The sequence below is a fragment of the Mesoplodon bidens genome (assembly GCF_964165515.1).
Source record: "Mesoplodon bidens genome assembly, chromosome: 10".
NCBI classification, from domain to species: Eukaryota; Metazoa; Chordata; class Mammalia; order Artiodactyla; family Ziphiidae; genus Mesoplodon; species Mesoplodon bidens.
The window spans coordinates 68,505,063-68,649,241 of NC_138172.1; the positions used below are offsets into that span (position 1 = coordinate 68,505,063).

General features: G+C 42.7%; 4 protein-coding genes and 1 long non-coding RNA gene across 10 annotated transcripts in view; 2 read left to right on the top strand and 3 right to left on the bottom strand.

Moving 5' to 3' along the window:
• Positions 1-20,697: 20,697 nt before the first annotated feature.
• Positions 20,698-27,656, bottom strand: ETV7 (ETS variant transcription factor 7; the record flags this gene model as incomplete). Its single annotated transcript, XM_081247379.1, is given in 9 exon segments — positions 20,698-20,815; positions 20,928-20,943; positions 20,946-21,027; positions 23,616-23,660; positions 23,664-23,758; positions 25,530-25,735; positions 25,851-25,857; positions 27,179-27,304; positions 27,503-27,656. Coding segments are annotated over 9 exon segments (849 nt in total).
• Positions 27,657-28,436: 780 nt separating this feature from the next.
• On the top strand, positions 28,437-73,737 carry LOC308624484. 2 transcript variants are annotated; one of them, XR_014016974.1, is made up of 4 exons: positions 28,437-28,526; positions 33,230-33,363; positions 70,726-70,872; positions 72,831-73,737. It is a non-coding gene; the product is annotated as an uncharacterized lncRNA (long non-coding RNA). The 2 variants fall into 2 exon arrangements; XR_014016975.1 differs by lacking the exon at positions 28,437-28,526 and adding an exon at positions 28,625-28,712.
• On the bottom strand, positions 64,373-85,460 carry PXT1 (peroxisomal testis enriched protein 1; the record flags this gene model as incomplete). Its single annotated transcript, XM_081247732.1, is given in 5 exon segments — positions 64,373-64,477; positions 70,754-70,884; positions 85,296-85,323; positions 85,327-85,409; positions 85,412-85,460. Coding segments are annotated over 5 exon segments (396 nt in total).
• Positions 85,461-101,016: 15,556 nt separating this feature from the next.
• KCTD20 (potassium channel tetramerization domain containing 20) lies at positions 101,017-130,544 on the top strand. 4 transcript variants are annotated; one of them, XM_081245337.1, is made up of 8 exons: positions 101,017-101,150; positions 116,546-116,751; positions 119,559-119,832; positions 122,226-122,328; positions 122,689-122,809; positions 123,898-124,095; positions 125,490-125,600; positions 126,943-130,544. In XM_081245337.1, the coding sequence occupies exons 2-8, from the start codon at positions 116,592-116,594 to the stop codon at positions 127,233-127,235; spliced, it is 1,260 nt and encodes a 419-aa protein (XP_081101463.1). In that variant the 5' UTR covers positions 101,017-101,150; positions 116,546-116,591; the 3' UTR covers positions 127,236-130,544. The 4 variants fall into 4 exon arrangements, with proteins under 4 accessions (XP_081101463.1, XP_081101466.1, XP_081101464.1 ...); XM_081245338.1 differs by lacking the exon at positions 101,017-101,150 and adding an exon at positions 101,157-101,375; XM_081245339.1 differs by lacking the exon at positions 101,017-101,150 and adding an exon at positions 113,809-113,900.
• A 5,074-nt stretch (positions 130,545-135,618) lies between these two features.
• The window catches only part of STK38 (serine/threonine kinase 38), a 40,483-nt gene continuing 31,922 nt past the window's right edge, over positions 135,619-144,179 (bottom strand). For both annotated transcript variants that reach the window (XM_081247734.1, XM_081247733.1), the window contains exons 10-14: positions 139,129-139,246; positions 137,973-138,096; positions 137,708-137,803; positions 136,644-136,738; positions 135,619-136,145 (exon numbers count right to left, since the gene is read on the bottom strand). In XM_081247734.1, the coding sequence (XP_081103860.1) occupies positions 136,015-136,145; positions 136,644-136,738; positions 137,708-137,803; positions 137,973-138,096; positions 139,129-139,246 (564 nt within the window). In that variant the 3' untranslated portion in view covers positions 135,619-136,014. The remainder of the gene's footprint in view (positions 136,146-136,643; positions 136,739-137,707; positions 137,804-137,972; positions 138,097-139,128; positions 139,247-144,179) is intronic.

Genomic DNA, 144,179 nt, shown 5'->3' on the forward strand with positions numbered 1-144,179 from the left:
AGATTGATCTCTGTTTTCACTGGCAGTGTCTGTAGTTTTCTTATACATTAACAAAGCTCTGTAGAATCTAGGTCATTATTTATTTATTTGTTTGTTTATTTATTTATTTATGGCTGCGTTGGGTCTTTGTTGATGCACGCCAGCTTTCTCTAGTTGCGGTGAGCAGGGGCTACTCTTCGTTGTGGTGCTCGGGCTTCTCATTACGGTGGCTTCTCTTGTTGCGGAGCATGGGCTCTAGGCGCGCAGGCTTCAGTAATTGTGGCACGTGGGCTCAGTAGTTGTGGTGCATGGGCTTGGTTGCTCAACGGCATGTGGGCTCTTACCAGACCAGGGCTTGAACCCATGTCCCCTGCATTGGCAGGAGGATTCTTAACCACTGCGTCACCAGAGAAGTCCCAGAATCTATGTCATCCTGATGTAACTCTTCATGAATTTTTTATTTTTAGGTTTTAGGATTCCACAATTCAGCTTTCAAAGATTAATCTATAGCAAAGCCTTGTTTGTCTCCTTAATAGCATTTACCACACTTATAATTCTTATTTTTTGTGTGTTTGTTTTTCTCTATTTCCCACAGCGGAATGCAAGTCCCATGATGATTAAAAACTATTATTGTTTTTGTTCATTGTATCCCCAGTGCCTAGAATAGTGCCAGGCTTGTAGTGGGTACTCAGAAAATTTGGTGAATAAATGATGGTTGAATCTAATAGTAACCAAAGCTAGTAGTCATCTTTGCTATAGTGAAGTCTATGTTTTTTCCTTATGCAATTAATAGTTTAACAATAACATTTTATACTTACATTGTTTGATTGTATACAGGGATACTCCAGATCCTCAGGGGGCAGGGAACTCAATAATTTATAGCCTTTACCACATCACTAAAAAAAAATACGACTGACCAGAATTTTTTTTTTTTTTTTGCGGTACGCGGGCCTCTCACTGTTGTGGCCTCTCCCGTTGCAGAGCACAGGCTCCAGACGCGCAGGCTCAGCGGCCATGGCTCATGGGCCCAGCCGCTCCGCGGCATGTGGGATCTTCCCGGACCGGGGCACGAACCCGTGTCCCCTGCATCGGCAGGCGGACCCTCAATCACTGCACCACCAGGGAAGCCCTGACCAGAATTTTATACTTTTTTTTTTAGTTAAAATTGTTTTGTTAAAGTTATTGTTAAATTATTTGCTGTTAGTATAGCACCTAAAAGTATGTCAGATGATTATGCAAGACGTGTTCATGGAACAGATTTGAAGTTAGGCAGACTGCTTTATTTAGCTTTTCAAAAATTTAAGGTTCTATGCTCTATAATGAAGATGAATTGTTTTCAGTATATGAAGCCTCATATTAAATTAATGACATCAGTCTTGGTAATCTTCCTGTAAACTCTTATGGTTTCTTTATATTTCACTAGTATACATGGTTCAATAAAGGAATGTTGAAATAAAAACAAAAACCAACAATAATGAGAGGAATCACATAAGAAAAGAATGGTAGATTTTACAAGTCAAAGTTATAAACTTTTGGGCTTCCCTGGTGGCGCAGTGGTTAAGAGTCCGCCTGCCAATGCAGGGGACGCGGGTTCGTGCCCCGGTCTGGGAGGATCCCTCGTGCCGCGGAGTGGCTGGGCGCCTGAGCTATGGCCGCTGGGTCTGCGCATCCGGAGCCTGTGCTCCGCGGCGGGAGGGGCCACAACGGTGAGAGGCCCGCGTACCGCAAAAAAAGAAAAAAAAAAAAAGTTATAAACTTTTGCCCATCAAAAACACCATAAAAGGTTAAAAGACAAATAACAAAACTAGAAAAAATTATTTGCAATGAATAGTAGAGTCAATACTCTCATTTTATAAAGGATGCAAAAATAAATACAAATTTAAAAGTAATCAATAAGCACATAATAAACATTTAACTTCATTGTCAGTGTTTAACTCCACCTCGTAAACACAATTTACTTTCATTTATATATGTTATGACACAACATTAAGTAGAAAACTCGGGATATAAAACTGCATATGCAGAGTAATCCGAATGATGTTAAAACATACACATGTGTTTTTTAGTTTTTGTTTGTTTTTTAAGCCCCATGACAGGGGGCCTCTTAATTTTTTTTTTTTTTTTTGACTTGTGGAATCTTAATTCCCTGATCAGGGAGGGATTGAACCCAGGGCCATGGCAGTGAAAGCGCCGAGTCCTAACCACTGGACCATCAGGCAACTCCCTACACTTGTGTGTTTTTTTTTTTGTTTTTTTTTTTTTGCGGTATGCGGGCCTCTCACTGTTGTGGCCTCTCCTGTTGTGGAGCACAGGCTCCAGACGCGCAGGCTCAGTGGCCATGGCTCACGGGCCTAGCCACTCCGCGGCATGTGGGATCTTCCTGGAACGGGGCACGAACCCGTGTCCCCGGCATTGGCAGGCGGACTCTCAACCACTGCGCCACCAGGGAAGCCCATGTGTGTTTTTTTTAAATGGAAATACAACCACCTAAATATTTTAGATAACTTTCCTTTGGAATTATAGATGGTTTTATTTTTTTTTATTCTTTGCCACTTTTCTATAGTAAATGTGTATTATTTACGTATCCTGTTATTGACATTTTAAACATTATTTATTTTTGGCTGCGTTGGGTCTTCGTCACTGTGCACGGGCTTTCTCTAGTTGTGGCGAGCGGGGGCTACTCTTTGTTGCAGTGTGTGGGTTTCTCATTGCTGTGGCTTCTCTTGTTGCGGAGCATGGGCTCTAGGTGTGCAGGCTCCAGTAGTTGTGGCACACGGGCTCAGTAGTTGTGGCTCGCAGATTCTAGAGCGCAGGCTCAGTAGTTGTAGTGCACGGGCTTAGGTGCTCCGCGACATGTGGGATCTTCCAGGACCAGGGATCGAACGAGTGTCCCCTGCATTGGCAGGCGGATTCCTAACCACTGCACCACCGGGGAAGTCCCCTGTTACTGAAAATTAGTTAACAGTATTTCCCTGGCTGGTCCCCACCGGGCAAATTATAGAAATGGCTTGCCCCTTTAACAAAGCATGTTTGAAGGGAGGATTCCTGGAGTATCTCCCCCAGTGACAGCTTCCAGTTTGCTATGTCTCACAGGAAGCTTCCTTCCTGTCCACATGGGGTCTCAAACATGTCACCCTGGAGAAACTCTGGCTGTGAGCTGGGCCCTGTCTGTCACAACCTCCCTCCCAAAGAGAATGCCAAGCAGTGGCTCTGGCTTTCTGGCCACTGAACAAACCCAAATCAAATCTTCCCATCTGGCAGGGTTTGTGGGGAGGACAAGGCCTGGGAGTGACAATAAGCAGAGGGGAAGAGAGGAGTTTCAAGAAGGCCCTGTTCCTCAGGAGCTGGCCGCCTGACCCCAGATGCCTGTCTATTTCTCCTTCCATTCAGCATCCCAGTTTCCTTTGCAAATGGGCTTCATTACACCCATCTTCCTGCCAGGTCTAGACTGAAATGATACAGTTTAGTCCCCAGGAGCTGGGACCTCTTTTACAGATAGGAGGTTATGCAAATTATTAGGCAAAGAGAGACTTGCAACATGCCAGGAATAATTGCAGTAGCTCGAAGGGCAATGAGAGCAGCAACTGTCCTCAGTCCCAGTGGATGCCTCTCTTTAGTGGGTTGAGCAATGACCCCCAAAAGGATATGTCCAAGTCCTAACCCCTGGAATCTGTGAATGTGACCTTATGGGAAAAAGTGTTTGTGGATGTAATTAAGTTAAGGACCTCAGGATGAGAGATCCTGGATTTAGAGTGGGCCCTAAATCCAATGACAGGTGTTCTTACAAGAGAATAGCAGAAGGCTATTTTAGATACACAGAGGGAAGATGGCCACGTAAAGATGGAGGCAGAGATTGGCGTGAAGCATCTACAAACCAACGGATGCCAAGGATTACCATTAGAATCTAGGAGAAAGGCATGGAATGGATTTTCTCTCAGAGCCTCCAGAGGGAACCAACCCTGTTGAAACCTTGATTTTGGACCTCTGGTCTCCTGTGAAAGAATAAATTGGTTATTTTAAGCCCCCAGATTTGTGGCAGTTTGTTACGGTAGCTACAGGGAACTAATATACACTCTTTCACAGGCGGCCATTCAGCAGTCTCCAGGGTCTCCAGGTGCCGGCACCCCTACCCAGCTAACTCTGATCCAGGTTCACGATTCAGCTGCCCATCTCCTTTGAGTCAGGAACCCACTGGGATAGTCCTCTTCCTGCTGGAGGAAGCACTTAGGGGCACTCACTTTAATTGCCTGTCCAGCAGAAGGGATGCGTGACAGACAGATGACAGTGCCATCCTGCTACTTTCAAAGTGTTCCCTTTATGGGCTCTAAAAAATAAGCAAATAAAATGAAATAAAAAAGTAAATAATTCATCTTGAAATAAAAAATGTGAAACCAGTATTGAGGAAACTAAAGCCAAATTTGATCCCTAGAGTGTTACTCACAGCTTTTTTCTGCCCTTAGTGACTTTCATTCTTAGTCAGCGCGGACCTTCCACTTAAGTACGGGGTAGGACCAGGTTTCCACCTGCAGAGGTTGCCCACAAGGTGAGACTTGAGGGCCAGTCTTTTCTGACTGTCCTGAAATTCCCTGGGGAATCTTATCAGATGGTGGGATTTCAGGCGCTAGGATCCAACTCAGGAGGAGCTGTGTTTCAAGGAATAGGTGGACCTTCGCATTAGCAGGTGACTGTGCTCTCAATTGATAAATAAGATCACTCTACTTACACCAGGGAACCAGAAAATGAGCTATCCAGGACAGACTTTGAAAGTCTTATCTTATCAGAGCAAGAGCTCTGATTGACAGGCAGGCAAGCCTGTTGGGCGAACTTTGCTGAGAGCAGAGCTGTTGCACTGCTATAATAATGCATATCTGTGTATGAGACTTAAAACACCAGGGACCCCATAACACCCCGACACGTGGGAGAGAGTCGCTGTTTTGAATATGCTCTTCTGGGATACTTTTAATAGAAAATAGCATAGTCTCATTTATTATTATTATCATCATCATCTTCACAGATGGACGCATTCGATATATACTGTTCCACAACTTGCTTTTTTTTTTTCCCCTAGATGTTCTTGTGGTGGTGGTTCCACAATAAACATTGTCTTAAGGGAGTTTTTGGCCAAAGAGCAGGGAAGAACCCCTTCTCCCTTCCAAGCCCCAGATAGTTTCTTTTTTTAACTCAGTGTGTGAAAGGGTTCAGAACTCCAAGAAACAGTCAATACTCAGGAGGGGTGTTCAGCAATGTCCCTGTATTTCCCACACAAGGTGACATGAAGAAAATTGCATTTTACACACACTGGCTCCCCAGCCTTCTGCAGACTAACTTTTCTCCTTGAAATTTTCAAAAGTTGGAGTGGAACTCCCAGCCCCCACTCCCAACTCAACTTAGGCAAGCAGGGGGGAGGGAGAGGACAAGGGGGTGGGCCTGAATCAGCTTGTCCACAGCTAGGTCACTACCTCCCTCCCCAAGGTAACACCCCTCCCTCTTTTAAACCCAAGGTGGTTGACAATTAGGACAAAGTTCAACTTTTCCTTTTTCACTTGAGGCACTGAGAGGTAAGTAAAATTCTCATGACTTAGTGGAAGACATGAAGACTAGAGAATATCCCATGCTCTTAGTTTAATTCCTTGATACAATTTATATAAATTATCTTATATAACAAAACCTAAGCCTCGCTGTGCCATGTTCTCTGAATCACGGTTTTACCAATTCCAAACATTCATAGACAAGGATAGCATCAACATTTGGCAAATGACCAAGAGACCCCCAGCCCTGCACCTGGGGTCCACATGTCCATTCCACGTCACTACTTACAGATCTGCTTTTCTTTACATTAGCTGCATAGTATTTCATTGTATTTATTTATCCAAACCCCATTGCTAGTCATTTGGATTTTTCCCAAGCTTTTGTGATTGTAACCCAGTGCTTCGGAGAATCTCTCTTTAAATATATTTTTGTGTTATGTGAGAACATTTCTGAAAGGTATATTCTTAGAAATAGAATGGCTGGGTTAAAAGGGAGACACGTTTAAATGTTTAGTAGACTCTACCGAATTGCCGTCCAAAACTTTGCACCTCTTCACACCTCCAGCTGTGGTTTGTGAGTGTGGCTGCTTCTTCCCACTTACGACACCACTGAGCCTGTTCATTGCTGTCAATCCATGAGTCACTCACTCTCGTTTGAATTATTCGATTATTGGTGAAGCTAAGCATCTTCTCAGATGCTTCTTGGACTCTGAGTTTATTCTTGAGCAGCTGGTTCTTTAATTGAAAAAAAATATTCAACTTATCAAGTTATATTGTTTCCTCCAGGAAGTGCTCATTATTCTCAAGAGAATATAAGGAAGCTCTTGCTTCCCAAAACGCACAGGAGTTTCTCACTTCCTGTAGAGAAAGCAATTTTTCACTTCAGTGTCAGCCAAATGCAAAGCACTCAGAGTCAGATATGAGCACTTCTCAAAGGAAACCACTTCTCCACATTTCAAGGGCTTGTGTCACAGATAGGGCTTCAGGGGTAAATTTATAGACTTCACAGATGGGAAAAAGTCATTTCACACTGCAGATACAAATTTTACACAGACACACAAAAAAAGGACCATCAGTTTTTACCTCAAGTAAGTATTGAGCAAAGTTAAATGTACTTTAATGTATTAAATGTTAAATTTATTTAAATTTTATTAAATATTAAAATCTTGATTGTCCTGATGGATTGACCCCATTCACATTCATCCCAACCTCCTCCAAGGGTCTCTTCCTCTACCTCATAGGCTGGAAAACTGAAAAGTACATTTCCCAGATCTTTCTGTGGATTTAGCTGCTGCTGGAACAAGCAAGATTAAGAGAAGCTGTGTACTTTTTAGCAGCAGGATTCCAGCATGTTGCTGTCTGGTGGTGGTGTTCTGGAACATTGCTGGAGGTCCTACCTGGAACCTACCCCTCCAGCCCTTCCAATGACTTTGTAAACCTCTGATTCATTTTCTGCTAAAATTAGCTGACATAGTTTCTGTTTTCCTCCAGTTGAACCCTGACTGATACAGCTCACAAATACTTGTCTTGATGGAGTCATGCGAGATACGAGAAAGAAAAGTCTAGACAAATGGCAGTGCAGGCATGAATCATGCTTATTATGATTTTCCTAATAGCACTTTAATCAGATACCTCGTCCCTGTAGGAAATTTGAAAAGTACATAAAGCGTGCAAAGAATGAAATAAAAACCATCTGTTATTCCACAAGAATCAAATATTGATGAGAAGAAAACGTTCAGCCCCTCTGAAGTGCTGGTCCTAATCATCAGCTGCTGCTGTTTATTTGAATGCAGAATGACCAGCTCAGCCAAAGGGAACCTGTGCTGATTTTGGTGCTCACATCTAATTTGAGAATGCAGAGCAGCTCCCAGCCACTTCCCAATAATAAGGGAGAAAAGTTGTGGCAGCAGAATGGGATAATAATAACTTATCCAATTTGTCTCCTAGTTCTAACCCATAGACCTGGCAGCAGTAGTGGGAGGCTGAGTATCTGTACTGCTTCTCTCTTCAGTCATCCTCCCTGGACGCACACTGACCACTCCCCATGCCTGGAGAGGCCCCTTCATATGCCTTTAGCCCAAGCTAACCTGAAGTCTGTTTGTCTGCTTATTGAAACTGGGCCTCTTCTTCCCATTTTTCATCCAAGGCCAGAGTTTCCTTCCAGAGACCTCCTTCCTCTGTGTCCAAGAGAAAATAATAACAAAAATAACTATCATTTGTTGAAGACTCTAAGCTACCATGAAGTTAATCCTTATAAGAACCCTACAAAGTAGAGATTATTTTCATTTTACAGATAAGAGGCTCACAGTCAATTTCCTAACATTTCACAGTTCAGAAGAGGTGGAAGCAGGATTCAAACTCACAACAATCAGGATTCAAAGTCTGGGTTTTAACCTTTATGCTGTGTCCCACTCCCGCATCCCTAGGAAAGTGCCCCTGACCAGCTGCTCTCTTAGAGGAAACTGACACTCTACACAGGGGCTCTATTTGCTCATAAACTCTTTTTCTCTTTAGTAACGCCTTTATTGAGCTCTAATTCAGATGCCATAAAGTTCACCATTTTAAAGTGTACAGTTCAGCGGTTTTTAGTATATTCATACAGTTGTGTGTCAATTGCCACTGTCTAATTCCAGAAGGTTTTCATCACTCTGAAAAGAAATCCCATACCCATTAGCTGTCACTTGCTGTTTCCTCCTCCCTCCTGCCCCTGGCAGGTACCAATCTACTGTCTATTTCTATGAATATGCCTCTTCTGGACATTTCATATAAATGGAATCATACAATAGGTAGCCTTTTGTATTTGCCTTCTTTCACTTAGCATAATGTTTTCAAGGTCATCCATGTTATAGCATGTATCAGAACTTTATTCCTTTTCATGGCCAAATAATATTCCATTGTGTGGATATGCCATGTTTGTTTATCCATTTTTCAGTTGTTTGTTTCTTTGGGTTGGGTTTATTTGGGGGGGAGGGGCTTTATGAATAATGCTACTATGAACATTTGTGTGTGTATATATATATATATTCATAAATTTTCAATTCTCTTGGTTATTGATTAGGAATGAGATTCCTGGACCATATGGTAAATCTACTTTAGCTTTTTGAGAAAATGCTAAATTGTTTTTTCATAGCAGCTGCATATCTGCGATATATGAGGGTTCCAACTTCTCCACATCCTCTCCAACACTTGTTATTGTCTGTCTTTTTTATTACAGCCATCCTAGTATATGTGAAGTAGTATCTCATTGTGGTTTTTATTTTTATTTTATTTTATTTTATTTATTTATTTATTTATTTTTGGCTGTGTTGGGTCTTCGCTTCTGTGCGAGGGCTTTCTCTAGTTGCAGCGAGCGGGGGCCACTCTTCATCGTGGTGCACGGGCCTCTCACTGTTGCGGTCTCTCTTGTTGCAGAACACAGGCTCCAGATGCACAGGCTCAGTAGTTGTGGCACACGGGCCTAGCTGCTCCGCGGCATGTGGGATCTCCCCAGACCAGGACTCGAACCCATGTCCCCTGCATTGGCAGGCAGATTCTCAACCACTGCGCCACCAGGGAAGCCCCTCATTGTGGTTTGATTACATTTTCCTTATGATTAATGATGTTGAGCATCTTTTCATGTGCTTATTGGCCATTTTTATATCTTCTTTGGAGAAACAATTTTTAATTAGGCTATTTGTCTTTTTTTTATTAGGTTGTAAGAATTCTTCCTTTATCCTGGATACAAGTCCCTTGTCAGATTCATGATTTGGAGATGTTTTCTCCAATTTTTGTGTTGTCTTTTTAGTTTCTTGGTGGTATCCTTTGAAGCACAAAAGTTTTAAATTTTAATGAAGTCTAATTTGTCAATTTTTTTCTTTTGTTGCTTGTGCTTTTACTATCATATTTAAGGAACTCTTACTTAATCCAAAGTAATGAAGATTTACTCCTAATTTTCTTCTGAGTATTACGGTTTTAGCTCTTATATTTATGTCTTTGATACATTCTGAGTTAATTTTTGTATATGGTGTGAAGTAAGGGTACAACTTCATTCTTTTGCATGTGAATATCCAGTTCTCTCAACACCATTTGTTGAAGAGACTATTCTTTCCCCCACTGAATACTTTTGGCACCCTTATTGAAAATCAGTTGCCATAGATGTATGGGTTTATTTCAGGACTCTCAATTCTTTTATTTTTTTTTTCAGGACTCTCAATTCTATTCCATCGATCTACATGTCTATCAGTATGCCAGTACCACACTGTTTTGATTACTGTAGCTTTGCAGTAAGTTTTGAAATCAGGAAATGTGGGTCCTCCAACTTTGTTTTTCTTTTCAAGATTGTTTTAGCTATTGGGTGGTCACTTGCAATTCCATATGACTATTAGTATCAGCGTCTCCATTTCTCTAAAAAAAAAAAGGTTGGAATTTTGATAGGGATTGTACTGTATCTATAGGTCAATTTGAGGAGTTCTGCCATCTTAACAATATTAAATCTTCCCATCCATGAACATGGGATGTTTGCCTATTTTTAAAAATCCATTTTATTTATTTATTTATTTTGGCTGCAACAGATCTTAGTTGTGGCATGTAGGATCTTTTTTAGTTGTGGCATGCGGATTTCTTAGTTGCAGTATATGGACTTCTTAGTTGCGGCATGCATGCAGGATCTAGTTCCCCGACCAGGGATCCAACCCCAGCCCCTTACATTGGGAGTGCAGAGTCTTAACTATTGGACATCAGAGAAGTCCCTGCCCATTTATTTTGGTCTTCCTTAATTTCTTTCAACAATGCTTTGTAGTTTTCAGAGTATATCTCTAGCACTTTGTTTAAGTTTATTCCTAAATATTTTATTCTTCTTGATACTACTGTAAATAGAATTGCTTTTAAATTTCATTTTCAGATGTTCATTGTTAGTTTATAAAAATACAGTTAACTTTTTGTAGATTGATCTTGTATCCTGCAACCTTGCTGAACTCATTTAATAGTTCTAATAAATTTTTTTCCCTTAAGATTTTTATATACAATATCATGTCATCTGTGAACAGATGTAGTTTTACTTCTTCCTTTTCAATCTGGATGCCTTTTTTTTTCTTGCCTAATTCCCCTGGATAGAACCTCCTGATATTGGGGAAAAGCATCTATGATGGTAGCAGTGGGGTTTTCATAAATGGCCTTTATCAGGTTGAAGACGTTTTCTTATAGTATTAGTTTGTTGAGTATTTTTATCATAAAAGCATTTGGACTTTGTCAACTGCTTCTTTTGTCTCTTGAGATGATCATGTGGGTTTTGTTTTTCATTTTACTAATATGGTGTATTACATTGATGATCATAAACTCTTGGTCCATGGGTTTGAGAGAATACTAGGACCATATTCAAATACTAGGCCTCTAATCCCTAGCAGGAGGACACTGTACACAATGGGATCAGTGATTATTACTGAGAATGTTCTTGCCATCCAGTTAAATCTCTTGAGCTCCAATGCAATAATTCCCTCTGTTTCATCCCAAAGGGCATCCCTTTCTGCTTGAAAACCTCTAATCATGGGGAACTTACCTCCTAGGAAAGAGAAAAGTATCAGGCTTGGGAGTGAACTTGAAAGGTTCCAAGCAATTGTTTGACTGAAAATTATACCTTCTCCTCAAAATATAGTCAGATTCTTCTTATTTGCCTAAGACAGAACCCCAGCTCAAACCATTTTAAATGAGAGATTTATTAAAAAGCTATTGAGTTTTTCAAAGAATTGAAGGGAGATCCACAGGGATTCAGACAGCTCAGAAATCCCACCAATTGGACGTGAGAGACCAACCCCTGTTGGGACCCCACATCACCTTCCTGCTTCCCTGGCGTCCCCTCATGGCAGAGGACATGCCACCACCAGCTTGGGGATAACTTCCTTGCCAGCTCCAATTAGAAAAATCCCAGGGAAGATCTCTGATTGGCCTGTCCTGGGTCATGTGCCATCTCTGGATCAATCACTGTGGTCAGGGGAATGAGCTGCTCTCAGTGGCCCTGCCTAGGTTACAGGGCCCTCCCCAACTGCCAGGACCAGGAGACTGTGATGGAGTAGGAGAGGAGCCGCTTCCATAGGCAAAATCAATTATTAGCAGGAGGATGGCAAGAGGGGTGCTGAGCTGATACCTGTATTACCTCCCTGCCAATCTCTTTTAGGGGTTAGGCATTGAAGATTCATGTTTCAAGTTTAGATATGTTACTGAGGGAAATTTGAGGGACTCCATCACCTCCATTAAAACATCATCACAGGTTAATTTATCAAAGTACTGAACCATAACACAGAGAATCCTCAAAAGGAAGAATGGGTACATGTGTAAGTTTAAATTAAGTGGGGGCTCATTCACACCTGATTTCTTCTATTTTTCTGGGAAGTAGGTAGCAGGACCATCTGTAGAGAGTGAAGGAAATGGCAATAAAGAACATGTGTTGACTGGCTTCAGTAAGAATTAAACATAGGGTACTAGTTTGCTAGGGCTGCCAGAACAGAGTACCACAGACTGGGTGGCTTAAACAACAGATATTTACTTTATCGCAATTCTGGAGGTTGGAAGTCCAAGATGCTAGTGCCAGCAGGGTTTATTTTTTCTGAGGCCTCTCTCCTTGGCTTGCAGACAGCTACCTTCTATTTCCTTAAATGGTTTTTACTCTGTGTGCGTACATATCCCTGGAACCCCTCTGAGTTCCTAATCTCTACTTTTTATAAGACACCAGTCTGACTGAATTAGGGCCCACTGTAATGGCCTTGTTTTAACTTAGTTACCTCTTTAGAGACCCTATCTCCAAACATAGTCATATTCTGAAGTATTGAAGGTTAGGGCTTCAACACAGGAATTTGGGGGAATACAATTCAATCTATAAGAGGAAGTTAGAAGATACATGGCAGGCCACGGATTATGCAGGGTTTTGTGTGTGTGTGTGTGTCTATGTGTGTGTGTGTGTTGTATAGTTATATATAAACTTCATGGTAACCACAAACCAAAAATCTGTAATAGATACACACACACAAAAAGAAAGGAATCCAAACATAACACTAAAGATAGTCATCAAATCACAAGGGAAGAGAGCAAAAGAAGAAGAAAGGAACAGAAAAGGAACTACAAAAACAACCCAAACACAATTTTTTAAATGGCAATAAATAGGTGCCTATCAATAATTACTTTATGTAAATGGACTAAATGTTCCAATCAAGACATTGAGTGGGTGAATGGAAACAAAACAAGACCCATATATATGCTGCCTATAACAGACTCACTTCAGATCTAAAGACACACAGACCAAAAGGGGATGGAAAAAGATATTCATTGTTTACAGTAGCCAAGATATGGATGCAGCCTAAGTGCCCATCAATAGATGAATGGATAAAGAAGATGTGATACACACACACACACACACGCACACACATACACACACACCCCAGAATATTACTCAGCCATAAAAAAGAATGAAATCTTGCCATTTGTGACAGTATGGATGGACCTAGAGGGTATTACGCTAAGTGAATTAAGTCAGACAGAAAAAGACAAATACTGTATGATTTCACTTCTTTGTGGAATCTAAAAAACAAAACAAATGAACAAATATAACTAAGCAGAAACAGAGTCATAGATACAGAGAACAAACAGGTGGTTGCCAGAGGGGAAGGGGATGGGAGGAGGAGAGAAATAGGTGAGGGAGATTAAGAGGTACAAACTTTAAGTTACAAAATAAATGAGTCATGGGTATGAAATGTACAGTGTGGGGAATATAGTCAATAATTACATAATATCTTTGTATGGTGATGGGAAGGTAACTAGACTTATCTTGATGATCTTTTTTTTTTTTTTTTTTTTTTTTGCGGTACGCGGGCCTCTCACTGCTGTGGCCTCTCCCGCTGCGGAGCACAGGCTCCGGACGCGCAGGCTCAGCAGCCATGGCTCACGGGCCCAGCCACTCCGCGGCATGTGGGGTCCTCCCAGACTAGGGCACGAACCCGTGTCCTCTGCATCGGCAGGCGCACTCTCAACCACTGCGCCACCAGGGAAGCCCTTGATGATCATTTTGAAAGGTATAGAAATATCAAATCACTATGTTGTGTATTAGGAGCTAACACAGTGTTGTAGGTCAATTATACTTCAAAAACAAACGAACAAACAAAGCCATAGAAAAAGGGATCAGATTTGTGGTTACCAGAGACGGAGTGTGTGTCGGGTCGGGGAAGGTAGTAAAAAGGTACCAACTTCCAGGTAAAAGATAAATAAGTATTAGGGATGTAATGTACATGATAAATATAATTTCACTGCTATATGTTACACGTGAAACTTGTTGAGAGTAAATCCTGAGTCTCATCACAAGGAAAAAAAAAGTTTTTCTCTATTTCTTTAATTTTGTATCTATATGAGATTATGGATGTTCACTAAACTTGTGCTAATCATTTCATGGTGTATGTAAGTCAAATCATTATGCTGTACACCTTAAACTTATACAGTGCTGTATGTCAATTATATCTCAAAAAAACTGGAAGAAAAACAAAACAAAACAAAATGTTTATCATGCTAATAAGCTGCTGAGATTTCCGTTTGTATGCTACGGCTATAACTGATACAGTAGATACCTTAACTAATACAGTAGGTGCAGAATCATCAGGACTGGCTCCCTTTAAGGGGAGCTGGATTTTGACCTGGGCATGTCTTCCTCACTCTAGAGTCAGATGAATTAATTTGTATTATCAGAAAAGAACTTCATCTTGCTCAAAATAAGATGTGGTTGAGCCACCAAGTTTTGTTTCTGTTATTTCTTTGAGGACCGTCCGCTTTCAGCTCTGGTTCAGATCTCCTGCTTTGTCAAAGTCCCTTTTCTCTTTTTGATGCCGATCAAGACCCGAGTTGGTGATTTACTCACTGTTCAGCCAGGGAAACAAAACTTTTTAAAAATTGCAAATCACTTTAGTGTTTGTGGAGGGATAGAGTTGGCGTGGTCTATTCTAAAGCTTGGAGGGGGCTCTGAGTGAAAGCCAGATCCCAGACCCTCAAGCTCCCCTCGACATCTTTGATCTTCAGTTTCCCCATCCCTAAAACTGGGCCAGATCCTGATGCTTGGGAGGGCTGGTGGGAAGAAAAGTGCCTTTCAGTTGCTTCAGAATCTCTTGGAGATTTGCATACTGTGACCATCTGCTCCCTGAGAACCTGATATGCACACCCCCCCATCCCATGCCACAGGTTGAGAACCTAAGCATGTCACTGGCTGGAGTGGGCAATCATCTGACTGAGGGGAAATCCCTTCCTTATCAGAATTACTGGGATTTCAAGGGCCATATTTAGAACCCTGGGGCTTTCCAGCCAGAGCACTGTGAACAAGAAATACACAGGGCTTCCTTGAGTTGGGGTGTTTAGAGTAACCTGAAGTGTTAAGGTCTGTTCAGGAGACTTTATGACCTCATTGGTCTTATCTTGTGGCTCCCCCATGGGCAAAGGAGGGGGATAGAGAGGGATAGTTCTGGGCCATGTTGGTCTTCTCCTCCCGGCCTTCCCATCTGCATTATTCAGACCCATTAGGATTGAGTTTGGTTGCACATAACAGAAACTAACAACATTGACTATATCAGGCGTGACTTTTATGGTGGGAACCATAGGCCAAATAAAAGGGGTCAGGCAGGGACTTCCCTGGTGGTGCAGTGGTTAAGAATCCGCCTGCTGGGCTTCCCTGGTGGCGCAGTGGTTGAGAGCCTGCCTGCCGATGCAGGGGACACAGGTTCATGCCCTGGTCCGGGAAGATCCCACATGCTGCAGAGCAACTAAGCCCGTGCGCCACAACTACTTAGCATGCGCACCTAGAGCCCATGCTCTGCAACAAGAGAAGCCACCACAACGAGAAGCCCACGCACCACAACAAAGAGTAGACCCGCTCACCACAACTAGAGAAAGCCCGTGCACAGCAGTGAAGACCCAACTCAGCCAAAAATAAATAACTAGGAGACTACAGGGGAAAAGTTGATGTACGTGATGATGACTTGCTTCTACTTTCACAAGCGTTTCACATCTCTGGCAGCTCAATTTAAAACTGGCCCCTTCACTTAACTCTGTCTTATTTTCCTTCATGGTGCTTATCACCACCTGACATCATATGCTGTGTTTATCACTTATTCATCTGTCTTGGTTACCACTGTATTCCCCAGTTTCTAGAACAGTGCCTAGTGTATCGTAGGTGCTTAGTAAATATTTGTGAAGTAAATGAATACATTATTTCATTTGAAGTTTCTCAAGAAAATGTGGCAAGCAGGGCAGAAGATGCTGTTACTCATTTTACAGATGTAGAAACTTAGGCCCAGGAGGCTGACTTCACTAAAGCCACCAGGGAACTGAGGGAGCCTCAGTCCTTTTGATTCCTAATCAGTGGCTGAGTGTGTGGGGTGAGGGTAGATAGACTTTTGACACACCTCTGGCCTCTGCTCAGAAACTTGGTAAACTACTCAGGGAAAAGGTGATAAGAAAAGCAGATAAGTTATTCCCAACAAAGAGACTGGGAATCTAGGAATTTCAGAAACCATTGCCCTGCTGGTTGGGAAAGGGTGGGTGACATCACTGAACAGGTAGCTTTTTGGTACCTTCAATTCCACCCTCACTCCTGCTACTAACTCTGCCCAGAGAGGTGGTGAGCTCCCCATCCCTGTATTCAAGCAGGGGCTGGATGTCTCCTTACAGAGCATGCCTGAGCTGGAGAGTTGTACTCACATCTTAGTAGAAGAGGGCAGGCATGCTCTGTCACGGAACAGACACTCAGCAGAAAGTGGCCCGAACACCAACACAAGAGGCTTTGCGCCACCTGGTGAACGTAGTTTTAAACTGCAGGCCCTTCCATGGAGAGAAGCCTGCAGCCTGAGTGTCCCTAGAATCCTAAGCAGTGAAACCAGAATAGACCACAGGGTTTGTGAGAAATCAGGGGGGCACCCTGCACTGGGCCAGGCACCAGCAGGCATCAGAGAGGTCACTAGTACAGGGAGGACTTATTAACAAGGCTCAGGAGTTGCTGAGGCATATCCCTGGATTTGGAGGGAACGCGTCCTTCCCACACTTTATTCTGGATTCCTGGGATGACAAACTGGGAAGCTACCTGAGGGTGGGGGAAGGGTGCAGGACGAGGCTCATTTGTTCATTCCACTCATCTTTGTATTTGGGAGTGACCTTGAATTTTCTTTGCCTAGAAGTAAAAAAACAAAACAAAAAAACCTCCATGTTTTTGCTACATGGGTATCAGATTCTGAAAGATTTTGTCTGCCAAAGTGCATATTTTCATTATGTTTGTTACACTATTATTTGTTTATTATCTTACTGTATCATTTATTATCATCAAAGGCCTCTGTAACTGCCGGTAGAAGCCACAGGGATGGGCCTCTGCAGTCTGCCCTGCTCCCATTTGCCCTGCACCCCGCATTCTCCCTGACCCCTCATGATCAGAAGGCCCTCCTCCACACTGCACCTCCAGACTTCACCCCTCCAAAAGGGAAGGAAAAAACAGAGCAGAAGCCTGTGTGATCTCCTTAGGACACTCTCCCTGCCCCTGCCCCCCAAGCAGAATTCACCAGAGCCACTGCATTCTCCACATTCACCTCTCAGTGACCTCCCCCTGGGGACTGCAACAAAGTCCTCTCATCAGCTACTTCTGCTTCCCCCACTGATGTGTGAACTTCCCAAGGGCAGGGCCCAACTCTCCTTTGTATACCACCCCCAGCCCTCCCCATAGGAGCAGTTAATTTACAAGCATTAGGGAATTTAAAAATTTAAAATCACGATTAACATATTTTGAGGACTTCCCCAGCGGTCAGGTGATTAGGACTCCAAGCTTCCACTGCAGGGGGCAGAGGTTCAATCCCTGGTCAGGGAACTAAGATCCCGCATGCTGAGTGGTGCAGCCTAAATAAATAAATAAAACTTTTTAAAATAAAAATATTTTTTAAACATGCATATTCTGATTTCAGGACAACCCACTTTAAAACTCCCCACCCAAATCTTGGGGCTGTCCCAGGAGTGGCTTAGTTCAGAGGTCATCAAACTGAGTGGTCAAGCCAGTGTGGAGGAGGGGACCGAGGGGACCTGACACCAGTATTGCACAGGGCTCCTCCTGAGCCTGGGCCACCTTCACGTTCACGACCAGACCCTGGATGGCTTGGAGGCATCAGGACCTCGCTCTGTGTGTGTGTTTTCTGTGTGTCTCTATAAAACTTAAGAGAACACTTGACTAGAAAATGTAGACTAACGCCATAGGGAGGAACCAGAGGAAGAAGCCAAGAAAGGCGTCACAACTAGGATCCTGCATGAGAAAGATGTTAGGTCACCAGCATCAGCCCAGGCTTCCTGCAGTAAGAGCCTGAGACGTGGCAGGGCCACTAGGATGGGAGAAAGTGCTGGACGTTGTACAGCTTAAAGTCGCACAACATTATACGTCAATCATGTCTCAGTAAAGCTGGGGGGAAGTGCTAGATCTGGAGCTTCCTTTCAAGAGAAAAAGACTTTGTTGGCAAGAATACACATAAGGAGGGACTTCCCTGGTGGTCCAGTGGTTAAGACTTTGCCTTCCAATGCAGGGGGTGTGGGTTCGATCCCTGGTTGGGGAGCTAAGATCCCACGTGCCTCGTGGCCAAAAAGCCAAAACATAAAACAGAAGCAGTATTGTAACAAATTCAATAAAGACTTTAAAAATGGTCCACATCAAAAAAAAATCTTAAAAAAAAAAGAATCCACATAAGGAGAAGGTGGACATGATGGAGCCCATGCTCCTGGGTTAGTGCTGTAAATGGCTTGACTGGATGGAGACAGTGACTTGTATCATGAACTTCTTAATATGCTCACTTTTTTTTCATAAACTCTTTATTTCCTGTCGACATTAATGTAATCTGGCAAAAAAGGACGTGGCTGGCTACTTTTTCAAACCATGGGACTCTATTTCCTGCTTGTTAAGATGATTTGTGAGGAAGTCCATCTTGATATATGTTGTTTTCAGTGACCCACCACTTTTCAGGAATTTAATTGTGTAAAAAATGGATATAAACCCAGAGCTTCCTCTCGTGCCAGGTACACAGGAGGTGCTCAATTAATGTTCATGGAAGGAAAGGCTGAATGAATCCCTTTATTCCTGGCACCCAGGCATCCATCCCAGACCAGGGCCTAAAGTTCCTGGAGAAACGGGGTGCAGCTCAGTCCAGAGCTGAGTGGAGAGTTCAGGGATCTGGGGTCTGGGGTGGTGGACTCTGCTCAAGCCCACTGCTCACTCCTGGCCCCAACGATCCCAGCGTTGGGTGAGATTTAACACTCCCCCCGCCCCCGCCGTGAAGACATAGTCTTTGGGATATGCAGCTGTTGACAACCATTAACACAACAGTAGGCAGATGCCAACATCATAACTGGAAGAAGTGACTTATGACTCCATCCTCTCATTTAAACCTCTACATCTTGGACCCATGAGATGCGAGACAGTCAGAAATGAGGCACCGTGAGAAGGCAGCATGCTGAGCTGGGCTGTATGTCCTTGGGCATGTCACTCCCCCTCTCTGGCCTCAGCTGCCTTGTCTGTAAGAGGAGAGGCTGGACAAGTTGATTTCGATGGTCCCTCCCAGTCCACTTATGTAGTTCTGGGCTGGGGATGATGAGAAAAGCTATGGGGCATGGGTTCATCCTGGAGCAAAGTCAAGGAGATGGAATAGTCTCAGGAAGACTAAAGGGACCTAGGATTTTCCTGCTAAACCTTTTGGCCGAGGCCCCTGCCTGGCCCCTTCTAGTGTGGAATTGTCCAGGGCCCAAGACGGGACTAAGCCAGGATTTTCCCTGCTTATGAGCAGTCACAGCTTTGAGTCCCAAATCAGCTTCTCGGCTACAGTGACCCAAGGCCAGATCAGGCCCAGCCAGATGGGGGTGGCCGGTGGGGGTGTTTTCCTGACCTGCTGGAGGCAAGAGGCAGAGGTGGTTTCCTCCTTCCAGAAAAGAAGATGGGAATCCAGGAAGTTCTGTTTTCAATGAACTGAAAACACTCCCTTCCCTTTCTCCCCCAGCTTCCCCGCGGTTGCAAGGGCAGAGGCTCTGACCCCATCAGGAGGTACCTGGGGGGCTGGGGAACAGTGAGGAGGAGCTGAACCAATGGCAGAGGCATATTCATGCTTTAGAGCAGCTTTGGGTTTGCAGAGTTTTCTTAACTCCTTATACGGCAGTCATGTACTTCACAACTACGATCTTATTCAAGTTTTCTGGGAATCCTGTGAGGTCGGGTTAGGAATAGAATCCCCATTTTGCAGATGAGAAACATGAGGCTCCAAAGAGATAGAATAACTTGCCCAAGGTCAATTGGCAGATACGGGTGTAGGAGCATAGGAAGCCAGGATGTGGGCGGGGTGGGCGATCTTTACTGGGTCATGATCAGAGTCGCCAAGGACTGAAAACTGAGGACAAGGGAGTTGGGCCAGGTGAAATAAACTGTTTATGAAGATGCTGAGGGCAGAGAGGTAGGGCTATGGCCTCTGCTTGAGAAGTGCCCATTACATTCAGAGGCACTAAAAGAAAACAGGTCACAGCACTGGGTTTGAGGGAAGCATCCCAGCTCTGCAAGCCTCTGCCTCCATTTCCCCATCTTTAAACCTCCGGTGGTTGGTATGTGAATTGAATGAGGTAAAATATAGGTAGAACCCTTGGCACAAGGCCTGGCACATGGTAAGCACTTAACTGTCAGGCATCATCATTGTTATCATTACTAAGGTTGACAAAGCAGTAATTCTTTTTTCCATTTCATGCACCAGCCCCCCGAGGGTGGGTTTCATGAGCATGCCCATTTTTCAGATGAGGAAAACTGAGGCTCAGTGAGGGACTTCTGCTTCCTTTTTCCATAAATTGAAGGAATTGGGCTGGATGTTCTCTCAGCGACTGGCTTCCTCTCCTGAGCTGGGCAGGTACTAAGGGGCAGGGTAGGGAGAAAGTTCACTCCCTGTGCTCCCACTTAGCAACGAGGGCTGCCCTACCCAAAGAATTCCCCCACAGTGTCCTGGAGGTGAGGCCTGCCGGTTCTCAGCTATTCCAGGTCCCCAGGCAGCTTTGAGGTCTGAGACACCAGCTCTGATCCAAGAGTGCAAAACCCAGCTGGGGTTCCCTGCTGCCCTGGGAGGAGGGAGGAACAGCTAGCTGCTTTCGTGGGAGACTCAGTCTCCGCCCCATTGGTGCCTGGTGTCTGGAGTCCACATGTCCTTCACAGAGAGACTTCTAGCATCTCCTCCTTGAAGTCCACCCTGTCCTGCTCCTGGCTCTCCAGAAGCTCCCTGCTGCTGCCCTTGTCCTGATTGATCTTCCTGGGTGTCTTCAGAAATCTGGAATTCAGGCCCCAGCTGCAAATCAGCCCCTGCCCCAGCTGCAGAGGGCTTCCAGGCCATCCCACCCCAGCTCCACTCCCCCTGGCATCTTGGCCCCTAGGCCACTCACCTAAACAGGAGTTTCTGCCGGGTTCCTTCTTAATGATGTTCAGATTATGGTAGGGGCACAAGGCATGTGACATCTTCTCATAGGTCACGTTCACCTGCTTCTGGAAGGAAAAGCAGCCCCACATCACCCCCCACTCCCCACCCTGCTCCTTCCGGGCCTGGGAGGGAGCAAGTTGGACTGGACGGTTTCTTAAGCCCCTCAGCCCAGGGGTCTGTTAGGGAATATGAAAGTTCTCATGCCTTGGGAAGGAGAAAGGCAGGGGAAGGCCAGGGAGAGAAACAATGGGATGGTTCTGTCACCTACTTGACTGAGACCCATGGGGCAGGAGTGAATTGCATGTTGCTTTTAAATGGCAAATGTCATGAGTAGTAACAAATAAATATATAGTTAGTAGGAGAGACAGCATGGTGGGGTAGCATGAGGGCCTTGCCACCTAGCTGTGTGACTCTGACCAAGTCAGTTTTTCCTCTCTCTGGGGAGTGGACTGTGCAGAGTAGGGACAAAGAGGCTGGGCTTTGGTGTCAGTTAAAGCCCCAGCTCCACCATTTGGCAGCTGTGTGACCTTGGATAAGTTTCTTTACCTCTCTGCCTCTGTTGCCCCAGCTATAAAATGAAGTTAAAAACATCAATCTCACAGATTTGTTGTGAGCATTAAATTAGCTAATCCATGAGAGCACTTAGCACAGTGCTTAACATGTGGTCTGTGCTCACTAAATGAAATTGTTGCTCTTGGGGCCTCAGTTTCCCTCCCTCCAGATAAGCACACCCAAACTTTAGTCATTTGCATCCTTCCAGCCACCAGCACTACCCAGAGGCCACAAAACAGGGTGGGGCCCAGAGCTTCATGGTCTGGATTCAGGTCTCTGCTCTGCCACCTACTGGCTGCAAACACTGGGACAAGTGATACGCCTCTCTGTGCCTCAGTTTCCCCATCTGATAATATCTACCCCATGAGGTTGCTGTGAGGATTAAATGAGTTAATACAGGCAAAGCCCTCTGAGCAGTGCTTGGCAATCAAATGCTATGCCATTTTAGGAGATGCTATATATTGCAGATGATCATTATTGGTTTTTTGTTTGTTTGTTTTAATTTATTTACTTATTATTTTTGGCCATGTTGGGTCTTTGTTGCTGTGCATGGGCTTTCTCTAATGGTGGCGAGCAGGGGCTACTCTTCGCTGTGGTGCGCGGGGCTTCTCATTGTGGTGGCTTCTCTTGTTGCAGAGCACGGGCTCTAGGCACGAGGGCCTCAGTAGTTGCAGCATGTGGACTTAGTAGTTGTGGCTTGCGGGCCCTAGAGCACAGACTCAGTAGTTGTGGTGCATGGGCTTAGTTGCTCCACAGCAGGTGGGATCTTCCCGGACCAGGGCTCGAACCTGTGTCCCCTGCGTTGGCAGGCAGATTCTCAACCGCTGAGCCAGCGGGGAAGCCTGATCATTATTGTTAATAGTTTCCTTTAAAGACTCTTTTTAACCTAAATGAATTTATTTATAGACCAGCACACTGGTTTTATATCACCACTGTCAATCATGAGATTGACAAAGTAGTTAAATTTTGTAATCCTAATACTTACTAAAATAAATAATTATTAGAATTTGGAGTAAACCACCTAAAATCCCCTGGCAGACACCCATTTAGGTATGGGCGCTCCTCGCATTAGGAATGCCGGCCTCGGTCATCCCCAGGCCTTTCCAGCCCTGACAGCTGATGATCCTGCGGGGCCTGAGACCTGGGTTTCTGTCCCAGCTTCCTCCAGGGTACCAGCTTCCTCATCTGGCTTAACAGCAAATGATGCACAATTCATGTAAGCGTGCTTTGAAAGCCTCAAATGCTAAGCAAAGGTGGAATTAAGCAATTAGAAGGCAAGATTCCTGAGTTCCAGGGACAGTCCCCATCCTCAAGAAGTAACTGCCTGTCCCTCGGAATCTCCCAAAATAAAATGATCCCAACAACAGCCACTATGGAGAATATATGGAGGTTCCTTAAAAAACTAAAAATAGAATTACCATATGACCCAGCAATCCCACTACTGGGCATATATACCCAGAGAAAACCATAATTCAAAAAGACACATGCACCCCAATGTTCATTGCAGCACTATTTACAATAGCCAGGTCATGGAAGCAACCTAAATGCCCATCGACAGACGAATGGATAAAGAAGATGTGGTACATATATACAATGGAATATTACTCAGCCATAAAAAGGAACGAAATTGGGTCATTTATAGAGACGTGGATGAACCTAGAGACTGTCATCCAGAGTGAAGTAAGTCAGAAAGGGAAAAACAAATATCGTATATTAACACATATATGTGGAACCTAGAAAAATGGTACAGATGAACCAGTTTGCAAGGCTTCTGAGACATAGATGTAGAGAACAAACGTATGGACACCAAGGGGGGAAAGTGAGGGTGGGGAGTGGGGGGATGAATTGGGAGATTGGGATGGACATATATACACTAATATGTGTAAAATAGATAACTAATAAGAACCTGCTGTATAAAAACTAAATAAATAAAATTTTTTAAAAAAAGAAAAAAATTTAAGAAAAAAATGATCCCAACACTTCTGGGGCTGCTGGTGAAGCTCCCATCAGTTGAGGCCTGTCCCCTAGTGCTGAGGGGTCCACTGTGACCCCTGCCCTGTCATGTGTGTTGAGACCATCCTGCCCGCTGGCTGAGGTTCACCTTGTGGTTTCCCCAGAATCTGGCAAGCCCATTTGGATCCACAACTCAGAAGATCTTGGCATTATTGTCTTCCCACTTGATGTAGGGCTCGTACCAGGTGTCAGAGAGCAGCTGATACTTGTAATCCCACAGCAGCTGGCAGTCTGCAGTTGAGCACAGAGGGTGCAGACGGGGCGCCTTCATGGAGCTGTGAGGACAAGCATGAGAAAGGTGCTCTGGGGCTCTCGAAGCCGGGGCCCAGGCGTGCAGCGGGATGGTGAAGACGACGGTACTAACAGAAACAGCCACACGTGGGGCCTTATTACTCGTCTCATTCAATCATCCTGACTCTAACAGGTGGAGACCTTTACCCCCAGGAGGGGATGAGGAAATGGGCTCAGAGAGGTATGGACATATCCCAGTCACCAGACTCCTAAGGAGCAGGCAGAATGGGGAGCCTAACCCAGCTCTTCAGACACCAAAGCCAACTCCCTTCGCCCGGGGGCAGGTGGCAGGGGCACTGGCCAGTGGCTGGCGGTTGGAACCCTGTCTCCAGGTCCCTCTCTGCCCCTGGACCAGTCACTCAACCTCCCGGATCTCTATTAAATCAGGATTGTAACATCCATCCTATCCAGCCAGCACCCTAGCAGGAGGTTCTGGAAAATCGAATGTGCATGAAGGGCATGTCCTATCATGAAGGGCAAGTGTCAGAGGGAGCCTGGGCGCAAGCTCTTAAGTCCCACCTGGGCCACCTGGCTCGGGCATGGGGGGCAGGTTACTGGACTTCTTCTGAGCCATAGTTTCCTTGTGTCGGGTGATATGAGGATTAAGTCACATAATCGACCAAAAGACCCTTAGCACAGTGCCTGGTACAGAGTAAGTACTCAAAGAATGTTAAGCATTATATTAAAATTAAATAACTGTGTTTCAGTGACTCCCAGTCACTTTCAACCCAGGAGCTAAGCTTCTGCCCCCTCTGTGGTGTCTTAGGATAAATGTAGTGGCCCCGCCATGACTAGAAAACACACTTTGGGAAGGCAGTCAGCTTATCTGTCAGTCCATCTAGTTACCTGTCTGTTAGTCAGTCCTTTAACAATGAATGTGGAGAAGTGTATCACCTGATTAGAGCTCAGGCCCTAGAGTCAGACTGTCTGGATTCACACTTCAATTCTGCCACTACTGCTGTGTGACCATGGGAAGGTCACTTTAACCTCTCTGTGCCTCACTTTCCTTATCTGTAAAATGGGGCTAATAATAATACCAACCTCAGAGGGCTGTTGTGGGGTTAAATAAAAGCCTTAGAACCATGCCTGGCACATAGTAAACACTCAACTATTTTAAAAATAAATAAAGTTTTTGGGCTTCCCTAGTGATGAATGTGCCTGCCAATGCAGGGGACATGGGTTCGATCCCTGGTCTGGGAAGATCCCACATGCCGCACAGCAACTAAGCCCGTGAGCCACAACTACTGAAGCCCACATGCCTAGAGCCCATGCTCCACAACAAGAGAAGCCACTGGAATGAGAAGCCCGCGCACTGCCACAAAGAGTAGCTCCCACTCACCACAACTAGAGAAAGCCCGCACGCAGCAACAAAGACCCAAAGCAGCCAAAACCAAATTAATTTTTAAAAATTAATTATAAAAATAAAGTTTTAAAGGGGGAGGGGGCATACTCTAGGCCAGTCTGACTGTCTGAACTATGACTGGTAAATCGTCCCTGGCCTGGACATAGGGTGGGCTTGGCAATCCCAGGCAGCATTTTGTGCCTGCTGTGACCAGCACACAGGAGAGTCACTCCACACACCACTGCCAAGCACAGACCCTCTCATTCCCCAGATCAAAATAACCCTCCTCTTTGTCACCCACCCCCCTCTGGGACTCAGCCTCAGCACACCTCCCTCCTGTGTGCCAGGGGAGCACAGCCTCCTACTCACCAGTGATCCTGCCATCAATGGGGGCCTGTGGCATCGTGGGGAAGGAGGAGACTCCCTCAGCCCTGCAGCTGAGCTCCACACAGTGAGATAAACTAAGGGACTCCTGCCTGCTGAGGGGCCAGCTGGCCAGGCCAGGGGCATCCACATGGCTCAAGGAGCTGGCAAGCCCCAGGGCTGGTGGCTGCTGCAGGAGGCCCCGATCCCCTCTGCAAGCAGAGGAGCACCATCGATTCTTTGGGCCCAGAGCCTCCCCCAACCCAGACCCCCTCAGTGACATGCGCAGGAGCCCGTGGGGCTGCACTCCTAGTGCTCTCCCCACACCCAGCCCCTGGTTAGAAGGTAAGGGAAGCACTGGAGGGTGTGGGTGAGGGCCAGACAGCCCAGGTGCTAACCCTAGCTCCCAGACAAGTAACTTAGATTCTCAAACCTGCTCCCTCATCTGTAAAATTGTTTACAATGCCAAGAGGTAACAGAGCCAGGTCCAGAACCCAGGTGCCCTCTTCATCCACCCAATAACTATTGATGGAGAAACTTCAATGAGACAGGCATTGTTCTAAGAATGTTGGGGACACATCACTAAACTGAAAAGAGCTTCTGCCCTCATGGAGCTTTATATTCTAGTGGGGTAGGGAGGGGGAGGAAGACAGATGATTAAAATAAAAAAGGAAATAGAAGTAGTATACAATATGGGGGGAAGGGATAAAGCACTACTGTACAAGGCAAATAGGGAATTCTGGGAAATGCCTCACAGACATGATAACGTTTGAACAGACACCTGAGGAGGTAGACGAGTGAGCTATGTGGGCATATAGAGAAGAGATTGCAAGGCAGAGGGAACAGTAAGTGCAAAGGCCCTGAGGCAGGGGTGTCTCTGGCTTGTTCTATGAGCAGGGAGGCTGGTGTGGCTGGAGAAGCATGAGCAAGAGGGAGAGGAGTGGGAGAGGACAGCAGAGGGCAGGGAGGTCATTGTATGGACTGGGGCTTTGACGAGTGAGATGAGAGCCACTGGAAGATTTTGTGCAAAGAAGTGACGTGACCTGACTTATGAATCTCTGGCTGCTCTGTTGAGAATAGATCATAGGAGATCAAGGGCAGAAGCGAGGAGACCAGTGAGGAGGTTCTCCAGAGGAGGCAGGGGCTGGACCCTGGGCAGCACTACAGATGTGTGAAGTGGTTGGATTCTGGGTAGATCTTGAAGGTAGAGCCAGCAGGAGTTGTTGACAGTTGGGATGAGGATGAGAGAGAAAGAAAGTATTCAAAAATGACATCCAGCGTTTTGGCCCGAGCAATTGGAAGGTTGCAGCAGTGAGTAAGGACTGGGAGTGACATGAACAGCCCTGTGTGCAGGTCCCTGGAGACCCTGAGGAGAGCAATTTCCACGGAGAGATCAGGAGGAGAAGAGAGGGGTGCCACATAAACAACCCTCTGCTGGAGAGGAGAGCAGAAAAAGGGGGAGATGAGAGGCAAGGCCCCTCGGCTAGAGGACAGTCCCAGAGGGCAGGGGTGAGAGTTGGGGAGGCAGCGCAGGGGCAGATGGGGAGCTTGGCCCACACTGCTGCCTCTTTCATCATTTTGCCTGGAAGAAGCTCTGCCCTCTGATGAGGCCACTCTGGGGGAGGGTCTCAGAGGTCCAAAGAGAGCCTCCTCACCTTCCAGGCAGCAGGGGAAGGGCTGAGTGGGCACCCTCTGCCTGAAAGCTCTTCCGAAAAAGGGCCCACATGCCACAGCTTGCCGCTGGGTCTTGATGTACTGGAGCAACTCATACAGAATGTCAGCTGGGGGCGGGGCGCGAGGGCAGGCTGCTGACCAGGTGACAGCTGGCATGTCCGTTACAAGATTTGTGCTGATGGAGATGCTAGGCAGAGGCTGTAGGATGGAAATGGGGAGGGGAGACGGAGGGAGCAGGAGAGCTCCCCACCCCCAACGCCCGCTCCCCCGGGTTTGCATCAGAGAAGCCAGTGAGTGACCCTGACCTGAACCCAGGGAGCGGAATGGGAAGTCGTCCTTGGTGAGGATGCAAAGGGCTTGGCCGTTCATCTCAAAGTCCTGCTCCCTGGTGTGCTGCAGAGAATATTCCTGCTCAGCCAAGCGCAGCCAGTGCAGCTCGTCCTCGTTGCTGGAGAGCATGGGCTGTATGGGGTTGACGGAACCCCAAGGAGGTGCCCAGAGAGGAGGGCTTGGCTATGGGGTGCCTGTGACTCTCTGGCTCAAATCGCCTCACCTCACAGAGAAGACAGAGTTCAGCCTTCAGCATCCGAAGAGGCACTTCCAGCCTGGTCGGGTGGCCCAGTGGCCAGACAGCCTCACAGGCTGTCTGCAGTCTGACTGCCCTTTGTTTCTCCAGAGGCAGAACTACCTGGCTTGACTCTTGGGCTTGCAGTTTGCAAGCCGCAGGCCTGCGTGGGTGTTGGCATCTGGAAAACGGGGCTGGCGGTCGAGAACAGTGGACCGTGTAAAAGCGGCAGTATTTGGGTGGGCGGGCTGTGTTCATCCCTGCCCTTTCTCTTGAGTTCTCCCCAAACTTCCTTCTTCCCTTTCCATCTGAGCCTCTTCCTCTTGTCCCCACACCCCTCCCCCAAGAGAAGGGTCTCAGCCTTTCTGCCAAAAGCTATGTTAGGCGCTGGGGTCAACGAGAAAGTTACAACTTTTGAAGTTGCAGGCTGGAGGGGCAAACAGTGACCTGGAGCCCTTTCAGAGACAGGGAGCCGGTTTACATGATTTGAAGGCTGGGCACCTGCCCTAAAGCTAGGGCGCCTGAAATAGGGCCGGGCACGTGACAGAAGGCCAAGCGGCCCCGCCCCAACCGTTCAGAATGGAGCCCGGGTCTCGCGGAGCTTGAACTCCCGGCTCGGCGTCTCTTCCCGCCACCGTGGCAGAGTGCCCAGAGCCCGAGGGGAGGGCGGTACAAGGCCCGGCCGCGCCCAAGGCCAAACTGCCGCCGCGGGCTGGACTGACCCCGCCAGCTAAGACCCGTCCGCCCTCCGGGCCATGCGCCAGGTAAGTTGGCCCGTCCCCGGCGCCGCGTCCCCGGGCCTCCGGGCGAGACCAACTTTTGAGGCACAGGGGTTCGCTTCGAGCCGCCCCTGCTCTTTAGGAAGAGCTGCGCGCAGCATCTTCGTCCAGGGGAACTTCGGTCCCTCATCTCGCCCCTGCCCACCACCCGGCTTGCTCGGGCCGGCTGGGGTGAGCAAGGGGCCCGACTTGCGCGTCCTGAGGGGACTCGGGGAGGGGGAGGCGCAGAGTCCGGGTTGGAGTCGCAGGGCTCCTCCTCCTGACTGCTGGGAATCGAGGGGGCGGGGTGGGGGTGGGGTCGTCTGTGCTGGGTCCCGGGGCTGGACTCGCTGCGTTGGGACTCAGCCTCTCAGCCTCCTAACCTCCCCTCCCCGCCCCCCTCACAGTAGGTTCCAATAATATTTAATTGCGTCTCGGGCTTAAAACTCATCCGTAGTCTCGCAGGTCCCTTGATTCAGCCAAGTCCCTCCGTGCTCCTTCCTCTATTAAAGTACCAGGGAGGAGGGGGCGGGGGAGGGGACTGGAGGGACCCCTGAAGCTCTGGCCCCGGCCGAAAAGGTGCTTCTGATGTTTTCATTTCCCTTGCTGAGCTGCTGCTTCTGGGTTAAATTCATTTTATTGCCTGTTCATTTTTAAAGCAGGACTGTCAGATCTCAAGACTGAGATCAGGGGTCTGAGCTCAGAGTAGGTCAAAGGCACTCACAGGTAGGTAGGTGAATAAAAATAGAAGGAGGGTTGGCAAGTACAGCCAGGACACCTGTGTTCATAGCATACTGATAAAGGCCAGAATCTCCTCATTTATCTCTGGTGGGAAATTCTGATGGTGTCACAGGATCAAACTCAAACCGCATCCAAACCAGGTGATTTCCCCTGAGCATTCAGTGAAAGGAAGTATCTGTCCATGGTAGGAGTGGCTGGGCAGTTTTGAATGGTCGGATGAGGGGAGTTTGCCTAGAATGGAACCAAAGATCTGCTCACGTGTTCCCGTGTGAAGATGCACATGGACATCAAACCTATACCGTTCCTATGAATGCTCAGTCTCATGTTTATTCTTCCAGACACACTCCCAGCATCTTTTATTGGGAGCAGGAGCCGTTGGGGTCCAGCGAGCTTCCCAACATGAGACAAGCACTTTCCTGGAGCTTCCAAACTGTTCTTTAAAAATCGTTACTCTGAGGTTTGTGAGCTGTATTTTCATTGCACTTCAAAGACTTCCTGTTTATCTCCCTGTCTCTGGTAGCAACGTAGCATTTTGTTTGAACCCTTGGCTTGTCTTAAGGAGGCCCTGGTTTCGGAGGTTTTGATTAAAAAGTGCCTTGTACTGGGCTTCCTTGGTGGCGCAGTGGTTAAGAATCTGCCTGCCAATGTAGGGGACACTGGTTTGAGCCCTGGTCTGGGAAGATCCCACAGGCCACGGAGCAACTAAGCCCTTGAGGCACAACTACTGAGCCTGCGCGTCTAGAGCCTGTGCTCTGCAACAAGAGAAGCCACGACAATGAGAAGCCCGCGCACCCCAATGAAGAGTAGCCCCCGCTTGCCGCAACTAGAGAAAGCCCACGCACAGAAACAAAAACCCAACACAGCCAAAAATAAATAAATAAATTTATTTTTTTTTTAAAGTGCCTTGTACTACAGGGTTTCTTGATCTGCAGTTGGACTTCTGATTTTAAAATACCACATTCCAGTTAGTAGGAAGCAAAGATGTAATTTGTTTCCACAGAACTTTTATGTAGTATTCCAGGAAATAGAGGCTTTGATTCTTCCCATCATCAGATGATTTGAGCCCACCTTCGTGACCAAACACTTTTACATTATACTGACTAGAAGGAATAATCACAGAGAAAAAAAAATGGGTTGGTGGTGGGATCTTTATTCTCATCTGCATTTGAATCTTTTGGAACCCAACTGAATGTATTTGTATGGTTTGCACCATGCATTTCTCTGTCTTCTCTTCACGAGTTCCCTCAAAGAGAACACTCTGGACCTCGATGGCCACCTTTATTCACATAAAGGATTTTTCCATTTGGAGGTAAACATGTTGGGAGGTGAGGAGTTAATATTGTGTAGAATCAATGTCCCACATTTTCAGAGGGACCTCAATCCAGAACAAAGAATGAGAAGAGAACTCTAGTGGTACCAGCTCCATAGACTGGGAGAAAGTCTCTCTGCCAGTTGGGAAAGTCACTTCATGAGTCTTTGTATTCTTTAATCAGAGATATAACCAGAGGATCTGTATTTTATGCATTTTGAAGAGAAAAGAGGCTGAATTTGGCTTCTATATTTACTTTTTCCATTTTTCTCATGTTAATATTTTTTTTAAAAACCAACAAAAACCCCTTTGGATCCCTGCAATAGCCCAAAGTCATACTGCCTTGGCAACAGTAGCTAGTCCACTGGAGTCTCCAGATATCAAGACAGAAAATTTTAAATGCACTTCCAGGGACTTCCCTGGCGGTCCAGTGGTTAAGACTCTGTGCTTCCACTACAGGGGGCATGGGTTCCATCCCTAGTTGGGAAACTAAGATCCCACATGCTGCATGGCTTGGCCAAAAAAACAAAAACATAAAATGCACTTCCAATAAAATGTCACATTTTTAAAGACATTAGAACTGACCTTCCGGGCTTCCCTGCTGGCGCAGTGGTTAAGAATCCACCTTCCAAGGCAGGGGACACGGGTTCGAGCCCTGGCCTGGGAAGATCCCACATGCCGCAGAGCAACTAAGCCCGTGTGCCACAACTACTGAGCCTGCTCTCTACAGCCCGCGAGACACAGCTCCTGAGCCCGTGTGCCACAACTACTGAAGCCCGTGCACCTAGAGCCTGTGCTCCACAACAAGAGAAGCCACGGCAATGAGAAGCCCATGCACCACAACAAAGAGTAGCCCCCGCTCACCGCAACTAGAGAAAGCCTGCACGCAGGAACGAAGACCCAATGCAGCCAAAAACAAATTTAATTAATTTTTTTAAAAAAAGATCCTTTGGCTTACAGGATCTTAGTTCTCCGACCAGGGATTGAACCCAGGCCCTCGGTGGTGAAAGCGCCTAGTCCTAACCACTGGACCACCAGGGAATTCCCTAGTAACTAGTTTTTAAAGCTAATGAATTTCTTCTTTAACCCTACTTAGCGCTTAGCAGTGTGTATAACGTTCTGCTTTCCCCCCACCCCCTCAGGCTGTGTCTCTCTCAGGGCTGATTGCAATTCCTACAAGATGCGTTCACTTTATTTTAGTTTTTTAACTTTTAATTTTATATTGGGGTATAGCCAATTAACACTGTTGTGATAATTTCAGATGCACAGCAAAGCGACTCAGCCGTACATATACATGTGTCCATTCTCCCCCAAACTCCCCTCGCATCCAGGTTGCCACATAACATTGAGCAGAGTTCCATGTGCTATACATTAGGTCCTTGTTGGTTATCCATCTTAAATATAGCAGTGTGTACATGTCAGTCTCAAACTCCCTAACTATCCCTTCCCCCCACCCTTCCCCCCTGGTAACCATAAATTCGTTCTCTAAGTTTATGAGGCTGTTTCTGTTTTGTAAATGAGTTCCTTTGTAGCATTTCTTTTTAGATTCCGCATATAAGAGATATCATATGATATTTCTCTTTCTCTGACTTACTTCACTCAGTATGACAGTCTCTAGGTCCATCCATGTTGCTGCAGATGGCATTATTTCATTCTTTTTAATGGCTGAGTAATATTCCATTATGTACACGTACCACATCTTCCTTTAACCATTCCTCTATTGCATGGACATTTAGGTTGCTTCCATGTCTTGGCTATTGTAAACAGTGCTGCAGTGAACATTGGGGTGCATGTATCCTTTCGGACCATGTTTTTCTCTGGATATATGCCCAGGAGCGGGATTGCAGGGTCATATGGTAGCTCTATTTTTAGTTTTTTAAGGCACCTCCATATTGTTCTCCATAGTGGCTGTACCAATTTACATTCCCACCAACAGTGCAAGAAGGTTCCCTTTTCTCCACACCCTCTCCAGCATTTATTGTTTGTGGATTTTTTGATGATAGCCATTTTGACTGGTGTGAGGTGATATCTCATTGTGGTTTTGATTTGCATTTCTCTAATAATTAGCGATGTTGAACATCTTTTCATGTGCCTCTTGGCCATCTATATATCTTCTTTGGAGAAATGTCTATTTAGGTTTTCTGCCCATTTTTTGATTGGGTTGTTTGTTTTGATGTTATTAAGCCTCATGAGCTGTTTGTAAACTTTGGAGACTAATCCCTTATTGGTCACATCATTTACAAATATTTTCTCCCAATCTGTGTGTTGTCTTTTCATTTTGTTTATGGTTTCCTTTGCTGTGCAAAAGCTTTTCAGTTTAATTAGGTCCCATTTGTTTATTTTTGTTTTTATTTCCATTATTCAGAGATGGACCGAAAAAGATATTCCTGTGATTTATGTCAGAGAGTGTTCTGCCTATGTTTTTCTCTAGGAGTTTTATAGTGTCCAGTCTCACATTTAAGTCTTTAATCCATTTTGAGCGTATTTTTGTGTATGGTGTTAAAGAATGATCTAATTTCATTTTTTTACATGTAGCTGACCAGTTTCCCCGGCACCGTTTGTTGAAAAGACTGTCTTTCCACCATTGTATAGTCTTGCCTCCTTTGTCGTACAGATGCGTTCACTTTAAATCCACCCATTTGCCTGTCTTCTCTTCGAGGTAGCTATAGAGTCCACTGCCTCAAATGGGGACCCCAGAAACAGCTGTTCCCTGCAATACATCTACCCCTAGCAGCCCAGCGAGTACCTGAAGGCCTTGGTGGCCGTGGGGGAGATTTGCCAGGACTATGACAGGTATGAGACTCCCCATCTCTGTGGGTTCGCATGGCCCCTGACTGACCCTGGGCAGAAGAATGGAAATTAAGTCATTGCTGAGGCTCATGAGGGGACAGAATAAAGCCTGGCCCCAGACGTGTCATCTTCTCCCCACCTAGAGAAACTGAGTTTATACCAAGCTCACACTGGGCACCAAAAAAATCCTCTTAGCTTTCTTCTCTTACTTGGCTGGCAGGACCACTGGATAGCGATTTTGGTTTCCCTTTTGTAAGGTTTCAGTATGTGCTTTGCTACGCAAAGTTTGGTGCATGGACCAGCAGTGTAAGGTCACTTAGGAACTTAAAACATCAAGCCCCACTTGAGAATCGGAATCAGCATCTCCAGTGTAACACGATTCCCAGATGATTCGTGTGCACTTTGGAGTTGGAGAAGCACCAGTTTAGGGGGCAGCATTCTGTCTGATCCTTACATTAACCCTTCTGTCATGGGTGTTGTTTACCAGCAGAGGAAAACCATTCAGGGAGGTAAAGTGCCCTGCTGCACAGCCAGAAGCAGGATTTAAACCCAGATCCAGCTCATATCACAGCATAAGCTCGTAATCATGGATTTCACTGACCTTAAAAGCTATTGGTAACTTTAGCAGAGGGTGTGTGTCTGCCCATGTGCACATGTGTGTGCCCATACCAGTGTGTGTGTGTTTGTATGTGTGCATATAGAAACACGATTTTGAGATCAGATGAGATCAGATCAGTATTATATTTATTTTTACTTGGTGGAAAACATTGACCTTTCCCACCAAGAGAATTCCCTGTAAGAAATGATTTACATAAGTCACATTAAACTGGATTTATTCTGCCTTTCCAGTATTTCCAGACTGAGGTGATGTTGTGCACACGTTTGATCCAGAAGGCTCTTTGAGGCAGAACTAGCGTAAATATAATTATGAGTCAGTCTCACTTGACTGCCTGGCATGATGGTAAAAGAGGGCTACTTAGTAATGAGCAGCAACTAACTGACCTGTTAAACCAGGAAAATAAAATGACTCTGTCCTCTAGTTTCAGAGAGAATTCAGGGATAGCCTGAATTTCTGTTCTTTCTAGTCTCATAATTGGTGATAATCGTATTAAAAACTTGATACCCCAGCACCATAGGGAGTGACACAACCTAGTGACCAGAAGGTGCAGAGAAACCAACAGGACAGGTAATAGGAAAGTTTCCATCAGTGTTCTTCCCGCTGGCGGGTCTCTGGATTCAGCTTGGTCATCGCCGGTCTCTCAGATGGGTTTGAAGCCAGTCGGGGATGAATGAACAGGTCCAATCAAATCAGACAGCTCTAAACACTAGGTTCCTGCTGACACTTCCCCTCTTACACATTTGGAATAAAGGGCAATAATAACATTTTGTGTGTGTGAGTGTGTGTGTGTGTGTGTGTGTGTGTGTGTGTGTGGCCATGCCACGCGGCTTGTGGGATCTTAGTTCTCTGACCAGGGATTGAACCCGCGCCTGCAGCAGTGAAAGCGTGGAGTCCTAACCACTGGACTGCCAGGGAATTCCCAATAATAGCATTTTAAGTTATCTTGTTGAAGTAATAGTTATACTTGCGATATTGTCTGTAAAGACAATTGGAATCTCAGCTCTGATTTCTTCAGGCCCCAATTCGGGGAGGATTCTTAGAGAGGCTCATGTCATGGAGATTATGCCAAGGAGGGAAAAGATGGACAGATTGCATCCCCACTGTCAGAAACTCCTCCAAATGTCCCCAAGACACCAACACAGTAATTCTCTCCTTCTGTCTATCACACACACAATTTATTGAGGGGACAGTCCTTTCCCTGGTGTATATGCCTGGCAGCTTTGTCATAAATTAACTGACCTCATATGTGTGGTTTTTTCCTGTGCTCTCTATTCTATTCCTCTGGCCCGTGTGCTTCTTTTTGTGCCATTTCTACACTGTTTGGTTACTGTAGCTTTGTAGTATGGTTTCACGTCAGTGAGTGAGTTTCCTCCAGCTGCTGTTTTCCTTTCTCAGGATCCCCTTGGCTGTTCGGGGACATTTGTGGTTCCATGCAAATGTCAGGATTGTTTGTTCAGCCTCTGTGAAAAATTCCATTGGAATTTTGATTGGAATTGCATTGAATGTGCACACTGTTTTGGGTAGAATGGACATTTTAGCACTACTAATTCTTTCCATTCATGAGCACAGGATATCTTTCCATTTATTTGTGTCTTCAGTTTCTTCATCAAATATCTTAAGGTTTTCAGTGTGCAGCTCTTTCACGTCTTGGGTTAAATTTATTCCTAGGTAGTTGGTTCTTTTGATGTTATTGTAAATGGGATTGTTTTCTTGATTTCTCTCTCTGATGGTTCATTATTAGTGTAGAAAAACACAACTGATTTTTGTGTATTGATTTTGTATCCTGCAGCTTTACTGAATTCATTTATTGGTTCTAACAGTTTTTTGGTGATTTAATACAGAAAACTGGAATTAGAAATCCCACTGTTTCTACCACATCCAGGTCATACACAACACCCAAGACATAGTGGCTACTAATATAATCTTCCCACAGTGTCCCTTGAAAACATGTGAAGTCCTACGAGGGTGAATTGCATCATCATTCTGGGTGAGCAGGATCTGGGTAGGGCTTGGCCTCTATAGCAAAGGCTGTTGTCTTCTCTACATTTCTGTCCTTTTATTGACATGATTGTTTTGAAAAGTAATTTATTTACCAGTAATTTCAAATGTATAGAAAATTTAAAATAGCAGTACAAAGTACTCAAATTTGCCACTGTACACAAAACACTTCAGTGTCCCCAAATAGGGACACTCTTCCAGGGAACCAGCACGAAACCTCCACATGAGGAAAATATTATGGTTTCCACATTATGATCCAATCCACAGGCCCACTTCAACTTTCACCAGCTGCCCCAACTCTAAGGATATGTCTCTTTTCATTCTGATCCTGTTTTGTTCTTCTGAAACCATGAGTGATACTTTCCCTCATTATCACAACCTTGATGGATTGAAAGTACACAGGATGCGTAAGATCTGGGTGACCTTTTCTGTATTGTAACATGTATCAGCACTTCATTCATTATTTATTGTGATTAAATGTACATAACATTTACCATTTAAACCATTTTAAGTACACAGTTCTATGGCATTAACCACACTCATATTGTTGTACAAATATCCTCACCATCCACGTTCAGATCTTTTCCATTTTCACCAGTGAAATTCTGTAGCCATTAAACACTAATTCCCCTCAGCAACTGCATTCTATTTTCTGCCTTTGAATTTGACTTCTCTGGATACCTCATATAAGTGGAATCATATCATTTTTGTTCTTTTGTGACAGGGCTATTTCACTTATCATAATGGATCAAGGTTAATATATGTTGTAGCACGTGTCAGAATTTCCTTAGTTTTTAAGGATGAATTTTCAGTGCTTTTTGTGTATACCACATTTAGTTTATCCATTCATCCATTGACACTTGGGTCGCTTCCACCTTTTGCTATTGTGATTAATATTGCTATGAAGATGAGTGTACCCGTATCTGTTCCAGTCCCTGCTTTCAATCTTTTGGGTATACCCTGATGTGGAATTGATGGATCATATGTTAATTCTATGTTGAAGTTTTTGAGGAACTGCCATACTGTTTTCAACAGAGACTACATCATTTCACTTGATTCCTTTTAAGGCAGAATAATATGGATCAGCCTCCATGTCACTTATCCATTTACCCATTGGTGGACATTAGCATTGTTTCTACCTTTTGGCTGTCGTGAACAGTGCTGCTATCAATAGATGTGTACACCTGTTTTCAATTCTTTGGGTTCTATATCTAGGAGTGGAGTTGTTGAACCATAGATAATTGTATATTCATAGAGTAAACAGAGGTTGCACCATTTTCCATTTCCATAATAAGGTTTAAAAGTTTCAGTGTCGGGCTTCCCTGGTGGCGCAGTGGTTGCGAGTCCGCCTGCCGATGCGGGGGACACGGGTTCGTGCCCCGGTCCGGGAAGATCCCACATGCCGCGGAGCGGCTGGGCCCGTGAGCCATGGCCGCTGAGCCTGCGCGTCCGGAGCCCGTGCTCCGCAACGGGAGAGGCCACAACAGTGAGAGGCCCGCGTAACGCAAAAAAAAAAAAAAAAAAAAAAAAAAAAAAAAAAAAAAGTTTCAGTGTCTCTGCATTGTTGCCAACATTTGTTATTTTTAATTTTCTTGATTATACCCATTTTAGCATGTGTGAAGGCATTATTATTGCATTGTGGTTTTAAGTTGCATTTCCATCATATCTTTTCAGCTGCTTGTTGACCATCTGCATGTCTTGTTTGGGGAAGGGTCTATTTAAGTGCTTTGTCCACATTTAAAATTGGGTTATTTGTCTTTGTTGATGAGTTGTAAAACTTCTTGATACACCTGGATAAACACTTACCAGATATAAATGTAATGTGAAATTATTTTCTTCCATTCTGTGGGCTGTCATTTCACTTTCTAAATTACATTTTTTGATGCACAAAGGTTTTTAATTAAAGGAAATCTAATTTTTTTCTTTTGGTTGCTGGTTATGAAGGTTTATCCCTGTTTTATTGGAGATTTTACACAGTCATCCTTCAGTATCCATGAGGGATTGGTTCCAGGACACCCCACAGATACCAAAATCCATGGATGCTCAAATTCTTATATAAGATGATATAGTATTTGCAAATAACCTAGGTATATCTTCCTGTATACTTCAGATCATTCCTAGATTGTGTATAAGAACTAATGCAATATAAATGCTATATAAATGTTGTAGAAACAATGTGAATGTTACGTAAATAGTTGCTGGAATGTGGTAAATTCAAGTTTTTCCTTTTGAAACTTTTTGGCATTTTTTTTCTAATAGTTTTTGATCTGGCATTGGTTGAATCCATTGATGTGGAACCCATGGATTCAAGGGGCTGAGTAAAATTTTACTTTTTACATTTAAGTCTTTTATGTATTTTGAGATGCTTTTTGTATGTGGTATGAGGTAAGGGTCCAATTTCATTCCTCTGCATGTGGTTAGCCAGTCACCTAGCACCACTTGTTGAAAACACCATTTCCCCCCATTTTAATGCTGTTGACTGTAGTCTGAAATCCGTTCATCATAGATGAATGGGTTTATTTCTAGGTTCTCCATTCAGTTGCATTCTTCTGTATGTATATCTTCATGCCAGTATCACAGCGTTTTATTTAATGTTGCTGTGTGCTGTGTTGATTTTCTTTCTAAAAATTGTTTTAGCTCTTTAGGTTCTCTTGAAATTCCACATTTCAGGGTGTCATATTCTGCTCCCTTTCACATGGATGTACCCCAGTTTGCTTATGCGTCACCTACTGAAGACATCCTAATTCCTGTAAGGTTTAGACATTATGAGTAGAGGTTCTGTGCATAATAGCATCCTTGTTTTTGTTTGGATACAGTTTTCCAAAGCAGTTGTGTGAATACTGGAGGCATGATGGATGGATCTCAAGGTGTGAGACCTGTTTGGCTTTGGAAAATACTGCCAACCTGTATCTCAAGAGGCCGTCTGTGCGTTCCATCAGCAATGAAGAAGAGTTGCTGTTGTTCCCCATCCTCCAATAATCAGTATTGTCATTTTGGGAGGAGGTTAGCAGCTCTAATAGGTGTGTGGTGCTGTCTTGTTGTTTTGTTTATTTATTTTTTAAACTTATTTATTTTTTTATTTTTGGCTGTGTTGGGTCTTTGTTGCTGCGTGGGCTTTCTCTCTAGTTGCGGCGAGCAGGGACTACTCTTCGTTGTGGTGCACGGGCTTCTCATTGCAGTGGCTTCTCTTGTTGAAGAGCATGGGCTCTAGGCACACGGGCTTCAGTAGTTGTGGCACACGGGCTCAGTAGTTGTGGCTCGCGGGCTCTAGAGCACAGGCTCAGTAGTTGTGGCTCACCAGCTTAGTTGCTCCTCAGCATGTGGGATCTTCCCGGACCAGGGCTCAAACCCATGCCCCCTGCATTGGCAGGTTGGTTCTTAACCACTGTGCCACCAGGGGAGTCCCTGTCTTGTTGTTTTAATTTGTAATTCCCTAATGATATACGACATTGATCATATTTTTGTCCACTTATTTATTATCTGTATATCTTCTTTGGTCAGGTGTCTGTTCAGATCTTAACCCATCTGTAATGAAGGTGTTTGCTTTATAGTTGTACAAAATCTTATCAGATATGCATCTTGCAAGTATTTTTTCTCCCAATTTGTGGCTTGTCTTTTGGTTTTCTGAGAGTTTAAAGTTTAAAAATTTTAAAGTCCATGTTCAAAATGTTATTTCTTTTGTGGATAGGCTTTTGAGGTTTTGTGTTAAAATTCAAGTCCAAGGTTATGTAGATTTCCTTCTATGTTTTCATCTACAATTTTTATAGTTTTGCATTTTAAATTTGTCTATGGACAATTTTTTTTTGAATTTTATTTTATTCTTTATACAGCAGGTTCTTATTAGTTATCCATTTTATACATATTGGTGTATATATGTCAATCCCAATCTCCCAGTTTATCACACCACCACCACCACCCCTGCTTTCCCCCCTTGGCGGTCTATGGACAATTTTGAGTGAATGTTGGTGTAAGTTGTAAAGTTTGTGCCTACAGTCTTTTGATTGCATATGTTTTCCAATTAACTATTCTGTAACGGTTTTGGAGAAGTCATGGGATATGTGGCTCCATTTCAGTTTGAATTTCCAAATTTAGTGGTTTCTACAGGCTTGCCAGCTGGGAGCATGGGCTTCACATAACTGAGAGGTTGCAGCCTGCACTTCCCAGCTGGCCAGCAGGTGGCGCCAAGCCTGCCTCTCTGACCATTGAGGTGCATACGCATTCCCTCTCTCCTGTCACAGCCCAGGGTCTGAGTGTCCCCTCCCTCCTGTCACAGCCCATTGCCTTTCGACAATGTTGAAGGTGACCTGAAGGTCCAGAAATCCCCTTACCCTCTGTGTTTGGGAAACTGCTTCCCTCAAACACCCTTCAGCGCAAAGACTCTGCTGAGACTCAGGATCCCCCCTTTCCTGACCAGGCCACACAGACCCAGTCCCTCCCCCAGCTCATCAGCCAGGAAATGACGTGCTCCTTCCCAGGATCAGTCAGAACAACAGCTGGTGACCACGCATTCCCCTTCTCCCCAGCCCAAACCGTAGCCACTGCCCTCCACCTTGGGCAGAAGCCCTGCTCAGGGCATCTCCCCAGTCGGGGCCTCTGATCCACGTGCCGTCAGGCCACCTTTCATGCCAGCCCCATACCCAGACCTTTATACTTGTGTTTACACCTCTCCATGGAGAAACCTCCTTTACCCCAACTATCCAGATGTTTACAGACCTTGTCTCTTTTCCTCCAGCTTTTCAGTCTCAGAATTACCTGACTATCACCACTCACAGTCCCTGCAGAGCCCAGAGATTTCTCCTTGAAGGAAAGGTTCTGGAGAAATCAGAGGGATAAATAAAGATGCCCAAGAAGGTGAAGAGTGAGTGTTTTCTCGTTAGAATTTTAAAGTCCTCCAACTAATAGATCATTTGCATGCTAATAACATGTTGTTCCTGAATTTTAATGGGGGAAATTCTTTATCTCATAAATATGCCAAGTGGGAAGTCCATTTAAAAAAATGTTATCGAGGTAACTCTGAGGGTTTACAAAGAATGAGGACACAACGTCCTTTGTTCAGACACTGGCTGAGAGTTTCCCACCAGGAGCCTCAGCCCCTCGGAAGGCGGGGTGGCCATGACCCTCCTCCCACAGGTGGTCCTCCTCAAGTGCATCCTGCACACGGGCCCAACACCATCACAGAATCCTGGATTGGCCAATGGCAGGCAGCTGGCTAGAGATGCGGACAAGAGAAAACTGCCCAACAGCCTGGGACCACCCTGTGGCATGGCCTCAGGACCCTGGTCCAGCCCAACAGCACCTCTGCGTAGCCACACACCAGGCCAAGAGCTCTTCTGGTCTGGGATAAGGCAGGAAACCGTGAGTTGAAAGGAGGAGGAGATAACCTCATCCACCAGAGGGCAGACAGCAGAAACAAGAAGAACTACAGTTCTGCAGCCTGGGGAAGGAAAACCACATTCACAGAAAGATAGACAAAATGAAAAGGCAGAGGACTTTGTACCAGATGAAGGAACAAGATAAAACGCCAGAAAAATAACTAAATGAAGTGGAGCTAGGCAACCTTCCAGAAAAAGAATTCAGAATAATAATAGTGAAGATGATCCATGACCTCGGAAAAAGAATGGAGGCAAAGATCGAGAAGATGCAAGAAATGTTTAGCAAAGTCCTAGAAGAATTAAAGAACAAACACCTAGAAGAATTAAAGAACAAAAAAAACAGAGATGAACAATACAATAACTGAAATGAAAAATACACTGGAAGGAGTCAATAGCAGAATAACTGAGGCAGAAGAATGGATGAGTGACCTGGAAGACAGAATGGTGGAATTCACTGCCATGGAATAGAAAGAAAAAAGAATGAACAGAAATGAAAGACAGCCTAAGAGACCTCTGGGACAACATTAAACAGACCAACATTCACATTATAGTGGTTCCAGAAGGAGAAGAGAGAGAAAAAGGACCGGAGAAAATATTTGGAGAGATTATAGTCGAAAAATTCCCTAACATGGGAAAGGAAATAGTCACCCAAGTCCAGGAAGCTCAGAGAGTCCCAGGCAGGATAAACCCAAGGAGAAACATGCCGAGACACATAGTAATCAAATTGACAAAAATTAAAGACAAAAATTATTGAAAGCAATATAAGGGGAAAATGACAAATAACATACAAGGGAACTCCCATAACATTAATAGCTGATTTCTCAGCAGAAACTCTGCAAGCCAGAAGGGAGTGGCATGATATATTTAAAGTGATGAAAGGGAAGAACCTACAACCAAGATTTTCTACCCAGCAAGGATCTCATTCAGATTCTATGGAGAAATCAAAAGCTTTACAGACAAGCAAAAGCTACCAGAATTCAGCGCCCCCAAACCAGCTCTACAACAAATGCTAAAGGGACTTCTGTAAGTGGGAAACACAAGAGAAGAAAAGGACCTACAAAAACAAACCCCTAACAATTAAGAAATGGTAATAGGAACATACATATTAATAATTACCTTAAACATGAATGGATTAAATGCTCCAACCAAATGACACAGGCTCGCTGAATGGATACAAAAACAAGACCCATATATATGCTGTCTACAGGAGACCCACTTCAGACCTAGGGACACATACAGACTGAAAGTGAGGTGTTGGAAACAGATATTCCATGCAAATGGAAATAAAAGAAAGCTGGAGTAGCAACACTCATGTCAGATAAAATAGACTTTAAAATAAAGAATGTTACAAGAGACAAGGAAGGACACTACATAATGATCAAGGGATCAATCCAAGAAGAAGATATAACAATTATAACTATATATGCACCCAACATAGGAGCACCTCAGTACATAAGGCAACTGCTAACAGCTATAAAAGGGGAAATCAACAGTAACACAATAATAGTGGGGGACTTTAACACCTCACTTACACCAATGGACAGATCATCGAGACAGAAAATTAATAAAGAAACACAAGCTTTAAATGACACAAAGACCAGATAGATTTAATTGATATTTATAGGACATTCCATCCAAAAACAGCAGATCACACTTTCTTCTCAAGTGCGCACGGAATGTTCTCCAGGATAGATCACATCTTGGGTCACAAATCAAGCCTCAGTAAATTTAAGAAAATTGAAATCATATCAAGCATCTCTTCTGACCACAATGCTATGAGATTAGAAATCAATTACAGAGGAAAAAAAAGTAAAAAGCACAAACACGTGGAGGCTAAACAGTACGTTACTAAATAAGAGATCACTAAAGAAATCAAAGAGGAACTGAAAAATACCTAGAGACAAATTACAATGAAAACATGACAATCAAAAACCTATGGGGGGCTTCCCTGGTGGCGCAGTGGTTGAGAGTCCACCTGCCGATGCAGGGGACACGGGTTCGTGCCCCGGTTTGGGAGGATCCCACGTGCCGCGGAGCGGCTGGGTCCGTGCGCCATGGCCGCTGAGCCTGTGCGTCCGGAGCCTGTGCTCCGCAACGGGAGAGGCCACAGCAGTGAGAAGCCCGCGTACCACAAACAAACAAACAAACAAACAAACAAAAAACCTATGGGATGCAGCAAAAGCAGTTCTAAGAGGGAAATTTATAGCAATACAAGCCTACCTCAAGAAACAAGAAAACTCTCAAATAAACAATCTAACCTTACACCTAAAGGAACTAGAAAAAGAAGAACAAACAAAACCCAAAGTTAGCAGAAGGAAAGAAATCATAAAGATCAGAGCAGAAATAAATGAAATAGAAACAAAGAAAACAATAACAAAGATCAATAAAATTGAAAGCTGGTTCTTTGAGAAGATAAACAAAATTGATAAACCTTTAGCCAGACTCATCAAGAAAAAGAGGGAGAGGACTCAAATCAATAAAATTAGAAATGAAAAAGGAGAGGTTACAACAGTCACCGCAGAAATACAAAGCATCATAAGAGACTACTACAGGCAACTCGATGGCAATAAAATGGACAACCTGGTAGAAATGGACAAATTCTTAGAAAGGTATAACCTTCCAAGACTGAACCAGGAAGAAATAGAAAATATGAACAGACCAATCACAAGTAATGAAATTGAAACTGTGATTAACAATCTTCCAACAAACAAAAGTCCAGGACCAGATGGCTTCACAGGTGAATTCTATGAAACATTTAGAGAAGAGCTAACACCCATCCTTCTAAAACTCTTCCAAAAAATTGCAGAGGAAGGAACACTCCCAAACTTATTTTGTGAGGCCACCATCACCCTGATACCAAAACCAGACAAAGATACTACAAAAAAAGAAAATTACAGACCGATATCACTGATGAATGTAGATGCAAAAATCCTCAACAAAATACTAACAAACAGAATCCAACAACACATTAAAAGGATCATACATCATGATCAAGTGGGATTTATCCCAGGGATGCAAGGATTCTTCAATATATGCAAATCAATCAATGTGATACACCATATTAACTGAAGAAGAAAACCCATATCATCATCTCAATAGATGCAGAAAAAGCTTTTGACAAAATTCAACACCCACTTATGATAAAAACTCTCCAGAAAATGGGCATAGAGGGAACCTACCTCAACATAATAAAGGCCATATGCGACAAACCCACAGCATATCATTCTCAACCGTGAAAAACTGAAAGCATTTCCTCTAAGATCAGGAACAAGACAAGGATGTCCACTCTCGCCACTGTTATTCAACATAGTTTTGGAAGTCCTAGCCATGGCAATCAGAGAAGAAAAAGAAATAAAAGGAATACAAATGGAAAAGAAGAAGTAAAACTGTCACTGTTTGCAGATGACATAATACTATACATAGAGAATCCTAAAGATGCCACCAGAAAACTTCTAGAGCTAATCAATGAATTTGGTAAAGTTGCAGGATACAAAATTAATGCACAGAAATCTCTTGCATTCCTGTATACTAACAACAAAAGATCAGAAAGAGAAATTAAGGAAACAATCCCATTCACCATTGCAACAAAAAGAATAAAATACCTAGGAATAAACCTATCTAGGGAGACAAAAGATGTGTATGCAGAAAACTGTAAGACACTGATGAAAGAAATTAAAGATGATACCAACAGATGGAGAGATATACCATGTTCTTGGATTGGAAGGACCAATATTGTGAAAATGACTATACTACCCAAAGCAATCTACAGATTCAATGCAATCCCTATCAAATTACCAGTGGCATTTTTTAACATATTATTATTTTTATTGATATTAGTATAGTATTTTTTATAAATTTATTTATTTTTATTTACTACTTTTGGCTGTGTTGGGTCTTCGTTGCTGCGCACAGGCTTTCTCTAGTTGAAACGAGCAGGGGCTACTCTTTGTTGCAGTGTGTGGGCTTCTCGTTGCTGAGCACAGGCTCTAGAGCGCGCGGGCTTCAGTAGATGTGGCGCGTCAGCTAAGTAGTTGTGGCTCGTGGGCTCTAGAGCGCAGGCTCAGTAGTTGTGGTGCACAGGCTTAGTTTCTCCGTGGCATGTGGGATCTTCCCAGAGCAGGGCTTGAACCCATGTCCCCTGCATTGGCTGGCAGATTCTTAACCACTGTGCCACCAGGGAGGCCCACCAGTGGCATTTTTTTACAGAACTAGAAGAAAAAATCTTAAAATTTGTATGGAGACACAAAAGACCCCAAATAGCCAAAGCAGTCTTGAGGGAAAAAAATGGAGCTGGAGGAATCAGACTCCCTGACTTCAGACTATACTACAAAACTACAGTAATCAAGACGATATGGTACTGGCACAAAAACAGAAATATAGATCGATGGAACAGGATAGAAAGCCCAGAGATAAACCCATGCACCTATGGTCAACTAATCTATGACAAAGAAGGCAAGGATATACAATGGAGAAAAGACAGTCTCTTCAATAAGTGGTGCTGGGAAAACTGGACAGCTACATGTAAAAGAATGAAATTAGAACACTCCCTAACACCATACACAAAAATAAACTCAAAATGGATTAGAGACCTAAATGTAAGACCAGACACTATAAAACTCTTAGAGGAAAACAATAGGAAGAACTCTTTGGCATAAATCACAGCAAGATCTTTTTTGATCCACCTCCTAGGGTAATGGAAATAAAACCAAAAATAAACGAATGGGACCTAATGAAATTTAAAAGCTTTTGCAAAGCAAAGGAAACTACAAACAAGATGAAAAGACAACCCTCAGAATGGGAGGAAATATTTGCAAATGAATCAACAGACAAAGGATTAATCTCCAAAATATATAAACAGCTCATACAGCTCAATATTAAAAAAACAAACAACCCAATCAAAAAATGGGCAGACGACCTAAATAGACATTTCTCCAAAGAAGACATACAGATGGCCAAGAAGCACATGGAAAGCTGCTCAACATCACTAATTATTAGAGAAATGCAAATCAAAACTATAATGAGGTGTCACCTCACACCAGTTAGAATGGGCATCATCAGAAAATCTACAAAGAGCAAATGCTGGAGAGGGTGTGGAGAAAAGGGAACCCTCTTGCACTGTTGGTGGGAATGTAAATTGGTACAGCCACTATGGAGAACAGTATGGAGGTTCCTTAAAAAACTAAAAATAGAATTACCATATGACCCAGCAATCCCACTATTGGGCATATACCCAGAGAAAACCATAATTCAAAGAGACACATGCACCCCAATGTTCATTGCAGCACTGTTTACAATAGCCAGGTCATGGAGGCAACCTAAATGCCCATCGACAGACGAATGGATAAAGAAGATGTGATACATATATACAATGGAATATTACTCAGCCATAAAAAGGAACGAAATTGGGACATTTGTAGAGATGTGGATGGATCTAGAGACTGTCATACAGAGTGAAATAAGTCAGAAAAAGAAAAATATCGTATATTAATGCATATATGTGGAATCTAGAAAAATGGTACAGATGAACTGGTTTTCAGGGCAGAAATAGAGACACAGATGTAGAGAACAGACATATGGACACCAAAGGGAGAAAGCGGCAGGGGTGGAGGGTGGTGGTGTGATGAATTGGGAGATTGGGATTGACATGTATACACTAATATGCATAAAATAGATAACTAATAAGAACCTGCTGTATAAAATAAATAAATAAAATTCAAAAATAAATAAAGAAAATAAAGAAAGGAGAGGTGTTTGCGGGGGTGGGGGAGCTTTCAGCTGAAAATCGTTTCTGTTCCCACCCCTGCTACCGTCTTGGTGTTTGGCCTCCAACAAGCCTCTTCCCTGCTTGGCCTCGTTTTTCTCACCTGGGGAGAAATGAGTTGGATGACAGCTTACTGAGTTTCCTCTGAGTTTGTGGTGCCTCTGCGAGACCCCAGCCCCACAGGCACCTCCCTCCCACTCAGGCACCTAGTGATTTGGGGTCCTCAGCTGATACAATTTTAATAGGTTTCCATCATTTCTTGAGGGAAAAGTGGAAAGGAGGGTGGTTTGTTGCCGAGACGAATCTCTCAACACCTGGGAAGGCAGGACGCTCATTTCCCCTTTAGCTCCGCTGATAACCCTCCACTTTCATCAGCAGGTGAGTGAGTGTGGCTCTTCTTTCCAAGTATGGTGCAAAATGTAGAATTTCTCCCGAAGAAATTTGACTTTAATGAGAGACTAGATCATAGGAGAGAGTAATTATTTGGATGGTATGCACATGCCAGGTTAATTTTAAATCAGCTTTTAGGTCAGTCTGTCTTAATTATTCCATTAACTGTTTTCAACTAGCAATTTCAATAATTGTATTAGCACAATGCCTGTGTAGTATAATTGCTTTTTGGATCCTGTTCATTGTGACCTCAGAGTCAGTGCCTGGGCGGTCTCCCTGGGCTGGTGTTAGTATGAGTGTGTGTGTGAGTATGAGTGTGTGTACATGCACGCTGGTGGGGGGGGGGCTTTCTCCTTATTTTATTTCTACTGTAGGACCTTGTGTGTTTATCTATTTTATATATAGTAGTTTGTACCTGCTAATTCCAAACTCCTAATTTATCCCTCCCCACCTTTCCCCTTTGGTAACCGTAAGTTTGTTCTCTATGTCTCTGAGTCTGTTCCTTTTTATGTAGATAAGTTCATTGTATCATATTTTAGATTCCACGTATAAGTTATATCATATGGTATTTGTCTTTCTCTTTCTGACTTCCCTTAGTATGATAATCTCTAGGTTCACCCATGTTGCTGCAAATGGCATTATTTCATTCTTTTTTATGGCTGAGTAATATTCCTTAGTAGTTATATACCACATCTTCTTTATCCATTCATCTGTCGATGGACATTTAGGTTGCTTCCATGTCTTGGCTATTGTAACTAGTGCTGCTGTGAACATTGGAGTACATGTGTCTTTTCGAATTAGAGTTTTCTCTGGATATATGCCCAGGAGTGGGATTGCTGGATCCTATGGCAACTCTATTTTTAGTTTTTTGAGGAACCTCCATATTGTTCTCCATAGTCACTGATTGATTTAAAGCCAGCTCACCTGACTTAAAAGGCAGGGCTGACTGATTTAAAGTAGTGGGATAGTCTAGGGAGGGGTGATTGCCCTGGGAGACTTTGAGAGAGAAATACCCCCTCTGTAGGGCACTTCATTGCACTTAGAGGGAGAGGAGGTACGAAATCAGGCTGCAGGTGCCCAAGTCGAGTGCAGCGCCCAGGGCTGGGGAGGGAGATAGGAGGAAGGGCTGAGAGTTGGCATTAGAGCGGATGGCCACTAGAGGGCGCCAGAGCACCGGCAGAGCCACCCGCAGCTCCCCGACTGGACCTCCAGGCTGGGCAATAGGGTTGGAGATGGGGTTGGCGGAACCCCAAGGACGTGCCCAGAGAAGGAGGGGTTGGTTACCGGGAGCTTCTGACTCTCCGGCCCAAATTGCCTCACCTCACAGAGGGAAGAGAGGTCTGCCTTCAGCATCTGATGGGGGCACTTCCAGCCTGGTCGGGTTGCCCAGTAGTTGGACAGCCTAAAAGGCTGTCTGCGGTCTGGCTGCCCTTTGTGTCTCCAGAGGCGGAACTCTGGACCCAGAAATACCTGGCTTGACTCTTAGGCTTGCAGTTTTCAAGCTGCAGGCCTGTGTGGGTGTAAGCATCTGGAAAGCGGGGCTGGTGCTTGTGAACATGGAGCATGTAAAAGCGGCATTTGGGTGGGTGGGCTGTGCTCACCCCTGTGCCCTTTCTCTCAAGAGTTCTCCCCAAACTTCCTTCTTCCCTTTCTATCTGAACCTCTTCCTCCTGTCCCCACACCCCTGCTGGGGGGACCTGACCTAAAGCTGGGTCACATGACTTAAAGGTGTCTGATTGATTTAAAGCCAAATCATGTGACTTAAAGGGTGTGACTTTGTTTTCTTCTGATTTGAAAAGAAACTGGACCATTTTCATGGACCCCTAAAAGTATCAGGGGCCCTGACACTGTGCGTGCTGCGATGAGTCAACCTGGCATTTCAGTTAGTGTGGTGCTTCTCCTCCCCAGAGCTCTTTATCCCTCACAGGCCCCCAGCTGTGTAAGAGTAGAAGGAGCTCAGGGCTCATCAGGTCCAACCTGACAGGTAAGAAAACTGAAGCAGAGGAGGGAAGCAACTGTCCGAGGCCACACCTTGACAGCGACAAGGACTAAGCCAACCTCTGACTGACAGGTCCCAAAACAACACAAGAAAGAAAACTAGTTTTCATGTTAAGAAAAAAAAAAAAAGACATGCATTATCACTCCCTCACTCATTCCACCACTGTCTATTGAGCATCAGCCATGTACCAGGCACCATACCACTGCTGGGGACACAGCACAGGGTGAAGCTGGCAGGAGGGAGGGACCCCAGTAACCTATGACTATCTAATGACCATCCTGATCAGCGGCACAGAGGGAAAGTGCACTGTGTTAAAAACACAGAAAGCAGAGCAACGTAACCCAGCGTAGGAGGAAGGAGAGGCTTCCGTTATTTATTTGGGGACCTAGGAAAGAATAATAAGAAAAAAAATATCTGAATTGACCCAAAAATTATTAAAGGAGAAAAAAAGGAATAGAAGTGACAATTGGCCTTTGTGATGCTACAAAGCTGCATAATCAAGATCTGATGATATTAACCTAAGATTGACAAGTGTCACTGGAAAAGAGGAGGGACCCCATGTGTGTATATTTGACATTAATTCAGTGGGAAAGGATAGCTAATTTAAGATATGATAAAACCACAACTGGCTCTCTACCTGGAAAAATCTGTATTTGGACCCTCACCTCCCACCAGTCACAGAAATCAATTCCAGATGGATTAAGGCCTAATGAATTGAACAACAGAAACCCAAATAGAAGTGGGAATAAGAAACCATATGACTGAACAAGGGTAGCAGAGACTCAACCATGACAGGAAATGCAGAGACTGTAATAAAAGTGAAGCACACATTTGACTACATTAATTTTTGCATATGTGTCAAAAGATACCATAAACAAAACTAGAAAAGGATGGATTTCGGGGAGACACTTGCAATGCAGATGATAGATAAAATGCCTGTGATAGGTCAAGAGCATCTCTAAATTGATTTTTTTTGAAGACAGAAAAACCTTACCAGCAATTCACAGTGCAGCAGAATTTCTCAGCCTGAGCACTATAGACACTTTGGACCTGACAGTCCCTTGCTGTGGGCGCTTTGTAAGATGTTTAACAGCATCCCTGGTGTTTACCCCCTAGATGCCAGCAGCACCCCTCCCCCATTCACGAGTTGTGACGACCAAAAAATGTCTGCAGACATTGCCACGTGTCCCTGGGGAAGGAGAGAAAAACCGCTCAGTTGAGAAGCTCTGCAGTAGAGCAAATCCACTAATAAACACGTAGCAGGATGCCTCAATAGTCAGGGACAGGCACAGAGAAGAATGAGATGTCATTTTAATGATAATATCTACAGCTGGCACTAATGCAAGGAAAAGGATGCATGGAGGATGGAAATAGGAATTTAGAGCCTCAAAGGGAGATCAGTCTGGTGATACACAAAGCTGTGTGGTGTAAAACTCGGAGACTGCTTGATGGTGTCATGCAGGTGTCAGGGGCAAGCCTGCACAGCCAGCCAGGATTTCCAGGGACTCTGGAGACCAACTGCCAATTGCATTTTGTACATGGTTCCCTAATCCATGGTATTTGAGACTATCAGCCTGAAAATTCAAAACTACGATTCCTGAGTGAGAGGGGTCTGTTTTCCTGTGTTTGGCCAGAGGATGACGATGGATTCCACACCCCTCTGGCTGTTCTGCCTCCATGAAAACACAAAAACTACACTGAGAGGGAAAAACCTTGAATTTTGAAGACATGATCAACCACAGATGAGGTCCTGCTCCCAGGTCCAGAGAGATGGGCAGGGGACTTCCCAAGCTGTCTCTGAAGGACCCTGAGGTCACACACAGCCCACAGTAGCACCTGAAACTTTGAAGCCTGTCATCTTTCTGGAGTGCAGTTTGGTTTTTCTTTCATTTCTTCGTGCTCACTCCTACCCTCACCTTTCATCTCCTTGCAGTCAGCTCCTCCAGTCCAGTGATAAATAAAAGGGACTTTTTTAGTCTGCAAATAATAAATGCTGGAGAGGGTGTGGAGAAAAGGGAACCCTCTTACACTGTTGGTGGGAATATAAATTGGTGCAGCCACTATGGAAAACAGTATGGAGATTCCTCATAAAAACTAAAAATAGAGCTGCCATATGATTCAGCAATCCCACTCCTGGGCATATACCCAGACAAAACTATAATTCAAAAAGATATATGCACCCCAATGTTCATAGCAGCACTAGTTACAATAGCAAAGACATGGAAGTAACCTAAATGTCCATTGACGATGAATGGATAAAGAAGATATGGTACATATCTACTAAAGAATATTACTCAGGCATAAAAAAGAATGAAATAATGCCATTTGCAGCAACATGGGTGGACCTAGAGATTATCATACTAAATGAAGGAAGCATTTACAATAGCCAAGATATGGAAGCAATCTAAATGTCCATTGACAGATGAGTGGATAAAGAAGATGTGATACACACACACACACACACAATGGAATATTACCCAGCCATTAAAAAGAATGAAATTTGCCGAGAGATTATCATACTAAGTGAAGAAGTAAGTCAGAAAGAGAAAGATGAATACCATATGATATCACTTATATGTGGAATCTAAAATACGACACAAATGAACATATCTACGAAACAGAAACAGAGTCACAGACATAGAGAACAGATTTGTGGTTGCAAGGGTGGGGGTGGGGGAGAAATGGATTGGGAGTGTGGGATGAGTGGATATAAACTATTACATGTAGGATGGATAAACAACACTGTCCTACTGTATAGCACAGAGAACTACATTCAATATCTTGTGATAAACCATAATGGAAAAGAATATGAAAAAGGATAGATACATGTATATGTATAACTGAATCAGTCTGCTGTACACCTGAAACTAATACAACATTGGTAATCAACTACACTTCAATATAAAATAAAAAGTTTTTAAAAATATGAAAAAGAATATATACATGTACAACTGGGTCACTTTGCTGTACAGCAGAAATTAAACACAACATTGTAAATCAACTACGTCAATAAAATTTTTTTAAAAAAGAGACTTTTTTTGTTCCTTGCATCTTCAAAGAATATTAAGGTGAAAAGGCTTTTCCCATAGGACTTGAACCCCAGGATGGGCCAGGTTCCAAGCACTGGGTCAGCCACCAAAGTCTCCATCAAACCCAGCAGTGGGTCGAAGCCCCTCACACCAAATTGCTGTTCACTGGATCAGCCACCTAGCTCGGGGCCAAATCCCCAAGCTGGGGTCTGGGTTCCAGCTCAGCCCCTTACCAGCCAAGTCACCTCATTTAAGCCACTCATTCTCTCTCAGCCTCAATTTCCCACTCTGTGAAATGGGATAATAACTCTCCTCCGTTGGGCTGTTTGGGGGGCAGTGTGCTGCAGAGGTTAGGCACCCAGGCCACATACTGTACAACCCAGCATTCCCACCCCCAAGTAAAGACCTAAGAGACATGGTGAGTGCATCCACTGAAAGACATGCATGTGAATGTCCACAGTGACTCTGTTCACAATAGAAAAGAACTGGAAGCATCCCAACTCTCCATCAGCCAGAGAATGGACAGTCAAATCGTGATGTTTTTATGCAATGGAATGCTGCCTGGCAATGAACCAGAATGTACAAATGACTTCGACTCATGACACATGAATGAAGCTCAAAGATGCTGCATTGGAGAAAGAAGGCAGATATAGAAATACCATCAAGAATAGACAGTGCTGGTACTTCCCTAGCAGTCCAGTGGTTAAGACTCTGCGCTTCCACTGCAGTGGGGGCACGAATTCAATCCCTGGTCAGGGAACTAAGATCCCGTTAAGCCACACGGCGCAGCCAAAGGAAAAAAAATTCAGCAGAATTGACTGGAAAGAAGCACAAGGGAACTTTCTGGGGTGTTGGAAATGGTCTAAATCTTTATCTACATCATGGCTACATGGGTGTGTACATACATAAAAATTAGTGGAGCTGTACACTTAAAATCTGTCCACTTGACTGTATATAAGTTACACGTCAAAAAAAAAAAGTAAAAGTAAAAACATACAACAACAACAAAAACGACCAATGATGGTGCCAGGCCAGCTGTAAACATTGAGACCTAAATGACTCCCTCAATTTCCTCATCTTCAAAACAAGGACAATGACAAAAATAGTACCAGCCGCACAGGACCATCACAAGGACCCTACGAGTTAGTCAGTTTAAAGACCAGCGTCTGGCATGCGGTGTGTGCTTTCTGAGGCAGACGGAGCTCTTGTTGGTTGAGGGGAACCCTGTAAAATGCTTGGCACTGCCCAGCACACCAAGGAGCTCAACCAATGCTGGCAAGTGTCATCTAAGACTCCCCCAAGAAGTCTCCCTGACCTAGTGATGGATGAGCCTAAACAGTTTTCCCCTTACCAATCTAACCAAACCTCTGGGACCAGCAGAACAGCCCATGGCTTCTCCTTCTCTTGGCAACAATCCACTGTATTTTCAGTTCCTTCACATCAACCATCTTTGTCTCTCAAAACTCCAGGCAGATATCACCTTACTCTCCCTGCCCCGGGGGCCTGCTCACTGGGGATTTCCAGCTTGGCTGGCTCCCAGCTTCTGGACAGATATAAACAGAGGTCCTGGCTGCCTGCCCAGGACCCAGTGCTGGGGCTCGAGTGTCTCCCTGAAGAGTCAGCACTCCGTCCCCCTGGCTTCCAAAGCAGGGCTGGCTCGGGGGGCTCCCCGTTCCCCCCGCCACCACCACCACCAACTGGCTCATTGCTGGGCTTCGCGCTTCCTTCTGTACTCACTGCATCCACCACTAGGAGGGCAGCTAGCTCCACAAGGCACACACTTTGCCAGTCTCGGTCACTGCTGTTTCTCCAACACCTAGAGCAATGCCTGCCACATAGTGTAATAGATGCTCAGTAAATATAAATTGTCCAAATGAGTGAGATGAGCAAATCAGTGTGGGGCTGGAAAGGCCTCTAGGCATCCTGACCAACCCCCTCTGTGGACACCCAGATGGCCCTGACCAGGTCTCTCTTCCCACAGCATCCCTTTACTCTCTTGCTCAAGAAATAACATAACTTCTAACTATCAACTCCATCAAGTCACAGCCCCTCTGTCTTGGTTTCAAGACTCCCTCAAGCTGCCCCTCACCCAATCGAAACTACTTCTCACTACTCTTCACCACATCTCTGCAGTTTACTAGGTCGAATGACCTCCAGGAGCAAAAAGAGCTGGCAATCTTTAGCAACCTAATCTTTGGTTGCTAATCTTTAGCAACCAAATCAGACCTAACAGCTGGCTTGTACCTACCTATCAGGGTCCCCAGGAGGAATGCAGATAACAATGTAAAGTGCTCGGCTGGCCCCCTAAAAATGGGAGCTGTCACCATCTGATGCTGGAGGCTCTTGCTCTGATTGAGTGACAGCTGTAGGGTCTGTGGGACATAGGTTCAAATCCCAGCTCCACCATTTTGCTGGTGGGTGACTATGGACAAGCTAATTCACCTCACAGGCCAGTTTTCACATCTGTAAGGTGGGGATAATAAAAGAGCCTACATCCCAGAACTATGGAGGAATTTAATTGGATAGCATATACAGTATGCCCAGCACGATACCTGGTCAAGAGTAAAAACTCAACAAACGGCCTTTGTTATGATTATCATTATCCTCTTTGGGGAACCTACCTGGAAACAGGGACTAGCTTGTTTCTCTGTCATGATGACTGTTGTAGCACTACCATTGTCCTCAGTTTCTTGCATGTCACTGCCTATTCAGAGTCCCCTCCAATCCGTCACCTCATTGCTTACCCTGGTTGTCTTGGCTGATATTGCTTTTCTTGGTCATCACACTCAGTTTTATGGTTGTCACCAGCAGGGCCAGCACACACAGTTGTGTAGTGACCTGCACAAGGACACCATCTGTGGCGAGGCTGGGGACAGTGGGGAGGCTTGTCTTGGCTTCTTCCCAAAGGAGAGGTCATTTCCATTTGCACAAAAATGCACACGGTCTAGCCCAGCCCCTGAGTTTAGGGAGGAGGAAGCTCTTTGTCCTCAGATGGTTAGTTTGGGGAATCTTCCTTCTGTTTGTTGCTTGATATGTTCCTTTCATTTTCAGGTGATGACATCACTGTCAATACTCACAGCGTCCAGAACATTTACTTCTAGTCCCCATTCCTCCCCACTCCCCTCCGCCTCTCTCACCTCGCCTGCATCCATCTAACTTACTATTTCTAACATGCCATGATCTAGGACAGTGATTCTCAAACCATTCTGACCTCAACCCGCAGTAAAAATTACATATTATGTCATGACCCACACAGCCATGTATACATAAAGAGCCAAAACAAAGTATTCATGAAATCACTGCTACCTTTACTCTTTATGATGTACTCTGATATATATTCTATTTCTTTTCTTTTCTTTCTTTTTTTTGGCTGTGCCACACGGCTTGTGGGATCTTAGTTCCCCCACCAGGGATTGAACCCAGGCCCTTGGCAGTGAGAGTATGGATTCCTAACCACTGAACCCTCATTTATTATTATTATTTTTAACGGTATTTTTAAAATTATGTATGTATGTATTTATTTATTTATTTGGCTACATCAGGTCTTAGCTATGGCATGCGGGATCTTCATTGTGGCATGAAGGATTTTTCGTTGCGGAGCACGGGCTCTTCATTGCGGCGCGCGGGCTTCTCTCTAGTTCTGGCGTGCGTGGGCTCTAGAGGGCCCACGGGCTCAGTAGTTATGGCACGCAGGCTCTCTAGTTGTGGTGCACAGGCTCCAGAGCTTGTGGGCTCAGGAGTTGCGGTGCGCGGGGCTCTCTAGTTGTGGAGCTCAGGGTCTAGGGCGTGCAGGCTTAGTTGCCCTGCAGCATGTGGGATTTTACTTCCCTGACCAGGGATCGAACCCACGTCCCCTGCACTGGGAGGTGGATTCTTAACCACTGGACCACCAGAGAAGTCCCTCCCTCATTTTTAAAAAATACATATCTTGACCCACCAAACTGATTTCACCTCCACAGAGAGACTGAAAATCGCTGTTGGGACAGCTGCGTAAAGTGAGATCCTCGGATGCATTTCCAGCAGCCACAGCATCACCCAGCAGTTTATTAGAGATGCAGAATCTCAGGCCCCACCCAGACCTACTGAATCAGAATCTGCATTTCCACAGAACTCCCAGGGGATTCATGTGCACATGAAAATTTGAGATGCCCTGGTCTAAGATACCGGGAAGCCACGCTTGCCAGAATGGTATCTATTAAAATAAGTACCTGGGGACTCTGTTATCTGTGAAGGATGTGAACTTGAGCAGGGGCACAAAAAATCTGCTGGAGCTCCCCAAGGGCCCTTTCCCCTATTGTACACCACCAGGGGGTTGCCTAGAGGTGCCTTTCCCCTGCCTGTGACATCTGAAAGTCAGAGGTGGCTCTGTATGTCTTTTCATGTGGTTTAGTCACAACTAGGAGCTTCAAAAGCCAATTTCAAGACACAAAGATGTCTCAATCCCTCTACATCCAACAGTGGGAAGTTCACAGATTTTTCCAGGAATAAGCTCCTGGAAAATTAAGAGACTCAGGGCCAAGAATTAAGACTCCTCTAAGGTTCTCCTCAGCAGCAACACTCAGGGTCTTCAGGTCTGACCCGAAGTCTTGTTTTCCTCATCACCACAGCTTGAGCCAGGAATGGAGCCCAAATCCTACCCTCTATGTAAGCGTTGCCAGACATCTCCGTAGAGCATTCCTGAGCCCCAAGCTACTGGTCAGTCTTGGCATTTGGACGAAATGAGGCCACAGAGTTTCCTTACAGAGCTCCCTGCCCCTCTCCCCAAATCACACTGCCGCTTCCCTCTGCTGCTCTGAGGTACCAGGGCATCCTCCACGCTCTGGGGTTCTCCTACACTCTGGGGTTCTCTCATGTCTGTGAGTCCCCACTTCCCTCTAACCCTGAAAAGATAGGCTCTGTTCCCCATTAAAAGAATGCCAGTCATCTGGGGGCAACAGTGTCATCCCAAGGCCTGTGAAGTCATACACCACATTCTGCTCAATCCTGTCAGCAGCTCAAAAAGCAGGTTGTGTCCAGAAAATCAGAAGGGTGTGAAAATATAAAGCAGTGTTCCAGCCCCTGGGGCAACCAAGCAGAAAGTGACTTGGATGCTTCACAACCCAGGTCAGACGTGCCTGCCCCTAGACCCCCACCCAGGTTAAAGACCCCACTGGTGGTCAGCTAGCTGCCTGTCCTATGATTTCCACAGCTTAGGAAGTGCATGTGAAAATCTCTTAGAAGATTATCCGCTGAACCAAGGTTTGACCTTAGCACGGAAACCTGTGTGATCTTGAGCTTGTCATTTAGCTTTTCCACCTCTCAGCTCTACCACATAAATACATTAATCTACAGCCTGCTCCATAGTTATGAGTTTCCTTGGGCAAGAGCATTACTTAGGAAAATGAAATGAAAGGATATAGCCAATATGTTTCCTGTGGTTATCTTTGAGTGTATTTGATTGTTCTTATGCTTCTCTGTCATTTCCCTATTTTTGATAATAAGCATGTGCTACTTTTGTAATAACAAAAATTAAATATAATTATTTGTGGGTTCCCCTGGTGGCGCAGTAGTTAGGAATCCGCCTGCCAATGCAGGGGACACGAGTTCGTGCCCTGGTCCGGGAAGATCCCACATGCCGCGAAGCAACTAAGCCCATGTGCCACAACTATTGAGCCTGCGCTCTAGAGCCTACAAGCCACAACTACTGAAGTCCACACGCCTAGAGCCCGTGCTCCACAGCAAGAGAAGCCACAACAATGAGAAGCCTGCGCACCGCAACAAAGAGTAGCCCCCGCTCACTGCAACTAGAGAAAGCCCGCACACAGCAACAAAGACGCAACTCAGCCAAAAATAAATAAATAAATACATTTTTAAAAAAGGAATAAATTTATTTTAAAAATAAATAAATATAATCATTTGAAAGAGGGTTCTACGTACATACAACTGTTCACTGGTTAGCCCTGTCTGGCTTCCTCACTGGCAACGTCCTCAACTCTTTGTCCTTAGGCTGGAAAGGACCTAATAGCTCATCCAATCCCAATCCTCCTCTTACCAACCAGGAGACTGCCTGTCCTCAAGCTTGGCCATGTCAGCTGCATTCCCTGCAGGAGAATTCACACTGACCTCCTCTGACTTCCTCACCAAGGAAAGGTTAAAGAAAACCTAGTAAAGGGACTTCCCTGGCGGAACAGTGGTTAGTATTCTGCACTTTCACTGCCATGGCCCTGGGTTCAATCCCTGGTCGAACTAAGATCCTGCAAGCTGCCTGGCGCAGCCAAAAAAAAACAGCAAAGAAATAGCAAATGGGGACGTCCCTGGTGGCGCGGTGGTGAAGGCTCTGTGCTCACAACGCAGGGGGCCCAGGGTTCAATCCCTGGTCAGGGAACTAGATCCCACATGCATGTCACAACTAAGAGTTCTCATGCCACAACTAAGGAGCCCACGTGCCGCAACTAAGGAGCTGGCAAGCTGCAACTGAGGAGCCCACCTGCCGCAACTAAGACCTGGCACAACCAAATAAATAAATATTTTTTTTAAAAAAGAAATAGCAAATGGGGGAAGGCAATTCCTTGGATAAGAAGTTTATGCATCACATTTACATTCTGTAAAAACATCAGCCTTTCTCCTCCCCTCTCTCACAGAGTCTTCCCAGCAGCTTGTAGATTTCCCCCCTCACCCAGCAGCTTCACTCGAGCTTCCCATCTGGCTTGGGCCTAGGTGTCTGGGGGTGGTGTGGCTGCCTCGGGATTCACAGGAGAATCAGCTCCCTCCTAGAGAGAGGGAAAACCAGGGCAGTCAAAGACGAGCATCTTGGTGAAGGCTCAGTCATCCTTAAATATATTAAGAATTTTTTTCAAAGGGGAGGAGTGTCCATCTCTGTGTCTACCTTACAGGGAGGAACCATATATGTCTTCAGCTTGGTACCATCAACATCTTGTACACCAGCAGTCCCCAACCTTTTTGGCACCAGGGACAGGTTTCATGGAAGACAATTTTTCCACGGACCAGCGGGGGCGGGGTAGGATGGTTTCGGGATGATTCAAGCGCATTACATTTATTGTGCACTTTATTTCTATTATTAATACATTGTAATATATAATGAAATAATTATACAACTCACCATCATGTAGAATCAGTGGGAGCCCTGAGCTCGTTTTCACTTGCCACTCACTGATAGAGTTTTGATATGAGTCTGCAAGCAGTTATTTATTATGGTCTCTGTGCAGTCAAACCTCTCTGCTAATGATAATCTGTATTTGCAGCCGCTCCCCAGCGCTAGCATCACTGCCTCAGCTCCACCTCAGATCATCAGGCATTAGATTCTCATAAGGAGCGCGCAACCTAGATCTCTCGCAGGCACAGTTTACAGTAGGGTTCGAGCTCCTATGAGAATCTAATGCCGCCACTGATCTGACAGGAGGCGGAGCTCAGGTGGTAATGTGAGCGATGGGGAGTGGCTGTAAATACAGACAAAGCTTCGCTCGCTCCACCGATGATCACCTCCTGCTGTGTGGCCTGGTTCCTAACAGTCCATGGCCCAGTACCAGTCCATGGCCCAGTACCAGTCCATGGCCCGGGGGTTGGGGACCCCTGTTGTACCCAGCGGACACTCAGTAAATTTCATCTTTCCAATTCAAGCTTTTCATGCCTCTGCCTAATCCTATCAGAAGGCTCCCCTGACAATACTTGACTTGTAAGCTGGAAATCTGAGAGCCCAGGAACCTTGGTGAGGACACAGGGAACCTGAGAGATCAGGATAAAAAGACCTTCAACCAGAAACACATAAAAAAGCAAATGCTATTTTCAAAAGAGAGAAAGAAAGGATGAATTTCTGAATCCCAAGGTCCCACCAAGGGAAGTCTTTATCTTTACAATGTTACAGTCATCCTGGCCCCTAGAGGTGATTTGGCTCAGCCATCAGAATGAGGGGATGAAAAAGTGACAGAATTTTGTAGAAACAGGGGGCTCCTTGGGGCTCATGCCCCGCCACAGGCTGCCACATTGTGAAAAGTAAAAGTGAAACCAGGGAATTCCCTGGTGGTGCAGCAGTTAAGAAGCCACCTGCCAAGGCAGGGGATATGGGTTCGAGCCCTGGCCTGGGAAGATCCCACATGCCGTGGAGCAACTAAGCCCATGCGCCACAGCTACTGAGCCTGTGAGCCACAACTATTGAAGCCCGCGCACCTAGAGCCCGTGCTCCGCAACAAGAGAAGCCACTGCAATGAGAAGCCAGTGCACCACAACGAAGAGTAGCCCCCGCTCACTGCAACTAGAGAAAGCCCGCGTGCAGCAACAAAGACCCAACGCAGCCAAAAATTAATTAATTAAAAAAAAAAAAGAAAGAAACCAATCCCAGCAAGAGTCATTTTCTCACTCTGGGATCTCCAAGAGCATTATGTTCATCTCTTGGTGTCTGAGGACGATGTGCAGTGAAAGCCTGTCATCTGGAGCCAGCAAAGCAAACTCAAGAAGCCGTGGCCACTGCAGAAGAGGATTCGACACTTTTGGGGATACTTCTCACTGCATGTCTTGTCTGCTTCCCCCCCACCCCGTCGCCCCACTTGGTACTGTACCCAGGTAACCCTGCCTCAGAGGTTGCAACCCAGCAGAGGGGGCTTGCCAAGCTGGAGAAGGGGGTTCAAGGCCTAGACTCACCTGGGACTTGCAGGGAGCTCCTTGTCTACTCCTCTGCCCTCTTCCAAGTGTGAGGAATGGGGAATTCCAGGCTGTGACTGCCTGGGAAATGCCAGCCAGGGAGCTGCAGAGAGAGCTCAAGGTTCCACATGAAGGCAAGGAAAACGTCTGATTTAAAATTTAAAAAAAAAGTGTATGTGGATATGGATCTTGGAGAGAGAGGAATGGAGAAGGACCTTGGAGGTGGGAAGGGGGCCCAGCTCTGGGGGCTTCTGAGGCTCCCAGGGAAATATGTCCAAATGGAGAGGGACTGCTAAGGAGAGGAGCCCCTGCGTAGTTGCATCTGCCAGCTGTGAGAGTGTGGCTTGTGCAGGAACTGCATCTGATTGGTGTAGAGGTGAGCAGGAGGGAGGAGGAGCAGTATATGACACAGAGGGGTTTCGAAGGGATTGAGTGAGAGGCTGGAGATGAGTGAGGTGGAGGAGAGTGAGAGGCGGTGAGGGATGGGTGAGGTTTGGGAATGTGCTGGAAAGTGAGATTCCAGCCAGGCAGAAGGTCTGATAAAATGGGTATGGAAATTGAGGTGGTGGCGAAGAGGCAGAGGGCAGGTGGCTCCTTGCACACGGCGTGGTTCAGCTGCCAGGCTCTTACCTGCATTACAGGTGGAGGTGAGGGAGCCACCCGGCTGTCCATCGTGAGCGCACCAGTGGCTGCAGCTGCTGGACCCTAGGCCAGCGCTCTCAGGCCCTCCTTCCCCAAACCCCTAACTTGGCCCCCAAAACTGGAAGGTCTCATGGGATGCAATCTCAAATAGCTCCGGGTGCTGTGCGCTCAGGTTCCCCAGGCGAGCAGGTGTGCAGGGTGCTCTAGTAGTTGCTGTCCTTCCAGGAAATGAAAACGAAAGAGCAAGATCCAGCTTCCACTCCCATCCTGGTCAGCTCAGGGGAGCACAGGGGCTGGCCCCTGCGGGAGGGGAGACCAGGGTGCCGTGGGCTTGCCCACTGGGAGGCATCGGTCCTGCTCGCATCCTTTTGCAGATGGACAGCCCCTTGGGCATCCTGGCACTGGCTCCCAGGGGGACAGAGGTAGGATTCTGGGGGATCTAGAGAGCTGAGGGAACCCCTGGTCCTGGGCTCGTGACAGCGACAGACCAACTTCATGGCATCAACTTCCTGTTCATCTCTGCAGATGGATAGGAGGGGGCCTCCCATGCTGTCCGCCTGGACCAGGTGCCTCTCCCCTTACGGGTGAGTGACATTCCCAGCTCCGACCCGGCCACGGCCTGCCCTTTGGCCAGGTGGAGGCCCCACCACCCCACGCCCAAATGCCAGCATCAGTGACGCTATAATGCTCTTCTGACCTAGACCCAAGTACTCAGTGGATCCCAGCTGCCACCTTTTCCCAGGCCTCTGGCTGCTCCAAGTGTAATACCCACCCACCCATCACCCGTGTGTACCTGCCTTAGCTCCCTCTGCCTTGAGGAGAAGCCCAAAAAGCTTGTAAGCACTAAAGCAAACCCATACACGCAGAAGAAAAGGAGGCAAGAAGCCTTAATAACCTGCCAAAAATCTGAAAGTGTAGATGCTGTTGGCTTAGCATTGATAAATCATGAGCTCCTAGAAACCAGCAAGAACAAGACCAGAAACCCAATAGGAAAATGAGCAATAGAAATATGTATGTGTTTATACATATCCAAAAGGAACATGGTTATTTATTTCAGCATTGCTTATAATACCGAACGATTAGAAACAACCCAGGCATCCGTTAAGAAGGGGCTGATGAAATAAATGATGCCACATCCATTTAACAGAATTCTGTGCATCCTGTCTGACAGAGCTCTCTATGGACCGTGGCAAGCTCTCCAAGAGGTAGTACAGCACGTGCTTAAGAACCCAGACTCTGAGAACAGCCTGCCTGGCTTGGTAACCCAGCTATGTCACTTACCGGCTGTGTGCCCTTGAGCAACTTAGTTACCTTCTGTACTGCCTCTCTCTACTTACTTCTGCCTCAGTTTCCTTAACAGTAAAATAGAGCTAATAATATTGATGATACCTGTCTCATAATGTTCTTATGAAGAGTAAATGAGTTAACATTTGTAAGACAAGTAGAATGGTGCCTGACCACCATGCTAAGCAAAAAAATCAAGGCACAGAACAGTGTATATTACATGCTACCTTTTGTGTGTATATATATATATTTACTGATATTTGTACAGAGAAACTCTGGAAGGATATGTAACAAATTTACAAACATAATTGGGATTCAGTATAGAAAATAAGAGCAAGGGTTTTCATTGTAAACCTTTTTATACGGTTTTGATTTTTTTAACCATATGAATAAATAAATGCCTACTCAAAAGAGTTAAAAAAATAAATAAGAAAGACGTCTTAGGATCTGTTCCCTGCCAGGAAGCCAAAACCTAGGTGATAATAGGCATTGCCTGAGACAGACCTAAAAAATGAGGACATTTCCCTTTGGAAGGACGAAGGCGATGCTATATATGATCAAACTACAAAATTATGACCCCATATGAGCAGGAACAAGTGGAATCCCTCCTTCACAAAAGAAATATGCACAGGTGTTTCATGCTCAATAAAATAACCATATTTATTTCATGTTTTAAATTATTAATTTTTTAAATAACTCTTTTCCTACAAAGAACTCAAAATGCATATACAGAACTTATAATTTATAACAACAAATTTTCTTAACACTTGCCATACTTCTCAAAGGGTGGAGGGAGGAATATGAGGTAGACAGAAAGGTAAAAAGAGGACGGGGCACTGCAGGTCTGGACGTGGGCAATGAGAGTGGGGTCAACAGGCTGCTGGAGGGCCTGGTACCCAGGGAGGGACCCAGGAGAAAGCACCCATTCTGGTGACCTCTGGTTTGGGGATGAGGTTCAATTTCCCTCATAAGAGGAAATGTTCAAGGTTTCCTTACAAGGAGCACTGGGACTATCCACAGCGCTGGTGTTTCCTAAGCAACAAGGCCTCCTGGGTTCCTAAGTTCCTTGGGCTCTACCATGAGGCAGTCATAGACATCTTATCGCTGGCTGACCAGTGAACAGACAAATGGCCAGTGAGTCTGCAGTTCTCCAACAACCAGGCACAAAGCAACGATGGGTGAAAACAGAGGAGGTAGAGACGGGCCTTCTTCCCATCTGCCCCGGTGGGATGCATATTTTCTCAGAGGGTAGAAGGAAAGCAGAACCTGACATTTACGTTCCTTTTACATCACATGGTTATTCCAGAGAAAGCGCAACAACATGTGAACTCCTCCAAAGAAAATTAAGACAAAATGAGCTGGGATAGCTCTGTCTTCTTGTTGAAAATCCTGTTTAAAAAGAGAGCAAGAAAGAGGTTAAATTTGTTTTTTAAGTGATAAAATAATCCAAAGTTAGAAATTTGGTATTGATATTAATTCAATCAGTGCCACAGACAAGCAAAGCATCTAGGGCTGCTTCATGAAGTGTACGAGTGGAAGAATATCTTAGTCTGTTCCATAATGTCCATACCCTCCACAGAACCTTGGGAAGTTTTCCTCTGGACGTTTTCCCGTCTTCACCATCAGCAAATAGGGGCACTCTTTTCAGGGTTGATTAACCTCTTTCTCTGGCTTCCCAGAGCACTTTCTTAGTCCTTTCAAAGAAGTAAGGGAGTCTGCTTTGGGGTTAGAAGAACAGACTTAGATGATGGAGAGGGGTGAATATGAGCAAAGTTGGAAGTGACGAAGACCACAGCAGGTTTCTGGAGCTGTAAGTAAATGCCACTGGTTTTATGGGAGTATCAGGAGAAGAAGGCTGGGGGCCAGACAGAAAGGGCTCTCCCTGGCCCTGCCCTCCTCCTGCAGTCTGTTCTCAACCCAGCAGCCTCGGGGACTGTTGCGATGCAGCCCCTCTGCTCAGTGCTCTCCAGTGGTTCGGCCGCACTCAAAAGAGCCCTTACAGTGACCTCAAGGCCCTGCCACCCACCCCTCTGACCGTATCTTTATGGCTTTCTGCATTACTCAGCTTCAGCCACCCTGGCCTCCTTGCTATTCTTCAAATATGCCAGACATGCCCCTGCCTCAGTCTTTGCTATTCACCTGCCTCCACTGCTCTCTCCCCAGGTCCACGGACCCTCCCCTACCTCTGTCGAGGTTTTGCTCAGAAGCCACCTTCAGTGAGGCCTTCCCTTAAAATTGCAAATCCCCCAACACTCCTCATGACTATCTGATAAACTATTCTGTTTGTTTGTTTGTTTATTGTTTGTCTCCACGAGATCAGGGAAGTTTTCTCTTTTGATCACTGCCGTATCTCCAGCACTTAAATGGAGCCTGACACATAGTAGGTGTTCAATAAATATTAGTTGACTGAATTAATGAATGCGTGATAAACCATTAGCAGCAGGCTAAGGAATTTAGACTTTGTCCTATCGATAACTGGAAATCATGAAAGAACTTTTTTTCTCCCTTTTATAGTTGATATCAGTTACAAGAATTGAATGAATTTCCTTCCAGCAAGGCAGACAAGAAAATGTATAGAGCACTGAGTCAGATGCTCATATATTTAAATTCCAGTTTTGCCACTTAGTTGCTGAGTAACCTTGGATAGGATATCTAATCTCTCTGAACCTCAAATGCCTCTCCTGAAATACTATTCCACTAATTCATAGAGTTATTTGGAAAATTAAATGAAACACATAAGAGTATCTCAGAGTACATGGAAGAAAATGTTTAATAAATGTTCGTTTCCCTCTTATCTTTCTAACAAACTAAGAAATTCCTTATACATTACTGTCAGGGTCCCAGAGAAAACAGATGGCATACTCAAATTAGGAATAATTCAGGGAAGGTCAGATAAAGACACTGTCTTCAAAAGTTGGGGGAGGAGGCATAAGGGTAGGCTGGCAACAGCAGAGTTGTTGCCACTCCTAGGCCTGTAGGGACAGGGAGGGGGAAGTTTCTAGAACCCAGGAGCGAGTCCTGTGGAGAAAAATTTCAAAGACACATTTAAGATCGTAAAAGCAACAGGAAGACTATATTTTTTATATTATTTATTTGGTTGCACCAGGTCTTAGTTGCGGCTCACGGGCTCCTTAGTTGCGGCACGTGAACTCCTTAGCTGTGGCATGCGAACTCTTAGTTGTGGCATGTGTGTGGGATCTAGTTCCCTGACCAGGGATTGAACCCGGGCCCCCTGCATTGGTTAGTTAGTTAGTTAGTCTCAAGACTAACTATTTTTAAACACACTTTGGGCTTCCCTGGTGGCGCAGTGGTTGAGAGTCCGCCTGCCGATGCAGGGGACACAGGTTCGTGCCCCGGTCCGGGAAGATCCCACATGCCGCGGAGTGGCTGGACCCGTGAGCCATGGCCGCTGAGCCTGCGCGTCCGGAGCCTGTGCTCCACAACAGGAGAGGCCACAACAGTGAGAGGCCCGCGTACCGCAAAAAAAAAAAAAAGACCAGGTCCTTGAACCAGAACCCCTCAAAACTAGATGGCAAAATAGAAGATGTTATTTTGAGAATCAAGGCCTATCTGAAAACACAGAACACTTGCTTAAGGCCAAAAAATAAGAAGTCAAGCTATGTGATAGCTCAAGGACAATCAATTTGGTAGACAAAAATACACCTTGGTGAGCTCCTTGCCGGGGAGTTCCAAGAGCAAGAATAAAAGTTTCTTTAAATACATCAAAAGCAGGAAGATATCTGGAGAATCAATGTGACCGCTTGATTAAACAAAGTACAAAAGGTGAATAAATTACTATATGAAAGAAATATACCATGCCAGATTTGAAATTCTGTTATAGTTCCTTGAGGTAAGCCTTAAAGTAGCAGAGTAAATCATGCATTTTACTCTTTAGCATTTTAGAGGCAAACTTAGGAGGAATTTTTTTTTTTTTTTTTTGCGGTAGATATAGATCAATGGAATAGAATTGAGAGTCCAGAAATAAACCCCAAAATTTACAGTTAGTTGATTTTCAACAAGGGTGCCAAGGCAATTCAGTAGGAAAAATGTAGTCTTTTCAACAGATGGTGCTGTGACAACTGAATACCCATATGCAAAAGAATGAAGGTGAACTTTTAATTCATACCATATACAAAAAATTAACTCTAAATGGGTCAAAGACCTAAATTTAAGAGCTAAAAGTCAATCTCTTGAAAGAAAACATAGGTATAAATCTTCATGACTTTGGCTTAGGCAATGGTTTCTTAGATATGACCCCAAAAGCACTAGGAACAAAAGAAAAATAGATAAATTGAAATTCATCAAAATTTAAAACTTGCACTTCCATGAACATCAAGAAGGTGAAAGACATAAAAGGAGGTGAAAGATGAACTTCAGAATGGGAGAAAATATTTGCAAATAATATATCTGATAAGGAACTTACATATAGAATATATAAAGAACTCCAACAAACCAATTTAAAAATGGGCCAAGGATCTGAATAGACATTTCTCCAAAGAGTTACACAGATGACCAATAAGCACATGAAAGACGCACAACATTAACCATCAGGGAAGTGCAAATCAAACCCACAATGAGATTCTACTTCACACCCACTAGGCTGGCTATAATCAAAAAGACAGTTAATAAATTTTGACAAGAATGTGGAGAAACAGGAACCCTTGTACCCTGCTGGTGGGCCACAATGTAAATAGTGCAGCCACTTTGGAAAATAGTCTGGAAGTTCCTCAAAAAGTTAAATATAAAGTTGTCATATGACCCAGCAATTCCACTCCTAGGTATGTACTCAAAAGAACTGAAAACATGCCTACACAAAAACTTCTACACAAATATTCATGGCATCATTATTTATAATAGTCAAAAAGTGGAAACAACCCAAACGTTCATCAAGTGATGAATGGATAAACAAAATGTGATATATACATACAAAAGAATATTATTCAGCAATAAAAAGAGATGAAGTACTGATTCACGCTACAACATGGATGAACCTTGAAAAAACTATTGTGTTAAGTGAAAGAAGCCAAACATAAAGACAACATATTATATTAGTCCCCTTATATGAAATTCCAGAATAGGCAAATCCAGAGAGACAGAACATAGATTGGTGGGGCTAGGGGGGAAAATGGGAGGAAATGAGAAGGGACTACTATTGGATTTGAGGTGTCTTTCTGGAGTGATGAAAATGTTTTAAAATTGATTGTGATGACTGGCTGTACAACTCTATGAATATACTACAAACCATTTATTATACTGTTGAAATGGGTGAATTGTATGTTATGTGAATTTTATATCTCAAAGTTATTATTTTTTTAAAAAAGAAAAGTGTCAATTTATTAAGCTGCAGAGGTAACTTTAAAACATAAGTAAATTACAACTTAAAAGGTAAGGGAGGGCCTCCCTGGTGGCGCAGTGGTTGAGAGTCCGCCTGCCGATGCAGGGGATACGGGTTCGTGCCCCGGTCTGGGAGGATCCCATATGCCGCGGAGCGGCTGGGCCCGTGAGCCATGGCCTCTGGGCCTGCGCGTCCGGAGCCTGTGCTCCGCAACGGGAGAGGCCACAACAGTGAGAGGCCCGCATACCGCAAAAAGAAAAAAAAAAAAAAAAAAAAAGGTAAGGGAAAAAAAATCATTACCAAAAAAAAGGTAAGGGAGAGAAAGAAAAGAAAAATGGAAGAATGGAAGAGGTGGTTACATGGGGAAGTGACTTCCTGATTGGGTTGAGGTAAACTTAGAAAATAGGTGGTTGTGATTTGTCCTACTCTGTCCTCCTCTTCAGAGAAAAAATTAGAAGGAACCAGGAGTATTCAGAGTGTTAGCTAACAAAGGAGCAGAAAAGTTGAACTAAGGACTTGCCCAGAATTCATAAAGCACAGTCATCAGTGAAAACTATAGAAGAAGCTGGAGCATGGAAGGGAGGTGGAGAGTATCATGAGTGCCCTGTAATAAATGATACACAGCAAAGAAGTGTTCAACTCCAAATAGTGAAAGGGCAAAGGCCAGAAACAAATTAATATTTTGGCTTCAATAACATCTATTGATCATTTTCTGTGGGTCAGTCTCTATTCCAAGTGATTTACATAGATTATCTCTCTTAATGTTCACAACAGCCTATTCTCCGCACCGTGCAGCCAGGCTTCATTCTAAACGTGAATCAGCACATGGCACTCTCCTGCTCTCCTTCCCCAGAGGCTTCCTTTATACTTGGCGCAAAACCCAAACACCTTACCCCCGCCTCTAGGACGGAGGCCAACTCCTGGACTTCAACACACCCGACTCCAGCCAACCTGGCCTCCTTGTTGTTCCTATCCCAAGGGCTTTGCCCTCCCAGTTTCCTCTGTCTGGAACACTTTCCCCCCAGGTATTCCCATGGCTCACTCCCTCACTTCCAGTCTCTGCTCAAATATCGCCTCCCCAGAGAGGGCCTTCCCTGATGGCCCATCCAAAGTCACTCTCCACCACTCAGTATCCCCTAGAGTCTAGTCATCTGCTTTACTGTTTGTCTCTCCTACATTATGAGTCCTATGACAGCAGGCTCATCTTCCATTCCTGCTCTCTGCCTGGAACTGAGTCTGGCACATAGTAGAAACTCAATAAATGTTTGTTTGAGTGAAATTGGTCTATCAGTGCCTGGAACTGAGTCTGGCACATAATAGGCACTCAGTAAATATTTGTTTGAGTGAAATTGGTCTATCAGTATTTTATTTGTGTTTGTTTCCTTCTTACTTTCAGTAACATTATTGTTGGGACCTTCCATTCTTGTTTTGTCTCAGGGAATGTTTTATTTGAGGGCATGGCTGAGTACTGCCACATTTGGACCAGAGCATAGAAGAGGGCCTGGCACTCCCTGAAGTCAGCATGATGGCAGCAGCAGTGATATACAAGAAATCACCACAGGTACCTGTCCTGTGATGCATTTAAGGGGAGGAAGTTGGGCTCTGAGGGGCAGCTCCCCCCACCACAGAGCCCCACGTGATCATTCTCTAGCTGCTGCCAACTACAGGTTGTTCTGGAGGAAAACTAAGTGGGCTGTGGATTTCATCACCCCTAAGATTTGAAACAGTAATCATTATTCCTTCCTGTTTCCCTTATATCTCTTACAATAATCAGGAGAAACAAAGAAATCAGGGGGAGTTGGGCTTAGATCATAACCTGGTTTGGTTCAAGGAGGATGACCACCATCTAAGGCAAAGGTTCTCCTCCCTGACGGAGTGTTAGATTCACCTGGACTAATCTCTCAAGGTGGGGCCCAGCATCTGTAATTCTTAAAATTTCACAGGTGAATGTAACATGCATCCTAGTTTGAGGGTATGGAGCAAAGTTTCTCACACTTTAATGTGTACTCAAATCCCCTAGGGTGTGTGTAAAACGGTGAATTCTGATTCCAGAGTTGTGGGCTGGGGCCCGAGATTATGCACATCTGACCAGCTGCCAAATGATGCTGATGCTGCTGGTCCATGGACCACACAGTTTGAGTAGCAAGTGTGAGATCTAATACTGGCTTTGACCCAGGTTCACAATTTTCAGATCTAATGCTTGGTAATCCAGTCATCATTAATCTATGTGTTCTGCTAATTCCTGGGCATCCCAGCCACTTGACAGCCATTGGTCTGTTTATTCTTTCCTCCTCCCTGACAGGCCCTTACTGGGGAAACTGAATTCTCACCTCTTGAACCATTCTATGATCGATGCTGTCCCCGATGTTTCTCAGCTGCCTGGCCAACTTGTGGATTATTTCCTCCTGGTGATGGTTCTGGCCAATGCTGTTCTCCTTGGGCTGAGAAGGTGGGTTGTGATCTGCATAAGAATTCAAAGAGAAAACTCCATTAACTCTGTAAATCACTCACCACTAGTCACTAAAAACTGTCTTAGACAAGGAGAGGGATGAAATCCCAGCATCATAATGACTATCGAAAAGCAAAGCCTTGCACTGGAATAGATCAACTCTGTCCAGTAGAAATATAATTCAAGCTACATATGAATTTTAAATGTTCTACTGGTAAAATCAGGTAAAAATAATTTTAGTAATATATTTTACTTAGGACAATATATCCAAAGTATTATCACTATAACGCAAAATCAATATAAAATTATTAACGATATGTTTTACACTCTTTATTATATTTAAGTTTTCAAAATCTAGTGTTTATTTTATATGTAGAGCACATCTCAATCCAGATATCAACTAATTTCATTGGAAAACCTTGTATTTTGATTTCATGAAGTTTACAGTTAAAAAGTAAATTCGTATATCCAAGTTGTTCCAAACATACCTAAAACTTCTCCAACAATTAAGTATCAGTTTTTTAAACTTAAATTAATTAAAATTAAATAAAACTTAAAATTCAGTTCCTCAATTGCACTGGCCACATTTCAAGTGCTCTATTATTTTCCAAGTATTGAATTTTTAATATCCAGAAGGAAAAAGTATCTCACTTTATGCTGAAAAGTTGTGTGGATATATACATATCCACACGGAGTTCTGAAAATGAAATTGTAGTCTAAATGACCTAGTGGGGAATTTGGAAAAATCTCATGGTTAATCTTTCTGAAAGAATAATTCCTTCATAAAGCAAATAATAAGCCTCAATGTATTGGAACTCTTAAAAATATTGTTGTATGTTGAGAATCCTTCAGTTGCATTTAGGAAAACTTTTAAGCCAATATGCTTCTAAGGTTTTATAAGTGCTTTTCCACTGCCAGCTATAATGTGAATATTTTATTTTCTCAGATGATGGTCATCCTTTTATAATCTTGATTTTGTTCACTAAAACTAGAAGTCTAGGGCCTTCTGGTTCAAGACTGAGCACAAGCACTGACCTCTCCCATTTCTCCTAGTCCTAGTCTTCTCCCCAAATGAAAGTATAAAAACGAGTAAAACCACAACAGTGAAGAGAATGGGAAGCAGGGTCAAGAGCAGATGGGAGATCTGTGTATGTTTCTAGGAGGCAGAAAGCAGAGAAGACAAGATATAGACAAGTGAGCCAGACAGAGAAAGTGCCAAGAACCCACGACAGGAAACCCATTTACTCCACCAAGACCCTGAAGCTGGGAAAGGGAGACATGCCATTGACTATAATTCTGATGAGGATCAACTGTACCACTTGGTACCCTTGACAGCCCCAGCCCACTAGACCCATCAAATTTCAGGTAAAAAATCCAGATCACTCTTCTCTAATAGAGGAGAACAAATCTTGTGGAGAAAGCTAAAACTTCTTTATGAATGTTGGTGCCTTGGGTTAAAGGTCTCCTTGTTCTGGCATTTGAGGGACCTGGGGCCAGAAAGCCAGCTGCCCTAACTCATCACCCTAAAGCTCCCCCAACTCAGGGCCCCCACTTGAGTCCCCACTCAGTGAGGAGCCCTGGAGAAGCAGTTAGGCATAGTGGTAAGGTTCTGAAGCCAGATCATTTGGGTTCAAATGTAAAATCCACTACAGATAAAACTATGTAACCTGGGAAAGTTATTTAATCTCTCTATGCCTCAGCTTCTTCAACTGTAAAATGGGAATGATAATGTATTATTTTATCAATTCTAAGATTTTTTAATGCCTCCAAAACAGAATGTGTTTTATAGTCTATGGCATGTCATAGTCCAACAGCATTGTTTCCCTTCTCAGCAGGAAACAAAATTATAGTACATTTTACAATTGATGGAATATTAAACTTAATGAGATACCACAGTAACTACCTTGTAGAGGTGTTATTGAGATGATTAAATGAATTAATATATTTAACCTGTGCAGGACAGCACCTGGAACATGTGGCTACTGCTACCACCTGGGGAAACAGTCCTACTCACATAACAACAGAAAAACCCCACACCAGCTAACCGGTCAGTATTTCTTTAAAATAACAAAAGATCACCAGGCAACTGAGAAGAACCACAGAATGAAAGAGAAATGCCAGATAAACAACCAAGACAGTAACACTGAAGAAAACAGATATAATTCAAGGAACAGAAGGGAATGTTTGCAAATTCTAATGTATATGTTTAGAGAGAGTTAAGAAAATATTACATTTAGGAAACAAAAGAGAATGCTATGAAAAAAGAATAAACCTACAACAAAATCTTTCAGATTTAATAATATGATTGCTAAAATTAAAAATACAATTGATGGTCTGAAAAAATAAAGTCAAGGAAATCACTCAGAAAAAAATCAGAAATTTTAAAATATGAGAGAAAAGATAGGTGATACAGAAAACCAATATGGAAAGACCAGCATCTGATTAATGAGTCACAGAGGGACTTCCCTGGTGGTTCAATGGTTAAGAATCCGCCTTCCAATGCAGGGGACACGGGTTCAATCCCTGGTTGGGAAGCTAAGATCACACATGCCATGGGGCAACTAAGCCCACGCGCCACAACTACTGAGCCCGTGCACTCTAGAGCCCACACACCACAACTACTGAGCCCGTGCGCTCTGGAGCCTGTGCACCACAACTAGAGAGAAGCCCGCATGCCACAAAAGAGCCTGCACACCACAACTAAAGATCCCGTATGCCACAATGAAGATCCTGTGTGCCGCAACTAAGACCCGACGCAGCCAAATAAATAAATATTTTTTTAAAAAATGAGAGTCACAGAAAGAAATAGAGGGGGGAAATTGTCATAAGACAACTTCCCAAAGCTAAAGGACACCAAACTTCAGATTAGAAAGTCCCACCAAAAAACAAAAAACCCCACCAAGTTCTCAGGACAACAAATGGGGAAATAAAATCCTCACCTCTGGAGCATATCGATATTTCAAAACACCAAGCATAAGGAGATGCTAAAATTCTCCAAAGAGAAACATGGATTAGCTTGATGACTGATTTCCCATCAATAATGGGTACTAGAATATAGTAGAACAATTAATGCCCTCAAGGATTTTATAAAAAATTATTTTCAACCTAGAAGTCTCTGCCTATCTAATTCTCAATAATCTGTGAGAGGGCCTCCCTGGTGGCGCAGTAGTTGAGAGTCCGCCTGCCGATGCAGGGGATACGGGTTCGTGCCCCGGTCTGGGAGGATCCCATATGCCGCGGAGCGGCTGGGCCCGTGAGCCATGGCCACTGGGCCTGCGCATCCGGAGCCTGTGCTCCGCAACGGGAGAGGCCACAACAGTGAGAGGCCCGCGTACCGCAAAAAGAAAAAAAAAAGAAAAAAAAATAATAATCTGTGAGAGGTGAAGAAAGACATTTGCAGACATGTAAGGACTCAAGAAGTTGTTCTCCCATGCACAATTTCTTAGGAAGCCTCTTGAGAAAGTTTTCCAGTAAAACAGAGTATGACTAAACCAAGAAAAAGATTAGCAAAAGGTGGATCCAACAGTGTACCATACCTAGAGAGTGATGAGATTAGAGCAAAAGAACGGCTCTAAAATGGAAGTCCCTGAGGAAAGGGAGATTCGGTAGAAGAGATAGCATGGTTGAAAATTTGGGGAAACTTGAAGATATCATAACTACAAATCATGTGAGGAGGGGCGGAGAGGCAATGAGAAAGTCCAGAAAACAATAAAAGTTCATACAGGAAGTTTATGGTCCAAAGTGAAGCCAATTAAAATGTGGCTTAGTTTAAACTGAAGGAATTGTTTTATAGTTTCTTCCAAAAGGGTATTCCTCTGTGTTAAACTTTACAGTACTTTACCTGCATCACTAGTGATGAAATAAAATTCATATTTTATGGCAGACAAGAAAAATTTAAACATAAAACTTTTCTTTGCCTGTTTCAGCCTCCTCCTTCCCTTTTAGTGTGTATTGTGAATCTGCGGTAACTAGACTTCCCTAGGAGATAACCTTCCTTGTTACTCTTATAAGGGGCCACCATAACCCATGACCCACTACTTGTAGATCTGGGTTATGTAAATTGTCAACAATATGTCATTTAATGTACAGCCTCCTGTCTCAAAGACTTATATAACTGTGCTTTGATCTTTAACAGGCAGAACAGTTCTCAGAGCTTTCTGAGAGGCTGTTCCCCAGGTTATAATCCTCAATTTGGCTTGAATACAATTTTCCATTTCTTTCTTAGATTTACTGATTAATTTTTTTTTGTCACTAGGCATAATTTTAAGCAATCACAGCTTTAATCCCCTATTTCATTACTGGGAGGTGATTATTCTCAGGGAACATCATTTCAGTACATATGGACTTCATTGCTGGTAGTGATCACTCCTGAATCCCAGAGCATTAAGAGAGTATGAAGAGTATTTGCACAACCTTTTTTTTTTTTCTTGTTTCTTGAGGTAGGCTTGTATTGCTATAAACTTCCCTCTTAGAACTGCTTTTGCTGCATCCCATAGGTTTTGGATCGTCATGTTTTCATTGTCATTTGTCTCTAGGTATTTTTTGATTTCCTCTTTGATTTCTTCAGTTATCTCTTGCTTATTTAGTAACATATTGTTTAGTCTCCATGTGTTTGTGTTTTTAACATTTTTTTCCCTGTAATTGATTTCTAATTTCATAGCGTTGTGGTCAGAAAAGATGCTTGATATGATTTCAATTTTCTTAAATTTACTGAGGCTTGATTTGTGACCCAAGATGTGATCTATCCTGGAGAATGTTCCGTGCGCACTTGAGAAGAAAGTGTAATCAACTGTTTTTGGATGGAATGTCCTATAAATATCAATTAAATCTATCTGGTCTATTGTGTCATTTAAAGCTTGTGTTTCCTTATTAATTTTCTGTTTGGAGGATCTGTCCATTGGTGTAAGTGAGGTGTTAAAGTCCCCCACTCTTATTGTGTTACTTTTGATTTCCTCTTTTATAGCTGTTAGCAGTTGCCTTATGTATTGAGGTGCTCCTATGTTAGGTGCATATATATTTATAATTGTTATATCTTCTCCTTGGATTGTTCCCTTGATCATTATGTAGTGTCCTTCCTTGTCTCTTGTAACATTCTTTATTTTATTTTATTTTTATTTTTATTTTTTTAAATTTATGGCTGTGTTGGGTCTTCGTTTCTGTGCAAGGGCTTTCTCTAGTTGTGGCAAGTGGGGGCCACTCCTCATCGCGGTGCGCGGGCCTCTCACTATCGCGGCCTCTCTTGTTGCGGAGCACAGGCTCCAGACACGCAGGCTCAGTAATTGTGGCTCACGGGGCCAGCTGCTCCATGGCATGTGGGATCTTCCCAGACCAGGGCTCGAACCCATGGGTCCTGCATTGGCAGGCGGACTCTCAACCACTGCGCCACCAGGGAAGCCCAACATTCTTTATTTTAAAGTCTATTTTATCTGATATGAGTATTGCTACTCCAGCTTTCTTTTGATTTCCATTTGCATGGAATATCTTTTTCCATCCCCTCACTTTCAGTCTGTATGTGTCCCTATGTCTGAAGTGGGTCTCTTGTAGACAGCATATATATGGGTCTTGTTTTTTTTTTTTTTTTTTTTTTTAATAAATAAATTATTTATTTATTTATTTATTTATGGCTGTGTTGGGTCTTCGTTTCTGTGCGAGAGCTTTCTCTAGTTGCGGCGAGCGGGGGCCACTCTTCATCGCGGTGCGCGGGCCTCTCACTGTCGCGGCCTCTCCTGTTGCGGAGCGCAGGCTCCAGATGCGCAGGCTCAGCAGCTGTGACGCACGGGCCCAGTTGCTCCGCGGCATGTGGGATCCTCCCAGACCAGGGCCCGAACCCGTGTCCCCTGCATTGGCAGGCAGATTCCCAACCACTGCGTCACCAGGGAAGCCCCGGGGTCTTGTTTTTGTATCCATTCAGCGAGCCTGTGTCTTTTGGTTGGAGCATTTAATCCATTCATGTTTAAGGTAATTATTGATATGTATGTTCCTATTACCATTTTCTTAATTGTTATAGGTTTGTTTTTGTAGGTCCTTTTCTTCTCTTGTGTTTCCCACTTACAGAAGTTCTTTTAGCATTTGTTGTAGAGCTGGTTTGGTGGTGAATTCTCTTAGCTTTTGCTTGTCTGTAAAGCTTTTGATTTCTCCATCGAATCTGAATGAGATCCTCGCAGGGTAGAGTAATCTTGGTTGTAGGTTCTTCCCTTTCATCACTTTAAATATGTCATGCCACTCCCTTCTGGCTTGTAGAGTTTCTGCTGAGAAATCAGCTGTTAACCTTATGGGAGTTCCCTTGTATGTTATTTGTCATTTTTCCCTTGTTGCTTTCAATAATTTTTCTTTGTCTTTAATCTTTGCCAATTTGATTACTATGTGTCTTGGCATGTTTCTCCTTGGGTTTATCCTGCCTGGAACTCTCTGTGCTTCCTGGACTTGGGTGGCTATTTCCTTTCTCATGTTAGGGAAGTTTTTGACTATAATCTCTTCAAATATTTTCTCAGGACCTTTCTCTCTCTCTTCTCCTTCTGGGACCCCTATAATGCAAATGTTTTTGCATTTTATGTTGTCCCAGAGGTCTCTTAGGCTGTCTTCATTTCTTTTCAATCTTTTTTTCTTTATTCTGTTCCACGGCAGTGAATTCCACCATTCTGTCTTCCAGGTCACTTATCTGTTCTTCTGCCTCAGTTATTCTGCTATTGATTCCTTCTAGTGTATTTTTCATTTCAGTTATTGTATTGTTCATCTCTGTTTGTTTGTTCTTTAATTCTTCTAGGTCTTTGTTAAACACTTCTTGCATCTTCTCGATCTTTGCCTCCATTCTTTTTCCGAGGTCCTGGATCATCTTCACTATCATTATTCTGAATTCTTTTTCTGGAAGGGTGCCTATCTCCACTTCATTTAGTTGTTTTTCTGGGGTTTTATCTTGTTCCTTCATCTGGTACATAGCCCTCTGCCTTTTCATCTTGTCTATCTTTCTGTGAGTGTGGTTTTTGTTCCACAGGCTGCAGGATTGTAGTTCTTCTTTGCACAACCTTTTACCTTTGTATAATAACAAGTGGACAAGAGGGTATTGGAAGTCTTGGCCTCTCCACATGCTGGACCATCTGCTTCCAGATTGGAAAACACATGCCTCCCTTTTTCAGAAACACACCACCTCAATGGAACTCAAGGCTTTGTCTCAAACTCAGTGTGACCTCTTCTTCAAGTAAAGGAAAATGGCTTCTTTTAGGAGAGCGTTAAGCCATTAGCTAGTGCTTAAGAGTCAATCATTTTGAACATTTTAATCTTTCAAGTATAAAATCAACAGTAATTGCCCCATCTCAAAGGACACACCCTCTCAGAATCAATTAAACATATTATAGTTGAATGTCCGATTGTTAACAGTACCTAATCTGAATAATAATTTCCAAAAAATGTGCTTACATTTAGCAGGACTACTAGTCAGTCTCAGGAAGGCTCAGAGTCTCTTACCAAGGACACTCTGCTCCTTTAAAAAGGGATTACCAGTATCACCCAGGATTGAAGTACAGCAAAAGGGAATTAGTCACGCAATGAGAATGAAAGGAAGTTTGCACAACTGAAGCGTGAATTCGAGCTACCAGACTAGACTTGGCATCAGTAAGTGTAGACCACTCTTCCAAGAGGTGCCCTGATGAAGGAATGAGAGAGAATGGACAGTAGCGAGAGGAAGCGGTGTGTTGAAGGAATTCTCTAAGTTGGGAGTCTTGAGCATGTTTGTAGGTTGAGGAGAGGAATTAGCGCAGGAGTGATGGAAAATGGAAGGTAGAGTAGGGCAAATTGTTGAGGTGGAGTCCCAGAGGTTTAGGAGAAATGAGAACGAAAACGTGAGGAAGGATACATTTTGAGTGGGGTGGGGGGGTTCTTCCCTTCCTTTGAGATAGGATAGAAAGAGAGAAGATGTGATGCTCATGTAAGGAAGACTACAATAAGGGCTAAGAAGATTAAGGTGTTTACCCCCAATGACATCAGTTTTGTCCATGAAGCAGAGAACTCAACCATCTGCTGAGAAAGAGGGGAATCCTGAAGTAGCTAAAATTAGTCACCAACAGAAATGGAAAAAAAGAAAACTGACCAGAGCTAAAGACCACCATCACCCCCCAAAAAAAGAGAAAGAAAAAATATGTATATATGACCTTGATGTGCCTTCTCTTTCCAGCTGGCAAGAGTCCTAAACTTGGATCTAAAGAAAAGAAAATTTTATCCTATCCTCACATAGGAGAAAGTCTTGACTCAGTTACTTTCTAATTTCCTGTTCTTAGATTCTCTGTGCCTCAGTTTCCTCATTTGTCAAAAGGGACTTTAAGATTATTCTGAATATTAAACAATAATGTTCATGAAGTGCCTGGTATACAATAAGTCCTATGTCATATGTCTTAGCTACTACCACTGGACTTGGTGTTAGACTATATTTACATAGATACAATAATGTAAACCAAGATTGTTGGTTTTTAATTTTAGAATCAACTGATGGAAAAAACATGGAAGAGTTGGTTGTGGCTGGAAGACAGAATGTATATGTTAAAACTCTGGCTAATAAAAATTAAACAGTACAGTTGTGCCTTGGTATCAAGGGCCATTGTTTCCAGAACACTCTCCCCTCCCCTGGCAGATACCAAAATCCGAGGATGCTCAAGTCCTTTATATGAAGTGATGAACCTGACTGGATTCAAAGGTAAAGAGCTCTGAGGCCAAGGGTCCCCAGAGCTCCAGGACGCTACACAGAATAGAGTGGGAGGGATGAGATGGGGTCAGGGAGAGCCAGGGTCTCAGTGCATTAATTCACCTCAGCCAAGGGTAAGCTCCTAAGTAGGTGGCTTAAATAGTAGGTGAAATATATGGCCCTTTGATCAAAATTGCAACCATATTTCCTGTCATTTCAGTTTCTACTGTTGTTTCAAGATAGCTATCTCACCTCAAGCCATTTTGAAATGACACCCTAACAATTAACTGACACCCCAGCAAGGATAATTTGACAATTACCTGAGAAAAGGTGAGGGCACCAGTGAGGGCTGAGAGTTCACACAAGAGGGAAGGTGCCCAGAGAGAAAAAAGGGCAACCGAGTGGGGACACCCTCCAAATGAATATCATCTACTTCAAAATGGGCTTAGGGCCAGCCCTACCTGTGCCAATCAAAAGCATAATGATTTGCAACTATTATTTTACCTGATTAATTGTCACCTGGGGAATACAAAATCTAGTATCTGCAGTAGAAAGATGGAATACAAGTTGGATAAGTTTCAGTAATGGATGTTGGGAGAAATGAAGGAGCTGTAAGGATGCCAACAAGCCTTGGGTATCCCAATTGGGTAGGCAAAGGGGCAGAGAAGGAAGGACCTAGAGATAGGATGCAACAAAAGATTGTGCCCAAAGCAAGAGGTGTGTTTTGCATTCTGGAACTCAACATAATAACTATTTGTATTTTGTGTATGTCTGACCAACTAAGTGGCAAAACCCTTGAGCACATGTATCTATTTCATAACTGGAACCTAGCTCAGTGCCCTACACAGATATTGTTGATTATGATTATAAAGTTGCATAAGGGGGTGGAGAGAATGGGACAGAAAAGAGTTGGAGGAAAAATGTTGGCTACTCTGTAAGTTGATCTAAGGACAGCCCTACCTTTTCCTTTGTCGTGAAGACAGCTCTCCTTTCATTTAAAGTTGCAAAATAGCAATAATAATGCACATTCACATATTTTAAACTCTTGGTATAGAACCTTATCAAAATCCTGGAGACCCTCTCACAATTGGTGGTGGAAGTGTAAATTGGTACTACCTCTGTAGGGGGCAATGTATCTAGTTATCAAATTTTACAAATGCAAATGTGCTTGAGGTTATATATTGTAGCATTGGTTTCAATATTAAGTGTTTGGAAACAACCCAAATGTACATCAGTAGGAAACTACTTAAATAAATGATGGTGTATCCACACTATGGAATATTATGCCACTATAAATAAGAATTAGGAAGCTCTGTAAGTATTAATGCAGAGAGATCTCCAGATCATAGTGCTAAGTGAGAAAACAAGTAAAAACGGTGTGTTGAATGTGCTACCTTTGTCTAAAAAGGGAGGGGTATATAAATTTATATTCACAGTTGTTCATATTCGCAAAAAGAACCTCTGGAAGGATACCCAAGAATCTAAGAATGGTGGCTACCTATGATAGGAATTGAGCAGATGGGGGACAAGAATGCAGGAGAGACTTTTCACTATATGCCTTTTCTTATTCTTTAGTTTCCCAACCTTGAAAGTGTATTTTTTTTAAGAAAACACTTATATAGCACTTATAATGTGTCAGCCACTGTTACAAGCCATTTAAAATAAGTAATGCATTACTATTATTATTAACATAAATACTTATTCCCATTTTAATTTTAAAACTATCCCAGAATTGTCATCATTGTACTGAGATTATGCAGAAAAATATCTTTGTTCTTAGGAGACAATATGTGGAATTACTTGGAGATCAAGTTAGTTATGTCTGCAACTTTACCTCAAATGGTTTAGCAAAGAAAAACATCTGTGTATGCATTCATGAGTATGTGCCTTTGTGTGTGTATGTGTGTGTGGAGAGACAGAGAGACAGAAAGCAAATGTGGCCAAAAAAAAGGTAAATGCATGTGAAGAGTATATGCATAACCATAGACTTATCTGTAGACTTATCTTTTTTGTAGATTTTAAATTTTCCAAGGTCAACATTGGAGGGGAAAAGTATCTTAGAAAAGTCCTTAAAACTTAAATAAAACATTTCCATTTAGTTTCTGCAGAGTCTTTGGACTGGTTTTCAATGCCCTTAGAATAATCTCAACTTATCTGTCCGTCCTCCTCACTCTTCTTCTTGAACCTTATGCTCTAACTAAACTGTACCTCCATTTGACCAAATCTTACCTGTGAAGCATATCTCAAAAATTACTTTCTCTAAGTTACCTTTTTTGAGTCTTCCAAAATAATATAATCTCTCACCACTTCGAATATCTATAACACTTTCAGTTCTATTGGATACATCGTAGTCTAGATTTTGTTACGATCATTGCATGTTTTCATTACGTAAAATGACAGATGATTATGCATATTAGATGTGTATATTAGCATACTTACCTATTGGATACACATTGTCTATAATAATAATTATGGGTTACCATTACTCCCTAAGAACTTGGAATTGAAAGAAAAAATTGTCTTCTGACAACTAAAAGGCAAGATCAATGTGTGTTTAGTGGAAATAGGTGAGATGGACAGTCATTGGAAGGGGAGAGGCTACTAACTTTTCCTCGAGCAAGCCATTCCCTCTGCCTGCAACTTGCACCCTCCTTAACCCCCTCAGGTCTCAGTCTTGGGTTACATCTCAAGGGAAGCCTTCTCTAACCTCCCTAGTAGGTCAAAGCCCCATTACAGCATCTGGACCTCTTCTTAGCACCTATCACATTATATTTAACATTGGTGTGTGTAATTGACTGCTATCTGCCTCCTTTACCAGACTGTCTGCTCTAGGAAGGAAGGGGCTGTTACTGTTTTTGTTCACCATTGTCACCCCAGAACCTAGCACAGTGCCTAGGATATAGTAAGCTGTAGTTTTTTGTGTTTTTTTTTTTGATGAATAAAAAAAGTAAATGTGTCCATCTAGAGGAGGAAAGGGAGAGGTGGTGAGCCTTAGAAGCACCAAAAAGAAAAAAAGGCAAAATGAGCATCCAGGCACTCTCAAAGGGAGAAAGAAGCTGAATAACTGGACCCTCTACTGACTTCTACAATTAATATATCCCATTTACACTAGCTATACATATGTGTATGCATACATATATGTGTGTTTATATATATTTATTTTATTTTAAATTTTTGGCCATGCCACGCGGCTTGTGGGATCTTTGTTCTCCGACCAGGGATTGAACCCGGGCCCCTTGCAGTGGCAGCACAGAGCCCTAACCACTGGACCACCAGGAAATTCTCCTATGTGTGTGTAAATATTTTTAATTCTGCCCTTTCCTATCAATACTTATTACATTTTTAGAGGTGGGCAGGGCCTCTTTCCACTTTTAATCATTTTTGTTTTCCCAAGAGTGTCTAATTTATCTTAAATGACGTATCAGGATGGTTGCTCTGGACTTCCCAAAATCCTACCCACCACATCAACTTTTCTAAGAAGTGTCTTTAATTCCCCATACAAATACTATGGGTTGTTTTTTTCCCCAAAGAGTTATGTTCATACGTGTAGTGTAGATGTCCCCAAAGTAACAGAGATAAATTTGGGCTTCAGTGCAGTGAGTCAGTTTCCAGCCTCCCCAAAGTAACAGAGATAAATTTGGGCTTCAGTGAGGACAAAAGCCACTAAGGGGAGCAAGGGACCTTCTCGATCAGCTTCTTCATTAAGAGTTTTACTTTGGGCAGTACTTGCGGTGTCTATCTTAAATAACCTATCTATCTAATCTATCTCTATCATCTATCTATCTCATCCATCATCCATCCATCCAATCAGGCTCCCAGCAGGATAGCTTCGCAGGGTCGTCTGCGTGACCTCCCACACGTGGGCGGGCTCCGCGCCCAGCTGCGCTGCTCAGACCCGCTCTCGGGCTGGCAAAGCGCTTAGGGCGGGGCTGGCGGTAGAAGTCACATGTGCGGCTGTGACCAATGGGAAGCGCAGACGGCGCGCGTTTGCCGGAGGCGGTCTCCCGCGCCGGAGGTGGTGCGTCTTGCTGGTTCCCTGCCTCAGAGTAGAGAGGGAGGGAGGCGGGGCGCCCGGAATATACTTACCGGAACCTCCGACGACCCTGGCGTTAGCGTTCTCGACGCCGGAATAACAATTCTGTGTCTCTCTCACACCGCACCTCTCAGTCTGCACATCCCCCATTCCTTTAGTGATACCGTAAAATATAAGGGGGGAAAAGCACTGCTTCCTCCTGAGCCTGTCAGGGAGGGAAATTGGGCGGGGGGAGGTGGACTGTGTCTGCTACCACCTCTAATCGGGGCTTCCCTTGTTCCTGTTCGGCGGTCGTTGAATGCACACCGGTGATGCACCAGTCGAAAATGCCAGGCGCAATTAAGATTTTACATATATAGTAAAACGAGAGCTCTAGGCGAGAACACAAACAGGTAGATTAGGTTGTTGGCTGTTACTCCCTAACTCGAAGGTAGTAGCATTATTAATTTTTCACCCTGCTTCTGCCTTTGAGGTGAAACTGTAATTAGGAAAGCTTTGGGGGTAAATGTGGCAACCGCGCACAGTGAATCTCAGTTTCGTGAGGGTTCTGTGAGGCTTAAGTAGTATAGTGGGCGTGAAAACATTGGAAAAGGTTTACAATTAAATGCAAGCTCTAGAATAGTGCACAACTTTATGAATATACTAAAAACCATTGAATTGTGTGGGTTTGAACTTTATGGTGTATGAATTACATCTCAATTTTAAAAAACAAAATATACGTTCTAGAAGGTATTCATAGATGACACAGTCTCAGGCTTTGAGGAATCATTGTTGACACCTGCCCAGATGAAAATTCGAAATTTTAGTCGATTGAGTTCTTTTCTAGAAAATGGATACCATATTTGATATGGTGGCAAGCGTCTATCAGGATGCTTGAAATTTCCACTTTCTCAGTGGCATGTAATTCCTTTAAATTGGAGAATAGTTTGAGATTAATTTTAATAATTCCTTTCAGGTGTCTAGCATATTTTTAATCTAAAATCTTTTTTTAAAGTCTAAAACCTCATACATATAACCCTAACGCTCTTTAATGCTTTTCAAAACATAACACTTTAATTTTCTGACATTTTGGGACATTTAGGAATCACACGTTTTTTTTTTTTTTTTTTTTTTTTTTTTTTGCGGTACGCGGGCCTCTCACTGTTGTGGCCTCTCCCGTTGCGGAGCACAGGCTCCGGACGCGCAGGCCCAGCGGCCATGGCTCACGGGCCCAGCCGCTCCGCGGCATATGGGATCCTCCCAGACCGGGGCACGAACCCGTATCCCCTGCATCGGCAGGCGGACTCTCAACCACTGCGCCACCAGGGAGGCCCAGAATCACACGTTTTTGAAAAACAAAATTTCACATTTATCTTTCCCTCATGTTCCTTCCTATACTGACAAAATCAAGAAGGAACCTAAACTGAATTTTCCCTAACTTAACAATGCAGATATTTTCAGGTCAAGTTTAAACATTAATTTTTATTAAAAGATAAATTTGATCTATTTCAGTCAATTTGGGATCCTCTTAATTGTCACATCAATGATTCAGGGCTAATAGAAACTAAGAGATTTATACCATGAAGCAAAGCCAGTTTTAGATTTTTCTATGTAAGAACTTTGATGAATAGATTTATGACTCACTACTTACAGTTAATGTTTAATTTTATATCCTCAATATCAAGAAAAATACAAGCTAAGTAGAATATTGAACTTAGTTTAATACAAATAATATCTTACCTGGGTTCCTTGACATGGCTGAAACTGGCTAGGAGCTGACAAGTCGAGTCATGTAAGCCTTCTGAAAACTGTATTTCAACCACAGTGATTTGCAACAATTTGTTACTTTGGGAGATTCAGAAGTTGTTTAGGTTCACAAACAATGGCATCATGTTTTTTCTTCATGTTTTTTCACTGTTGAAAAAATATATTTTCAGAGGATTTCCCCCATTTCTCAGTATATATTTGGTATGTTAGATGAATACTGATGTTGTAACACAGGCAGCCTTTATTCCATATATGAAAAGGTTTTGGATTTGGGTGGGAAATGGAACCGGGTGATCTCTAAGTTCTTTTTCAACTTAAGTAAACATCTTTCCATGTTGCTTGGTCTTTAGATCTGCTACACCACGCTGCATCCTCATCTCCCAGCAGTTTTTCGTCAGTTGTTTTTTTTTGTTTGTTTGTTTTTTTGTGTTTTTTTTTGCGGTACGCGGGCCTCTCACTGTTGTGGCCTCTCCCGTTGCGGAGCACAGGCTCCGGACGCGCAGGCTCAACGGCCATGGCTCACGGGCCTAGCCACTCCGCGGCATGTGGGATCTTCCCGAACCGGGGCACGAACCCGTGTCCCCTGCATCGGCAGGCGGACTCTCAACCACTGCGCCACCAGGGAAGCCCCGTCATCTTTTTAATAGCTACATTCCGTCAAGGGAACAGTCTAAATTAGTACACATTGAAGAAAAGAGACAAATTAGAAGCCAAAAGAAAAATAGATTAAAAAAAAAAACAAAAAAAAAACAAAAAAAAAAACACCTAGGGAATTCCCTGGTGGCGCAGTGGTTAAGAATCTGCCTACCAATGCAGGGGACACGGGTTCGAGCCCTGGTCCAGAAAGATCCCACATGCTGAGGAGAAACTGGGCCCGTGCACCACAGCTACTGAGCCTGCTCTCTAGAGCCCACAAGCCACAACTACTGAGCCTGTGAGCCACAACTACTGAAGCCTGCGTGCCTAGAGCCTATGCTTCGCAACAAGAGAAGCCACCGCAATGAGAAGCCTGCGCACCACAACGAAGAGCAGCCCCCGCTCACCGCAACTAGAGAAAAGCCTGGGTGCAGTAATGAAGACCCAATGCAGCCAATAAATAAATAAATTTATTAAAAAAAAAAAAAAAAAACCTAGACAGGTCGGGAAGGTTGGAGATGGAATATATTCTTCATCCTATTTTGGTGTGTCTGTGCGTGCGTGAGTTTCCTCCCCAGAATGATTCTCGTATTCCCTCTTTAATCCTCCATAAACACACAGTCCATCTCTACAGACACTAATGAAGGCTATTCTCCTGTGCTCACTCCTCCCCCTTTTTTTTCTCATATTGAAGCACCAATCCAATAATTTGAAGAATTGAAGCTTTTCATTGTCTATTAGTGCATTTAGTTATCTTATTCTAAAGGTTGGCCACAGAGTTTCACTTGCTATTTTACCTTGTAAATCTAAGCAGTTACCAGGAAGTAAAGGAATGGATGAGAGGTCAGACCATAAAAAACAACTAAAGAGGTAGCAGGGTAGGTCTTCAGGAGCCTCAGATGAGTACTATCCAATAAAAATTTGTGAACCACATGTGTAATGTTAGGTTTTCTAGTGGCTACATTAAAAAAGTGAAAAGGAACAGGTAAAACTTTTTAATAATATATTTTATTTAACCAAATGTATCCCTAAATAAATCCCAATGTTATCATTTCAACAGGTAGTCAATATAATTATTAATGAAATATTTTATATTCTCATGAATGTAAGTCTTCAAAATCTGGTATGTATTTTACACTTGCAGCACATCTCAATTCAGACTAGCCACATTTCCGGTGCTCAGTAGCTACATTTGGCCAGTGGCTACTGTACTGGATAGTAAATGCAATAAAGCGGTATTGCAGCTTTAGAGGAAGAAGCAAGAATTGAAAAGAAATGGCTTTTAGAGAAAGACAATAAGCAGCTATCTCAGCTAGAAAAACCAAGGTGGGGGAAATCATCAAGTAAAATTCTGATTCATCATTTTTCAAATGTACCACATTTTCCAGTGTAGAATGCTATTACAAATTTTGATTATTGTAATTTGGGCCAGATTAGGGGAGAGGGAGTTGTGGGATGAAGGGTAGTGTGTGCCTGGGCATTTTTAGTGCCTTAGGCTGCCTGACATTTTAATTATACTCATCAGGCAATCTTCTAACCTTAATTTGATTTCTCAAGTAAACTTTTCAATGGGAAAAGGATATCCTCTACAGCAAATGCATCAGAGCCAGATCAGCCCTGGATAAAATTATTAAATTACTAAATGGGCAAAGTTGACAATCAAGATGTAGTTTCGGGGCGAGAGTCTTACCTGAAAGAGCTTGCTAACAGCCTTACCCATCAGCACATTGTGAAACTGTCATTTTGTACTGGGTGTTCACATGACATTGCTAGATAACTGAGAATAAAATATCTAACCATGGTCTTTTTTTTATTAATTTATTTATTTTTAAACTTTGGCTGTGTTGGGTCTTCGTTGCTGTGCACGGGCTTTCTCTAGTTGCAGCGAGTGAAGGCTACTCTTCGTTGCGGTGCACGGGCTTCTCATTGCGGTGGCTTCTCTTGTTGCAGAGCACGGGCTCTAGGTGCGAAGGCTTCAGTAGTTGTGACACGCAGGCTCAGTAGTTGTGGCTCGAGGGCTGTAGAGTGCAGGCTCGGTTGTTGTGGCGCATCGGCTTAGTTGCTCCGCGGCATGTAGGATCTTCCTGGACCAGGGCTCCAACCAGTGTCCCCTGCATTGGCAGGCGGATTCTTCACCACTGCACCACCAGGGAAGTCCCAAACTGTGGTCTTCTTTTTTTTTTTAGAAATTGACATTTTAAAAAATAAATTTATTTATTTTATTTATTTATTTTTGGCTGCGCTGGGTCTTCGTTGCAGCACTCGGACTTTTCATTGCGGTGGCTTATTGTGGAGCACGGGCTCTAGGCGGACGGGGTTCAGTAGTTGTGGCACGTGGGCTCAGTAGTTGTGGCTCACGGGCTCTAGAGTGCAGGCTCAGTAGTTGTGGCGCACGGGCTTAGTTGCTCCACAGCATGTGGGATCTTCCCAAACCAGGGCTCGAACCTGTATCCCCTGAATTGGCAGGTGGACTCCCAGCCACTGTGCCACCAGGGAAGTCCCTAACCATGGTCTTTTAATATAAACAATCGAGAATGTTGGACTTTATTTTCCCCAAATAGGTTTGTATTTTAATACAATTATTACCAAACAATTCTACAGGATATTATGAGATATTTATTGAAAAATAATCAATGCTAATTATACAGCCATCTTTCAGTATCCATGGAGGATTGATTCCAGGATCCCCCTTGGATATCAAATCCACAGATGCTCAAGTACCTTATATAACATGGCACAGTATTTACATATAACCTATGCACATCTTCCCATATACTTTAAATCATCTCTAGACTACTTATAATACCTAATACAATGTAAATGCCATGTAAATAGCTATAAATATAATGCAAATGCTATGTAAATAGTTGACAGTCCGCAGCAAATTCAAAGTTTTGCTTGTTGAACTTTCTGGAATTTTTTTTTCCTGAATACTTTCCATCTACAATTGGTTGAATCCAAGGATGCAGAACCAGTGGATACAGAGAGCCAACTATATTTTTCATCTAAAATTTATTTTAAAATATATCTAAGAAAAACACTATGCTCTTTTATATAGTTGTTAGTATAACTGCCTTTAGAAAATGCTGTGCCTACCTGAAAACTTTAGGAAATCACAGGATTCTCGAAAGCATAATAATGGGAGGCACATGGAAGCCTAAGCAATCGTTGATCTGATATATGTTGTCTATTTAATAATCATTGGTTTATGTTATTAGGTATCTTATTTCAAAATATATTTATGATATTTTTCACTTAATAAAGTTGTTTTATCTACTTTGTTTAGAGGTTGTTCTAATATAAAGTTTTAAATATATGTGAGTGAAGTTTTTATCATTTCTTGCAGCAACTAATTCATCTATGGATTCATATTTTGCTGTCTATGTGTGGTCGGCTGAATAATGGTCCCCCCAAAGATGTCCACATCCTAATTCCCAGAACCTGTGAATATTGTCCTTTACATGGCAAAATGGACTTAGCAGATGTGGTTAAATTAAGGCTGTTGAGAAGCAGAGATTATCCTGGATGATCTGGGCCTGGCCTAGTCATATAGGTCTTTATAAGAGGGAGGCAAGAGAGTCAGAGTCAGAGAAGGAGATGGAAGCAGAGGTCAGAGTAATTTGAGAAAGGGTCTATCATCACTTCTCAGCCTTTTGGCTAAGATCAAGTGTAGAAAGGGTCTATGAGCCAAGGAATGCAGGCAGCCTCTAGAAGCTAAAAAATGCATGGAAACTGATTCTCTCCTCAAGCCTCCAGAAGGAATGCAGCCCTGCCAACTCATTTTAGACTTTCAACCTCCAGAAACATAAGATAATAAATTTGTGTTGTTTTAGGCCACTCAGTCTATGGTAATTTGAAACAGAAGGAATAGAAAACGTATAAAATATGTTGATTTGAGCACATATTATATTATTGCCAGTACATGATAATTTAAAAAGTGTTCATTATAAAATAAATTTGGGAGATGGACAAGAGTCCATATTATAGTGTTTTCCTATCAATAACTAGACAGTTATAATAACTAGGATTGTTGAACTCTAAATAACTACTTATTGGTGGTGGCAATACATTAATTATTAAATTATTTATTTAATTTATTTAACATTAATTTATAAATTAAGCTACAAATCTTTATAGCGAGCAATGTATGTTATCAACAATGAAAAACATATATGGACCCCCTACTGAGTGCCAGGCATTACCCTAGAAGCTAGCAGTCAACAAGACAGAAATGGTGCCTTCCCTTGTGGAGGTGACAGTCTAGCAGAGGAGATAGGCATATATACTAATTAGAGTCATGGCAGGTATTATGAGAATCTACCATGGGGAGTGCACCTAACCTAGTCTGGGTGGTCAGGAAGGATTTATCTATGAATGATGTTTAAACAGGGACCTAAAAGATGACTTGGAATTGGCCAGGAGGGAAGATGAGGGAGGGAAAAAGGTCTCAGAAAGCTGGGACACCAAATATAAAAGCCCAGCAGCAGTAAAGAATTCAAGGCATTTGAAGAACTAAATAAAAACAGTGAAGGCTTTTCAATTCAAGGTAGTTGAGATCTTCCCCACACCACTTCCCTCGAAAATAAAAAGGAGGGAAAAAAACCCAGAAACACAAATTTCATCTTTATTGAACTGGTAATCACCCCAAACTACAATGCATGAAAATGGAAAATGGATGGAGGGTGATAAAGGACTTAGCAGACCCAAGAAAGTTCACGTCTAAGTGGTGGGGAAGACGAAACCAAGGAGAAGCAAGGCAGGTCACCAGAAGGGACCCTGGAAAGACTCAGGAATTGGAAGCAGGTAAGACACAGGAGGAAATTAGAGGAGGAGAGATGGAAGGAGTGTAGTATTGAAAAGAGAGATTTGTTTGAAAATGTGTTTAAGAAGTGGTCAGATCCCCAGGTCCCGACTCCACCTGATATAATCAGGCAACTACTTTTACCTTCATGTGAAACAAGAAATGTCACCTCTGGAGAAAGTAAGCCTGAGGAGTTCTAGATGTGGGGACACCGGCATACATCAGAGTGGGAGTGAGACATCTTACTGAATAGAGAGGAATTAAGTCTGAATCTGAAAATGAGACACCCAGGCCTCTTCTGTTGCTCACATACAGAACTTCACAACCAAGTTCTACTCTCAAGCAGAAAATAAAGTGTGCTTCTCAGGAAAAATTAACCATGCCACAGAAAAGAGCCCTGACATTTAGGGGACCCATAGGAAAAGCCTACAGTGAATCCCTTCAATTGACAAGACTCAAACACACACTTGGGACACCCAATCAGCTTTTAGGACTTTACTCTTAAAATATAAGTGGACAAAAATCATCAGATACTTCAACATAAAAAAATTAAAAACCTTCAACATGTGAGAATCAGGGGGGAAAGGAATCACAGGAAATAGAGACAATGAAAGGAGGATAAAAATACTTCAAAGAAAGCATAGTATCAGAAAAATATATCCATGAAACAAGAACAGGATGCTACAAGAAGAAATAACCTAAGAGCAACTGGAAATAAAAATACCGTAATAATTAAAATTCAGTAAAAAATTATATACTGAAAGATAAAGACAAAGAAATCCTCAAAGTAGAATGGCCTTGGAAATTGTTACAGGTCTGAAAGAATCATGAGAACATTCTGCAAGCTAACTGATCTCTGTTTTACAATTGGTATTATAGGGAGATAAAATGGTGGGCAGATGGGGAACACTACCCTAGATTAAAAGAGGCTAAAGAAATAAAACAACCAAATGCGATATGTGAACTTTGGATCCTGGTTTAAAAAAAAAAAAAGGCTATAAAAAAGTGTTCTAAGGTCCTTGCATTGTCCAAGGAGAGGTAAAAGTATAAATTTAAATTTGTTATACTTAGAGAGTTATACTTTTTATATGATATAAAATTAGATATATGTGATTATTGGCCTCATTTCTTTACCCTGCATCCACATCTCTGCCATGGTTTCATGAGACTGGGGCAGGAGTGACAGTGTGCTAGTTTTAAACCTAGGCCCGAGGAAGCCTGATGTGTTTCTGCTTGCCCTTTCGCACCTCTGCCATCTCCATGGGAAGAGTTTTCCCTGGGTAACTGCTGCCCTTCAGACTGAGCATCAGAAAGAGTGCAAAACAAAAGACAGCAAAACATCAACAGGCTAGAATTAGAGATTCTTTTTTTACCCTGCCTTTCTCCCAGAGAAGGAGAATTAGCGCCTCTTTATTCCACTCCCTATTTTCCAAATTTACTAAAGGAGCATAAATTAGTTTCATTCTCAGAAAAAAAAAAGTTACTAAAGAAATGAAATCATGAATTCTTTTTGCAGAGTAATGCATATTTGTTTCTCCCAAGAAATGAATTTATCAGAGTGCCTTGCACACAGTGGATGGGCAATAAATATTTGTAGAATGAAAAAAGGAACTCCCTTAACTCACCTCTCCTGGCTTCTGCTGCGATTCTTTGTTCTTAGCCTTTCTCTCCCTTCTAAGACTAGCTTCCTCCCTCTCCCACTCGCAGTTTCTCTCTCCCTTTCTGATTCTTCCTTCTCCTTTCCTACCTCTTTGTCATTCTCTCTTTTCCTTCTCCCTAACTCTAATTTTCTCCTCCTATACTTCTCTCCTTTCCTTTTTCCTTCCCCCTTTTTTCTTTTTAATTTGATATTGCCTCCCCCTTTCCTTTTTCTCTCCTTTCCCCTTCTCCTTAATTGGGATTTCTCCTTCTTAGCTAGACATAATAAATAGTTATTTATTATGTTTATTGAAAGTGTATTATTTATAGAAATTTATCCTGTTTTTAGCATTTAAATAATTTTAAAATGTAAAAATATATCTGTATGTGTACTTAATTTTTAGGAGCTATTTTAATAACACATTAAAAACTAAATTAAGTTGCTTTTTTTTTTTTTCTTTTTGCGGTATGCGGGCCTCTCACTGTTGTGGCCTCTCCCGTTGCGGAGCACAGGCTCCGGATGCGCAGGCCCAGCGGCCATGGCTCACGGGCCCAGCCGCTCCGCGGCATATGGGATCCTCCCAGACCGGGGCACGAACCCGTATCCCCTGCATCGGCAGGCGGACTCTCAACCACTGCGCCACCAGGGAGGCCCTAAGTTGCTTTTTAATTATGTGTGACTCTCCTTTGACTTTTCAGTGGTTCAGTGGTTCTGGGTAGAAGAGTTTCACCCCCTTATTATTATTTTTTTTATTATTCTTTTTTTTTTTTCCTTTTTTGGCTGCATTGGGTCTTCATTGCTGTGCGCCGTATTTCTCTAGTTGCGGTGAGCAGGGGCTACTCTTCATTGCGGTGTGTGGGCTTCTCACTGCGGTGGCTTCTCTTGTTGCGGAGCACAGGCTCTAGGCAGCGGGCTTCAGTAGTTGCGGCTCATGGGCTCTAGAGAACAGGCTCAGTAGTTGTGGCGCACGGGCTTAGTTGCCTCGTGGCACGTGGGATCTTCCCGGACCAGGGCTCGAACCCGTGTCCCCTGCATTGGCAGGCAGATTCTTAACTACTGCGCCACCAGGGAAGCCCCAACCACCCTTATTTTATACCTTTTCAAAAAAAGGAAATGTTCAGGATTTCCCTGGCAGTCCAGTGGTTAGGACTCTGCACTCTCACTGCCGAGGGTCTGGGAACAAAAATCCCGCAAGCCACGCAGAGCGGCCCCCCAAAATAAACCTTAAAAAAAAAAAAAGAAATGTCCTCCAGTGACCTTCAGATCTTCAAAAGTCTCCTTACTTGGACAGACAATATTTTCACACGTAACCAAGGTCATCTTTCGGAACTTTTGGAGCCTAGGCCAAATTCCACTTCCTGACCCACCTTGCCATATATATTTCTCTCCAAGTAGAATCAGTTTACAATGAGCATTTTGGGCAAACTTGAAAGAAAATAAAGCACAATCATGCGTTGGTCACTGATCCTCTTAAGACCTTAGATTCCTTCTCATCAAGTGAAAAACTTGGCACTGATGATTTGTAAGGCCCCTTTCACATTTGGCATTTCATGACTGAATCCTAAAGAATGGAATTTCTAAAAGGGAAACATGAGGCCCAAAGGGTAGATTTTCTAAGGAATCCTAGAATTTCAAAGCTTGAAATTGCTCTCTTCAACCTTGTTCATATATTACTATCATGTGATTAAAAATCAAAGAGCAGCTAAGGAAGGACGCAGTAATTCCTAATAATTCCTTCCAGATCCAGCCTAGGAGTGTGTGTGTGTGTGTGTGTGTGTGTTTGCAACCTCTTAAGAATTAGAATCTATGAGGGTACTTACTGTACCATTAAAAAAAAAAAAAAGCGCTAAGAGGGGCTTCCCTGGTGGCGCAGTGGTTGAGAATCCGCCTGCCGATGCAGGGGACACGGGTTCGTGCCCCGGTCCGGGAAGATCCCACATGCCGCGGAGTGGCTAGGCCCGTGAGCCATGGCCGCTGAGCCCGTGCATCCGGAGCTTGTGCATCCGGACCCTGTGCTCCGCAACGGGAGAGGCCACAACAGTGAGAGGCCCGTGTACTGCAAAAAAAAAAAAGAAAAGATGTTAAATTATCTTTAAAATAATAACTATTGTCTGTGATTATGAATAAAAGGAGGAAATATTGAAAATATCTTGTCACTATAAAATATTTTTATTTTCATTCAAACTGCATCATAAATGCTAAGGAAACATATATATATTTTTTATTGGAGTATAATTGCTCTACAATGTTGTGTTAGTTTCTGCTGTACAATGAATTGAATCAGCTATATGTATACCTATACCTCCTCCCTCTTGGACCTCCCTCCCACTCCCACCATCCCCATCTATGTCATCACAGAGCACCAAGCTGAGTTTCCTGTGCTTTATAGCATGTTCCTGCTAGCTATCTATTTTACGCATGGTAGTGTATAAACCAGTATATTTTGATATACAAACAATTTACAATTGACATTAAGGAAGTCAATTTTATCTCACAAAAAAGTCTTTCAGTGTTCCTTTTAAAGATAATGTTGGTTTGGATGGAGTGTGTATATAATATTAATACTAATAGAGCCTTAAAATTTTCTAGTGCTTTGAGGTTATAAAATACTTTCATATACATTTTGATTATGTTTTCTTCCTTCCACATCCTCATGGCAGAGGTAGGTCAGTTATCTTACAGATTGGGAAACCCAAGCTTATGGGTGACTTGCTCAGTTAGTAACTGGTGGAATGGCTTCAAACTGAGGACATCTGGCTCTTTTTCCAATGTTTTGTTTTTTGTTTTTTCACCACATCATACTGCCTTATGAATCTGATGCCACTTCATGTTTCTATACTTCCTTTTCATGTACCTTGTACATTCACAAACGCTGGCTTATTTCCAGGTAGGCGTCACAACTCCAGATAAGCAAGGAGAACAGTTTGTTTGGGCTCCTTGCCGACAAGCAGAAGAAACCTTTCTGAATTTGCCTAGTCCCTATTATTTATCTTATTGTTCATCTGTTTGTTTTTCATTACAAAGTTTCTCAGAGAGCAAAGGTAAGGGGCCAGGACACGTGCTTTGGTAAACAGATTTTGTCTTTTTTTCAGTTATTGAAAGTTTGGCGAAAGGAGGAAGTGTGATTTGAGCAAAGTAAAAGAACCTGGAAGTTTTATGTGTTGGCTCAGTGGGTGACTGGAATCTGTTTTGTGAGCCTAAATGTCACTGGTTCAAATCCTAGTTTGAAGAATGTATATTTTGGGGCTTGTCTTTTTGTTTGCTTTTTCAAATGCAGTTGTTGTTGGTTTTTTAAAATATGTATTTATTTATTTATTTGGTTGTGCTGGGTCTTTTAGTTGTGGCAGGTGGGCTCCTTAGTTGTGGAATGCAAAAACTCTTAGTTGCAGCATGCATGTGGGATCTAGTTCCCCTACCAGGGATCCAACCCAGGCCCCCTGCATTAGGATTGCAGAGTCTTAACCACTGCACCACCAGGAAAGCCCCTCATAAATGCAGTTTATTTAAAACACATGTAAGGATAAAAAAAAAAAAAAAAACTTCCCAGCATTCTCAGTATTGGGTTCAAGAATGAGACTTGTGGGGACTTCCCTGGTGGTCCAGTGGTTAAGAATCCACCTTCCAGTGAAGGGGATGTGGGTTTGATCCCTGGTAGGGGAACTAAAATCCCATATGCTGTGGGGCAACTAAGCCCACGGGCCTCAACTACTGAGCCCTCTGAAGCCCACACACTGCAACGAAGAGGCCACGTGCCACAACGAAAGATCCCGCATGTCACAACTAAGACCTGACACAGCCAAATAAATAAATTTAAAAAGGAAAAGAATGAGACTTGTGTGTTCGTAAACAGGGGCACTGTGAGTGGTCAGAGCTGGTGCGCCAGATTGGAAGGTCAGAGTCTGTTTGTAAACTGATAACAAGAGTAATGAGAGATGAACATATCATCACTTTACACACAGCCCCTGCTGAAGCCCCGGCTAACATGTACATTTTCTGACTCCCCATTCTGAACCCCACAGGACTTCTATTTACAGAAGTTTATTTGACTCTTGAATCTCAAGTTGAGCAGTCTATTCTATGTACTTTTTTTTTTTTTTTTTTTAATATTTTTTTTTGCTGTACGCGGGCCTCTCACTGCTGTGGCCTCTCCCGTTGCGGAGAACAGGCTCCGGACACACAGGCTCCGCGGCCATGGCTCGCGGGCCCAGCCGCTCCGCGGCATGTGGGATCTTCCGGGATAGGGGCACGAACCTGTGTCCCCTGCATCGGCAGGCGGACTCTCAACCACTGCGCCACCAGGGAAGCCCTATGTACTTTTTAAAAGTCATAGAGGGACTTTCCTGGTGGCACAGTGGTTAAGAGTCCGCCTGCCAATGCAGGGGACACGGGTTCGAGCCCTGGTCCGGGAAGATCCCACACGCCGTGGAGCAACTAAGCCCATGAGCCACAACTACTGAGCCTGTGCTCTAGAGCCCGTGTGCCACAACTACTGAAGCCCACGCGCCTAGAGCCTGTGCTCTGCAACAAGAGAACCCACTGCAATGAGAAGCCCGCGCACTGCAACCAAGAGTAGTCCCCACTCTCCGCAACTAGAGAAAGCCCACGCAGCAACCAAGACCCAATGCAGCCAAAGATAAATAAATAATAAAATAAAAATTTAAAAAAGTAATAGAATTCTGAGATGAATTGTCTTGGCATGTGGGTGGGAAAGGGAGGGAGTTCATGCCCCCAACAAAATCACAATGGGAAATGTTAACAGATTACTCTCCTGACAGTTATTGGAATTTAACCATTAAGCTTCAAGAAATTGTTTTAGTATCCTTACCTTTCATCATTCCATTTTACCCCTTTTCTCTAACACTCAAAATACACTCTACTACCGACATGTCCATTACCTTCTAAAAAGAGGACAATATCTAAATTAAATTCCCCAATTATATTACAATGTGGAATATCTTTCAAAAGTTTTAAAAAGCATTTATTTTTCTTTTTAAAGTAATTTAACCTTAATATTGATATTTTCCCAGGAAACCAAATGGATACATTTGCAAATAGCTCAGTGTGAAGAAAATATATTTCAGCTCTTGGGTAGGACTGGCCTCTAGCTCCAAATTTTTCTTTAAAAAAATTTTTTAGCACAAAAAAACCCACAGACACAGGAGACAACACAAAGAAAATGTTTGCCTTAATCACTTATTCTAAGGCAAACGCCCTTGTCACTACCACCAGGTCAAAAACAACTTCCCTACCTACCCTTGGAAGCCCCTTCTGTAGTCACTTCCCAGTCACAACTGTTTCACCACCAACAATGGCAGTGAATAAGTAACCATTATCCTAATCTTTACAGTAAACATTTCACTTCCTTTCTCTTACATGGTTTTACCACCCAAGTGTTCTCCCACAGACAAAATAGTTTCCTCCCTACACAAATATATACACTTTTTAAAAACTTGAGATATCTTTTGTCTTTTTTTTTTTAACTTTACAATTTTTCTCCTGAAGAAAAGAGGTCTTTTGACCTATAGGGTCTCCAGTCAGGACTTTGCAGATTGCGTGATCACGGTGCAGTTCAACCTGTCCCTCTGTTCTCTGTTTCCTACGAATTGGCAGCTGGATCTCAAGTCTAGACCCAATTTAGGTTCGATCCCTGTAGCAGCATTTTAGGTAGTGGTGTGGTCTTCCCTCAGGCACATAATGTCTAGTTCTCTCTCTTTTTATGATCTTAGGAGCTGTTGATGCATAATGCCTATATCTATTAATTCACAGGGGTTTGCAAAAGTGGGATATTCTATCATTTCTTTTTTACTTAATAGTGGAATATTTTGATGTAGATTCACTTCCCCTTATCTCCTATTTGGTTACCCAAATAACCAAACTTAACATTTTTAAGTTCCCTTAGAGGAGAGATCCTGCAATCACCATCTATGTAACTCTCTTGGGGTCCTACACCTTTGGACTGTGGCTATATGTTTGTTGAATTTGCAGATGAAACAATCCCTATAAATGAGACTAAAAGGCATGGTGAAGTTTTATGTAAAGCAGATGTACATTAATAAAGATTTAGTAGAAAATTCCAGCCACTAGAAACTTAAAATTCTTGCCTCTCTGGTTGATTATGTACTCAAGGTCCAGTCTGTTTCCTGCTGGTCATAAAGCTTTGTGACTTTTTTGAAGAGATTGTTAATGAAGGTGAACTGATGAAAATGAAGTGAAAAAGATTCTTGTGAATCTACTTTGGGTCAATACACAGGTTTCTGGCCGCCCTCTAAAAAGTCAAAAATTAAATAATTTACATCTCTATTTATATTTCATCTATATTTGAGCACAATTTTGGACTTCCAAACAAAAGTAATTATTCTTTCAAAAAGTCTCATTTGATATGTCTGCAGTGATGTAGAGATTATACAACCTAAAGCATTTTAAAAATTGTTTTTGCAAATGTAATTATTTTGAGAGAGTTCAAAAATCTTGGGATTTTGGGGTTGTTTTTATATTTACTACATGTGAAGTAGTATGCAGAAAGGATAATTAGTTTTTTATATGATAATTGATAATAGCTATTACTTTAAAAATATTTTCATTCTAAGTCAACCTTAAATTAGTTAGTTTGTGTTAACAGCTGATGACATTTAAGGAGCCACCTGGAAGTGCTCAGTTCACCTGGAAGCAGTTAGGTGGAGCTGCCGAGCAAGAACTCTGGGGTCAGATGGTCTGAGTTAGCCCACCAGCACCACTTAGTAGTTTAATGACCTTAGTCACTTAACTTGTTTATGTCTTGTTTTCCTCATTTGTGAATCTGAGTAGTAAAATCTATCTCCCAGGTGTCAACCAAAAAATAATGCAGGAGGCTGCAGATAAGAAAAGTTTATTTGGGGTCTTAAGAATTGCAGTTAGGGAGACACAGATTTGGGCAACCCTAAAGGAGTGTTCCTGGGAAGAAAAAGAATCATAGGCTTACAAAGACAAAAAGCCACGAGGTTGTTAAAAGTTGCCTTGCGAGAATTGTGATTGACTCCGACTCGAGTCATACAATATTTGTCCTTAAGGAATCATGAGTTTGGGTTTTTGTTTTTTTTTTGCAGTACGCGGGCCCCTCACTGTTGTGGCCTCTCCCGTTGCGGAGCACAGGCTCCGGACGCGCAGGCCCAGCGGCCATAGCTCACGGGCCCAGCCGCTCCGCAGCATGTGGGATCTTCCCAGACCGGGGCACGAACCCGTGTCCCCTGCATCGGTAGGCGGACTCTCAACCACTGCGCTACCAGGGAAGCCCAGGAATCATGAGGTTTTTTTTTTTTTTTTTTTTTTTTTTTTTTGCGTTATGTGGGCCTCTCACTGTTGTGGCCTCTCCCGTTGCGGAGCACAGGCTCCGGACGCGCAGGCTCAGCGGCCATGGCTCACGGGCCCAGCCGCTCCGCGGCACGTGGGATCTTCCCAGACCGGGGCACGAACCCATGTCCCCTGCATCGGCAGGCGGACTCTCAACTACTGCGCCACCAGGGAAGCCCATGAGTTTTTTTAAGGTAAGGGTCCAATAAGTAGACAGACTTGTCAGGAGTTTCTGTCAGATGCTCTGGATTACTTCATCAGGTCAAAAGATAAAATTACAATGAACAAATTTATAGCTTCAGTTTTTTTAAGTTGTTGCTCTTAATGAGGCAATTTTACTATACAAGTATCTGGCAACCATTTGCAACCTACTGGAATGAGATATTTTCTTATATTCCTTCCATTTCAAACCTAATCATAATCATTAGCCCCAAATTAGTTTTTAGACTCTTAAGTAATGAAAAAGAAGTTGGCTCAAAATTTAAGAAATCGTGCTATTATTAACTTAATTGGTTTTCAACAATTTTAAAACAAAAGTTTGCATAATCAGTATAACTTTTTATTTAGTATAACTTTTTATTTAACTAGTATAACTTTTTATTTAACTAGTATAACTTTTAAAAGTACAAAAACCAGTAGAAATCATGACAGAAAGGACTGATGCTATTTCTTTCCTTTTACGCTTTATAGGTCATGGACTATACATAGATAATTTTTTGAGTGTTGAAATATTTTACTAGTAACACAACTAATTTTCCAATAATTTGCTTCAGGTTGATTAAAAATGTGTAATTCAGCTTTGTTTGCTATACTATGTAGTTTCCTTAAACTCAAGGTTTGAGAAAAACGTGGAGTTTTCCCCCCTCCTCTAGGTCAGAATGCATATCCAGGAGAGGGATTTCCAAGCAAAAGGTGTTTAAGGAATTCCATTATTATCACTACCTCCTCCCCCTAAACGTAGGTAAAGATCCGGGCTCCAAAATTTTCTAAAAGCATTGGCTGTCCCGGGGCTGCGCGAGCTTGTTTCACAATTCAGATAACTACTAACTTTTCCTTTCAGACTTTTAATAATTGAAAGAGGGTATCCGCAGCTCAGAAATCGATCTACCGTGGCTGTACAGCAGTGAGAGCGTCCTCCGTGGGACGGTGGGGCGTGTCGGGAAGGAAAAGCGACACCCTGCGCCGCGCTGCCCAGGGGGCTGGCCGGAGCCCGGCCTTCCCGGCGTGCCCCGCGCGCCGAGGGGGGACTCTTAACGTGAAGCGCCGGGTGACTCAGCTGCGTGGCCGCGCGGGCCGGGGCGGGGGCTGGGGGGCGTGCGCCGCTGCGGCCCGGGCCGTCCAAGGGGCGGCTGCTCGCGGCGCCTTGTGCGCGCGCCTCCCGGGCGGATTCGGCCCCCGAGCGCGAGAGCGCGGCGGGGAGCTTCAGGTAAGTGGCGGCACGATACCGTTCGCCTCGAAGACCCGGCGGGCCGAGTGCGGCAGCGGGCCTGGCCCCGGAAGGTGCCTTTGTGTCGGGGGTAGGGGACCGACTCCTCAGGACGCCGCTCGGGCGGCAGCCCGCCGGGTCGGACCCCCAGTTTGAAAGCTCGCGGGGCTACAGTCATCTCGAGGCACAACGTTGGCAAATGGGTTCCAGGCGCCAGTTTCCGTGGTGAGGGTAAAGCTTGGTAATCCGGGGAAGAAGGGGGGTCGCCTTGTGTGGAAATCGTCAACACAGTCGTGGGGACAACTAAAGTATAACTTGACTTTCCTACAGGCCTTTGGTGTTTTTAATCCCAACAGAAGGGGAATGATGAAGGCCCCGGAGGGTTTATTGATAAAACATTTGCAGATGTGTTTTTTCTGGCAGTTAATTGAATTCATTAAAAATTAGGTAGTTGGTCGGACTTCTTGCTCTTTGCACCCCTGCTTCAGTCTTCCTTCTTTGCCACCCACAAATTACTAGCTTTCATCAGTGCCTCTGAGCGCAAAAGAGCTGGGGGAGCCTGAACTGGTAATTTTCTTTTAAATCCTTACTTTTTATAGCGTTCAGTGTTTTCAGGTTTAAGAGCCTAGTTCTGCACTATCAAAAAAAAAAAACTTCTATTTTAGAGTTTGTGATTCTTTCTGAAAATTCCTGGATTGATCCGATTTATTTTTAAACGAGAAACCAGTGAACAAACTAACAGGATAAACAGACTGGGAAACTGTTTAACCAGTTTATGAAAATGAATTTTCCAGGCTCTTTAATTGTGCCCCTGTTAGCTGTTAAACAACTAGCTGCAGCTGTTACCTGAGAAATTAAAGTTCTTTTTTTTAATGGTCCCCCAATGTTGTAGTTATAGCAGTTGAATTTGAAGAATCTGGTTGAAGAACTCCACCCTTAACTCCTCTTCCACACCCCCCGACCCAAATTCTGGGACAGTAGTTCTCAAACATAAGTTTGCTCCTTAAAAGTGCCAACACCCCTCCCAGAAATTTTTTTTATAATTTTTAGAATTGTTTATACAATTTTTTTTTTTTTTTTGCGGTACGCGGGCCTCTCACTGTTGTGGCCTCTCCCGTTGCAGAGCACAGGCTCCGGACGCGCAGGCTCAGCGGCCATGGCTCACGGGCCCAGCTGCTCCGCGGCATGTGGGATCTTCCCGGACCGGGGCACGAACCCGTGTCCCCTGCATCGGCAGGCGGACTCTCAACCACTGCGCCACCAGGGAAGCCCTTTATACAATTTTTAAGGTTACTTTCCATTTACAATTATTACTAAATACTGGCTTTACTCCCCGTGCTGTACAGTACATCCTTGAGCCTTACACCCAATAGTTTGTACCTCCCACTCCCCCAGCCCTATATTATTCCACCTCCACCTGGTAACCACTTGTTTTTTCTCTGTGAGTCTGCTTCTTTTTTGTTGTATTCACTGGTGTGTTGTATTTTTTTTAGATAACACATGTAAGTGATATCACACAGTATTCGTCTTTCTCTGACTTTTCACTTAGCATAATGCCCTCCAAGTCCATCCATGTTGCTGCAAATGGCAAAATTTCATTCTTTTTTTATGGTTGAGTAGTAGTCCATTGTGTGTGTGTGTGTGTATTCTACATCTTCTTTATCCATTCATCTGTTGATGGACACTTAGGTTGCTTCCATATCTTGGTAATTGTAAATAATGCTGCTGTGAACATTAGGGTACATGTATCTTTTCCAAATAGTGATTTTGTTTTCTTCAGATATATAGCCAGGAGTAGAATTGCTGGGTCATATGGTAGTTCTGTTTTAGTTTTTTGAGAAACCTCCATACTGTTTTCCACAGTGGCTGCACCAATTTACATTCCCACCAGCAGTGTACGAGGGTTCCTTTTTCTCCACATCCTTGCCAACATGTTTTATTTGTGTTCTTTTTGATGATAGCTGTTCTGACAGGTGTGAGGTGATATCTCATGTGGTTTTGATTTGTACCTCTCCCAGAAATTTGATTCTGGAGATCAGTGATGGGTTTCTGAGTCTGCATTTTAAGCAAGCACACCCTCCCTTGGTCTGTTATTGGTGATCCAGGGACCACACTTTGATAAACACCAAACTAGGGCTGGCCTGAGAATTTTTAGAACTGCCCAACTTCCTTATCCCTTTATTGATTTACTCTCCCCTGCCCCCTAACCAATCATAAGCCAAGAAGATCTGACTCTTTGGAAGGAAACTTTAGAAAAGATAGTGCTTTCTTGGACTCTGACACCAGGGTAGGAAATACTTTCATACAAATTATAATATTGCCTTAGAGATGGTCCGTGCCTGTTAATCTGTCCTTTTACCTTCTGGGAGCTGCTTCCAGTAGCATCAGCTCATAAGTTATGCCATTAGGCCAAATCTTCCCCCCTCCCAACTAATTTAGTCTCCTTTCCCTTAGAACCAGGACAGCCAGTGCCTTGTATTTCCCATTGCCTTGAGCTCTCAAATTTCCTGGTATGTAGCAGTACCAGTAGCATTTATGAGGGCTTTCAGGTCATCTGAACATTAATTCAGTCATCAGATACCCCAGTAATGCCTGTTTTGTGCAAAGCACTGTAGTAGGCCATTTTAGCAACAACATTGCAAAGATGTCATAGAGTTGCCTTGCTCCTTTGAGGTAGATACGAGGGCTGGATAACCTGTGCTCCCAAAGCTTTTTGTTTCTTAGTTCTTCAAATAGATGTGTAGGGATGAGATTAGAGTTAGACTGTGTGTTTCTGACTTTTTTTCTGTCTTTGGTTTCTTCTTGGCATCTCATTTTTCTTACTAATCTTTTTCTGTTGATTCACAAAATACCATGTCTTTCCTTCTATAGCCCTGGGCTTTCCGATTATTGTGTCTTCCTCTGCCCCTGAATCTGAACATGCCTACTCCTCCTTGGCTAACTGGAGTAAAGTTTAGGGAAATTGTCGGCATACTGAATGATTTCTAGTTGGAAGACCCAGAGTCATGGAAATATGAGGCTTAGAGCTATAAGGGAACCTATTACAAATTTATCTATTGCAATCCTCTTGCTTTTTTTTTTTTTTTTTTTTTGGCGGTACGCGGGCCTCCCACTGCCGTGGCCTCTCCCGCTGCGGAGCACAGGCTCCGGACGCGCAGGCCCAGCGGCCATGGCTCACGGGCCCAGCCGCTCCGCGGCACGTGGGATCCTCCCGGACCGGGGCACGAGCCTGCGTCCCCTGCATCAGCAGGCGGACCCTCAACCACTGCGCCACCAGGGAAGCCCCTCTTGCCTTATAAGATGAGGAATCTGAGAGATGAGACGGCAGAGTGAGGACTCCTGGCTCCTAGCCCAGTGTTCTTTCCACTAAATCATCTCAAGAAAAATGCTTCAAAAATGGAAAAGGCTTAAGAAGTTCAGTTATAAGTAGATAAAGAAAACTGAGAGACTTTCACATGAGTACAGAAGCAGTATTTGGAAAAATGGAGATTGAAGGAGAGTATTTTCTAACCACATAAATCAGGAAGATTGGGAACACTAAAATAAGGAACTCTGAAACTTGGAATAAGTAGTAATAGAACAAATAAGAGCAAATAGTTATCTTGTAATCCCAAGAAATGTTATGAACTTGGTATTTTTTTTTAATTCGGTAAAGGCTAAAGTAAGTACATTGGTGAATTTTTATCAAATGTTAGATGTTTGAGCAATGTCCGGAATCTTTTGAAGTTGTCGCATAACTGTACTGTTGTCCTTACCCAAGTTATTAGGTATCTCTGTGGGAGACAGAATATAAGACTGATCTAACTGCTAATCTGATTCAATATACTTCTTATGAGAAATGAGATTATTGGAATAGTATATGCATTTCTGGAATCATAGGAAGGAAAGAAGTATGGATGAAAGAAAAGAACCCTTTGCTATTTTTGCTTAGAGTCCCCAAAGTAGACTTTTTTTTTGTTTTTTTAAATATATTTATTTATTTTTGGTGGCATTGGGTCTTTGTTGTTGCGCCTGGGCTTTCTCTAGTTGCGGCGAGCAGGGGCTACTCTTCGTTGCAGTGCATGGGCTTCTCTTTGTTTCGGAGCACAGGCTCTAGGCGTGTGGGCTTCAGTAGTTGTGGCACGCGGGCTCTAGACCACAGGCTCAGTAGTTGTGGCGCATGGGCTTAGTTGCTCCGCGGCATGTGGGATCTTCCCAGACCAGGGCTCGAGCCCGTGTCCCCTGCATTGGCAGGTGGATTCTTTTTTTTTTTTAATTTTTATTTTATTTTATTTATTTTTTTGGCTGTGTTAGGTCTTTGTTGCTATGCGCGGGCTTTCTCTAGTTGCGGTGAGTGGGGGCTATTCTTTGTTGAGGGGTGCAGGCTTCTCATTGTGGTGGCTTCTCTTGTTGTGGAGTGCGAGCTCAGTAGTTGAGGGGTGCGGGCTTCTCATTGCAGTGGCTTCTCTTGTTGTCGAGCACCGGCTCTAGGCACGCAGGCTCAGTAGTTGTGGCTCGGGGGCTCAGTAGTTGTGGCTCATGGGCTCTAGAGCGCAGGCTCAGTAGTTGTGGCGAACGGGCTTAGTTGCTCTGTGGCATGTGGGATCTTCCCGGGCCAGGGTTCAATCCCGTGTCCCCTGCATTGGCAGGCAGATTCTTAACCACTGTGTCACCAGGGAAGTCCATCCCAAAGTAGACATTGTTGGATTGTTCTTGTATATTCATGAAAGTAGAATTAGAAATAGTAAGGACTTAGTAATTAGTAGACATTGTTATGTTCCAGACACTGTGCTAAATGTTTTTACATCCATTGCCTCATTTAATTATCTCTATTTTATAGCCAAGGAATCTAAGACACAAAGAGCTTAAGTTTGCCCAAAGTCATACACTGTGTAAGTGGCAGAGCCAGCGTTCAAATTTAAACTGACTCCAAAGCCATTACAATTTATGCTCAATGGTGCCCTCATTATACTTCATTGGGCAGTGGTTAAGAATGTGGGCTTTGTAGCCAATTTAACTGGGTTTAAGTCTTAGTGCCTTCATTTACTAGCTTGGATATTCATCAGTTTCTATGTCTCCAAAAAAGAGGTTGTAATAGTACCTACCTCAGAGGGTTATTAGGATTGGGTTAATTTATGTAAAATGCTTTGATTTGCACCTGACTATTGTGAGTTCCCAGGAGATGCTGGCTGTTAACTTTTTTTTTTTTTTTTTTCTTTTTGCGGTATGCGGGCCTCTCACTGTTGTGGCCTCTCCCGTTGCGGAGCACAGGCTCCGGATGCGCAGGCCCAGCGGCCATGGCTCACGGGCCCAGCCGCTCCGCGGCATATGGGATCCTCCCAGACCGGGGCACGAACCCGTATCCCCTGCATCGGCAGGCGGACTCTCAACCACTGCGCCACCAGGGAGGCCCAACTTTTTTTTTTTAATATTTTAATTTAAGAAGATATTTTATTTAGATTCAGATTGTCCTTTCCAGCGTTGAAATATTAAGGCTTTTATGATAATTATAGATCTAAATTAAACTTTATCTCTGTTCTTACTATAACATGGGGGCGGGGCTTACTAACATTTTGGAAAGCACTGGGGTGTAGTAGAAAGATCTGTGACATGATTTGGTTAAGAAGATTATTAAAGAAAGTTCACCTTCCTTAGAATAAAACAGCTAATGATCTACACTTCTATATGAAGATCACAGTCCATACCTTAAAACCATGTAAGACGCCTTCAGTGTTTTTGCCCTAAATCTCTTTTTCTGTGGGAGAGGGTAAAATTTAATTTTTGCAGTTGCATCTGTGTATTAGTTTGCTAGGACTGCCCTAACAAAGTACCACAAACTGTGTGGCTTAAACAACAGAAATTTATTTTCCCACAATCCTGGAGGCTGGAAGCCCAAGTTCAAGGTGTTGGCGGGGTTGGTTTCTTCCGAGGCCTCTCTCCTTGGCTTGGAGGTGGCTGCCTTCTCCTCCCTGTGTCTTCACATGGTCAGTCTTCCCTCTGTGCCTGTATGTGTCCTCATCTCCTCTACTTAAAAGGACACCATTTGTATTGGATTAGGGCCCACCCTAATGACTTCATTTAATCTTAATCACCTCTTTAAGGCCCTATTTCCAGTCACATTCTGAGGATTTAGGGTAACGGACTTCAACATATGAATTTTGAGGGAAACACAATTTAATTTAGCTCATAACAATCTGTTTAGGGCATTAAATGTCAGGTAATCTGAATGTTCCATTGCCCTTATTGTTGAGCACCCTCTGACTTGGGATTTGAGCATCATTCTTTATCCTGTGCCTACCCACCTGTCCTACCTTCTACCTGTTCCTTAGAACCATGCTTGCTGTTGAGTACCCTAAGAAGCACACCATGCCTCCACATTAAGCCCTTGTGTTGGATTTAAAGCTACCAAGATTATTCTGTCATCCTATTGAATAATCTGCTTGAGCAACTATTTCATGTTTTTAACCTGAATTCCTAATTTGTCTTATATTCCTAATATTTCTTCTTTAATCTAGACGGAAAAATGTCCAAATCTCTTTAGTAATATATCATTTTCTTCTGAAACTTTAAAAAATTTCTTTTAAACTGTCCTAAGCTTTAAAAATACTCCAACATTTTCTTGAAGAGTTCCCTGTTTTTACAGATACATTTCCTTTCTCATTTTAAAAGTAATAACACATTCATTTTAGAGACTTTGGCGTACTCAATAAAACAATTTTTAAAAATCACATATGATAAGCCTACAATTAAGGGAGAATAGTTGTTTATATTTTTAATCTTTTTTTCTGTGACTATATTTATTGTTTCAACCTGCCCTTTTTAAGTCTAGTTTATCAATACTGTTTCATGCTATTTTAGTTATTATTCTAAAACTGTTTTAGCCTTTCAATGTGAATTATATTGATTTTAGAATGTTAAGTCAACCTTTGCCATATGTATTATCCTTTTTGATGTATCTGGGTTTGATTTTTTAATAATTTGTATAGGATTTTGTGCTTATGAGAAAAAGTCATCTGTAATGCTTTTTGGTAATGTTCTTGTCAAGTTTTGGGTCAGTATTATGCTGGCCTCAGAAAATGAATTGGGATATAGACCCTCTTTTTCTGTTCTCTGGAAGCGTTTGTATAAGATTGATGTAATTTCTTCCTTAAAGGCATGGAAGAATTTGCTAGTCAGGCCACTTGGTCCTGAAGTTTTCTTTGAAGGACGGTTTTAACTATGGAGTATGGTTCTGTGTAGTATTTATAGATCATCAAAATAATCTATGTCATCTATCTACTTGTATATAAATATACACACGTATATATTAAGCTGCTTATTGAAGGGAGTTGGTGTATACATTGTGGAGACTGGACTAGGCCATCAGGAACAGCAGGCTGGGACTCTTGGGCAGGAGTTGAAGCCGCATTCCAGTCAAATTTCTTCTTCCTCAGAGAAACCTCAGTTCTGCCCTTAAAGCCTTTCAGTTGGTTGGATCAGGCCCACCCACATTATCTAGGATAATCTTCCTTACTTAAACTAAAATGATTAAAGACTTTAATCACATCCACCAAATACCTTCACAGTAACACGCAGATTAGTGTTTGATTGAATAACTAGGACTGTAGTCTCGAGGGTTGCCGTATAAAACTGACCATCACGGCTTCTCTGCAGTCTTGGCTATCTTACTAGTTGTCTAATGCCTTCAAACAGATGGGGGTTTTTTTTTGGTTTTTGTTTTCTGTTTTACCCATCCCATTCTGATGGATGCATTATTCCAGGGCATAGGACTTGCCAATGCGTGGAAGTCACGGTGGGTGTGGGGAGGAAGGCAGACTTCAGCTCGGCACAAGGAAAAAATTTTTTTTTCCCTTGAGGATTGCTGGCCACCAGTAGGGTAGCTAAGCAAGAGATTCTTTATTTTGGGATATTTTTAGGTAGACTGGACTGAATTAATAGAAGTGTTTTTGTAGTCCTAGATGGAAGGTGATTGGGACCCAGATTTTTTTTTGAGATTTATGATTGGTAAAATTGGGGGGGGGGAAATTGGGAGCCCATCATCAGGTTGCCAGCCTTTTAGGACACTAAAAAAAAAATCTGACTATCATTTTCTGTCACCATTATGTTGTAAAAGAAAAGACATTTAATATCAGAAAAGAAGTAAAGATTTAATTTAGGTACCAAGAAAGCATTACACTAATATATACCATAATTTTCAATTCGCATTTTAATATTTTTGAAATCAGGCTTTAATATAATAGTGCTTTCCTGAAACACTGTTATTATATTGATGTCTTAGTCAATGTCACGTGCCTTAGAACTGGGATAATAATTGTGTGTGTGTATGCCCGCCCCCATGTGTTACATCATCTCCACTATCCTCATTTTTGCTAAGAATCGGTGAAAACTTTTGATGCTAATTGATACTGGTCCTTGAACCATCTTCTGACACAGTGATTTTGGATTGTCCCCAGAATTTTCAGTGTTTGTTCTATTGCTACAGTACTGATCCATGGATCTGTCCCCTAAGACCTTCCAGTCTTTTCTTACTGTACAAAAACTTAGCTCTTTCTTATAAAATGGCCTACTGTATTGAGTAATACGTTTACAATTTTTTTTTTTTTTTTTTTTTTTTTCTTTTTGCGGTATGCGGGCCTCTCACTGCTGTGGCCTCTCCCGCCGCGGAGCACAGGCTCCGGACGCGCAGGCCCAGAGGCCATGGCTCACGGGCCCAGCCGCTCCGCGGCATATGGGATCCTCCCAGACCGGGGCACGAACCCGTATCCCCTGCATCGGCAGGCGGACTCTCAACCACTGCGCCACCAGGGAGGCCCTACAATTTTTTAAATTGCACTCCCTTGTACTCTTTAAAGACATTATTGCTAATAGTATATCTCTTGGATATTTCCTGGAAGTTTGCCATTAAGTAATCTTTAACAGCTTGTGTATCTCCTCCTATAGAGGGTTTTAGATAATAGCAAGCAGAAGAGTGCCCTGGACATTAGGGACCTCATATGTTGACTGGCTTTTTCTTAGGAGTCATGAGCTTTGCCTGGTCTGTTATGTACCTTGGATTGTTCCTAGCTTAAAGGTGTCATTAGAATGACCATAACTAGTTGAATCCATCAAAAGATAGAAGCACCTGTGTGGAAATTACAGAATTTGATCTACCCTGTTTTTAGGTAATAAAGTTGAAAGTTACAGCAGAATTAGGTAAGGTCTTAATTTGAACTCGGGGAACTCAGATTGTAAAATCACCCCCTATCTGGAGTTAATTGATTTAGAGGTCATCTCAAAGCAACTATTTAAACAGAAAAGGTGCTAGGTGTGCCTGTTACTGGCACAGAAAGGTCATATGTCCTGGCTCCAGATCTTGGGCTTGAAATCATATCTCCAAACCTGTGAAACTTACGTAGAATTCATGAAGTAAATCAGACCTATAAGGAGAGGTAACACAGCTTAAGGGTAACATGCATTTGACTCTGGAGCCAGAAGCCTGGGTTTTGAAGCCTGGCTCTACTATTTATTAGCTATGTGACTGTGGGAACTTAACCTCTTTCTTCCTCAGTTTCCTCATCTGTAAATAGGGGTAATAATAGTACCTACTTCATAAAAGTTTTTTTTTTGAGTATTAAGTTAAATAATATAAAGTACGTAGAATAATATGTAGCACATGATATATGTTAAATCAGTGAAGTTTAAGTCCATCTGGACTTAAGATGGAATGTTTGTGGTGATTCGGCATATTGAAGAATCTCAACTGATTGATTTGGTTCCAGTGTAAAATGTGTCCTTGAGTAACTGGGTTTAGATTTGATTATTAGTTTAAGGATATAAGAAAACTTTTCATTTTGAAAGGGTGTTGCAATATTTAAGAACTTCTTGAGATATACTAGATTCAAAAGTTTACTTTTTTTGAATTTACTAAAGGTTTTTTGAGTACTTAAAGATTTGCTTGGGAAGCAATTAAAGTGCTAAAACAAGAAAAGAGAACATATTAAGATGAAAAGTATAGTTTAAAATATTTGGCAATATCAAACTTAGGATCGTGGTTTTAGGGGATTAAACTATATTTGTCTTATTTTATATTTTAAACTGAGTAGTGAGTAAAAATGTTATTGTTATTTAAGTCTTTTTTAAATAGGTAATTTGATAAAGTTGTAAAGGAAACTGTTTAAAGGCCTTTAGACAGTTATAAATTGAATGTAAGTTCTTAAGTCTTAATTTAAATCCAGGTAACTGTAATATAGTCTCTTCTGGCACAAAAGCTGTTCTTGGGCATAAGTTATATTGACAAAAAGGCACTAAGGGCGGTAAGTTAGGGATGTCAAGTAGAGAAGACAGGAAAATATATCCAAGCGGTTATAATCTTGTCACTACTGTCCTTGTGCTTTTATCTGCCAGCTTGCTAGCCTGGCCTCAGCAATTCATAGAGGAAAATGAAGGAGAAGGGATGTGGAATCAGAGGCGTTCCTGCCTTTCTGTGGAATTGGAATGCCCTCTTCTCTCCTTTATCTCTTCTGTTGTTACGGCTTTCTTCCAAGGTAGACATGAGGAAGAGAAATGGTTCTGGCAACAGATATCTTCAAATGTTATGCCTTGCCCAACTTGTGTAGTTTTTTTGCCTTAAATTCTATTTCCTAGCCTATTAATGTAGCTTCACCAAGTTCTTAGGTATTTCCCTTTTCTCCCCATCCTTTGCACATTTTTCTGTTGGGTTAGTTTCATGCATTTTCATAAGCCCTTGAATATTGTGAAAATAACTCTTTGTAAAAGTCTGTTGCAAATACAATTTTTCAAGTTTTTTTTTTCCTTTATAGGATTCCTTGCCATACAAAAGTTTAAAAAAAATTTTGTAGTCAGATTTGTCTTTCTCTTCTTTTTTAGCTTTTGGGTTTTTTGGTCTTGATTAAAAAGGCCTCCCTACTCTAAGTTTGTAATCTCCTAGAATATTCTTCAAAAAGAATATTGTTGTGATTCAGTCTCTCATTCATGAGATGAAAGGGTATACCAGATGAGTTGTTCCCAAACATAGCTAGTCCACAGGATCAGCTGAGGAGTTTGTTAAAAATTCACATTCTTGGGACTTCCCCGGCAGTCCAGTGGTTAAGACTCCGCATTTCCACTGCAGGGGCACGGGTTCGATCCCTGGTCGGGGAACTAAGATCCCACATGAAAAAAAAATTCACATTCTCAGATCCACCCTAGACCTACTAAATCAGAATCTCTGGGGAATAGGGCCCAAGAATGTTTTTAACAATTCCGCTAGGTGATTCTGATTATCAGCTAGACTTGAGAACCACTGGACAAAATAATCACTAAGGTCTTCTGATCCTAAAATATCACTTTTCTGTATTATGTAACTCTTGTGTTTCACATTCTCAACAACTAGGATTGTAAGCTCTTTGAAGGTAGGCAGGACTGTGTCTTAGGTACTACCCTTCTTGCTGTTAACCCACTGAGATCCTTTCATGCCTAGACAATTTCAATAACCTCTTACTCTTCTAGTCCACCTGTGGTTGTATTTATCTTAAAGCAACATGTTGAACATGACACTTCTCTGTGTAAAAACTTTGGCTACAAGACAAAGTCCTAACTTTATTTTACTTTATAACTCAAGGCCTCCATAAGCTAGCTCCAGCTTGGTTTTCAACCTTATCTTCTAGGGCTGTTGTATACAGCCATCTAAGTTGTGCGTTGTACAGCTCCTTAAATGATGGTGTGCATGGGGTTCCCTGAAGTCGTATGGTATGGTGATTCTGATTTCTCCCACCCTTCACTCTAACCTGGTTGCTCTCCCCACAGCCCACACTCCTTCATATAGTATAAAGCCTGTTCACGCTTACTTTCCTGCTTGTTATACACCATTCACCCTGTCTAAAATGCTCTTTCCTTTTTTCTCTATCAAAGTTCTACCTATTAACATCTAAGAGTGGAGTATTAAACAGCCATTAAAAAGAATGAGGAAGACTTCTAATCACTCCTATGGAGTGAGTTTGAGATATATTGTTAAGTAAAAATAGCAAAGTACAGAACTGGATATGGTATTCCATCTTTTGTATAAGAAAAAGAAGAATTAAGAACTTATATGTATATACACACATTATGCTTATTTCTATAAATAGAAACATGAAAGATAAACAAATTAATAAAACTAGTTATCTGTAGGGAATAGCTAGGAAAATATTGGAGGGAAAGGGGAAGGGAGAGGCACTTCTCTGAGCATTCCTTTTTTGTAACACTAACTTTTGAAGAATGTAAATGTTTTACATATTCAAAAATTAAATTTAAAAATAATGAAAAATAAGCTATAATTGAGTGTTAGAAAATGAACCTAAATTACAGGACATACAAAGAAAAAATAAAAATAAAATAACTTGAATGTAGCACACTGACTGTACATCCCTAGTGGGGTATACTTTAAGGACAAAAAGAATTGACCCCCAAAAGACTTAAACTCAGTAGGTTTATTGTTAGTAATATTAATGTTATAATTTAAAAACTATGAACCAAGATTTTCATTGTGAGAGAAAAGATATAGTACTAATATAAAGTAAGTAAAAAAACCATAATGTTGAATTTGAGTTGAAAATATCAATATAAACTTTCTTTTTTTTTTTTTTTTAATCCCCAACTTTGCTTCTAGACCATTTCAGGAGACGATGACATCTCAATAGCTATGAAGACACCTAGTGCTCAGATCCTGATTTATAAATGCTTTTGTCCACTAAAAGGAACAAAGGCTCCAGGGAGGAATAGCTGATTCTAGGTCTGGGTCAGAGATGGTAAAAGGTGAGCTTAGACAAATCTTGTACAAAATAAAATAGAATAGAATAAAATAAAATAAAATTCCTCTCACGCAAAAAAAAAAAAAATAAAGCTGCTATGAACTTTCATTAAAAAAAGAAAATTCTTGTACAGGAAGTAGCCTCATCAGCCAGTAGAATTAGGGTTAAATGACACAGATGAAGGCTTGAAGGGAACCATATTAGCCATAACTGGGACTATTTATTTATTTATTTATTTTGGTTGTGCTGGGTCTATTTGGTTGTGGCAGGCGGGCTCCTTAGTTGTGGCATGTGGGCTCCTTAGTTTTGGCTCTCAGGCTCCTTAGTTGTGTCATGTGAGTTAGTTGCGGCATGCATGTGGGATCTAGTTCCCTGACCAGGGATCGAACCTGGGCCCCCTGCATTGGGAGCAAAGAGTCTTAACCACTGTGCCACCAGGGAAGTCCCACCTGGGACAATTTGAACCAAAAATTGGACAATTTGAACCAAAAATTGGACAATTTGAAAAAAAATGATGGTAATGGATTGTTATAATACATTAGATTAAAACAAATCTTTGAGTTCATAATACTTAAAAGGAAGATAAATGGAGAGTGAAGAAATAGTTCTACTTAACAGAAGAATGCTAGACAATAAATGTAGGAGGAATGATAAAATTAGAAAGTCATCATTTTGTAGTCCCAAATGTAATAATTGATTCAGGCAGGAATCATCAATAGATGCTAAAACCACTGGGTGAAAAGTTATTGGGAGATAGGGTATTAGATCTCTCTTTACAATGGATAAACCTATAGTCACCACTTTAACCACATGATCAAGCTTATCCCCTGTAGTGGGATAGCCTGGCATTATGTGCCTCTGATGTGATGGTATTTGGAAGGACTCAACTGTCACCTATACATGTACATATTCTTGTTTAAGAAAATTAAACTTGTATCTAATCACGTGGAAACAATCAGATGGATGTTAGAACTGACCTAGACTTTAAATTTAAAAAAAATTTATTTTTATTTTTTTATTGAAGTATAGTCTGTTTACAATATTGTGTTAGTTTCAGGTGTACAGCAAAGTGATTCAATTATGTTTTTTCAGATTATTTTCCATTACAGTTATTATAAGATACTGAATATAGTTCTGTGTTATATAGTGAATCCTTGTTGCTTATCTATTTTATGTATAGTAGTTTGTATCTGTTAATCCCATACTCCTAATTTATCCTCCCCCCCTTTCCCCTTTGATAGCCATAAGTTTGTTTTCCATGTCTGTGAGTCTGTCTCTGTTTTGTATATAGGTTCATTTGTATTATTTTTCAAATTCCACATATAAGTGGTTCATAATATTTGTCTTTGGCTTACCTTAGTATGATATTCTCTAGGTCTAACCATGTTGCTGCAAATGGCAATACTTCATTATTTTTTATGGCTGAATAATATTCCATTGTGTGTGTGTAGATATCTACCAGTCATCTGTTGATGGGCCCTTGGGTAGTTTCCATGTCTTGGCTACTGTAAATAGTGCTGCTGTAAACATTTGGTCAACTTCTCAGGTAGCTCTCATGTGGCATTCAGGTTTTAAGATAAACATAAAAGTTAGAGAAAATCACCTCTAGATAGTATGGTTGGGAAAATGAAGTCTTCATATGAGACAAAATCTGAGCTGGGCTCTGAAGTAAAGATAAGATTTTCTCCTCAACTTTTTATTTTGAAACTTTTCAAATCTACAGGAAAATGGAAAAAATCATTACAATCAGTAAAATCTTATGTATCCGCCAGACTTACCAATGATTATCTGCCTCATCTGTGTGTGAGCCTGTGCTCTCCCACCGCACACATTTTTCTGAATCACTTTAAAGTTACAGACATCACAACACTTCACCCAGTTACTTTAGCAAGCATATTCTGAGAACATTCTCTTAAAAAACACAACAATACCGTTTTCACATCTAAGAAAATGAACAATTCCATAATACTAATATATAACCCATAATCAAATTTACTCAATTGGCCTCATATTTTCTTTCAGAACCTTTTTTTTGGATCCATAATTCAATCAAGGCTCATTCCTTACATTTGGTTGTTCTGAGTCTTTTAATCTTGCATATTCTATACCACCACCACCCCCCGCAATTTGGGGGCGATTGTTTTGTTTTACATGAAATTGACTTTTTTAAAAAGCCTAGGTCCGAAAAGGGAACACTCCTACACTGTTGGTAGGAATGTAAATTAGTGCAGCCACTATGGAAAGCAGTATGGAGGTTCCATGCTAAAAATAGAGCTACCATATGATCCACTCCTGGGCATATATTCAGAAAAGACAAAAACTCTAATTCAAAAAGATACATGCGGGCTTCCCTGGTGGCACAGTGGTTGAGAGACCGCCTGCCGATGCAGGGGACACGGGTTCGTGCCAGGTCTGGGAAGATCCCACATGCCACGGAGCGGCTGGGCCCGTGAGCCATGGCCGCTGAGCCTGCGCGTCCGGAGCCTGTGCTCCGCAACGGGAGAGGCCACAACAGTGAGAGGCCCGCGTACCGCAAAATAATAATAATAATAATAATAATAATAATAATAATAATAATAATAATGAGAGCTGTCTGTCAGTCCTCTAGTTAGGAGAGAGTTCTAAATTATGCATATTCCTGTCTTCCAGGATTTCTCCCTGATCAAGCAGACAGTTCAGGATACACAGTCCGAGGATGAATGTTCACCGTGGCACTGAGAGCGACAGGTTATTGCGGCAGGAGGCCAGCTGCCTGATGGATGAAGCCTCAGCTGCAGCCCAAGAAAAAGAAGCAAATAGCCCGGCTTCTTCTGGTCTTCAAAATCTTGCTTATCCTCTAGGTCCCAGGAATGATGGTACGATGATTAGATCTTGACTTAATGTGGAGGGCTTTCTGACACCTCAGCACCTATTCTGCCCAGAAGGCATAAATGTTCTTAATAAATAAAATATCCAGTTAATTAGCTTCGCTTATATACCACAGTTATATAAATCTGACTATCACAAAAAATCTCCACTTATTTAATCAGTTTAGTACATCTAACTTGGTAATGGTGTAAGAAAAACAGTCTCGGGCTTGGAGTCAGAAGACAGATTCACATTCTAGCTCTGCTCCTTACCAGCTGTAACCATGGACGAGATCCTTAATCTTTCTGAGCCCTGCTTTCTTAATCTAGAAAACAAGGTTGTTAATCATTCTTCTTACCTCACAAGGCTAGAAGACTGTTGAGTTAATGGATGTGAAGGCTCTTGGTAAATTGTCAGGTTCTTTTTAACTTTTAATGAAAACAATAGCAACAATAATAGTAGCAATTACCATTTATTGAGCACTCACTGTGCTAGAAACTTTACTGTTTTTAGATCAAGGGTGGCAAACTGTGGTCAAATCTGAACCACTGCCTGTTTTTGTAAATAAAATTTTGAAACACAGCCATCATGCCCATTTGTTTACATACTGTCTATATGGCTGCTTTCCTGCTATGGTGGCAGAGACTGTGACCCACAAAGCTCAAAATATTTACTTTTTAGCCCTTCACAGAAAGTTTGCTGATCCCTGCTTAGATTAATCCTCCTGTTACAGATGAGGAAACTGAGGCTTCAGAAGCTTAGGCATAACTTGCTCAGGTTCACACTGCCAGGAGGTAGGGGACTGGGTGGGATTTAAACCTCTTGTCTTGGGCTTCCCTGGTGGCGCAGTGGTTGAGAGTCTGCCTGCCGATGCAGGGGACACGGGTTCGTGCCCCGGTCTGGGAGGATCCCACATGCCGTGGAGTGGCTGGGCCCGTGAGCCATGGCCGCTGAGCCTGCACGTCTGGAGCCTGTGCTCCGCAACGGGAGAGGCCACAGCAGTGAGAGGCCCGCATATCGCCAAAAAAAATAAAAAATAAAATAAACCTCTTGTCTTTCCGGCCAGCGTTCGCTGTTATTTTATATATATCAACGGACAAAAAAGCAGAGTGTGACTGCCACCCTAGAGTGCCCCATTACGGAGAATTTATGCAGTGAGTCTCTTTTCCTACTCACCCACTTAAGCAGGGTGGAATCTGAGGCATCCTTCAGGAATCAACCCAATTTAATTGCATCATAGCTGGGGGAAAATCAAGTGCTCTAAAGAACTGAATAAGTTAGGTGCCTACTTTCATTTTTAAGCATAGCACTTCGAGTGTTGAAAGCCTGTCTTGGTGATTAAAGCATTTCTTGCTACAAGCTTGCCCATGGATTGTGTGGAAACTTAGCTCTTTGTAAGTTGAAAATTGATCAGAAGCTCTAGGATATGATCCCTAAACAGGTTTTTGGTCTAGATTTTGGTTTCCTTTTCTCTAGAAGCAAATGGGGAAAAAATTGAGTGTACTCTAGCTAACAATGAATTATTGTATACAAACTTAAAATACATGAAGGGCGGGAGTGAGACATTAAGTTGTATCTATAATATTTTATTTCTTTCCAATGTAGGAAAATGTTAGCTAGCCAAATCTAGGTGATGTATACATATTGTATTAACTCTGCTTTGGTATATTTGAAATTTTTCATTAAATAAAAAAACATTATTTTAATATTTTAGGAGAACCCCCTATTTAAAAGAATCTTCTAAAAAAAAGTACAGCTATATAATAAAAACAGCAAACATCAATTTAAAATAAAGAATCTTCTGGTAATCCTTTTGAAAATACTTTTCCCTGATTCTCTTCTGTGTACATCCAGATTTCAGGTATTTAGTTTTAAGCCTGTTTACATGATGTGGTATTAATACATTTTTAAGTGCTCTCACATACTTCCAGTTGATAGTCAAACCAATCCTGTGAGGTAGGTGGAGTGAATGTTATTTTCATTTTACAGATGATGAATCAGGTTTAGAAAAATCAAATAAATTACTTAAAGAAAATGGCTCTTTGGTGATACTAGGACAAAAACTCAGATTCCATGAATGAATCCTAATCCAAGACCATCTGCACTGGAACTTTTCTGTTGAGAGCAAGACCTGCCTGTTCAAAAAACGGTGTTGGTAATGTTAGGATTCTCCTATGCGTAGTGAAAATGCATTTTTCAGTGAATTTCTAGGAAAAGTGACAATTAGAGACTATCACTATCCTTTCTGGAAAATAACATTTAGAAACGTTTTCTAAGAATGTGAAAAACAAATAGTTTTGGCTAACAGAGTTATCAAGTTCCTTAAATAAAACACAGGAAATATGAGTGTTATTTAGAGATAGAAGTGAAAACGGAAATAAAGCGATGCCTCTGTGAAACAAGACTAGGGAAGGTTAAGCAGTATGGCAGAGGATTGCTTGTTTTCCACAGAAATGCTTCTCTAGTGTTTAATTATTTTTAACCATGTGTGTAGTTTACTTTAAAATTGTTCAACCGTTCTATTTTAAAGTGTAGGCATTATTGCCTTGATTCTCTCCTCCCCAGCGCGCGCGCGCGTGCACACACACACACACACAGAGAAGGAAAAGTTCAGGGGGATCCAGTATGAGTCTCTAGTTTGTGTTTTTTCTTTACGTGTTTTAGGCAAGAGTTTTTGCATAAGGATACTTAAAGTTTGGGTTTTTTTGTTTGTGTCATGGTTTTTGTTCTTGTTTTTTTTTAAGAGGAAGAGGTTTATTTTTCCCCAGGGCTTTCTGCTGTGGAGTTATTTTGGTTTGTTTGTGTGATCTTTTAGACCTTCCACTTGACTCTGCCTCTCAGCCAGCAAATCCTCAGTTCCCTCACATGATGCCACTTCCTGAAGACATCAAAGGCTCTTGCTTCCAAAGTGGGAATAAACGGAACCATGAACCCTTCATCGCTCCAGAACGATTTGGAAACAGCACTGTGGGCTTTGGCAGTAACGTTCATTCTCAGGCACCAGAGAAAGTGACACTTCTCGTAGATGGCACACGTTTTGTTGTCAATCCACAAATTTTCACTGCTCATCCGGATACCATGTTGGGAAGGTAATTGATAATTTCCTTCCAAATTCACTCTGTTCTCTGTGAATAGAAATACCTGCTGTTTGCCTTGCATTAGATTTGAGAATAAAAACATTTCATTGCTTATTCTACCTTCATACTTTTGCGAGACAGAGGACATAAAAACCTTATATGTGTTGGTGATTTTGGGGGGTGGGTACTTTCATTTACAAAGCCAGTATAGTGAAATAACCCCCCCTACAAAAGGGAGTGCAAAAAGGTCCAAATGGTGTCAATTTCTAATGCCTCCACTACTATTCAAGTTTTCTGAAACTGGATCTTTGTATCTGGCTGTTTTGTTTGACGATTGCTCTCTTAATTCTTCGTGTTCCTTCCTCTGTGTTGCTTCATTCAGACTATAATCTTACCCTCCCTCACCATCTCCTGCCTCCAGCTTTTTAGGGTTAGAGTTTAGGAATGGAAGGAGTCTACTGAGGAGGAGCGCTGTCCAGGAAGTACTTTTAGAGCCTGGGCTGGGAGTTAGGAGATCTCTTTCTGGCCAACAGTAGACCTTAACATGAAGAGCAGATTGGGATAAGAGTAAAATAATTTGAGTGTATACACACACAAACATTTGGCTTTTGAGGATTTCATCTAGTACTTGAAAGTGGATCTAACCTCACTCCGACTTTGAACTAATTTGAACTGAATTAGAAACCAGAATGGACGACACTAACTTGCTGAATTTTAGGCTGAGTGGACTCTAGCTGTTCAAATATGTGTGTACTTAAACATATACATACAAATTCATGATGAACCATTTAACCAGAGCCAAACCTATATATTTCTTAAACATCTGAATTAAGATTAAGATAGAAGATTAAAACATTTTCTAAATTGGCCCTGTATCAGACTTGACTTCATGTCCTCAGTCTTGGTATCGCCACCATTTCCCCCCAGGCCCTTCCTTCCAGAAAGGCACTCCTCAGGGTAGGCTGTCTGTCTGAAGTAGGTTGCCTCCAAAAGTAGCGCTCAAGAAAAGCAAAGCAAGCATTTTCTGGGTAATAGACCCCTTTATCTACATGGTTCATCAGCTGAGTCAGCCGAGGTCATGAATTCTGAGTTTCTTAGGTTTGTTCTGTCCTGTGGCTACGTAAAGTATTCATAAGCCTGGCCAGTGAGCTTACACATGTGGGCCACTGGTCACAAGGGGGACAAACTAAGAAGCTGAGAATGGATTAATGCAGATCCATGCCACTACTGGATGAATGACTCTGAGGGGGGATTATATTTATGGCATGTTGTTCACTATTTTGATTCATAGCTGTCTCGGCTACACTTCAACCAGAACATTCCAGAAAAATGTCAGCATCCTTTGAAGACAACTTTTATCTAAATGGATTTCTTATGTATGGTGTAGTGATTTGGAAACACTTGAGTCTTTTTCAGACCTTGGAAAACAGCCAGTTCAGGGTGGAGGATAACAGTTTTGAACAGTTGGACAGCAGGGCTTCCCAACAGGTTAAGGAAGGAAAAGGCAGTGAGTCCCCAGTGGGCCAGCTGAAGATACCAGCACCTGCCCTGTCCTGGCTTCTCCATCCACAGCTCCTACAGAGATGTGCAGCAGGAGTAGTAGAAGTCATGGGGCCAGTTTTACTGGAGGGGATCTGAGAGAGAGAGGAAGGATGGGAAAAGATGAATATAAAAGCAAGACTTCCTCCCTGTGCCCTCGTGAGCTCTGAATTCATGCCCAGAGCAGGCCTGCCTCTCTGAAATATGTCAAATTGCTGATGATCCTAATACCTACCCTCCTTTTCTACTTGACCTGAAATTCCCGTCATTAGTTACTCCTTGGATTGAGGAAGGGCATTTTTTCCAGAGTTACACCATTAAAATCTACCAGGAAAGGGAAAGCAGTAACATCTGCACCTACTAATACAGATTCATCTATCAGATTAGATATTGAAAAGCAAAACTCAGAAATATCAAGGATGGTGTGCTGGATAGGTACATGTTGATGGGTGAGGAGGAGGAGACACTATCTTCCTGAGCTGCCAGTGCGTGGGCAGGTTCCTGGGTGCTGCGGAGGGCGTGAGAGGCGACTGACACACTCCAGACGCTTTCCAAGGGCCACCTCTCCAGGTGCTGTTCTACTTTCTTTGCTGTCACAGAAGTTCACTACGGTGAACTGTGAGGGCTTGCTGCTTTGTTCCTCCTTGCACTCAAACACTGAAAGCAATTGCTGCCTTCTTTTCCTATCTGAAGGGAGTTTCCTGAGACTTGAGTGTGTTGTATAGGGGTTGAGTCCTAGTGCTGTGTTTTTAACTTACACTGAAAGAGTGGAACGGAGTCTTCCAGAATGAGGTGAAGAAGGGAGAAGTCTCATCTGTGAAGAATCCTGCTGCAGCGGGTAACATTGTTGCCTGGGTATCTTTCAGGATGTTTGGACCAGGAAGAGAGTACAACTTCACACGGCCCAATGAGAAGGGCGAGTATGAGATTGCCGAAGGAATCAGTGCAACTGTATTTCGAACGGTGCTGGTGTGTAGTGGCCTTCTTGTTACATCATCTTCCCTGGGGGCGTGCATGGTCAGAAGCCTTGAGAGTTCCATCAGACTGTGTTCTGACTTCAGGGTTTCTCATTTCTAGTTATTGCCTTTCCCACTTTATTTTCTGTTTTTATAATTCTTAAGTCCTTCTTGCTTGTGTGAGCTCAGTCAGGTATCAAGTTGTGATTAAACATGTCAAGATGGCCAGGAGCCACTTTGCTATCTAATGAATCACCAACTTGGTGATAGTTCTAGTAACCCACCACTTTAATAGAACCAGGAATGAGTAGGGGGTTGAAGAGGGAATTTTTCATGTTGTTCTTTGCCTACATTTCTTCTTCCTAATTTATAGGATTATTACAAAACTGGTATCATCAATTGTCCTGATGGCATCTCTATCCCAGACCTTAGAGATACTTGCGATTATCTCTGTATTAACTTTGACTTCAACACTATCCGATGTCAAGATCTGAGTAAGTACAGGAGAAGCTGCCAGCTGCGTTTGAGCAGCTGAACTTTGAGTGTGCTTGGAATTGACATTTTTAATTACTAAACAGAAAGCGTTTCAAGTGTGGGTTGAAAATCATCTGTAGAGGCAGAGACGTGGTACTAAACCATTCCCTCTCTTGTTTCAAAGCTCTGTGAGAAGTGGAGTAAACAAGAGAACATGTAGTGGGTTCTAAGTCTAGCTTGACCCTGTGAGTCACCAAGCTAATTGCTTCCCCTCTTGGGACCTTGGCGTCTCAACTCTTTAACAAATAAGGATACTGATCTCAGATATGAGGGAAGGTTCACTAATAAAGTCACACAACATAAATTGGCTGGGTTCTTCTTACAGTTTATCATTATTAACTTAGTGTTTAAGTGCTTTATATATGTGAACTTGCATAAGTTTCACAATTAACCCGTGAAAGATAGGTAATAATCTCACTTACCAAATGAGAAGATGGAGAAACTAGCTTGTTCAAAGCTCTAAACATTAAAGCTGGGATTAGAACTGATTGTCCGAATATAAACTCCATGCACTTATCATTACCTAGGCTTCCTGAAATGATTTTAAAATTCTTTGAAGTTCATGGTACATTTCCCTGCATATTCCATGAAGTTCTCTAGATGTGTGGTGTCTCTACTGAGTCTAGTACACACTTAGAGCAAGTCCCTTGGTGTCGCCAAACTTGAGATCATTCCTCTTCTGTGGTACTCTATGAAGTCGTGGTCCAGAGCATCTTCAGAAGAGGTACTATAAAGACTCATCCCCAAATGATGGTTCTGTCTCTTGTAGAATTAATGTTTATGTTCTGACATTGCATGGCAAGACATGTCAAGACTGACATTGCATGTCAGTTGATCAGAATGCTCAGGGTTTATTAAACAGGAGGAGATTGGTAGAATGTGAAAAATATCTAACATTATAGCCTTGGAGTAGGAGACATACCCTGCCTTTAAATGGGCCACTTCTCTGGAACTTATCAATGATAAAAGCTGTTACCTCATAGTCTTTTCACTCCAGTAATACCTGCATTTGAGCAGAGAGGATGTTCACTTGCCTTTTGTCTCCCAGGTGCTTTACTGCATGAACTGTCTAATGACGGTGCTCACAAGCAGTTTGATCACTACCTCGAAGAGCTGATCCTGCCCATCATGGTGGGCTGTGCCAAGAAAGGGGAGCGAGAATGCCACATTGTCGTGCTGACGGATGAGGATTCTGTGGACTGGGATGAAGACCACCCCCCACCCATGGGGGAGGAGTATTCCCAAAGTAGGAGCCCCTTGCATGATGTACCTGTTTCCAGCAAGAAATGTGCTGCCCAGAGTGGCAGCTAAATCCTAGAACCAGTGTGACTGTCGCTGTTGAGCCGGTGATGAGCACACTCACCTGGATGAGGGTCTTTCCTGCTGGGGAGCACGGGGAACATCGTTATACTTCCCATGTCTGCCTCTGGTGTCTGGTGCTGTGTCAGTACTGCGGCAGCACATTAAGTGGTGGTGTCATTCTTCTCTCCATTTGTTTCACTTTAAATCCTTTTGAATTGGTAGTAATTCAAAATTCAGAAAATACAAAAGGATATACATTGAAAAGTCTTATTCCCACCCTGCCTCATCTACCCAGTTTTCCTCCTCAGTTTCTTTTATATTCTTCCAGATTTATTCAGTGCACATACATAAGCAATTACATGTTCTTTTCCCAAATGATACCATATTGTAGAGACTGTTCTATATCATGTCTTACATTAAAAGCTTCCACAATCTTTTTTATGGCTGAATAGTATTCCATTGCATGATTGTGCTATAATTGATTTAACCAGCCCTTTTGATGACCATTTAAACTATAAATTATAAATAATGCTGCAGTGAATATCTTTTTAAACAAAGTCTTTCACACATGTATGTCTCTATAGAATAATATTCCTAGAAATGAAATTTCTGTGTCAAAAGCTTTGTGCTTTTATGATTTTGATAAAATTTGCCAAATTCTCTTTCATAAAGGTTGAGCCAGTTTATACTTACAAGACAATATATGATGGGTTTGTTTCCCATATGCTCACCAAGACACAGTTTCACTGAACTTTTATCTTTGCCACTCTGATAGGTGAAAAACAGCATCTCACTTGAGTTTTAATTTGCATTTCTCACTTCATGAATGAGATTGAACATCTTTTTAAGAGCCATTTTCATTTCCTTTTCTGTTAACTGTAATCATGCCTTTTGCCCATTACAAAATTGGATTGTTAGTCTTTTCCTTAATGATTTGTAAAATCTCTCTATTTGTGACCACTCTTTATAGATATCAAGGAAATTAGCCCTTTGTAATATGAGTTGCAAATATTTTTCCCAGTTGGTTGTCTTCTTAGCTTTGTTTGGTGTTTTTGGATAAGTAGAGATTTTTTTTTATGTAATCAACTGTATCAGTTTTTCTTTTATGACTTCTAGGTTTTATGTCATATCCAGAAAGGTCTTTCCTACCCTGAGACTATAAAAATTTCTTGTATGGTTTCTTTCTTATGGTTGATTTATTATTTAACATTTAATCTGTGATCCATATGGACTTTTTGGCATCAGGGCTCAGGTCATTAGTCTGAGTCTGTTAGCTCATCTCCTTCCTCTTACAGAGGTATTCACTCCGTGACTAACCCCAGATTTTTTTTCCCCCAGTTCTTTATAGCTCTAAGCTCTATAGATTTTTCAAATATATTGAGAATCGGGATGTCGCTAAAACAGTGTTAAAGGAACGGGGCCTGAAAAACATTCGCATTGGAATTGAAGGTAAAGAACATCCCCGTCAATATTCAGCTTGCATGGCTCTTGGAATAGGTTGGATCTTATGGCCACAGCTTTTGTCCTTAAAACCTGGCTTCCGAGGGCCTAGAGAATAGACACACATGGAAACTACATTCCTACCCAAGTTCAAAGATTCCTATTTTTGTTTTAGTTTGCCCTTACATTTCCTTGTCATTTTATTTCCAGTTGAAAATGCTTTAAAGCAGCTGTAGGAATAAGTCCCAGTTTACTGCCTCAGGGTAAAGAGCAGTGAGGACTAGGCCCTGGGGGGGTAAATGTAGCAGGGCTTGTGGGTTCACCAAGTGGGAGGGCCAGCTGTTTAGCCAACAATCTTGGTGAGGATCTTTCTGGGATCTGGAAGGGTCCTTCTGAAAACTATAACTTGGAGACTCATTTTATTCCACTACATACCTTTGGGGAGTGTCTGGATATATTGACAAAACTGCTTTAAATGATTTGAGCAATGGCTCCCAACCTGTGGTCTCCATGGAAGGGTATTGGAGACTGATTCCCAGAGAGTGCTGAAGCCATTCTGGTCTCCCCTCCATGGGTCTTTGACTCTTGTGTTTGGCTACTCTAGCTGTCTCAATATTGCTCACAGAACCCGTTGTTGTGTCCAACTTAGGTTGGAACTTAACGTTGGAAGAGATTTTTGAGATCATCTGCTAAACCTCTTTCTACTGTGTCCTCCTTTATCTCTTTGGAAACCACAGGGACAGAGTGACAGGGATCACTCCATTTCCCACAGCAGCCCATCAAACTGTCCTACCATGAGAATATTCTTCCACATATATAATAGATAACCTCCTCCCTCTTCTGTCGTCCTTCTAGTTCTAGCCTGTGAAGATATATGCTCTGCATAAGATTTCTCCCATATCCCTGTGACAGACTTTCAGATATTTTAGGCAGCATCCCAGTTTTTTCTTTAGGCTTAAACATTTCGCATTTCCTTGACTACTTCTCATACAGGTTGCCCTCTAAGCAATAGAATTAGAGGACTAGAGTAACCATGCCCCAGTAGGATTTTTGTTCTATAGTATTGAAGCCAGTAAAATAAAGACTTCTGAAATTAGTAGGAGGCTTCTCCCTCTTCCATTAGAAGGGGGATACAATTTTTGTTACTTCCCTTCTAAGGACAAAACCTACTAACCTGAGCAGGAGAGAAGCAAGCATGTAGGTGGCTGGGCCTCAGAGAACGTGGTCACTTCCCTGTAGTTTTCACATAGTCTTGGGATTTGGGAGGAAATTCATGTGGTTAGGAAGAAGGAAGTATGGAAACCAGAGTGAGCAATTTGCTGGGGTCATGATGGCTTTTTTCCCGTTTCAGGTTATCCTACCTGTAAAGAAAAAATTAAGAGGAGACCTGGTGGCCGGTCTGAAGTGATCTATAATTACGTGCAGCGCCCCTTTATCCAGATGTCATGGGAAAAAGAAGAAGGAAAGAGTCGCCATGTGGATTTCCAGTGTGTTCGAAGCAAATCCCTCACTAATCTGGTAGCTGCTGGAGAAGATGTCTTGGAGGACCAAGAGATACTAATGCACCACCCGCCCCAAGTGGATGAACTTGACCGGCTAAATGCCCCACTTTCTCAGATGGCTTCTAACGACTTTCAGGATTAGGGGCAGCTGTGGGCCCCTCTGCCGGCCTTTTCTCTGTCTGGGATGCCCACAGCCAATCCTCCCCATGGTTTGTCTCACACTAAGTAGGAGACATGCTTCTCCCCCATCCTTCCCTTTTCTGCCATAATTAACATGTGTCCTTTTCAGTAAGTCTGTGCCTCCGGCAGGAGATGAAAAGGCACTCACTGGTAATTAAGCTACCAACTTTGCAGCAGCCCTGGTAACTTGAAAATTTGGGGTCTGGTGCTGTTCACCGAGTCTTTGCATAACTGCAAAGGCAGGAAAGGAGGTCAAGACTCCTATTGCCTCATATTCAGCAAAGCAGTTCTCGTCCTTTACACTCTGTTCTTGGCTTTTGTTTATTTGGTTTTCTACTAGGCAAATTACTTAGCAGCAAAGGGACCAAACTTAGAAGGAGACAATATCTTCTACAAGCAGGCACTAATTGGATGCCCATTAGAGGTTAGTGAAGATACCATCCTGGTGGCCTCTGTGCCCAGGTTGCATCTGGGAAGAAATAGGCTCTCATTCAAAATGTCCAAAGGAAATTCTTAGGAGCTTCAGTTCAGTTTTTTTTTTTTTTTTCATTATTGCAATGAACAATCCAAAACCTCACAGATTCTTTGACAGGAAGGATAATGTATAACAATGTTTATGAAACCTTTTCAGCCTCAAGGTTTTTGACTCTAAACAAATTATTTATTTGGAGTGAAATTCACACTTTGATTATCCTGGCTTGGAATCTGGTGTGAAGCCATAGGTCTTCACCCTAGGCCAGCATGCTGTGGGGGTGGCTAGGAGACCTTAGATATGGCTTAAAAGGCTTTCAAGATGAGGGCAGTGATTTCTTAGAAGTGCTCAGTTTCTCAGTAGAAAGACTAGTAAGAGCTCGGTGGGTAGGACTGGGGGTGAATCTGGGTGGGAAAACGTCACCTGCCTAGACTTTGTCTCAGTGCAGGGTTTTTCATTGTATATTCTTTTCATACTATGGAATATTTTTAGGTATCAGGATATTTTAATTTTTGAAATAGCCTGTCAGCTGCTCACACTGGGTAAGAAAACCATACTAATGTCACCTCCAAAGGAAGGATGAGTTGAAGGGAAATTAAGCCTAGTCATTTTGATTGATCTGTCAGCTCTGGGTTAACAGTACATGGTGTGTGACGACCCAGATCACTCCTCTGGGTACTGTAACCACCTCCCCTGATGTCTCCATGGCTGTTAACAGTAGAGCTAAATTTAGATTCTAGAGTCAGATGTGTCTTGAGATCTTTCCCATTTTATGGTAGAGGTTGGCCTTCCAATCACCTACCCTGAGCATGTACAAAGAGACACATAGTTTCCTTCAAGTTCTCTAAGAACAGGACTGGTTTTCTTAAATTCCATTTCCACAAGATACTATAGGGCAAGCTACTTGATGCCATTTTATGACCACCCTAGTCAGAATTCTCCAAAGGTAAAGTCAGATTGGGTGTTGACAGCTACTCTTTCCAGGCTTGAAGAACAAGAGTGTTCTTAAGGTGTGTATTCTCTGTGCATGTGACCAGGGCCAGTGTCACAGGGGACATCAACGCTGTGTTCCTTATTCAGAAAAATTAGTAGTAAGGGGTTAAACCGAGCCGTACCCCAGCTACAGAGTTATTCTGATTATCACTGGCATCTATTTGTAAGGCTGATGGCCAGGGTTAATGTTTAGGGTTAACGTTATTTTGTAGCCAGGGGTAGTTTTATTCCTGTGAAAAGAATTGGCTGTTTGAAGTCAGGTTTGGCTTTGACCTTACTGGTACTACATTCATACCCATGACCAGCCAGGATAATTGTTTAATGGTGCTTCCTTTACACTTTGTGGTTGACTTCCATGCCATCACAAAGGAAATTTAACTTTTGTGTAGACTATAATAAGTATGTATAATTTCTGTTTTATAGCTTAATATAACATTTAAGGGTAGACATGTCTCCACTAACACTCTAAAACTTATTAGTCATTGCTTAGGTAAAAAGCTAGGTATGAAAGTGTGGCATGTACTTAACACTTTGTTCTATGTAAATGATTAATTTCCTCTGACTTTCAAAAACCAGGTCTTTTTTTCCCCCAAAATTGGGTTAACGTGCTTTCGGCCCCAACCCTTAGGGTTCGAGTGAGCTGGAGATCTGTGGAAGTAAATCTGCCAGTGTTGCCAGGTGGTGGTGACGGAGGGAAAAACTGGGCCCACAGGTTCCCTCTGGTGGAGAGGACATTTCTTCTGTACTCCACGCCCTTCCAGCCTGGAGCGCAGCATCACTGTAATTTGGTGGCTCCTTTCAGCCACAGCAGCTCTGTTCCCAGGGCCAGGACATCCCGTGGTGGCAGGACCTCGCAGTTCTCGCAGGAACAAGAGCTGGGTTGCAGTCATTCCCTTCAGAGTCAGTTACTGGCCAGCCGGGCAACAGGTATTTCTAATTAAAAAGGTGAAACTCAGGTTTGGTGGTTTTTTCCTAAGTGCCTAAATAAGTAAGCCAGGCTGATTATACAGAAACATTTTCATCAGAAAATGTTTTTACCCAGACTGTCTTATTCAGAGGTATCTATCTCAGCAGGCCAAGATAAACCTGAATTTGAGGTTTAGGATCTGAGTTTGTGTCTGCATCATATCATGTATTGTTGATTAGGAAACATTTGCCATTAAGGAATTGGGAGCAGGAAAGGAGACAGTGTTAAAATGTGTCTGATATTACTTAATGGTTTCTCCAAAGTGGAGAAAAGGTATTAAAAGGATGACAGTAAAAAAAAGGTAAAGAAGCTAGAAAGTAGCTGGATTTATTGCATGATATGCAGTAGCCAGTATTATTTTGAACTAAATTCCGTGTGATACCTAATGTATACAGGTCTATGAAAATACTGTGGCATAAGCCCAGAAAGGATGGATAGTGTTCCAGCAGGTCCTTCTGTAAAGTAAAAACAATCAGAGCACAGGCTTTAAATTGTCAAAGTGTGATGGGAAGCCTTTATCGAGTAATAGTCAATAGAAAGTTAAGAATCAGTTAGTGACTTATTCAGTGCCACTTCTTGCCATCATTTTGAAATTGTTAAACTGGGCATAGTTCAGAAAGCAAACCTGATACCTTTATGGGAGATGGAGCCACATCCGTGCTCTGGGTAGGATCACCTCTGCAGGAGAACATTTCATTTTCTCTTAAAGGCAAAATGCTTGTAGGTTTTGCCTCTTTACTTTGTATTTACTTTTAAAGTTGCACTTGTTCACCTACCAGTGTTTACGAAATCCTATATTTGGGATGCTTTTTCTATAATAAAATGTTATTATTCGTGTCCATGTTGTTGTTGTTTTTTAGCAGAAAATAATATTGGAACTCAAGATGTTAAAGGGGACGGAGAGTAGCAGCATGCGGACTGCCCAGGAGAGGCTCTTTCCTACAGCAGCCAGCGGGGATGCAGCTGGCCTGGAGCCTGTATGTGCTTTTTCCACCCTGCTATTTCTTATAATTCACAGGTTCCAGAGCCATAATGGTCTGCTCTCTTGAGTTTCTGGTTAACTTGCATTCAAGACCCCTTGAACACTCAAATCCAACCAAGTAGTACCCCACAAAACCAAACGTAAATTTGAAAGGTAAGATGACTCACAAACTTCTATGTTCTACTTTTGGTTTCAAGCAAGTGAGGAAGCATGGCAGGCATGAAAGGCAGCTAAGAAGGTAGGGCAGGGTCCAGGCAGGTCCCTGGGAAACACTGCTGTGGGGCACCTTGCTCATCCTCTGCTCTCTGATTCGGCCCTCTTCTAGTCAGGTGCCTCCCGAACTCCCCTCAGCACAGTTGGCCTGAGAGCTTACTGGTGACACTGACAACTTGAAGGGGTGTTGAAGCAAGCCAGGGCCTCCCTGGCAGGCCTTCCTTTGTCAGCACAGAGGTTAAGAACATGCTCTGAAGGCATGGCCCACTGAGTATGTTCAGTGCCAAGCGCTGCTTGGTCACAGGGACATGCTGACTAGGACACAGTTCTTCCCTTCAGAGGGCTCTTACAATTGCACAAAGACAGATCCATAAATAGTCCAGGTCACTCAGGAAGCGCATAAGGATGGAGTAGCCAGTTTTTACTATGAAAATTAGAGTTCACAAGAGGGTTCTATACATGACACATGAACCAAACTGTAAAAGACAAATACTAGTTGTTTTGGATTCATGAATCCAAAAGGAAGTATTCCAGGCCAACTCAACTATATAAGCAAAGATGCAAAGGTGAAATAGTTGCTTATTGTCATCAGGGAAGAGGATGATGGGGGCAGGGGAGGATAGTAATGCAGAGATAGATAGGCCAGAGTAAGGAAGGGCCCTTATACCTCAGACAAAGGTGTTTGGTCTCATTATATAAGCTCTCAGGAGCTTGAAGGATTTTATGCAGGAGAATAACATGATCAGACTTGAAATTTAAGAGAGTTTCTTTGGCAGCAGAGAGGACAACAGACTTGAAAGGGGAAGGACCAGGGACAAAGGTCAGCTAAGAGACCACAATGGACTCAGCAAGGAATGATGAAGACACTGGTAGGATGGACAATCATGCCCCAGAATTATATGTTTACTGATGGGAATCATGTAAGAATTTCTGGCTTGGACAGTAGGTAGAATGAGCTAGAAAAAAGGCTGTGGAGGCAAGAGGAGCTCCGTAAGGACAGTTGGCACCTGTAAGAGGCCTTCCAGGTGGCAACTTCTAATAGGCACTCGGCTACATGGGATCTAGAGTTCCGGGGAGGGATCCAGGCAGGATGGTCATTTTGAAGATCTCACCACAAAAACGGCAGCTGAAGCCACAGTATGGGGGAGATCACACGAGTGAAAAAAAGGCAAAGGCATTGCTCTGAGGAGCACCAGCATTTGGGCAGTGGCAGAGGAACTACCAAGAAGGAAGTCGGAGAGGTGGGAGCAGAGTTTTTTGTTTTAACTGAACAGTGTGAGTGCAGCTGGGTGGTCAGGTAGATAAGGGCTGAAGAGAAGCCAGTGGATGTGGCAGTTAGGACGCCAGTGAACAGAGGAATGATTATAAAAATTAGTACCAGCACGTTTTGCACATGGGATAATTAATACTAACGTGTTTCACACAAGGGGAAGAAACCAGACTGAAGTGAGAGGGAAATGAAGTAACGAAAGTGAGTTTTTCAGGAAGCAATACTTACTCATAGCTCCACGCCTCTGTCACAGTACAGGACCGTACCTACCAGCCTCCCAAATCCTGCACTGCTCACCTTCCCCTCTGCCAAACACCTCTGGGAAGCTTCCTCAACCTTCCCAACAACTCAGTGTTGGCTTAATAGTACTGTTACAGCAACACTAACATACTAATAACTTTATAGTTGATGCTGCAATTCTGTTAAGCCAACTTTGTGGCTGGGAATTCTCTCCTCAAACTGATCTGTGGTTCAGAACCACAGTGGGCTTCCCTATTGCATCCCCAGTGTACCTGGGATTGAGCTCTGTATTTTATGAATGCTTAAGTATTATGTGGGCAAGATGTTTTTCTCTGAAAATATGCCTAAAGAGCAGTGTGGAGGCTTGTTTTTAAGTCAGTGTTGGTTTTGACAGATCATTCCAGGGAGATGGTTGCTAACTAACTAGGAAAGGAAAATACCATTCACTGAATCCTTTTGCATTCAATTCAAAACACCGTTTGGGTTACACACAGAGGCCCAGGAGAGAGTAAACAGGAGACAGTGATCCAGGAAATTTGCTTTCCAAGGAAATAAATGATTCAGAGAAATAGTAGCAGCAATCAATGGCAGAGGATTCCTACACTATACAGATGAGTGTTAAAATTAGCAATCTGCTATTCACAGCCTGACCATTAATCCCAAAGGATTCCCCTCTTACTCTTGAAATTCTTAAATAGGTACTGAAGAAAATTCTGATGTACTCCTGAATCAAGGAGTCTGAATGACATCAGCATTCAGTTTCATTTTAGTATGCAGTACAGTTCAAGTTCTATTATTTTCTAACTTCTCCTAAGAGACAGGTCAGAGAATTATCTGTGAATAGGACCAACACTGAGCCAATGGTTCCCGACATGTTTCTTGAAACTCATGAGCCTTGGAAAGACAATACATTGTTAGGCTGCATTTAACTAACCTCTTGCCTGCAGTTCCCGCCCTGGTTGGTCTTTGCCCCTTCCTCTTTGCCTGAGGGTCCTTTTCCTGACCCAGAGAAGGAGCTAAGAAGTGGGACCCATAAGACTCCTTAAATCTACATCCAGAGAGCCCTGCTCTGGTGGACACAGGGAGCTGAGAAGTCCATCCTGGGAGCTTGTGAGATTCCTGGTCAACCCCAGGCTGAAAAAAAATAGGGCTGACCTACAAACAAACAGTTGTATAAAGGGTCCACCAGTTGACAGAACTTTCGTCGGCAGGTCTCCCCTTGGCCTAACTGCACTTACTGCAATAGTGCCCACTGCCCAGTAACACTGAGCCAGGTGAAAGCACAGACGTGAGGCCAACAGAAGATAGTCTCTTTACATGAACTCCAGTTCAGAAGACTTGTTCTCAGGGAACAAAAAAGCAGGTCCCGGGCTTCCCTGGTGGCGCAGTGGTTGAGAGTCCGCCTGCCGATGCAGGGGACACGGGTTCGTACCCCAGGCCGGGAAGATCCCACATGCTGTGGAGCGGCTGGGCCCGTGAGCCATGGCTGCTGAGCCTGCGCGTCCGGAGCCTGTGCTCCGCAACGGGAGAGGCCACGACAGTGAGAGGCCTGTGTACCGCAAAAAAAAAAAAAAAAAAAAAGCAGGTCCCATCTTCCCTGAGATGGTAAAGCATTTTGCCTAAAGGTGGTCTTCAGTGTTTAACGGTATGCATACAAAAGGGTGAAGCCATCAGCACTCTGGCTCTTTGAATTACGAGCCACAGACTTATACTATTGTTTTCACACAGTTTATTCAGACATTTAAAAGTTAAAATGTGGGCATTCCCCCCCCAAAACAAATTATCCCCTGCCACTCCCCAACACACAGACTACCTACCACCCTCCCATTACCTCTCATTGGCCATGCTTACCACACACTCTTGCAAACCACATAGGGGTCAAGACCCCAACTATTTGGTAATCCAAAGAAGCTACAAAGTTACACAAAAGAATCTCACTTCCTTTTCACTAGCAAACCATGAATGAAAGAATAAGGGGAAACACATTACCTTCATCCAGAGTTAATATTTCCCTAATATTCTTTTTTCTTCCTCTAAGACATTAAAACCCAAAGCAGTTTCATTTACTACTGTAACTTTGATAGTCCATTTTTCTTTTCTGAATGGCTAAGCTAGGACATACTTTCCTTTCATAGCTGATGTTAACAACCTCAAGACTGGCAGAAAGCAGTCTCCCAGCTGTGGCTTGGCTACGACACTCTGCAACAGGCAAAGTTACCACATAGGTGCAAATGATGCTTTAAGAGTTATCAAAATTTTTAAAAGTAATAATGCATTAATATGGAGCCTCCACATTTTTCTGATGCAGCGAAAGTCCTCTAAAGGCAGTGGCAGCTGTGAAAGAAAAGGCACTTTGTGCTAAAATTCAGAGGGTCTCTCTTGAGAACACCACAGCAGAGAGGCCTGGTTAGCCCAGGCCTGCATGTGACCCTTTAGGGTGAAGAGGACCATCCCCCAGGAAGGCATCTGCAAAGGAAAAATCTGTAATCATGATTCCAAGGCAAAATGGTTACTTAATGTTGGGAGAGGAGAAATACTAAGAGGATACAAATACAGTTGCACCAAAGATTGAGGCGTGAACTTCGCACAGATTTGCAGGCTGGCTCTGCACTTTGTATTGGGCTTGTTCCTTCACCACTTGCAGGGAGGTCTGGACACGGAGCAGAAGCAGCACCTTAGCCAAGAGGGTTCTAGGCCTCCTGCTTCTGCCTGGGCTCTCCTTGCTGTGTTCCCAGGAATTAACCGAGGTCCTTTTGGCAGCATTTGTGGGTATTGCTAGTCCACGGCAACATCCAAAGGGATTTTCTAATACAGCCGTGAAGAGAAAGTGAGGATTTTCTATGTGATCCGGGACTCCTTGGCAATGCCCAGTGGCTTTTGGGGCCTTCTAAGAGCAACAAAGGATCAAGCTGGTATCTTCCCATCAACACTCAGAAAAGCAGCGTATTTCAGATGGGCAGAAGGAGATAAATCAAAATGGACTGAGGGTCTTTATCCTAGTACCATAAATAAAGTGCACCATGAATGGAGGCTATAAAAAGCTACTTGCCCGAGGCTGAGGTTTGGGGAGAAACTACCACCATCACCCACTCAGAACGGTGGATCATTTCCTTCAGCCAGAATGCTGGCTACTGAAGCTTTCTTTATTGCTTTATTTCCTTAGTACTATGGAACTTTTAGCTGTAAAGAAAAAAAAATACTTGGTGGGCTTGGTAGCAAGCATGTCACAAAATCACAGGAATTGGCTGATACTCAGTAAGTATATGTTACAATCTCCATGTTGGATGATGGCTGTTTTTCCCCCTTCATTCTGATGAACTTAGGAAAACTCAAGTTTTTTTAAAACATCAAGTTGGCTCATGATACTTCTAAAGAAGCAGGATAGCCGTTACTGGCTGATGCAGTAGAAATGGTTGTCTTTGTTCTACAGGTCATCAGATGCATTATGGAAGAGAATCCACTTACTGTCACATTTCAGGAGTTTACCATGACACGTTGGTAGGTTCCATAAACTTCTTGGAAGCTCTTTCAAAACAGTTATGTGAGAAGAAAACCATGATGTTGTACAAAGAACTGCTCGATTTAGGATCCCATTTCAAGGAAACTATTTTGCTGCTTTCATGTAGGAAGGTATTGCCCCCCGCGCAGTCAGACCCTCAAAGCGCTTGTATGTATAATTGATGAAGACCCAGTCTTTGTTCTTGTAGTCAGTGTCAGGGTGATTACTTGTTGCCACTGGGAAAGAAACAGATGTGAGAATTGATTCACTGCCCTACCCTGATGGACTACTCAGTACTGACACTCAGTACATGACATTCTGAAGAACATACCACAGCTTCTATCTGGGAAGAGTTATTTTTCACTCTGCGAATTTTCTACATTTGCCTGCCTATGTTCTCTGAACCTCATGTTTTTCACAATATTTTAAAAGTTTTATTTTCTCATTTCTGTCATTTCAGATTATCTAACCTTTAATTTAATAAATAACAAGAGAATATATCTTTGTGGTTCACCCACCCAGCTGAGCAGGCTAAATATAGGGCGTTTGTATTCACTACTTTCCATTCAACAAGGTCTCACTGCTGCTCTGCATTAACACTGGAAAAATACTTACAAAGAGCCTGAAGACCTGAAGTTCCTCTCCATGTTCTCTACCCTGATTTGTAAACATCACCCCCAAATTTGGGGGAAATAATGCACTTATAAGGCAGCCTGAGGCAGTGGTAGTATTACCTGTTGGCTTAAGAATATCAGATTCTGGAAACTCATCGAAGTTTGAGGTATCATCAATGCTTTTGATTTCAATAGATATTGCAGCAGGCCTCTCTCTGCCAAGAACAGACATGCCAAAAAATTACTACGGTTAGTAAACATATGGATCACAAGTAATCAAGTCTTTCTCCAAAAAAGACCCCTGGTCTGACAAGGGAAGACTGTCCACTGGCAGGCAGCATTAATCTCCTTTGAAAAGCTTATGACCACTGACCAACCACACCAGCTGACTACAACCAAACAAAACTATGATGAAAAAAATGTAACAATTATTTATAGCTAGAAAGAAAGACAAGAAAAATAAGAAATTAAAATCCAAAGTTAGTAAACTCTCCCTGACAGCCTGCCCTGTGTGCTGAAAAGGGAAACTGAACCTCTAAATGCCCCCTCGTGTAGGGCTCTGCCCCTCTTCTACCAGAAGTGCCAACGAGTAGAGTGGCTAAAAGGCAAAGGTAGAAATCACAAGCATGCGAATTAGAACACTATTATGAAGTGGATGACAACTTCATCTTCTGCTCAACCAATGAATGCTGAGGATGGAGGTCTGTGCAGCACTGGCAGCTCTCTGCGAGCCCTGTCCGCAACAGTTTCACGCTTCCCCTCCACTCCCCCTCTGCGCCCTTCCCCACTCCATCCTTCCACTCCTCTCTTCCTTCTCTGTCTCCCAGTGATAGCCTCCACCCTAGGGGCAGGGACAGTCCTGCTGGTGGCTCCTAACACTAGAGAAGTTGGTGTGTTCTTGGTAAAAGCAAGTGCAACACAATGCTTAGGTGGTACTTTCACCGTGGAATCCAAAGTTCACTTCACTTTGGAAACGACTGCTGGCTTCAACGTGTCCCGTGGCACACGGGTGACAGGAAGCCCCAACTCCCAATCCTCGCCATGAATGAAAATCAGGAAAAGACCCTGAATTTCTAAGAAGCTCTCTTCCCATACTCGGCTTGCCAGTAGTGGTGCTTCTAAATTAGTATTAAGCAAACTACAGACTTTCTGAAATTATCCTGAAACTTTGTATACGGATATACCTGATATGTTCCCAGTCAACACCTTCAAAAAAAGAATTACTTTTGATTTCCTCAACTCCAGGGGCTCCAATTCTATGTTCCCATTCACAGCAGAATCTGGAAAAGACAGAGGCCTTTCAGCATACCTCAAGTAGTCTCTTCAGAAAAAGAAAAGGAGAAATGAGAGGAAGGGGGAACCGACCCAGGAAATGATGAAAATTTTTAAAAATAGATTCACTCATGTCAAAAAGCCTGGCTGGGGGACAGGGGAAATGTTCTCTGATACCTCAAAATTAGATCCTTGGCTTTCTCAGAAATAGGAACTTCTGGAGGAAAAGTCAAAGTTTCTTTCCAGTTCATCACCTTCTTATATGTCTCTTGAGGGGTCTCAGAACAGAAAGGTGGGTAGCCTGTAATAAAAAGGGAACTTCGGAGCTTTTACATCCCAGAATTTTGAATCTGAGATTATTCCCCTTCATCTGATTCTAATATATCTTTAATGATCCTGTATGTCCTTCCCTACATGACATGGACAGGATTTCCACTCACCCCAGAAAACATCTAAACCAATTGTTCATTTTCCCCCAAACTCCTAAACCCAAAGTGAAGTTGTGCTTCTGGTACCACTAGGGAGCCAGCTACTAGCTGGAGCTGGAAAAAGGAAGGAGGACAGAAGCAGAGTTGCAGAGGCGGGGCTCACTGTGCCCAAAGAGGAAAACGAAAGGATGAAACAACATCATTAAGAAACGACTCCATTCTAGGAATATCCTTATTTGGGAAAAGTGACCACCATGCCTCTCTTTGAGAACTACAGGTGAGAAGGATAGTCACCGTAATACTCCACCTGCCCTCTACACAGACCATATCTGCCTCCACAGGCATGCGTCCAGTGTTCCCAAAGACAACACAGCCAGACGATGCCACACCAGTCATCCACACAGACTCACTCAGGGCCACCATGGACAGATGGGCTCTCCTAGTGCTCAGGCATATGGCCAGCCCCACAGATGTCCCCTAAATACACAGATATTACCAAGCAACAGGGAGAGAGGTCCGAGGGGTCCATGCTCTGAAGGCTTTGAGAGAGAAGGGGGGACAGCAACTAAGAAGTAAAGAGTGCTCGAGACACGGCCCAGTGAAGGCTCTCTGTATACAGTGGGTGTTTAATAAATGCCAGTGAATGAAAGAGTTGCTAGATGGAGAGGATGGCAAAGTCGAAGAAAACCATGATAAATGATCAACAAAGCCACCAGAGGGTGCCAGGGAGCCAGAATATAGTGGGATACATTTGATGGCCCAGCGTTTTCTACCTAGGAAACTTCACTTTGAAAGACGAGGGGGGAAAAGTGCTCACTTAGATGACCCCCACCTGAAAGTCTATTATCAACATAGGACTCTTTCCTGACTGCACAGAAAAAGTCCTCTGAAAGCATGCAACTTACCGATGAGCATTTCATACATGATCACCCCCAGCGACCACCAATCACAGAGCTTGTTGTACCCGGTCTGCATGAACACCTCAGGAGCAATGTAGTCAGGAGTGCCTACTGTGGAGAAGGCCTGAAACATGTACACACATCAGGAAGCCCAGCAGGAAGGTGGGTGCCCAGAGTTCTGTTCTAGAGACCAAAGGCTACAAGTATCACCTAGAGCTACCCACAAACTAAATAAGCAGGATGGCTGAGCAGCTTAATGGCAAGCCTGGCTTGCCAGAGAACTTCCAAAATGAAAATAAAGCTTTGTCAGTGAGGTGAGAGACCACTCACTAGGTCAAAGGTATCTGTCGTAGCAACTAGTACCATAACTGAGCACCCAATGAGTGCCAGGCCCTGTACTCCTTTTATGCTTATGAGCCTATGACAAAACTCAGCAAAGAGGACCTTATTCGCCCAACTTTGCAGATAAAACTCTGACACCCAAAATGGCTTTGCCCAAGGCCTCAGAACTAGTTAACTGGCAGAGCCCGGTTTGGAAATTAAATATCTTGCTCAAAACCATCCCTCTTTCCACCTCTTTAATTTGGAAAATCATAAAGGGAAACTTTATTATCAAAAGCTAAAGTTATAACCTATTGGTCAAAGGTTTATAAATGTCTGCTTATCAAACTGAAACATTTACGTAACTAGTTCTTAGAAGAGTATTTTCTAAATTCAAGTAATCTACTCTCATATACCAGGACTGCAATACTAGGGGAAGTACAGTCAAAAAGCCTTCCTGTGCTCAGCATTTGAGGGCTTACCACATGGAAGGCTCCAATCTAAGTGCTTTCCATATTATATAACTTCTAAAGTTAAAAGCTACAGCTGTGTGGACTTTTAAAAATACTTATTATGAAATACTGCAAACATACAGAAAAAAAAGCACAGACAATACAACATCCATGTATACATTACCCATATTAAAGAGAGGTTAATAATCTGTGATATTTGTCTCAGATCATTCCTTTTTAAAAGAAACAAAACTACAGAAATGATTAAAGCCAGAATCCTTCTCTCCCCACTGAAGTCATAACGACCCTGAAATCATAACTACCCCTGTGCTATGCTTGTATGGATATTTGTATAAATGACATATAACTTCTTGTATATTTCAACTTTTAATAAAGGGTTTCATACTGTACTCCATTATTTTACAGTGCTAAAACTTGTTGTTACTCCATATTATGATTTTGAGATTTATTCATGTAGCTCTAGTTCACCAATTTCACTGCTGTACACTATTCCATTATACAAATTTCACAATGTTTTTTATACATTCTTCTCTAAATAAACACTTACATTGCTTCCAATGTTTCACTATAACAAGTAACACCTGAATAAACATTCTTGTAACACGTCCTGGGCACTGGGTAGTATTGCTGGGTCTTGCATCATGAGCATCTTCAACTTAATCAGACATCATCCAGTTGTCCTCCAAGGTGGTTACATCTATTTAAACATGCCCAGTGGGATGAGCTCCTAGTGCTCCACTTTCACCAACACTTGTCTTTGTCAGACTCTTAAATTTTTACCAATCTGATGAACATGAAATAGGATCTTGCTGTTTTAATTTGCATTTCCCTTATTTCTAGTAAGGTTGAGTGCACATTCATATGTTAATTAGCCATTCAGTTCTTTTTTCTGTGAATTACTACTGTTCAGATCCTTTGACCATTAGGGTTTTTTTCAGTTGAATCATCTTTTTTCTTATTGATTCCTTGGAATTCTTTCTTTTTTAGCTTTTCTTTTTGGCCTCACAGCTTGTGGGATCTTAGTTCCCCAACCAGGGATTGAACCCTGGCCCTGGCAGTGAAAACGTGGAGTCCTAACCACTGGACCACCAGGGAATTCCCTCGTAGTAATTCTTTATTAATCCAAGGCATTAATCCTGATTCAGAACATTAATCCTTTATAGTTTTATATATTGCAAATATCTTCTCCCAGACTGAGGCTTATCATTTTTATTATGATTTTTTTATTTGTTACATACCAAAAAATGTAAAATTACCAAATTATGAAACATAATAAAATGAATACCCATGAGTCCAAATGAAGAACCAAAATATGTATCACTGATATTATTCAAGCTAACAGTGTACCCACCAGCCCATCCTCCTGCCTCTCCTCCTAACCCCCATGCTCAATTTTATGTTTATCATTCCTCTGCTTTTCTTTTCTTTTTTTTCTTTTTTGGCCACACCACGTGGCATGCAGGATCTTAGTTCCCCGACCAGGGAACTGAACCCATGCCCCCTACAGTGGAAGTGTGGAATCCTAACCACTGGAACAACAGGGAATTCCATTCCTCTGCTTTTAAAAAGTAATTCTGCCACATGTGTCTCTCAAAACTGAGATCTTAGTTTTGTTTTTGAGCCTTGTAAAAATATTATACATGCAGTCTTCTGCTACCTGATTTTTCCTCTCAGTATTTTGTTTCTAAAATTGATCCATGATGTCACATGTAGCTGTAGTTCAATTATTTTCACTGCTAAACAATATTCTATTCCAGAATGTAACCATTTTCCTGTCCATGGACACTGGGTTATTTCCAGTTTTTTGCTATTATGAAAATACAATAAACATTCTTATACATGCTTCCTGGTTCAGAGGTACAAGAGTTTCTCCATGGCATCTGACTAGGGGTAGAACTGCTGGGTTGTAGGGTATGCACATGAACTATAAGATAATTCCAAAGTAGTTGGACCATGTGGCTTGTCTTTTCATTTGCTTATTATCTTTCAATATATTGAAGGTTTTTTTCCTTTAAAGTAGTAAAATACACCAAGTATTCCTTTACAATTTGTACTTCTTGTACGTTATTTAAGAAGCCCTTCCTTTCTCTGAGGTCATAAATATATTGCCCAGTATTTTTTTCTAAAATTTTTAAAGTTTTATTTTCCATCTACAATTTATTTTTGTGTACACGGTAAGGCAGGAACTCATTTTTTCCATATGGAAAATTGTACACTGTTTTCTTTTAAAAACACATATTAAATAACATAAATGCCAACTGTGTTTTTCTTTAAAGCTTTGGAGTCTGAAACATGGATTGGGCCTTCCCCAAGAAGCAGAAATATTTTAATTCTCATTATAAAAGTTGAGAAACTACAGAAACCCTTCAATTTAGACTAAATATACTCCAGCAAAGCTGAATGTTAAGTAAATCTAATTTGTCCAAAGATTTCTACTATAAAACCAGAGACCTACTGCCACAAAAAAAGAATTTCTTCAAGATACTAAGGTGTAAAAAAAAAAAAAAAATCTTGGAGTTATAGAATGTAGGCAACAGCAGGTTCAAAACTGTGATATAAGGTAATGTTCTCACCTGGAAGCTAGAGTCCCACCTTGGGAGCCCATTCTCACTTCAGCACATGGTAAGTATAAATGATCCAGGTACTGCCCCCTTCCCAAACCTTTGTCTATTTTCCATACTGGGGTGTCCTCCAACTTGAAGCTCTTAATACCTCAAATCTACACCCTTCTTCTTCCTTTTGTTGTCTGGGTGTTCACAGTGTCAGCTAGAGCTGTGCTCTAAAAGAGTTTTGTTCATTGTTAATACTCACTTCAAACATATGATATGTTCCAACTTACGATTTCATTTAAGATTTTAGGGGATATAAAGCAATTTAATTTCCTACTTAATGACTTCTGAAAATTCTACACTCAAAAAAATGAATTGACAAAGATTGGATGCCTGGATGTACCTCATCTTTTATTACCTCTGTGGTTTAATACCTTAAAGTTAACTCATACCTATTGCCTTAATCAGTTACTAGGGCCTAAGAGTTACCCAGGACCATGCTGGTACTACAAATATTAGAATAGGAATTAATCAGCCAAAGATGAAGCTAAAGCCTCTGCTTTTTTTCAGTGATTCTCAATGGACTGAAAAGTAGCAGGCAGGGTGAACAATTATATATGTTAGGCTTAACCTAGAGCAATAAATTTATATTAAGCATTAACTAATATTAACCTTCCATTTGGTACTAGCTGAATGGGATCACTTACAACAGGTCAAAAGCACAGGGCTAACTAACCTTTTGAAGACTGAAAGTTAGCTTTATTTTCTTCAGGTTATCAGAGGAGGTCATATGAGGATGACCACTTCTACTATAGATAGAGTAAAAAGGCAAGAACCTTAACCACAGCGTGAGAACCTAAGTTTATTCAGATTAAAAAACATTAACTATTAAAGAACACTTAACTCCAAATATGGAACTTGGGACATTTCCTTCCTTATAGACCTATAAGGGGTTCCTAGTAAGTCTGACATGACCCTTTGGTATATGTCAAAGGGCATAAAGCTCCTCAGAGTACAAGAATAATTTAAGGTATTTAAGCTTAATTACCCCCAAAATTAAAGTGGCCAAAGGTTAAATCTTAGTTTGCTTTAAAAAAAATTTTTTTTAATCACAGAAGATTCCTTACCTTTTGTTATCCTCCAAAACATAGATAATTATCAGTCTCCCCATAATGCAGGAGCTACTGTTTAAGAAATAGTCTCTTAGATAGAGGGTCTCAACTTTCACTGCACAGTAGAATCACCCAGAGCCCTTTTAAAAATCAGATACCGAGACTATATACCCCAAACCAACTGCATCAGAATCTCTTGGGGTGGGACCCAGCATCAGTAAGTTCTGAAGTTCCCTAGGTGATTCTGGTATGCAGCCAAGGCTAAGATCTACTGCTCTATGAGAGACATAATAGAAGCGCCTGACCAAATCTGCTCCTGACATCCCCTAATCCTTAACAAGCTATGAAAAGAAGGCTATGATGTTACTAGCTATACCAAACTTAAGTATCCCCAAGTTAATGTTAGAAAAGATATCACAGATTAATTTCATTTTCTACATTTCCAAAAGCCCAGGTTTAACATAAAAATCATAATATTCAAAGCATGCTCTTGAGACCCACTGATGGGCCTTAAATGAATCCAAAAAATGCAAGCCTTTCTTTTGATTCTTTCTTAATCCTAAAGCTTCCACTTTCACATATGACTAACAGGTACTTAGTAG

Coding starts and splice junctions, on each gene's coding strand:
- KCTD20 (XM_081245337.1), top strand. CDS start 116,592: ATGAATGTTCACCGTGGCACTGAGAGCGACAGGTTATTGCGGCAGGAG. Junction 116,752..119,558: donor TCTAGGTCCCAGGAATGATG/GTACGATGATTA, acceptor GTGATCTTTTAG/ACCTTCCACTTGACTCTGCC. Junction 119,833..122,225: donor CCGGATACCATGTTGGGAAG/GTAATTGATAAT, acceptor GGTATCTTTCAG/GATGTTTGGACCAGGAAGAG.